This window comes from Platalea leucorodia (assembly GCF_965183815.1).
Source record: "Platalea leucorodia genome assembly, chromosome: 3".
In the NCBI taxonomy this organism is placed as follows: Eukaryota; Metazoa; Chordata; class Aves; order Pelecaniformes; family Threskiornithidae; genus Platalea; species Platalea leucorodia.
Genome location: NC_138825.1, coordinates 106,079,174 through 106,223,352, shown reverse-complemented (window position 1 = coordinate 106,223,352; position 144,179 = coordinate 106,079,174). Strand labels below are relative to the sequence as shown.

Sequence of the window (144,179 nt, the reverse complement as noted above, 5' to 3'; positions counted from 1 at the left end):
TTAAAAGAAAAGGCGGGAGACAGAACCAGGGTAAATCTAAAGTGGAAAAGACTTTTCCTGCTAGGAAGCAAGCAAGGAAGGAGTCAGCTGAGTAGAATGATCCTACATCAATCTAGCATGAGCTGCTTGAGATATCAAGTGTACCAAAGTCTAATGAGCACTTAAAATTCTGGCTTATTCAGCCATGAACAAGAATTGCTTTTCTTCTACAAGAAACTTGAGAGAGAACATCATCACTTTAATATACCAGAGTAGGAAGTGTGACAATTATAACCCCCAGAGACGTTTGAAAGAATACTAAAGATATAGTTTTCTTTTGGATTCCTAACTCTTGTCATTGGTGATAAATCTTTGATCATCAGCAAGTGCCACAGAGAAAAAGCAATGTCTGCTATCAGGATCAGCAATGGCTCTGTTGGATACTTTTCCTCTTTCTGTCATCACGTAATTTCTGGCTGTAGAAAGTCCAAGATTGAGAAGGCCACTGTGATTCTCTGCTTTGATCTTTTGCATATCAGTGGCCACCAGGTTTTCCTGAATTTTCATGTTTTCTTTATCTAAAGTTTTTCTAGTACCTAATTCACTCATGCCTTAAAATCATAATCCAAATTTTACTTACCTCAGGTTCTAATCTTTAGATTTTGTTATAACCTTGCCTGATAGATTTGGAGAGCTTTCTGTTATCAGATTTCTGTTCCTTATGTAGGTACTTATACATGAAAGTCAAGTCTCTCTTTTGCCTTTTCTTTGGGTAAGTCATTGCAGCATAGATCAGAAACAGCTGAGCAGGCTTTACATTCATTAGTTTGAGCTCATTCTTCCACACTCTGCTGTGGAATCATGACCTGATTTTCCTGTACACACTTCTGTTGCTAGAGTGTAGACACGCAATGTTCGTGATTTTTTTCAGAATCTCTTGTTGAGAGCACAATATCAAACATGGAGGCACTGTAAGATTTTAAAAGAAACAAACATTTTACATTATGAAATTTAGGACTGCAAAACCAAACAATTTCTATGCAAACTGATTTTACTTTCAGTGTTTCCTTTTTCCTTTTTCCATTTACAAAATCTTTTTCTTTTCTCAGAATTTTATTCTTTTTTCCCAGAATTTTCAGCTTAGTATTGATTCAATGGTTATTAAAATCAGTTGAAAAATTAAGCTCATCTTTAGTGGGTTTTAGACCAAAACCAAAAGCCAGCATATATTTACATTATGATGCTAAGTTATAGTGTTAGTTGTGAGTACAGAAAAGATTTATTTCACCTAATAACCATGTCCAAAAATTTAGACGTCTAAGTCTAACTCAGTGACTCCCTTTATATGCAATGGAGTATAAGAGGCATCTTCACCAAATGATTCACAGCATCATAAAATAGGTGTCCAATATGAGTTAGTTACCTGAGTCACAACACTCTGTAAGTATATTTTTCTCTCCACTCACTATAAAAAGGACAATTATCCTAGATTCAGAAGGACAGCTTTTAGATATTTCAGGAATGATTCAGGTGCCTATACAGAGATGCTGAAGATTATCTGAGATATCCTCATGGAGCCAACAGAGATGACACAGAAGTTAAAAGAGACCCACATCCGTCTACAGCAGCAGCTGGAAACCAAAGAGAATACTCCAAATATTTGGAGCATGTCCAAAGAAGGGCAACGAAGTTGGTGAAGGGTCTGGAGCACAAGTCTTATGAGGACCGGCTGAGGGAGCTGGGGTTGCTTAGTCTGGAGAAGAGGAGGCTGAGGGGAGACCTTATTGCCCTCTACAACTACCTGAAAGGAGGTTGTAGCGAGGTGGGGGTCAGTCTCTTCTCCCAAGTAACAAGGGATAGGACAAGAGGAAACGGCCTCAAGCTGCACGAGGGGCGGTTTAGGTTAGACATTAGGAAAAACTTCTTCACCGAAAGGGTGGTCAAGCATTGGAACAGGCTGCCCAGGGAAGTGGTTGAGTCCCCATCCCTGGAGGTATTTAAAGAACGGATAGATACGGCGCTCGAGGACATGGTTTAGTGGTGGACTTGGCAGTGTTAGGTTAACGGTTGGACTCGATGATCTTAAGGGTCTTTTCCAACCTTGACGATTCTATGATTCTATGAAATATCTAATATAGTAGCAAATGCTTAGGCAACTGAATTTCAGCCCTACATTCAGGTGAGGTAAAATTTCCAGGATTACATGATTAGGTACTGTAGTCAGCATGGGCTTTTACCCAGTTATTTTAAATATTTCACAAACCAAAATTCTGAATGATGCATCAACATATTTGCTACTGTGCATTGAAACACCACAACTGTCAAAGATTTTGCTTCTGTCACCAAATGCAGAGTTACATGAATGAACACATAGCTGAATAAATGGTTTACTCATACTTTTTCTCTCTAATGATGAAGGTCTTCATAAAAAATAACTTATCTGTATAATCTCACTAAAGTTGCAGCATATGAATAAAACTTTTACATGCCTGTTAGAGGGTCAAAGAAGTTTTCTGCACAAAGGAACTGAATTTTGAAAACTGTTCATTGGTGAAAATTCAAATTGTCTTATTTGATGGTGTAGGTTTTTTTCAATATGCACTATGTTCTGCCCAGGTTCCTGAGCAACCATAAAGATCTCCATGAATGGGATACAGATACTGAAAGAGAGATGATCCAGCTGAAGAGCAGGGCTTATATGGTGGTTTTGCATAACTCAGAACTGCAGCTCCCAAGAGGCATCATAGAAGTTATTCATTCTTTCAGACTCAGTCCTCTCAATGAGTTAAATAAACATTGAACTGATGTGCTGTCTTAGTTTTCCTAGAAAGTATTTGGGCATTTAGACATCCCACTTATGCAGCCCTTGGAAGAAGACAGGTGCCCAGGTTTCCGGACAACCCAAAAGGTGGAATCCTGGGATGGTGACAATAGCAGAACTTGAGATATCTAAGCCAATAAATTGTAAAAGTTTAGGACCTAACAGGTCCTTAACTGTGTAAGCACTAAGTGTGAGCTTTATTACTTTACAAATCACTTCGCTAGATTTTGATGTCTATGTTCCCTTTGGGAATGACTTTCACCCAAATTCACAACCTCACTGCCCTCCCCATCAATTTTTCAACTTGGTTTCTCTCATGTAAACAGTAAGACATGCATCCAAAAATGACCATAAAAGAAATACTGAAGCAACAACATAATCTGAAAAATGCCCCCTAAAAGAAGAATTTATGATTATGAAAAATTACACTTCATACAAACTTTTCCCCTGAGCTGATAATGAGAAAACTATGCAAAACTACATGAAACAGATGTGGCCATTGAACCCAACGTGGCACTGCAGGGAGCCCAGAGGTGGTACTGGGGACAGTTTAGGTATCTATAGCAGAATAAGAGATGCTTTCTGGTCAGGATAAAATTAATTTCTCATCTTACTGATACAATAGATTAGTACCTAGTAATTGTTCCCATGCTTTTTTTTTTTTTGATACTCATGTATTTATAGTACCTCTGCTTTGAAACAGCATGTTACATCTGAGCCTACCAATCGTTTCTTTTTTTATAACTAAAAGTTTTACATTAAAAAAAGTTTGAGTTGAGACCTAGAAAGGAGATACAGTTCTCCATTTTCATATATGAATAAGACTTAAGATTGCTGAATCTAATTCTTCTTTAAAGCATGTGGAGTCTTTGCATCTTTTTAACATGCATACAGAGACTCGCAAATTCAAAGTTTCTGTGAGTGCAAGTGATTTTTCCAGATAAACATAAGAAATATTTGTCTCATATAATTAGTCTGAAATTACATTACCTTTTTTTTTTTAAAAAAAAGCAGGGTACAGTACATATTTGCAGTTAAAAAAAATCTCTAGCAACGCATGCACAAAGTATATGAATTGCTCTCAGATTATTGATTCTTACACATTCAAACTCTCTCTTTGCTAACTTGGGAAAATGAATTTTCTGAAAACAGAACAGAGGCAGATCGTGCAGTGCAAGCACCATTCCCATATATCTGATATTATAAATCCAGTCTACAGAGTTATAACTTGATTCTTAATTAAAAACAACCAGTATGCCCAAGTTCTTCTCTGCAGGGCTGCCCTCAATCCCTTCATCCTCCAGTCTGTATTGATATTGGAGATTACCGCAATCCGAGTGCAGTCGATCTGCTGGAGGGTAGGAAGGCCCTACAGAGGGACCTGGACAGGCTGGATCGTTGGGCCAGGGCCAACTGCATGAGATTCAACAAGGCTAAGTGCTGGGTCCTGCACCTCTGTCACAACAACCCCATGCAATGCTGCAGGCTTGGGGAGGAGTGGCTGGAGAGCTGCCTGGCTGAAAAGGACCTGGGGGTGTTGGTTGACAGCCGCCTGAACATGAGCCAGCAGTGTGCTCAGGTGGCCAAGAGGGCCAATGGCATCGGGGCTTGTATCAGGAATAGTGTGGCCAGCAGGACCAGGGAGGTGATAGTGCCCCTGTACTCGGCACTGGTGAGGCCGCACCTCGAGTGCTGTGTTCAGTTTTGGGCCCCTCACTCCAAGAAGGACATTGAGGTGCTGGAGTGTGTCCAAAGAAGGGCAACGAAGTTGGTGAAGGGTCTAGAGCACAAGTCTTCTGAGGAGCGGCTGAGGGAGCTGGGGTTGTTTAGTTTGGAGAAGAGGAGGCTGAGGGGAGACCTTATTGCCCTCTACAACTACCTGAAAGGAGGTTGTAGCGAGGTGGGGGTTGGTCTCTTCTCCCTAGTAACAAGCAATAGAACGAGAGGAAACGGCCTCAAGCTGCGCCAGGGAAAGTTTAGGCTGGATATTAGAAAAAACTTCTTCACCGAGAGGGTAGTCAGGCATTGGAACAGGCTGCCCAGGGAAGTGGTTGAGTCCCCATCCCTGGAGGTATTTAAAAGACGTGTAGATGTGGTGCTTGAGGACATGGTTTAGTGGTGGACTTGGCAGCGCTAGGTTAACGGTTGGACTCAATGATCTTAAGGGTTTTTTCCAACCTTAACAATTCTATGATTCTATCATTCTATGACCTTGCCCTTGGCCTTGTTGAACTTCATGAGGTCAACATGGGCCCAGTTCTCAAGGCTGTCAAGGTCCCTCTGGATGACATAATGTTAGTAATGTTAGTATTAAATGTAATACTTATCTGCAATATCTAGAATTGCACTTCATTTTCTATTTTGTGCATTTATATAATCTAATGTAATCATTTATATAATTAGAAATGTAATTTATATGCATATATATATATAAAATATATATAATGTATTCAAAAATTGTAGTTTCGATATGTGTAGGATACATTTCAAGATGACCATTCTGATGCTTCTGGAGCAAAGTATTAGGTTATTTTCCTCCATGCTGAATTTTGAAATTTCAGCCTTTTCTTAAAACTTATTTTCCAGTGAGCTTGATATGCTGTCCTCTCCTGCTTTCATATTCAAAGCCTATCAAAATAAACAAAAAACCCCTATTCAATAGGGTCTGTGTTACTGATGTATTTTTAAAAGGCCAAGGTTAGAAAGAGAATGCTAGCTTGCCTACAGATGGATCCTCCAAATCACCTTCTAGATAAATGAAATTATCTTCTGAATCTCCATAGACTTTATTGATAATGGGCATTATAGTATTAAAGTTAAGGGGAACTATGTCTTGAAAGTTAGCTCTTGTGAATACCTGGTTTTGGAAATATATTATTGTTCTTTGATCATGCTACCATTTCTTTTGTTACTTTGTGCACTTTCTTTTTCTGCTGTGTTTCTTCTTTGCCCCTAGTGAAAGATAGATTTCATAAAATAATTACCTTTCAGCTTGGTTTTCTGTTAAAGTTTAGGCCCTTTCAAGGCCTGAAATGTATAAATCCGCAAAGTTTATCACATTCCTACCGTATCAGAACAACAGCTTAGCCTAGAAATGTTGAGCCTGATGATGGAATGATTCTTTCCATCACTACTGAGATAGTAGTAAAATAGAAAAAAAATTTTGTCAAAAGTAAACAAGCACAACCCAAATTTAATGCAGCTATAATGAATCACCTAATAAAGCATTCAATCACAGTGGCATTCATATACTTCCTAAATCAAACATCTGCTTGAGGTTTTAATCTTTTATGTCATCACACTGTTATCACCCAAGAATTATTTTACTTTCTATGGCTTTACCTTAAATAAAAAAAATGGGATATCTCAAAGGTGCTCAGGGAAGCATGACTCCTGAGTTTTTGGGAAAGTAATTTGACCAGACCCATGAAAGCCATGAGCATGCAGGCTGGTATGCCAAACCAGCCATTGAGCTTGGAAGTGCAAAGGAGTGTAAATTAAAGCGGCTTTATTAAGTGGCTAAGAGTGAGGGCATGTTTCCTCAAGCTTAGTGCTACACAAACACAGTTGTCCTTTATCTGAGCAGTGACACTCCACTATGCTGCGCTCTGCAGATTTATCAGTCTCTAAGACTCTGCACTACCTATTAGTTCAACTTTAGGCACATATATTCAAACATCAGAACCTCAAAAGATCTGCCTTATCTAGCTGATTAAACTCTTGAGGCACCTACATTTCTTTTAATCAACCTTTCTTGGATTAAATCTCCAGAACAGTGAAGCAAGGACTAAAATAAATTCTCTCATAGTTCAGATAAATCGTCTAATCACTGGGATAATGAATCAGTTTTTCCTTTTCCTCCTTCCTTTCTGCTCAATAAATAGTAACTATATAATGCAAAGTAGAAGAACTTTGCATTTCCTCCTGGCAACAAGGAGAATGAGCTTAAATGGACACGATTCTGTCTCTTCCCACTCAGGGAGGACCTGTTCTGGTTTAGGCACTTAAATCAGGGGACTGATGAATAAAAACCAGCACTAACTCAACATTATTGCTCAAAGTTAGATTGAGTTTACATGGCTTGATGGATCAGAGTAAATCTATCGTGCTGAGGTACCCAACCCTGTGTGTATTACTCACCTGTCTCAAATGTGTTTAAAGTGTATTAGATTAAACTTCTTTCAGTGAAACTTAAGATAATACATTTGTCTCGCATTTATGATGAATTAAGAGCACGTAGATGGCAGCGCACAACAGATCAGTTGACAATGAAGGTCTCTGCAGTGATTCTCTCTACCTGCTACCCAACCTTGAAGGAAATCAATTCAGAATTAAGACACCCAAATGCAGGTGTTTACACCTAGATGTCTGCAGGTATGCTGTTTCTTAAGCTTTCATTATCACCAATGGACTATTATTCAACGGAATTGATAGAAATAAAAGAGTGATTCAAGTCACCATAAAATAGATATCTGGAGGTGTAATCTGGAGCTGAATTGTTGAACACTATCACTAATTGTCAACAGTTGAACAACCCCCATGAGGTGATTATTTGTCCCTTCTGACTACAGAAAGAGCCTAGACAAAGAGATTAGCTCAGAAGCCTAATTCTTGCATGGCTGAAATTAGGTGAGATCAATCTCACTGGTTTTATTGCAAGCTTTTATCTCTGTCTCCCTCTCATAGTCATCATTTGGCCATTATTTTTGCAAATTTCTCTGCTGTATTGTGAATTCTCTGCTAACATTGTTAGCAGTAGTTGAAAAAAAGAATAAATGGGGACGTATCCTGGTTGCCTTAATTTTTTCTAAAGTGTCTGCAGACCATTTTCAAAAAGAAATAGGTAAACAGGTCTTGGTTTATCTATGAAGAAATAATTTGATAAAGTGCTGTTCTCCTAAAGCATGTATTTTTGGTTGCTCAGGACAGTCAGACTATGGGAAAAAAAATCTTTGAAAGCAAAATGACTTGTAATGATGAATAACAGCTGAGAAAGGGGATATACCAAATCATCCTCTTGGCTGTATTGATTACAGTGTACAGACAGCTCAGTCTCCAATGTAATGGGAAGCACTGTCCATGGCACTTCCCCAAGGACTAAGAGGCTTTATGTTATTACATGACTGTCTCCTCAATGAGGATGAGGATTAATTTTCAGAACTCTGAAACAAAAAATAAAAATAAGTTTTGCTCTCTCACACTCGGTTGGATTTATTACATAGTAACTCCCACAACTTTATTCTCCAAATTGCAGCAAATTGGCCCTGACTCTTTTGAGAGTTGGCCTTATGTCATGCAACCCCCAGATAAGCTCCTATGTTATTTTGTACTGGTTTTCTAAATTAAAATAGCAAATTATACAAATTAAAGTCCCTCCAAAGTGTTCTGTTGAAATATGCACCTAGACATGCTGAGTTGGGAAAAATATGAACTCTTGATCCTTTTCTGAAAATCTGACATAGAGACCTGAAGTCAACAAATTTTGTTTTCATGTGATATAGGGTTGTGTCTCTATGGCTGGAAAGTGATTGATTAAATTAAATACAGTGTAACTTGAGGTCTAGCCAAATACGAACAAGCGCAAATCTTTTCCACAAAGAAATTCTGAGAATCCACAATAGCCTTAACAAGGTTAGTGTTCGAATATATACATACCATGTATAGCACCTTCATGCTGATATTCATAATATCCATTTCCTGATTTTGTCTTTCTTTTACATTCGTGTAGAGTTCAGGGCGTGCCATATAATATGATCTATTGAGAGCACTGATTCTTCTGGCAAAATGCTTCAAGCAATATCATTTTTAATTGGCTTAGCACAACTAAAATCTAACTTAGATACCCATACAAATGTAGGCTGTTAAATTGTAGGTTCATATTAAACATTGTTAATGGAACTATATTTTTATGCGTGCACACATACAGACCAATGGAACCCAAAAAAACCCAAAAGCCATATGCAAAGGAGAGGGCTACTTAGATTAAGTATTTATGTGAGTTAAAATCATTGTGTTATCCTGAAACTTCATCATGCTTCTTTTGACTGAAACATGGAGTTTTGCTCCTTGTTGAATGCTTTTGGTAGGTGCCTTGTTAAAGAGACTGACACAGCAGCCTCACACACAGTAAATTAAAACCACAGAGTAGCTGCCACTTTAATAGACACAGATATTGTTACAATAAGATACCAACAGAGCTATGTTACTCTGTCTTTCATGAATAGCGTGTGAGAGTTGTCTTTCGGTATTACAGTAAATACAGCTCAAATTCATTCAACAAGCAGCAAGAGTCTGATGTTTCTATCACCCCACAGGAATCATGGTGAAGTTTCAGAATTGTATACAGCTTTATATATTTATCTTTGTCCTGGTTTCAGCTGGGATAGAGTTAATTTTCTTTCTAGTAGCTGGTATAAGGCTATGTTTTGGATTTAGGATGAGAATAATGTTGATAACACACTGATGTTTTAGTTGTTGCTAAGCAGTCAAGGACTTTTCAGCTTCTTGTACTGGCCTGCCAATGAGAAGGCTGGAAGTGCACAAGAAGCTGGGAGGGGGCACAGCCAGGACAGCTGACTCAAACTGGCCAAAGGGCTATTCCATACCATATGATGTCATGCTCAGCATATAAACTGGGGAGAGCTGGCCGGGGAGCGGCTGCTGCTCAGGGACAGGCTGAGCATCAGTCAGCGGGTGGTGAGCAATTGTTTTTCATTTGCATCACTTGTCTTTCTTGGGTTTTATTTCTCTCTCTTTTTTGTTATTTTCCTTTTCATTACATCATTATTATTAATAATAATAATAATAATCATCATCATCATCATCATCATCTTCTTCTTTTTCTTCTTCTTCTTCTATTTCAATTATTACACTGTTCTTTTCTCAGCCCTCCATTTTTTTTACTTTTACTCTTCTGATTCTCTCCCCCATCCTACCGGGTCAGGGGCGGGATGAGTGAGCAGCTGTGTGGTGCTTAGTTGCTGGCTGGGGCTAAACCACAACAATCTTATTGCATCATTCCTTTAAGACAGAAGTTTAATCTTCATAGACATCTTCCTGTTTAAGCAGGATGGCAAACTAAAATGAATGCTCTTTGGAGAACAGATCAAGAATACACTAGGAAATCACAGGTGAACTTCTGATCATGCCTGAGATACTGCATGACTGACAGGCTTGTTCTTGCTTCATGTGTGATGCATATAAAAGATCATGTTGGGTGACTTCAAACAGTAGATAAAATTCATTCAGATATTAGGAGATACATATTTGTATGACTTTCCCTATTTATGGCACTGTACTGAGACCAGGCTTAGCTGTGCTTGCTGTGGGCATGGAACTTATATTTTCATTAAAAATCTATCATATTAAAAATGTACAACTAGGAAAATATATCATGTTAAAGTTATGGACTGGCCAACATCTGACAGTTACCATTTAAACCTTAAAATAGTGCCTGCACTGCCACTTTGCATTCATATCATACAGGATGGAGAGAAAGCGACATTCCTGTCTGACTAGTGTTTAAAAATCTTCTAACACAATCCATCTTGAAATCTAGCATGGAAAACCACACATATTTACAGGAGCATGAAACCTTTTCTCCCCACATTCATTGTGCTGCGCACTTGCACCCTAAGACAGTCAAAAGTGCTTGCAAGGAAGCTGCCCCCTACATAAATTTTCTTAAAGATAGCTACAGAAAAAGATGGGATTCTACAGTGATCAGTTTGTATTAATTTCACCTTCATTTGAATGCCACAGGAATCCAATATTGCTACTTAGATTGATTAGTCTCTCAGGAACTTTGTCTTCTGTAACATCATAAAGACTCAGACTGAATAAGGGAACTTTGGGAGAAAAGACTCAAAGCATCTTTATCCTGCTACAAATAATCACACTACAACAATATTTTGGCCTTGCCTATACACTTACTTAGGTTCTTCAATATTTTAACAATGATCTTCTTTCCCACTCGGATCCCTAAAACCTTTATTTCCAGTCCTTGGTGTAGAAAGCAGGAAATAATTGTAATAGTTTCTCTAAACTTCTGTTAAATATTCAGGCTTTGCCTCTCAGAAAACCCCCAAATCAGAAAGAAAGAAACCAGTGCTTTAAATTTTCCAAGAAATAACTTCTGCATGGGCTGTGTTGAACTTTTGCCTGCCATTTATTTCAGCTACCCCACAATATTAATGATGAAATTGAAATATTTAGGACTTGTGAGGGATAAACTAAGACTGTGGGAGAGCAAGGGGGAAAGAACAAGCACTCCGGTCATGAGTGGTGTTCCCCAGGGCTCAGTGTTGGGGCCAGTCCTGTTCAATATCTTTATCAATGATCTGGATGAGGGGATTGAGCGCACCCTCAGTAAGTTTGCAGATGACACCAAGTTGGGTGGAAGTGTCGATCCGCTGGAGAGCAGGAAGGCCCTGCAAAGGGACCTGGACAGGCTGGATCGTTGGGCTGGGGCCAACTGTATGAGGTGCAACAAGGCTAAGTGCCGGGGCCTGCACTTGGGTCACAACAATCCCAGGCAACACTACAGGCTTGGGGAGGAGTGGCTGGAGAGCTGCCTGGCTGAAAAGGACCTGGGGGTGTTGGTTGACAGCCGCCTGAACATGAGCCAGCAGTGTGCTCAGGTGGCCAAGAGGGCCAATGACATCCTGGCTTGTATCAGGAATAGTGTGGCCAGCAGGACCAGGGAGGTGATAGTGCCCCTGTACTCGGCACTGGTGAGGCCGCACCTCGAGTGCTGTGTTCAGTTTTGGGCCCCTCACTCCAAGAAGGACATTGAGGTGCTGGAGAGTGTCCAAAGAAGGGCAACGAAGCTGGTGAAGGGTCTAGAGCACAAGTCTTCTGAGGAGCGGCTGAGGGAGCTGGGGTTGTTTAGTTTGGAGAAGAGGAGGCTGAGGGGAGACCTTATCACTCTCTACAACTGCCTGAAAGGAGGTTGTAGTGAGGTGGGGGTCGGTCTCTTCTCCCTAGTAACAAGCGATAGAACGAGAGGAAACGGCCTCAAGCTGCGCCAGGGGAGGTTTAGGTTGGATATTAGGAAAAAACTTCTTCACGGAAAGGGTAGTCAGGCATTGGAACAGGCTGCCCAGGGAAGTGGTTAAGTCCCCATCCCTGGAGGTATTTAAAAGATGGGTAGACGTGGTGCTTGAGGACGTGGTTTAGTGGTGGACTTGGCAGTGATAGGTTAACGGTTGGACTCAATGATCTTAAGGGTCTTTTCCAACCTTGACGATTCTATGATTCTGTGATCAGGGCTTTTTTGGGAACTCCAGATTCTGATATCATGCTATTGGACAGGTAGAAGCTCAAGGAACTCATGAGATATGGCAGTAGTACACAGAATATGAGACAGAGGTGAGAACACGGCAATAACAGTATGGGTGGTCAAGGGAGTGGCACAGACACGGAAAGAGAGCAGGGACTGGGTGGGTGAGGCCAAGGCAGGCAGGTCCAGGTCAGGAGGGGCTGGAGAAAAGTAGCTAAAATGTGCTGTTATGTTTTTGTCAGTACACAGTCTTTGCACACAGATTTGAGAGTTGACTGAACAGGATGAGGTGTGACTATCCCAACACCAAATCCCAGAACTGTTCCAGATGTCTCTGACTCACCAAAAAGGCTCATATTCCCAGCTTGTCCCATACATCTTTCAAAATGTATCTGAGCACCACTGTGAATATCCTACTTGGTTCCTATTAGTGCAGTCCCAGACTGCCTATTGGCGTAACAGCTACAAAGACCAACTCTACATATGGGTCAATATTTCTAGGTCCAGACATCCTGACATTATGGATTCTGAGTCCAACCTTAGCTACCATCTCATTGCTGATAATGAGCTGCCTTATCAGGGAGCACACCTAACAGTCTGTCCCCCAGGCTATGTATCTCTTTCCTTTATATGGACATCAAGACTGCCTTTCATTCTCAAAAGAAATATTATCCTTTAATAAGGAGTCAACAAAGGTCTTGCTGCTGATATATCTTGCTGTCAGAATATTGGTACCATGCATCAGAAACATTCTCTGTGCCAAATTAGAGAAGCAGGGACAGATCTGTCCAAAATTATAACACTGCACTCCTCTAGACTGTGCGAAAATGCCCAGAACATAGCCAGAATGTGTGACTGCCTATCTAGGGAGATGTTCATTTGCTATTAATGAAAAAGATTTCAAAAGACCATGAAATAAGCATCTAAGTATCGTAATTTAGGGGTTGCCTACTTACAAACAGAACTAAGAAATAGTAAGAAATGGTTTTATTATAAAAGTTCTGCTTGAAAGAGATACGTTCAAAGTTTTGCACACAAGTCATCTGAGATAAATGAATGAAATGATAGCTCTTGTTTAATCAAACTAAACATCCCCAATAAAACCAGGTGCACTGTCAAAAGAGACTTGTATACACCTACAGCACATCTGCACCAGTTCCTCCATATGAAAATAGAAGCATGTGGGCAGCATTACATAATTAATTCTGCAGTTTCTTCTCAAATTTTGGTAGTAATCTACAAAGATCTATGAACAGTAGCTGACCTTCTAATGTATTAACATGTAGAATAACATTCTGCATTTTATATAACTTTTTCTTCAAGCCTCATAAACCTATAAAATCCTTATGCATATCATCAGCTTGATAGACTGAGGAGGGGATAGAGAATCATTGTTTCCAAAGAATCATCGCCTCAAGAATAATGATGTTCTATCAATCAGCAGGGCATGCCATTTACTTTTAACACTGTAATTTTGTTTTTTAATCATGTGCCGAAGAGGATAAAAATACTCAGGGTAGAATTAGAATCACTGAGTTACAGAATGGATGACATCAGAAGGGACCTGTGGAGACTGTCTAGTCCAACACTCAGCTCAAAGTAGGATCAACTAGTGCAGGTAACTCAGGGCTATGTCCAGTTTGGCTTTGAATATCTCCAAGGATGAAGCCTCCATCACCTCTCTGGGCAACCTGTTCCAGTGTTTAACCACTCTCACTATAAAAAGTTTTTTTCTTATGTTTAAATGGCTTTTTCTGTGTTTCAATTTGTGCCCATTGCCTGTTGTCCTGTCAGCGGGCACCAATGAGAACAGTCTACTGCCCTCTTCTTCATACCCTCCCAGGTATTTATACACATTGATAAGATCCCCCTGAGCCTTCTTTTCTCCAAGCTGAGGAGTCCCAGCTCTCTCACACTCTCCTCTACATCTGACAGATGCTCCAAGCCCTTAATCACCTTTGTGGCCCTTCACTGGACTTGCTCCAGTAAGTCCATGTCTCTTGTACTAGGGAACCCAGAACTGGACACAGTACTCCAGGTGTGTCCTCACCAGTACTGAGTAGAGGGGAACGATTGCCACTCTCAACCTGCCAGCAGTGCTCTTCTCAATGCAGCCCTGGACGCTGTTGGCCTTTGCCACAAATGTTCATTACTGGTTCATGATCACCTTCTTGTCCATCAGGACCCCCAGTCATGACATTCCTATAGGCCCATTTCTCCAGCCTGCTGAGGTCTGTCGGAAGGGCAGCACAGCCACCTGGTGAACCAACCACTCTTCTCAGTTTTGTATTCTCTGCAAACTTGCAGAGGGTGCAGTCTGCTACATCATTTACATCATTAATGAAGATGTTAAACAGTAGTGGCCCCAATATCAACCCATGGGGTACGCCACTAGTGACTTGCCTCCAACTAGGCTTTGTACTTCTCATCACAAGCCCTTGAGCCCAGCAGTTCAGCCAATTTTCAGTCCACCTCACTGTCCATTTATCTAGCCCATGTCTCCTCACTTTGTCTATGAGGATGTGATGGAGACTGCCAATAGCCTCACTAAAGTCAAGACAAGCAACAGTCCTCTTCCCTACTGAGCCAGTCGTCTCATTGTGGAAGGTTATGAGGGTGGTTATGCCTGATTTCCCTTTGCAAATCCATGCCGACTACTCCCAATCACCTTTCTGTCCTGCATATGTTTCAAAATGGTTTCCAGGAGAGTTTTCTGCATCACCTTCTGAGGTACTGAAATGAGGCTGACTGTTCTGTAATTCTGTAGATCCCCCTCTCTTGCCCTTCTTGAAGAAAGGAGTGACATTTGCTTTCCTTCAGTCCTCAGGAACCTACCTGAATCACCATGGCCTTTTTAAAGATAATTGAATGGCCCTTTTAAGGACAATTGAAAGTCCCCTACAAGGGCATCAGCCAACTCACTTGGCACTTGTAGGCACAGGCCATCAGATCCTGTGGACTTGTGCATGTCCAGTTTTTTAAATATCCCCTAACCTGATCTTTCTGTATCAGAGGTGAGTTTTCCTTCCTCCAGTTTCTCCTGTGTCTCAGGGGCCTGGAATTGCTGAAGTCCAGTCTTACCATTGAAAAACAAAGAAACAAATAATTTTGTGTTCAGTTTTGGGCTCCTCACTACAAGAAGGACATCGAGGTGCTGGAGCGTGTCCAAAGAAGGGCAACAAAGTTGGTGAAGGGTCTAGAGCACAAGTCTCATGAGGAGCAGCTGAGGGAACTGGGGTTGTTTAGCCTGGAGAAAAGGAGGCTGAGGGGAGACCTTATCACTCTTTACAAGTACCTGAAAGGAGGTTGTAGTGAAGTGGGGGTCAGTCTCTTCTGCCAAGTAGCAAGTGATAGGACAAGAGGAAATTGCCTCAAGTTGCACCAGGGCAGATTTAGGTTGGATATTAGGAAAAACTTCTTCACTGAAAGAGTAGTCAGGCATTGGAACAGGCTGCCGAGGGAAGTGGTTGAGTCTCCATCCCTGGAGGTATTTAAAAGACGTGTAGGTGTTGTGCATAGGGACATACTTTAGTGGTGGACTTGGCAGTGATAGGTTAACAGTTGGACTTGATGATCTTAAGGGTCTTTTCCAACCTTAACAATTCTATGATTCTATAAGAAAGTCATTGTGTACCTTGGCTCATTGTCCTCAAACTTGTTTGTCATCAGGGCCCCTGTCCCATTCAGCAGTGGCCCCACATTTTCCTTAGTCTTCCTTTTGCTGCTGATACATCTGTAGAAGTCTTTCTTGTTGTCCTTCACATCCCCTACCAGATTCAGATGGGCTTCAGCCTTCCTACCCTTGTATACTCCTGTATTCAGAGAGATCTGTCCCTGCTTCCACCTCCTGTATGCCTCCTTTTTATGCTGGAGTTTAATGAGGAGCTCCTTGTGCATCCATGCAGGCTTCCTCTCACCTTTGCTTCTTTACTGACCTAAACTTTTCGTTTTCAGAATCTTGTTGTGTGAAAAGTTCCTCTCTTTGTTCTGTTGTACTTTGTAAGTATATGCACCATTGGCTAGCTACCCTCTACAACATTACAGATTCATCGAAAATAGGCTTGGTAAGGGCCAAAAGAACTAACACTTCTAATAGCTGACTGTTTAATCTCCTTCTTTAAAGACTCTAGCTTCATCATCGTCATCACTGTAATAATGATTGTTAGCAATGTAGAAATATTACTTCTATGCATACAAAATTGTGCTGTAGTATGGTTGCAAAAGAAATCATGACACTAACCTGTGTGACCACAAAAATGGAGGATGAAATAATTCAGCTCCCTAAGGTTAATGTAACGATATGAAGAAAAAAACTGCCTCGTCTTCTGGCATGTGAGAATACTACTTATCTACAACATATCTTCTGAATAGGCTGAAGAAAAGGAATTGTGCATGTTCAACTGTATATTACAAATTGGTGTTCATGGATTAGTCTTCAGACATATTCTTTTAGGAATAGTCCCTAAAAAAGTTCCTTTGTATATTTTCCACATTAGATATTTATTCAGATACACATTTATTAAGGACAGTTAAATTAACCACATAATAATTTTAAATAACATCTGTGAAAAATATGTGACATACCACCAAAATGATCCATTGAGAAATATAATTTTACTTAAAAAGTTCAAATATATTTTGAACAAAAGCCACCATTCAAATACTGTTTCATGTAATTAAATATCTCCTCAATGGTATCCATACGACCCCTTTAGCAGCTAGCATCCTGGAAGAGCTGCTATGGCCAGGCTTCCTATCAGGACTTTATAACTCCTGTGAATGGATCAGCACTTCAGAGATAAAAGGGATATTTTTTAATATGTATTAGTAGGTATTACTACGTTCCAGAAAACTACAGAACGGTAACATAATGGTTGACTGTGTATTATTTGTTTAACGTCTCCTTTTCTAGAGAGAAACCTTGGAATGCTTAGTTCAGATTTTGTCATTTTCTGCATCATACACAGTTTTTCAATTTAATCATAATTGTTAATGTTTGTCATAACAGGAAAATTCCACTTGGGCAATTAATGGGCATTTTAATTTCATCACACTGAAAAACATAAATTAATGCCTAATTTTTGCAAAGAATGAAGGGCGAGATTTTGATAAGTAACTAGGGTTGAGTTTTTTCTAAGTATATTAGGTGCTTATTTTCACTGAATCTGTTGTCTGAAGAGCTTTTATCATCTGGTCTTTGTGGCACCATTTTTAATTGTTTAATTTTTTACATCATAAAGGGATCCAGCAATCAGATGCAAAATGCTCTGTAGTTTTTAAAAAAAAAAGTTTTTGAAACTGAATATTGAAACTGAAACTGGTACAAACAAGATATTTAATTACTTAAGAAAATCTCTTCCAAAAAGAAGTTCAAGAAATACATTTTACCTTGCAAAATGTTGTTGATGGAATTGGATTGAAGTATTATTGGTTAAAATAGTCTTGTTCAGTATTTCCACGTTACAAATTGAGATCCACAGGCTTTGCTTCCCATCAGGTATTCTTTTACTGTGTCATTTTGATCCCTAGGCTATCATTGTCTGGCCACACAAGGCTTCTGCTACTCACATTTTCATATATAGTAGCACAGATGAAATATCTCTCTGAATGTCATAACCCATCAAAAAGTGCCATAGATTTCAAATTCCAAATACCTCCACAATTGCAACTGATAATGGTTGTTGCACTGTTATGAGACCAGAAATGCTTACAGAAAGAGCTAATTTTCCACTTAATGCTTTAGTGAAAAGAATTATTTCAGTTTTCCAATGCTGAAGTATTTTTGAATGCTTTTCAGACTTTTTTTCATACTCAGGTTATAGGAATAAAACTTGCCATCACTCCTTCACCTTGAAGTTTCATACTAAGGTTTTAAAAATTACAAATAGCATCATAAAATAAACAAAAAAACCCAACATTTCACCATTGCAACTTTATTAGTTAGTTCTATAGTGAATTAGTTGTTTATGAGCAGCATGATTTCAAAACCGAAAGGCAGACATGCAGGAAAACTCACTGTATAACCAAAATTCCCTTCTCTCAGTGCTCATTTCTCATTTTCCCCCTAATACTACCTGCTAAGTAGATAAAAATCACTCTGGATCAAGCACAAATCACATTCTTGCTATTAAAGAGAGCGAAATTAATAACATCTTTTCTTCTTCCTGAAATTGGCTTTACCTTTCATTCTCTCAAGCCAAGCTGGTTTCCCCTTTCTCCTAGAACTGTTCAAATAATTTTTCCCAGTTTTATTCCCTGCCCTTTATGTATTGCTTAGCACACTGTTATCAGCAATAGATTTCAATATCCACATAGTAGATGCCACCTGCCACTGAAACCCCAGACATCTGTCCTTTGTGTTATTGCAATTATGCATATTGTCCTTTGGCTATTGGGGGGTAGAATTTCTAGAGATTTCTTCCCCCAAAAGATCTGAGTAATATGTCTCAAGCACCCTGAAGAAACTCAAGAAAGTAAACAACACTGTCTGGTTACGCAATAATTAACAATATTTCCCCACTTAACAATATTTCCACCAAAAAAAGAAAGGGAAAAAATTAAAAAAAAGACTTTCTTGTGTTTGAATGGGCAAAATAACTAATTACTATGTATCTCTGTTAGACTGTTCCCCACTTCTATTTTGTAGTCTATGATAAAGGAGTCCATCTGTTGGAAAAAGTTGATCTCTTGCCCCAGTCATGATGTTACCATCATCACCACTTGTCTTTACTGCTGCACTTATCACGCTTCTCCTCTGCCCACCTTTTCCAGCAAACCCAGCAGGGTTTCATCTCTTGCAAGAGGAACCTGGGGGCACTGACTAAATTCTTAACAGGACAGGGAAAAGAAACTGGTATCTCCTTCCCATTTTCTTAATGTTACTCTTTTTAAACTTGATCCTGTCATAGGCTGCAGCATGGTTAAGCGTTCACCCAGGTACACTGAACTGAGATCTCTCGCCACAGGTTCTCAGTTCTAAATAAAAACGCTAGTATCAAAACATATTGGAATGTTAACAATGCCTCAAATCCTTACATAACTGATTGCAAATGAGGATTAGCCTGCCCTGGTAGCTACATTTACTTGCCAGCAGATGCTGGCAGAACACTTTTTCCCTGGGGAGGTTTCTCTCCATCTGCAGTTTTAAATAGCTTTGGATTCCTCTTTTGATCCATTTATCAACAAAGGTCAAAAGCAAATTTTTTGTTTAAGGTTTCAAGCAGTGTCCTACTAGGCAAAAGAGGAAGTTATCAAGACTCCCTCCTCCAAGCAGAGGGACCTTATCACTGGGCAGTAGAAATGTGCTCACATATCCTTACTGTCTCTCACACTATAGGTTCTTGCTTTTTTTGTCCAACCAGTGGCACAACTCCTTCAGGAAGAATGGCTGCGGTTCTATTCTCGCATATTCTCGGTCTTACTTTTGCCCTGGCAATGAGGATATTCCACTAGGAAATTGAAGTAGGATGTTCAAAATGCTGGGAAGGACAAAGAATCAGTTATTCTAAAGGTGTGCACATACCTCTAAACCTAGTTGTACCCCTTAGCCTGGGCACTCTCGTGCCAGGCTCCTATGTTACACATGGATGGATCTTTTCCCCTCCTCAACTAACATCTTCCTGAAGGACAAACACTAGCACTGTGAGTTCTGTGTTGGGCTCTGGGCTGGGGTTACATGCTAAATGTGGACTTTTCCTATGGTGGAGCTAAAGACAGCCAACCCTGAACATCAGCCATCTGCTGATGGTTCAGTTGAGTCAAGATAAGACAAGTAAGAAAATTACTGTGAAACTGTTCTTCCTCATACCTTTTACCTCCTTAGTACTTCCTCATTTAGAGATGTTATGAATTTCAGGGTGAGCTGTTTCTTCTCCTTCCAGATAAACGTCAAGGTAAATTTACAGCTCTGGCATCAGCTATATCATTTACATGTATATACTGCAATATCAGCTGTGTTGTGACTGTGATCACTGGTTCTGTGTTTATAACATTCTATCTGACAGATAATACAATTGAACAGATTGGAAAAAATATTGTGCCCTTAGTCTGGCTTCTGCAATAAAATGATACACTAGATAAGTGACACATTATGTTTTGCACTGATGTCTCAGCACAGTTTTATATTTTCAGTCTTATTGTTAGCTAAGCAGTCTTTACAGTATGCCATTATTTACGTTCATGAAATATCTTCAAGGGTAGCATCCAAGAGCAGATGTCAGACATTCTAGCCTTGTAACAAAAGCCTCAAGCCTATGATAAACATATAAAAAGGAATGTTCTTAAGAAGGCTCTCAGGTCTTTGCCCTTCTGGAGTCTGAGAGCCACATGCGACCCAGTGGAGACAATGGAAATCTTTTCATTAACTTCAGCGAGCTTTGGATTAGTACTTCAAGTTGCTGTAGTAGTCCTGATCAGCCACTGTACAAATGTTAAAGAGATGAGCTGAACAATGCCCTTAGAAGCTAGAAAGACAGAAGATATTTTTTCATCCATCCATTTATGACAAGGGTGAAGGGCCACGATGGAGGAATGTAAAGAGATACCACACAGTGTCTCAAGATGGGAAATGAAAATGCTCATTATACTCTTTAAAAATCCAGAGGGATTTAGATGGGTGAGTTTCTATTGGCTCCCTAATAATTCCTCTTAAGGATAAATCCATAAGAGGAATTAGAAGGGAGATAATGACTGAGGTTGATATACATTTGCTGAAACTTCTTTCCTGTCTGTCAGGACCATACCTATAGGCTTTTAAGCATTTCAGTGACATTCCTTAAGTGGAAAACCACCAATGAATACTTAAAAGTAGCTAAAGTGATTACAGCTGATCACTTTAAAGTCTAAAAAATACCTATTTTCTCAAAATGCTAACTCATTGCCACAGCAAATTCTGGGTAATAAAGACATAAAAACAGGTTCAAAAGTAATGAGGCATATTTTTGGAAGAAATGTTCATCTACAAGTATTAAAAATAATGGTGTGGATACAACTGAGCCTTGTGAAGTTTCTATGAAAAACATTCGTGGGAGAATATACTTAGGAATTCTATTTCCTAAGCACCCACTCTTGGCCTCTATCATAGATATTAGCTTAGATAAGCTAGATGTCTTGGTTTTCAGTGTGAACCCAAAACTGTCTGCTACTAGGCCAAACAGCGCATTTTAAATGTTGTGATTGTCAGGTCGGGAGACAGAAACTAAGGAAGATAGAATGAAGACATATAAAGACATAAACAGATCAGCTGTGCATTAGATGGAGGTGTCTCACAGACATACGCAGTTCATGTTACTCATTTGAAAAAGGACAAAATACTCTGAAAAGATAGCAAAAAACAGCCTACTGAAAGCAATAAAACTTAACTGGAATTAACATTAGATTTAAGGTAAATAGTCCCATATGTCTAGATTTGTTAAGGTTTTGTCCATTATGTTGTCATTTGCCAAGGTCATATGTCTTGGAATATACATGTTGTTTATATCTTGGAAAAATTACAAATTGCCATGTCCCTCCTCCCAGCAGGAAAGCCTGGATGGAAGAAGTTTCTCACTGTTCTCATGTTAAAACTTTCTGTGTAAAAATAGAAAAATGTCATGACACCCATTAACTTTGTGAACCCTCAAATCATCTCCTAACATAAAAAGAAAGGACACTTGAGAAAATACAAAAACCTTTACACTATTGCAACATGAAGTATTGTTGATACCGAAATCTTTCATGTTTGTTTGTCTGTACACGTTCAAACAGATTTTTTTCCAATACATTGTATATTTTACAGTATATTATACAAATAATAAGCAATTGGAACAATCTCTGTCAAAATTTTGAGAAAGTGAAATTATATATTGCATTTTTGAGCAAGATATGATCAAGAAATCTTAATTTAACACAAGAATAACTGGATGATATTCTGATATTATTACACTTAATACCAGATTGGATTAATTCTATCATTCTTTTTTGATATAAAATTGATTAACTGATTAAATTTCATACTTCAGGTTTAGTTGGATTATGATAGATTTCACACATGAAAATGAATTTGGAAATTTAAACATATGGAGTCTGACATACTCTATTGAAAATCGGTGAAGGTACATAAGGAATTTAAGAGCACTGTTTTAATTCCAACTAGTCCCATGATTCCTTGACAACTATCAAGAAATGAAATTCCTACTAAAGGCAAAACTGTTGCTTACTTCAATGCAGCCAGAATCACGCTGTATCTGCTGCATTTGGTTGTGCAATTGTATATGTATTTCCTTGTTTATAAAATAGTCATATTTCTACCTTTTTCCCCCTGTGCCTTCTACTATTTTGCATAACAAAATCAGTTACATCTTTTAGGCCACTTCTCACATTGCAAGCTCATAAGTAAAATATTTTCACAAGGCCCTGGTTAGTATCAGCACTGAAATACCCATTTTTCAAAGACATTTAATTAAGAAACATAAAATATTTTTCCCCAGAATAATTTATTGCCCACCTTAACATACTTATGACCATAATGACAAACATAAGAGCTTGATAACAATCTCAGGCATTTCATTCAATCTTTTATCTCTTTGTGTATTAATATGTCCTCAATTTGTGACTTATCACCAGTTTTTGCCATCATTCCAAATGAAATCTGTTTTAAAGCCATATAATTTGCTCTTGCTTTTCTAGTGACCTTGAAAATTTCCCCATAAGTCTCAAAATAAGTTGTGCTTTACATTATTGATACCCAGTCAAACATCTGTTTTGAATGCTCTCTTTACACACCTAATCAGAGCTGCCGGTGGTCATTTGTTTATGTATTCCATTCAAAACAGCAAGAGCAAAATGATATACTGGACATGAAATCTATTTTAACACCCAGATGCTGCAACCTGTTGGTCATCTGTCCATGGATGATAGCTAAGTTAGTACATACTTTCTTTAGCAATGAATTTGGAAGATGAGTAACCAAAGCTCTACTTTCAGCAATGAGTCACATCATGGGACTGTCTCTTCTCTATGCCACAAACTTTCTATTCATCTACCTATGACAGAAAGCAAAACCTGACATGAAACCCTGTCATAATTCAAGACAGGAATTCTTCCTTAGGAAGGACCTCTCTCTTAAAAAATGGATATAGCAGCAACACATGTCCAATCAATGCAACTGTAACTTAAATATGCTGTTCTGCTCTTGTTGCACATATAGTTGTTTGGGAATTTTATAGGAAGTCAAGTACAAGGAATAAGTAATTTGGCCTATAAGTTCCTCCCTGCTGTGACTGCTATGTGGGTAACTTTGTTTCCATCTGCATCTTGCAGGAAGACAAAGGACTGTGATGGGTTTGACTTTGGCCGGCAGACAGACCCCCACCCAGCTGCTCTCTCACTCCCTCTCCTCAACAGGATGGGGGGAGAAAATAAGATGGAAAGCTTGTGGGTCAAAATAAAGACAGGGAGATCACTTATTTGTTACCATCATGGGCAAAACAGACTCAGCTTGGGAAAAATTAATCTAATTAATTGCCAATTAAAAATATAATAGGATGGTGAGAAACAAAGACAAAAACTAAAGCACCTTCCCCCCACCATTCCCCTTTTCCCAGGCTCAATTTCACTCCTTCATTTCTGACTCCTCTATGTCCTTCCCCCAGCCCCAAGTGGCGCACGCTCGTGAATCACACTAATGAATGGGGGTTGTGGTCAGTCCATAACAGCTCCTCTCTGTTGCTCCTTCCCTCTCACACTTTTCCCCTGTCCCAGTCTTTCAGGGTAAACCTGCTCCAGCATGGGTCCTCCACAGGCTGCAGTCCCTGCCAGGAACCTGCTCCAGCATGGTTTCTCCATGGATTGCAGCTTCCTTCAGGGTACATCCATCTGCTCTGGTGTGGTGTTCCCCACAGGCAGTGTGGTCCTCTCCATGGGCTGCAGGGGAACGACCTGCATCACCATGGTCTCCTCCAGGTGCTGCAGGGGAATCTCAGCTCTGGTGCCTGGAGCACCTCCTGCCCCTCCTTCTGCTCTGACTTTGATGTCTGCCGGACTGTTTCTCACTCTCCTTTTTTCCCTCCTTCTCTGCCTGTGCAGTGGTTTGCTCTTTCATAAACATGTCACCCCCGAGGTGCCCCCACCGTGGCTGCGGGGCTCAGCCGTGCCCTGCCGTGGGGCGGTCGGAGCCGGCTGGAACCGGCTGTGTCCGGCACGGGGCAGCCCTGGCCTCTCCTCACAGAGGCTGCCCTGCGGCCCCTGCTGCCAGCGCCTGGGCATAGACACCCCGCACAATATCTCTGGACAACTCTGTCTACAACCAGCAGCTGGTAACACAGACATCCTCTTCAGATTGGCAAAAGCCACTTCCTTGGCTAGTAGAGCTTCTTTTGAGTACACCTTTGAGGGTTGCGTTTCTTTTAGACATCTTAACAATTTTCTGTTACTATGGATATGGTGTGCCTACAACTCACTGGTGCCGAGAGAAGTGGGGGTCTGCAATAAAAACTAGGATTTTTTTTTTTAACTGTACTGCTTGCTGTTTGATGGGGCCTATGGTCCAGGATGTTGTCAAGAGACTTTCATGGCTTGTCCAGCCCTCAGACTATTACCCCTGCTTGCTCCAATGATATGGCCATGGTGGTCAGTAATGACATTGCCAGGGAAGACCTGGAGTGTATCAAGCATGACTACATGGCTTTTGGGGCAATGATGAAGGCCATGGTGGCCCAGGGTTCTTTCTCTGTAATCCTGCTGGTGATAGAGAAAAGCTCAAGGAAGAGTGGATGGATCCTGTAGGTAAACAACTGGTTGCACAGCTGGTATCGACAACAGGGATTAAGCTTTTACAAATATTTTTGAGGATTTGAGGACTGCTAGGAAGATAAAGATACAGGACCACCTGAGCAAGTGGGGCAAAATCATCTTTGCCAACTGGCTGGCCAACTTGCTGAGGAGAGCTTTCAACTAGGAAAGATGGAGGAGGGAGATGATGATCAACCATCAGATGTGGAAGAGATAGACTGGGGGGCAAGCAAAGGATGCAGGGTGATGTGGACAGGAGAGATGTGGTAATCATCAAAACAGGGCTGAAGAGGGACTGAAGTATATGATATAAATAAGGGAGTGATGAGAGGGCAGCACTATGGGAGAAGCTCTCACACTTCTGGGAAATCAGCACAACTACAGGCTGTACACTAATGCATGTAGCATGGGGAACAAACAGGAGGAATTAGAGGTCTGTGTGCAGTCTCATTGGGATCAAGGAGACGTGGTGGAATAGCTCATGTCGCCATGGATGGATACAAATGCTTTAGGAAGGATAGGCCAAGAAGGCAGGAAGTGGAGAGTTGCCCTTTTTGTTAGAGAGCAGCAGGAATGCATGGAGCTCTGCATGGGAACAGCTGATAACCCAGCCAAGACCTAACTGATTGGGATTAAGAGGACAGACCACTCTGGGCAACATTGTGGTGGGTGTCTGCTACAGATCACTTTAACAGGAAGAAGTATATGCGTTCTTCTTCAGACAACTGGAAGAAGTTTCACTTTCACAGGCCCCGGTCCTCCTGGTGGACTTCAATCACCCCAACGTCTGCAGGAATGGCAACACAGCAGGGCAGAAGCAACCCAGGAGATTTCTGGAGTGCATTGATAACAACTTCCTACAAGAGGTGATTGAGGAGTCCGTGAGGAGAGGTGGTCTGTTGGACCTGATTCATACAAACAAAGAAGAATTAGTGAGGGGTGTGAAGGCCGGGCAGCCTCGGTGGCAATGACCATGAGATGGTGGATATTAGGATCCTGAGGTGAAAGAACAAGGCAAAAATTCAGCTTGGTGACCTTTCTGAGGCTTCTCTAGTCCTTTTCTTTCTTATACCTACTAACAAATTTTACCATTAAATTTACAGCTCTTGTGCTTTTCCATTAGCAAATGCCTTCTAATTTTAACTGCATCATAAGTCCTTTGTATATTAGATGCCCTGACTGTTGGCGCATTTATCTGAGCACTGAAAATTCCCAAAACTGAATTACAGTCTTCCACAAATCATGCATCATAAGAAAGCTTCAGGTTTCATAAATTTTATCAGTCCTATAACCCTAGCATGTTCCTAACTTATGATAGAAGCTATACATGAGAGCTTTCAACACATTATTAGCAAAGGACACATGCAGAACAAGGTACTTTCCTCTGATTTGCTGCAAGGATTTATGCTTCTACCTCCAGTTGTTACAAGGTTTTCTGTATCACACTAATGAAAAATAAAGACTGGTATGATTCAAATTTGCTATGGGCAAATCATGTCAATTAAGGCTTGATGAATCTTGCCTAGGATATCAAGGAAACTGTAACAAATTTATAAATGGTAAATGTATGTGATCTTAACAAAGTGTTAACCCAGAGAAAGTATTGAAATCTTTTACTCAGAAGACAGCATTCAATCAGCAGTCTTGAGAAAGGCAAACTAATGAACCTTAATTCTGATTAAATCTCATTATTTGCCTCTACTTACAAAAGTTCAGCATGTCTTCTTTTCAAGATCATTATATCTTGGCCTCTACACCACCCATTAAAAGAAAACACTCATTCTGATGATTCAGATGTACTTTATAACTTTGTCTCATCCATGATGCTGTCACTTTGAAGATACATCGATGATGAAGAGGTGCTAAACTGAACAGTTGCAACTTCTTACACTGTGATCTAGCTTCTTTTATTCTCCGATTTTCTGAATTACTTCTCTGTGGCTACTGCTAAGGATGAGCTGTATTGAGTATTGTTAAGTCGGGTAGAAAAAAGAGATAGTGGAAAAGAACAGATGTCCTTAGAGACAGCATGCTTTCAAAATTAAGAGGACTATAACTGATATAATTGAAAAAAGTTTAAGTCACAAGAACCTTTCTTCAGATTTAAACTAGAATCCTTAAGCAAAACAACCTCATCCCATTTACACAGTCAAATATGTCTAAAGATACACAAAGTTCAGTTTTAAAGACAGAGATCACATCTATAAAACCTCAGGATTTTCACAGATTAGATTTAGTTTTTGAGGCAGCACTTTTGTAATGAGGTTCATTCTTTATCGGTATATTGGGTCTGGCTGAGATGGAGTTAACTTTCCCCATAGTAGCCCTGATAGTGTTGTGCTTTGTATTGGTAGCTAGAAAGGTGTTGGTAACACACCAGTGTTTTGGCTACTGCTGAGCAGTGCTTGCACAGCATCAAGGCTGTCTCTCCAACATTCCCCCCTCACCAGTAGACTGAGGGTGGGCAACATCCTGGGAGGGGACACAGCCAGGACAGCTGACCCAAACTGACTAAAGGGATATCCCATACCATATGATGTCTGCTCAGCAATAAAAGCTAAGAGAAAGGAGAAGGAGGAGGATGGGGCATTCATAATTACGACGTTTGTCTTCCAGAGCAACAGCTATGTGTACTGAAGCCCTACTTCCCAGGAAGTGGCTGGACATCGCCTGCTGATGGGAAGTAGAGAATAAATCTTTTGTTTTCCTTTGCTTCTGCGCGCAGCCTTTGCTTTTGCTTTTATTAAACTCCCTTTATCTTGACCCACAAGTTTTTTCAATCTTACTTTCTCCCCCCTGCCCCATCCTGCTGAGAAGGGGAGTGATAGAGTGGCTTGGTGGGCACCTGGCATCCAGCCAGGGTCAACCCACCACAATCAGATAGCTCCTAGACTTCCATTCTATGTTTTTGCACACTTACAGCCTTGGCTTCCTCACTTTAATCCAACGTTGCACACACAGGTATGAATCCCAGTACCTCATTCTTGCATTCAGTGTCCAAAACATAGCCTGAAGGAAAACTCTGGAAAGTTAAAACAAGGCAGAAATTTTAAGAGCTGTCCTTTGCCTTTTTAAATGCTGCCTTTCTAAATGCTGCCTTTCAAGTTCTCTATAAATACCTCTATGTATTTCATAACCAAAGTTATTGTTACCTTTGACAACGGAGGTTTTTCATTGATTACTCTGAATATCTCATTTAACAATAAAAAACAATCAAAAGTTTGAGCAAATACTAGTATATCCTAGAAGGAGATATGGCAATAATAGTCACATATCTTCATGTGCCATATAAAATAAGCTAAAATTAACTTAATATTCAATAAAGGCTCAAAGAATTATATAAAGATGTGAAATTGTGAAAACAAATTCAAGTATTTTTATGAGTAGGCAGTTTCAAATGAGTACAGTGAAGCCTCTTCCAACAAGGTAAGAGGTCAAACATTGTTTTCATCTATACTTGCAGCTTGCCATATTCCAAAGGAGAGTAGGTCTACCTAGTCACCACATAGTTTAAACCAGCCACTTTCCATTAATTGCAAGACAGTGACATTAATTGTAACAGTCCTAATGAAACGACATCAAATCCTCCCTGTATATGGCTGTAATACAGCTCTCTCTCTTCTCCACCCATGCTGAATTTTCTGAAAGCAGTAATGTCTCTAAACCTGATGTCAAAATCCCTTTTTATGAGAGAGTGACTCGAGTCTGAGTACTTCAAAACATGTTTAAGTTGCCTTGTTAAACAGCAGGTAAGTACATATTATTAGTAAAGTAATTTGAGAAACTTCTTGCACAAGGGGTAAGCTTGGTCAAATTAGTTCTCATTACATATAACAGAATAGGTTATTTACAAAAGTCAGTATAGTTTAGCTATATCTCTGAGCCCTTAATAACAGACTGATGACCTTTTTATGATGAAAATTGCTTTCAAAAGAGTGATTTTCCAGAACTTTGTAGCTTCACCAGCTCACAAAGAATGCAGTAGACACCCATCCCCTGTGGTGTGCAACTAGAGTGCGACAGACAGAGAAACGAAAGCGGTATTGTAGAGTTCTCATCACTTCCCCTTGGTCCCTGAGTTATGAGTTGCAGTACAGGATTTCACTGTTACCTTCTTTGATGGCTCTGGTTTAATGAATCCCTGTTTCATTCTGAATGTAGTTAAATAAAACTGCAGAGATGATTTTTCACCCTACATGACCCCAAATAAAGCCAATTATGTGAGAGGGGGAGAAGAAAAGAGTTTTGCAAGAGACTAGTCATCTGGCAATACAGGGTTACCCTACTATTTCTGCCATGGAACCCAGAATAGTAGAGGTGATTGGAATATTTTGGGAGCATAGATAACCAAATTGCAGAGAGAGAAATCTTGAGGTGTTAAAGTATGTTTCTCACATCTGCATTTTGTTTCTTTTCCCCCATTAAAAAGTGTAAAGCCAAATAAAACAATTTATTTAAATAAAAGGCAGCTAAACCCCATTACTTCCCGAAGAAAATTAGATCACATACTGTGAGGGATTTGGAGAAAACAGTCCAAATATATTCTTGCATTTTGAATTGCCAAGGGGCTTCTGCCATTCTTTTTCATACTAAATAACGAAAAGCTCCTGTTAGCCTTACCAAGTTCTGCTCCCGTAGCACATTCAACAGATGTGTTCTATTAGGAAGAGAATGCCTGTAGGGTATAAGTCCTGTGTAGTCAGACTTCTTTAAACATGGACATATAAGGGATGCAGATACTTTGCCAGGATTATCTCTCTCTTTCTTTATGATTGAACTTCAGTGAGAATTTACACAGGAATGAGGGAAAAAAACCTGAAAAAAAAAATTCTTTCAAAAGACATAAAATATTGAGGGAACTAAATATATCCATTAGTAAGGTTCCCTTTGTGATATTGACAAAGTAACTTGAAAAAACACATTAACCTGAAAACATAACTTTTGGTTGATTGTTTACATTTAGATAAACAGAAGCACTTTTTTACAGTCAAGCTCGGGTTAGGTCCAATAAAGTTACATGTTGCAGCTAACTTTTAGACCCTTGAAACTTAAACTCAGATCTAGTCACTCAATAGTATTTGTGGATGCTGGGCACCCTAGAATAGGTCCCAAAACAAATAACACAGAAGAAGCCAGCTCAAAGCAGCTATTAGAAACACTATGAGGAGGAAAATGTGTCTTTGAACATCTCTATTGCCTAAATTGTCCTTGGCATGCTTATTTCTGTGCCGTCAAAGAGCTAAGAGGGATTTCACGTCTTATTCCAGAGAAATACTAAGAATGCGATCCTTCTGTCTTTTCCTGATTCGTGCACACATGTGTGTGCACACTCAAACACCCCTTGTGAAGTGTGGGAAGACTTCGCTTTGTTCTTCAGTCTGAAGGGGCCTCACATGCACGCACAGACGCACACACCTTAGAGTGACTCAGACAGTTCTCTAAGAGTTGTCGCTTTGCAAGAAAGGACACTATTCATGTCTTCTGCAGATTTTTTCTACATTGAAGGATTGAAGAATCACCCATGATTTCAACTTCATGAAAAATAAAGATTTCGTCAAAGAAGTAAAGACATAACGTTGTTATCAGGTGGCTAGGACAATCTTCTGGAAAAGAGGAGGGTTGTTTATCAAACTAGTAACTGTTCAGTATAAAATGTAGAAAGTGAACAAGGAGCAGGATTAAAATGGAGCTGCCTTCTCAGCAGAGATGCCTGGTCACTAAGCTATGATGTCAGAGTCCATCCTCTGGGCTCTCTCTCTTTCTGTCTCTCTCGTACTTTCTTAATCTTAAACTCTTTCTAGAATGGCAACACAACTTCTGAAGGGATGTAAAATGCCTGGTCAACACCACACAAAGCAGCCTTAAGATAATATTCTCATGGAGATGTATTCTCCTGGAGTGCATATGGCATACAATTCAGGTTTTCTGCTTTCTTCATGGAGGCTGTAACTATGTGCTACTATACAGAGGGGAAGAAGGATTGAACTGAGCTTGGTTGAACTTGGCACGATATTGTGCTCGCATTTGCAAAGGCTTCTGTTTATACAGGGCACCTTGTGCCAGCTCAGCACCAACCCCGGCCATATAGTGGAACAGAAGTAAAAGATTTGTGCTCAGAGTCCTCTACGCTTCATCTAAATGCTTTAAGCATGTACAAAATGGGCAAAGTGTAGGAAAAGGGAGACTGCATGTTAATTTAGCATTTAGGCCGTTAAATTCTGTCTTTCCTCAATGAAGAAATACAATAACGTGGAAAAAGCTTGTACGAAAAAGCAGTTTTGGCACCACGCTACTGACTGAAAAACTGGGGGCAACTGTGAATTAAACCACAAAACAGTTGATAGGGTCAATGTGGGTGGCAAAGTTGGCTATACAGAGGTAGGGCAGTTGGTAGAGCTAATACAGTTATTGTACGAGTGAGGATAACTATGACAGCTGTTACTGTTCTTAGTAGAGGGCTTTGCACACTTAGACTGTAGTAGAGTTAATAACTTCATCTCATTTGAATACAACTGAAAAAGCACAAGTATTTATTGAAATAAGTGTGGGGTAAATATTAAAAAGATGCATTTCTATGCTTTTATTTTTAAAGAACTCTCAAGTCTAAGGACTTTTTGAAGGTTGGAAGAAATTTTTTAATGGGCTTTGATAGGAAAAGGGTATTTTTATTAGGCTTAAGAGGGCTATATGTTTTATTAAATGTTCTCAAGACAAGAGACTGTTCGTAGGTAAGTGACAGTTAAAGACACCCCAACTATAATTTATCACGCTCAGAGGCAAAAAGACATAAAGAAGCACCCAATCTGTGTTAGGGGGTCTAAGGTAAACGTAAAAACTGCCCTCATCTCCCCGAGATGAATCCTCCTGTTGTATAAAAACCTGGTTCTACTTAAAGATTCAGGGAGATCTAATATAAATGGTTTACTTTCTGGTACCTAAAAAGAACTACAGAAAAATAACTTTATTTTGGTTTCAAAGTCATATAATAAAAAATTTGGAAATATCTACATTAAGGTTTCCTGTGTTATCTCAGTTTAAATTCTTTTTTGTTTATTAAATTATCATTTGTGCTTTTCCTAAATTTATTCAGTTGTGAGCAAAGCATGCAATGATATACCCAATTATTATTAAGTACAGAGTCAATGGATATCTGTAGTAACTTTGTTTTACTTGTTTATTGACACTGAAATTGTGGGTAGAACACCAGTCTTGGGATGACTTTCTTTTCAGCACCTGTTAGTATGCCTCATTCATTTTTAGGACTGAGTTTATACATTAAATACATAATTCTTACAGCTATATTCTGTTGTTTAGGATTATTTTTAGGGAAGGGAGGTAGAGAAACACTATAACTGAAGTAACCGTAAACCAAAAAAGGAGGAAAAAAATAAATGCTAATAAAGTATTGTAATTTTTCATAAGGTCTACAAGTAACCTTGTAGTTAGTTCAACCCACCAGTAAGTCATAATTTTAAATATAACATATATTGGTAACATAAATTAACATCTCAGAATCTAAAGTCCTAGCTCTCAATTATTCAAAAATCAATGGCTTTTTTTGAACAGTTAGATAATAAATCCCAAATTGGTTTAATTACACAATGTAGGAAAATGAAGGAAGTATTTTAAAACTTGGTGTTTTATCATAGCACATAATATACATTTGTATATACTTTACCACAGTGAAGTGAAAGGTAGCACTTCATGTTGACATTTTATCCAGTAACAATTTTGATGGAGTTCCTATAGGAAAAAAACAAAACAAAACCAAACCACACCTTGATTTTGTCCATGAATGCTGAGATTTGTTTAATTTTTTTTTTTATGAGGAAGCAAAAGAATGTAAGTATTTTTAGTAAGCATAAGTTCTGGATTACAAAGCCTCCTGGGCATGTTATGTCATTTAAGAATTCACTCATGAATAGAAAACACAAGGAAGCATCTGTGAAAAGATAAAAACTTAACTCTGATACAGAAAACATAACACGATTTTAATTAAGTTTGCAACTAAGTACAGAATTTTTATTCTGAAGGTGGGCAGCAGCCTTGTTTATACGGTGAATTGGGCATGCGAAGTCTATTGTTTAATGCATGTGAGAAGTTTTGACAAAGTTTCTTTCAGACCATGGAATATTTCAAAACTTAATCATATCATTAGGAAAAAGAGGTTCATGTATTTTACAATGAAGATATACATACTTATATAATAAAGATGTATATCTAAGATAACCCCTGCTTCATACAGCTTTTTCTTAAATAGACACCAAATAGGAGGGAACCTTATGTTGCACTTCAGAAGTAAACGTACCGCAGGTCACATATCAAGCAAGTCCTGTGCCTGAGAGCAGAAATGAGGCTTAGCCCGGTGCCGCACTCCCTGTAGTAGTACTGGCAAATTCGTGACACTGCTGCCAGGTTTGGCACAGCAGAGATGTGCGCTAGCACCAATAATGATAACCTAAAGCACGTTTAAAACAAATTTCTCATTAGACATGAAAAAGCTTTACTACCACACATTCTGAAGTCCTAGAGAGAAGAATCTGAAAAGTTAATTTATTTGCATTTGCAAGGCCTGTAGAGTTGGTACAACCGTGGAAGTCAACAATAATTCTAGCTAGTTCCTTATTGTTTTCAGATATTTGCCTAAATTTACGGTTGCAATTACAGTTGAACTGAAGATCTACTTTTGGTTTTGGATTCTGAACATGCTTAGGTACATGAGAACGTGAGAAAATGGCATTAAATGAGTTAGGGAAGGGAATTCAGCCTATTGGTAAGGCTAAGGCTGCATCAGAAATAGATTTAGTGTCTGAGACAAGAAGGCTGAAGATCTAGGTTAATTTCTGGATCTTTCAGTGCCTGGAGAGCTAATACAGGGGCATATAAGTGACAGGGACAATAGCTTCTTCTTAGTTTGAAGGTAGATGTGAACTGCTCGTTTAAGAAAAGGTGTAAGATAGGACCTGGAGGGATGAAGGAGCATAGTGTTATTGATAGCACTTGTAAAGCACAAAGGGCTGTGAAATACCTGGCACTGGAATAGCAAATTGTTTCTCATTAGTTTTCTAGATGTTACGGGGTTCTGGGTACAGTTATCAATAGGGATGAAGTTTGAGCCTGAGAATATAAACAGAATTCTCCAGCATCTGAAGGGTTTACGAGCAATGCTACCTACAACAAGTATGGATTAGAGTATACCTGAAGAAAGCTTTCATTTAACCCTAAGAATATGAAGAAGTGATGAACAAGATTTCTTTTCAGGTTCCTGTAGCCCTGCACTCCAGAATGCACAGTACCAGAGGCTTGAAGTGGGTCACATACACAGCACGGTATGTCCATATATACAGTCCACAACTGTATATATGGTATGTCCACATACAGTCCACAATCGTGGAGTACAAATAAAATTTCTATTTTGGGTGGCAGTTTAACTTTGCAAATCAGGAACCAATTTTTTCAGTTCATTATGTGTGATTTGCAGGCCTAAGATGGTGTGATTAGCAGGGTCAAATAGGTCAGAATGAGATGGACGTAGCCAGCAAGTCTATTGTTAAAGTTTGGTTTATATTTCATTACAGTTTGAAGATTAAGAAGTACTGAAGATGTGGGCTACATGTAACCCATAAGACTCACAGAGTCAGGGACAGAAAGTGTTAAATGGCTAAGACTATTTTCAGAAGCTGCAAAAAAGGCAGAAAACAAGATCTGGAAATTGCAGAAACAAACCTCTTATAGCTGATGTCCTGTCTTTAAAAAATACTAAATGTAATAAATAACCTCCTTTTACCAACAATCGATGCCCACATCAATACTAGACATTAGGCTTTCCACGACCATCCCTCATCTTGGCTCAGAAGATCCTGAACTACATTGTAACTAGTTTAGCTCTAGAGGCCTTGCTTTATAGCACCTAATCTTTAAAACAAGCATAGATATAGCTTTAAATAAGATATACAACCTAAATCTGCCTCAAATCTATGAAAAACCCACTTGCCTCTATTACTAAACTCTTATCCCAGCTCTGTGAGACTTGTAGTTCCAACTCCAGCATAAACATTGATTTTGGGTATCTTCTGTACCAGTCCCTAACCAAGGCATCAACTTTTACTCTAGTCTTAACCACAGTTTTCCTTTAAACACCAGTCTATGTTTTAGTCTACACAGGCTGCAACAATTAACTTTTTTCAGTCGCTGACGAACTGTTATACTCCCTTACGGTCATTACAGTACCTGTCCTAGATTTATGTGAACCATATTCAAACCAGAAATAAAACCATTGACCCAGGCCGGCTGTGGGATCATCCTACTTCTGCAGGCATTAGAAAACACAAAATTCTCGTAACTTTTCAGCACCTCTTGTACAGAACCCACATTTAACCCTTCCCTAGCCTCAATTCTAGGCTTTCCTTCAGCTATGGTTTAAGGTCTTACAAACTCCTTAACAGAACTTTTTGGCCCTGTATGCTCTGCTGAGTCTAGCAATAAACTCAATTTCTCTCACCTTACACTTATTTCTATTCCTAAACCTCATTAAAACAGTAAATCCTCCAACGCAACCATCATACCCAAAGACTCAAAAGAAGTAATTTTTTCCAACAAAATTCATCCTCGTTCTGCCTCCACAAAATACATCTTAAAAGACTTGAGTCCCTGCTCTTCTTAATACTACTCCATACCATAAAATTAGCCCCAGACTTTGCCTTTTCCATAGAACTATGATCCCTTCCTTTGCAGAACTAGCCTTAACTTCTCATACAGAGGAAAATCAGCTATAATTCTGGTCCTACAGACTTTATAGGAAAGATAAAGCCATTATCCCAACTCTGTAGTCCCTGTTATCATAATCTTGCTTCTTATTTTTAAACTTGTTAACAGTAGTCTGATCCGTATGAAGGAGTGTCTAATGAGTATCATCTAGGAGATAGCTCTGTGGCTATTCCAGCCTGCCAGTGTGCAGTTAAGACAAAGGAAAAGGTTGGGGTTACAGGAAAATTAAAAGCTTACTGCATTATACTGTCAAGGCATGCTACTTGGCAAACTGGGACTTGGACTGGACCTGGCAAAGTCTAGTATCTTACAGTTAATTCCTAGGTTATTGTAGGCTGATAATAAGCCTGAAAATAAGATTTGAGTTTGTTGTTGGTAGTACTATTGGGGAGAGCAGATTATAGAAATTTGGGAATAGCCATATTATGCATGGTGCTTTTACCTCCCCTCCTGACACCCCTCATGCACCCCCCCCATCCAATTTTGAAATTAAGTTTAAGAACAGTAGTGACTGATTTCTTAAGGTTACTGCTGGATCTTGCTAAACATGCAGAAATTGGATGAAGGCTGGGTCTTGAATGTCTGTCTCCTTTTCCTCCTTAATCTGAACTTGATATCAAAGCATACACCTACCTTTAGCCAGAAACAAAAATGAAGTGTTTGCCCTGATGGTTTCAACACTCATCTTAGTTCTGCATGGCTTCCGAGATGCCTGCAAGATCAACTTCTTCAGTGTCTATTCTGCCAGCATTAACTGCATCACTGTTCCTAATCTTTGCTCTCAATTTGCATCTATTAATCATAACTGCCATAGAATGAACCATAACTCCCCCGCTCCTGTTGGCACCAGCTTTTATTCCAATACCATGAGCCTTTATTCCAATACTGTATTATCAGCTATTTGGTCTCACTTTATAATGTTATGAAACTGGTGGGCACTAATATCTTACCCAGGGATTTAGGGAGGGATGAAATCTCCTGGCCACAATGAAGTGTCTAGGCTTTTGAAAAAGGTGTGAGGTTCTTATATAAGACACAGTAAAAACTTTTCCTGAGTTCTCAAAGGCCAGCAACAGCAAAACTTTAACTGACAGAGGTGGATGGGTTCAATGTAGTTATTTCCAGTCTATAATTCCCATCTATTGAATTCTCAGGATCATTGATTTATTGAAAATTCTAAGTTTACAGTTTTAGTAAAGGTTCCACTTAGGAGCATAACAGACATAAATTCAAAATGAGACGGGTGCTGGATGTGATACGGGTAAATGTTTTACAGCTGTTTCTCTAGCTACTACAGGTACCCTTTGGTATGGTAAAGACAGGTTTGGGGTGAATGTAAGGGTTCGATAAGGACCAGGGACAAGGGCCTGAACTGAAATTCAGCTCCTGAGCCACCGAGGCCTCCAACACAGCTTCTCATAGCTCTTTCACAACTCCTTTCACGGCCGTCTGATCCCAGGTTACATGGCTGCATTGTATCAGAGCTGGCCTTGACCACAGGTGGTCAAACACCTCAGAGAGGGGAAAAGCCCGCAGGGGCTGTTGGTACACTCGGGGCCCTGACAGCAGTGGTGGGTGGGGAACACCTATCCAGCATTTTAGTAATAAGCTCCTACCATGAGAGCTGAACGAATGTATGCTAACAGGGAAGAGGCACCTAAGAAAGCAGATCAACCTCTCAGCTTATTTCTCAGTTACGCTTGCAGTATTATTCCCTGTTAACATTGTGGCAGCCCATGCAAGAGATGAACCCTAGCTTAGCCCGCTGATACGTCAGTTGAGATAAAGACATCAAAATATTCCAACATCCACAAAAGATAATTGTGGCATCAGATGTATCACAGTCAACACAGAGTCAGATCTCTGTCACACTTTGTAACTAATATGGTTGAGCTATCCTACTCACTATCCAACTCCTCAGTGTTGTTAACACCCATCCTCTGCTATTCTTTTACTGTATGCTGTGGGCTTTCTATATTCAGAAGTTGTGCAACCACTTGTATAGAAGTGTCCAAATAAATGCATATCCTTAATATCAAAACTAACATCTCTGAAAACTTTCCAGGCAGCTGCTTATCTTCCCCTATTATCCTGAGGACAGAATCTCCACGTCTGTTACTGTGCCTCAGTCCTGAAAATCAGGAGCCAGTTGAAAGCATCGAGGACTTGCTAAGCATAATAGATCCAGGCCCTGTGAATTATAGTCATCCTTTGCAACATGCCACAGAATCCCATGAAGATCAACAACTTGCTGTCTTTTAATGAAATAAAATACGGTATCGGTTCATGGATACTCTAATAGCTCCTGAGAATGCTTTTCATATCATGTTCATATCAAGTAACTAGTAAGATCTAGCCTTCTGTTTTAGTGAATGCTAGACCATATTTTGACATGTGATCTTCCATCCCTGTAAGAATTCCTGCAGCAGGTCTGAGATTTCCTAAGCTGCCTTCCACAAATTGGATGGTTTGACAACCCAAGGGTGTCTGGATCTCAGTAAGCTACCTGAAAGCTCTAGCAACACTTCTAGGTTACCCTCAGGATGATTACATTGGGAGTCAATCATTCCCTGTGAGTTTCAACATCATTGTACTTCCCTACATGTTGGTTTTCTTTTTCTCATGGTCTACTGATCACAGCAACGGCTTTTAATCCTTTTCCTTAGTTCTGGAGCCTCTTGTTTTCAATGTTGCTCCTGGAGCTCCAGCTCTTATTGTGCCATAAGTTCTTGCAATTGCTCACAGGTTCTTCTTGAAACTTCTGTTGGGACTGCCGCTGCTGCCTTTGTAGCTGTGGCTATAGGTACGTTTGCTGCAACTGGTGCTGGTGGCGTGCTGCTAACTCCTTGTTTCTTTCTAAGGAATCTGTGTTTCCTACGGGCAACAGCCTTGCTGCGCACATTCTCCCTCTCAGGCGGATCGTCTTTGACTATGGTCATCGCAGGAGGTCTGCTGGTATCACTCCACTGGACAACTCTTGATCACTGGTTCAACACAAAGCAAATGTAGCAATTCTACCCAGGGAACAACAACAACAAAACCCCTCTTCCCTGAGTAAACAAGAAGTTTTTAAAGTTATTATAGAAGAATCAGGACACACGCAATGCCAGCCCCACTCTCCTGAAATCCACAAATACTTGAAAAATTGGTATGCAAGCTCTCGTACTCCTTGTAGCCTGGACCTTAATTCACTGAGGAAGGAATTAACCTCCTGGGCTTATTGCAAGCATGTGTGTATTGCTTTATTATGGAACACAAATAGTCGATTTGCTAAATTCAGAAAAAGACACATGAACTCTATTTGAAGGAGCTAACAAAATTAGTTCTTGTGAGTCATCACTGCATTGCTGGTAAAGTGAAAGTATTCAGAACAGGAAGAATAGATTAATTAGCTTTAAACTTGAATCCTGCAAAGCTCGCACGGCTAGGATAAAACCAGGAACCAGCAGGTATATAATGGTTTTTATTTTATTTTCTAGCAAGTATTGATAGGTGGTTTATAAGGGTAACAGAGCTGAAGAGCAAAGCATAGTCATCTACAGGAGTGTAATGAGGGTCAGAGATCATAACTGTCATGGGTCTTTGGCCTCCAGTAGAGTTAATTCTGCTTCCAACTCAGGTCTCTCAACAGAAACTGCTGAAAATCTTTTTTCTTCTTTTAATATAGATTTTACAAGATCTTCAGGAATAGCTGGAGGTCTGAGCCATCAAACTGATGTTTATTTCTGAAGTATGATCATCATATCAAAATAGGTTATAGTGAATGCGACGGGATCCTGGGCGAGTATTAAGCAAATAGTTTGGTCTGGAGATGGGCTAGGGTTCAGGACTGTGAAGAACTGGGACAAGTGCTGTATAAATCAAATCTTTGGTTGAGTAGGGTGAAGGCTGGAGTTAACAAGCATGGCTTATGGTTAACATTTTTAAATATAAAGTAACTTGTTGCTGTCATGAACAACAGTTAGCATAAAAAACCTGTGACTGTACTTCTCCCCCTTCCCCCGTAAATGAGTAGAGTAGCTGCCATTATGTAGTTTAATACTCCTGACGCACAACAACAACAGAATAAGATAAGGAAAGTCTGAGGAAGTGTCCTAGGAAAGATAAATGAAAGAATATTACAGTCAGTGCAGAAACAGCAGCCACTGCAAGTGGAGACAGTACCAGCCTCAGTCAAAGAAATGGAAAAATTTTGAAAAAGGTGACAAGAACAAAAAATGTGTGAATGCTTTGAACTGGTGAACACGTCAAACTTAACGGAACTGAATATGCACAGACCTCTGAAGTATCTCTTCTTCAGGTACCAGAGGGTTTCCCAAAACATCTGTCCCATAGATCAAGAACAGATCTTGTTAATGGAGGCTACGTAGACTTTTGCAGCAAATACGTAGACTTTTGCAGCAAATATATCCATTAAGACTCATGTGTTGGAAGACAAACTACCTAACTTCCATTGCTGACTGCTCAGCGGTCCTCTGTTCAGGTCTATCACTTTGGCAGATCTATCGCTTTGTAGGCTCGTAACTAAGCTTTAGGTAAGAGGTGGGATTAGGACGACAGGTTAGGGAAGCACGAGTGAGAAGCTAAAGCCCAAGAGCCAGGAAGCAGGCTGGTGCTGGTAGGACCAAAGCGTTTATGACTGCAGGTTCCCATGCTGTTGTGTTATGGCTCGGTTGCACAGGGATTTCAGGTTATGTCAGGACCTCTCAAAACCTGCAGGGTTAAAATGAGGACTGCATCCAACATGGGCAACCACTTTATCAAAAACTATAAGGAAAAGCTGGTTCACTGACTTTTATTAAATCTAATGCTGGGCATGATATTATGATTGTCATCTTATAAATGATGACAGAAAACAGATTTATTATTAGATTCCATAAGATTTGCAGAGCAAGGATGTTGGACACCAGCGAGGGTGACTTGACTAAATTCTGCAGTTGATATAAAACAAACTGGTTAAAAACTATGGTTAGGTTTGAAATACGATTACAGTTACAAAAACAGGGACTGAAGATGCTAATTAATTGCTATGTTTTATGGTGTCCTCAGAGCTAGGAGAAAAGTTAGAGCCAGTGACACAATTTGTAGTTGATTTTGAGGTAATTGAAGGCAAACAGGCTCTGGACAGGCTTAAAATGTAGCACCAAACTACTGCCACAACTGATAATTTTGATTCTGAGAAGTCTGGACTGCAATGTGTTTTAAATTTCTTAATGCCCTACGCTGAATTATTTGCTCTCACCCATAACATTCCTTAAGAGTGGCTGTACCTGTTGAAACCAAGATTCCACCTAGACCAGCATCCAGACTCTGACAAGAGGATGCATAGGAAATAGCATAGAAGTGCATGCATTTAATGATACATTTATCAGAAAAGATTACTCTTGGAATCCCCAGGAGTTCATTCACAAACTTCAGAGGACAGAGGTGTCAGGGTTTTTTTTAAATTTAGTAGCCTTTTATTTAGTTTTTTCTTCCATAAAGTTTTCCAGTCACCTCAGACATTTAAACTCTCACCATTTGGAGCATCCTGTGTCAGGGTGTTTTGCAGATAAATGACACGTCGTGTTAAGAACCACTTCCTATCATCTGTTTTGAATCTAAGGCCCCCAAACCTTGTATTGGAAGGCACAATCATTCCCTATTTACTACTGTACCCACGGCTCTCTTGATTTCATAGACCTCTACCACGTACCCCTTCACTCACATAATTTCATAGAATCATAGAATCATTAAGGTTGGAAAAGACCCTTAAGATCATCAAGTCCAACTGTTAACCTAGCACTGCCAAGTCCACCACTAAACCATGTCCTCAAGCACCACATCTACCCGTCTTTTAAAAACCTCCAGGGATGGAGACTCAACCACTTCCCTCGGCAGCCTGTTCCAGTGCCTGACTACCCTCTTGGTGAAGAAGTTTTTCCTAATATCCAATCTAAATTTCCCCTGGCGCAGCTTGAGGCCGTTTCCTCTTGTCCTATCACTTGTTACTTGGGAGAAGAGACCAACCCCCACCTCACTACAACCTCCTTTCAGGTAGTTGTAGAGAGCCATAAGGTCTCCCCTCAGCCTCTTCTTCTCCAGACTAAACAACCCCAGCTCCCTCAGCTGCTCCTCATAAGACTTGTGCTCTAGACCCTTCACCAGCTTCGTTGCCCTTCTTTGGACACACTCCAGCACCTCGATGTCCTTCTTGGAGTGAGGGGCCCAACACTGAACACAGGACTCGAGGTGCGGCCTCACCAGTGCCAAGTACAGGGGCACTATCACCTCCCTGGTCCTGCTGGCCACACTATTCCTGATACAAGCCAGGATGTCATTGGCCCTCTTGGCCACCTGAGCACACTGCTGGCTCACGTTCAGGCGGCTGTCAGCCAACACCCCCAGGTCCTTTTCTGCCAGGCAGCTCTCCAGCCACTCCTCCCCAAGCCTGTAGCGTTGCCTGGGGTTGTTGTGACCCAAGTGCAGGCCCCGGCACTGAGCCTGGTTGAATCTCATGCAGTTGGTCCCGGCCCAACGATCCAGCCTGTCCAGGTGCCTCTGTAGGGCCTTCCTACCCTCCAGCAGATCGACACTTCCACCCAACTTGGTGTCATCTGCAAACTTACTGAGGGTGCACTCAATCCCCTCATCCAGATCATTGATAAAGATATTGAACAGGACTGGCCCCAACACTGAGCCCTGGGGAACACCACTCGTGACCGGCCCCCAGCTGGATTTGACTCCATTCACCACCACTCTCTGGGCTCGGCCGTCCAGCAGAAAGTCCCAATCCACTTAGCTGTTCCCTGTATAGAAGCTATTTCACATACCTGATCACCTTTGTTAAGCCTTTCAGAACCTCCTCCAGTACTGGTATATATTTCTGCAGTGGGGAGGGAGGAGGGAACACAGCTGCAGACAGATCACCCCACTCTGTGGAGAGGGAAGGAGTGGTTTCCACTGTGTTCTCTGTTCTTTTTTAAATCGTTCTTAATATTGACTTGATTTTGAGCACCAGGATGACATTTTTAACATAACTATCTATTTTAATTCCAAGACATCACTCCAGAAGAGTAGTAATCAGCTCAGAGATCAATCTACTTTCTGTGCACAATTTAGATTATTTTCCCCATATATTTTGCTTAACATTGGATGTATCTATACTGAGTTTCATCTGCCATTACAGTGACCATTCAGTCTTATAATGCTCTTTTCTGATTTCTCATGGTCAGGCTTTCATTAATAACTTAATACCAGTAAAGACTATCACATTTTCCAAGGAATGTCTCATTTATGAATATGCTGGAAATTATCACTCTTATCACAGATCCCTGAAGGGCTCTACTGATAACCTTCTTGCACTGTGAAAATTTACTCCAACCTCCATTTTCTCTATTCTAGGCAATTATTTACCTATGTAAGGACTTTGGTTCTTATTCAGTGGATGCTTTATTTATGTAGGAGCCTTTTGAGAGAGTTTGTTGACAGTACCAGCCAGATTTCCCTAATGCATGCTGATTCCTCCAAAAAAGCACAGGAGATTTGTAAGGAATGACTTTCCTTTACAAAACTCATGTTAATAACACTGAAACACAATGATAGGTAGCTAAAACCACCTGAACTATAGGAAAGCTAACAACAATGGAAAAAAAATCCATTTGCTAAGAGTGAGGAATTCTAATGCACTGAAAAAGAAATGAATCATAGCAATGAAACGGGCCTTTTAACAAGACATGAATTGTTAAATTATTAATAGTGCAGAAAAGGAACATTTATTCAATTAATACTCCTGTTCTGTCTTTAGAAGGAAGCCAGATAAGATACATGGATCACATAGGAATAAAGGAAAGATTCTTAATTCACTAGTAACTCAGAAAGATATTAGACAACATCAAAAACAGATAAGCATCTTACAGGCGCATAAGATGTTTCCAGTAATACTTAATTGTTTGCTGACGAAATATCTGCCCTCCTGATTTTTATTTATTTATTACAGTGACAATGAAACTGTAGAAGACTGAAAACACTGATTTTTTTTTTTTTCACCATTCAGGATGAGGAAATGGAGTGATATGGATGATAATTGATTAGTCTGATTCCAGTCAGAGATAAATTAATAGACAATAATTTAAAAATCAATAAATAAAGAATTAAAATATGAGATTCTAGTTTTTCTCAGTCAACATAGATTTTAGAAAAAAATAGGTTTTGTCAAACAAGATGGGATGGATTTTTATTTTTAGACAATAGATTTTTGTTGACAACAGTAACTGCACAGATATCATATTGTTAAGGAGTTAGATATGTGCTACCCAATGCCATCCTGTAGCAACATGACAAAATGAACTGGCACTTGAGTTTTCTAACAAGAGATATACAACTGTAAATCCAGATACAGCAGTGGTGAGAGTTACTGGCATGCTATGAACTCTTTTGATGTTTCCTTTTACAAAAAAGATGTAGGGGAAAAAAGTGGAAGGACCACAAAAAAATAACATAAAAATAATTTAAGGGCTCTAGAAAGTGTCAAAAGAAACATTCCATCATAAACTGGAACAAGAGTCAGTTGTTCTTGCCTTGCATAACATGAAAATCTCCTAAAATGGGCAAGTAAACACAATAACTTACCTCTGTTATCTTCCATTAACCTATGATTAATCCACTGACGCTGGAATAGTTAGTTGGGGCTGGCTTCATTAAGACCTTTTCTAGAGCCATAAAGTATGGGTATTTCAGCAACTGAGAGAACTAGGACCTAGGTTAATGGGGTTCTACTGAGTTAAATATCACCTGAGTTTGATCTTCTGTATGTATTCCTTTGGGTAAGTTAAGAAAGAACCATGCAATTTCTCTTTCATGGCAACAAAAATGTACCTGTTTTCCACATTATCTGGAGCAACTAATCAGAGCATCCATTTACCCTGGACACATATATGATCAATATTGGAATAACGTTTCTTTTCCAAAGTATGCTACAGAAAACTGCCAGATCCATTTGCCATACTCCTGGGACACACTGCTGACAGATAACTGCTCTGCTGTCAGGGCCATCTCACCTTGAATATAGATTAAGATGAGTAAGATGAAAACATTTATTTTTGCCATGAACATAAACCCCAGAACTTTTTCTGATGTTTCTTCGTACCTCACTGTTCGGTAGGTAAACTGCTTGCCTACACAAGTACTTGCTTGTTGAACACAGCGAGTTTTACCTTATCTGTAGAAAAAAACAAAACAAAACAAAACAAACAAAAAACCCCCCCAGCAATATTTAGTGTTTTGCTACTAAGAAATACCCTAAATCAATCATGCTCCTTTAATTTCTATTCCTTCACCCAATTTTTCAGACTGAGAACTTCCTACTACATGAAGAGAGCTAGTAAGATGTTTTCAAACATGGTAATATTTCATTAGAGGAGCACTCCTTTGTTAAAAACAAAGTTCTGTGGAAATATTTTACTTTCTATCAACCTCTGACAAATCACAAACGCAGCTCCATAGTAGGTTGCACCAAACAAATTGCTTCAGAGTCAGACAACTGGGGACTTAACAGACTGAACAGCCAATCTCAAGATGAAGTTTCTTGGCACAGCCAGGACTTGCAGGACATCATGGAGCCAAGAACATAGCAGCCTTAGGAAATCTAGTTAGATACAAGCTTTAAAGACCCTGGAAGGCCCTTCAAGACTTGATTTGTTAGACATCCTGTTCCACATGTTCCCTGTGCTACTCTTAATTCTGGGGAACTCCCAAGAGTGCTCCCACTTCTGAATTAGTTGGGTGCACGATTTGATTTTGGAAAAATCACGGGACGTTCTCATTTCCTGAAATTATTTTATTTTCCACTGTCAATATTTTTGAAGGTTTTTTATTTGTTTGTGAGATTGTCTCAAACCAAAAGAAAGATGCTTTGAAATGTTGGACTTCTGCAGAGAATGGAAGTTCCAGATTTCATCTAGCTCCTAATCACTATTACTTTGAGTATCATTATTTACTATTACTTTTCCTTTGAGTATTGTCCTCTTGCTCCTCTAACAAGAGAGGAATGGAGAAAGAAAAGGAGACAAATAGCTCCATCTGAAACAAGGTTTCTTTACTCTGAATCCTGTGTTTTCAAATAGAATAATTGCAGAGATCACAGCTGCATTGGGCAACACTGACCAGGGAACATTCTCACTCTATGACAGCCTCTAACAGAAACTTCCGACTGCAATTTTTTACTTAACTGAAACTACCAAAGTGGTATTTCCACTAAACTAGCACTGCAAAATAAGTAAGAATATGGGTGTAAATAGCCATATCTGTGTGCAGTACCTGATGGCAGTGATAGAAGTTCATCTGCATTCCTTCAATTACAGAGACAATTTCTTTGGTATATCAGAACAACATTTTACAAAATTTGCATACAAGAGAAATAACCTCTCAGTTGAATATTTTAATTGGAAATTAACATTTTAAGACAGAAACCTTTCCCTTGTGGTAGTTGTCACTAAATCATTACAAAAATGCATGAAGAGCTCCCCAGATGACTATGCCAACTGGAAAAGGCAAAAACAATTGCACTGCTTCTGTTATCCAGGTGGAGTTCAATGTAAAATCTAAATGAATAACATAAATAGTGAATCATCAATTAGATTTTTATCTTTATGATAACAAATAGGTACTAATTCAGCAACATAAGGTCTTCTCATAACTATACCTGTCGGGTTTTTTTTGTTTAGCTGTGTTTCCTAAATAGAAACAAGTTAGATAGATTGAAAATTGTAGGAAAGACTTTTACAATGTGATTTTTTAATATGACACTTCAACACCAACAATAAAGCAAGTCAAATCCAAGTCACTTTTCAGTTTCAGAACCATTTGGCATTAATGTTATGTGAGACAAACTTGGACAAACCTGACATTTTAGCTTAGAATAGGAAAAAAAAGTGGAAAAAATAAATAATAAACCCCTCAAATGAGTAGAACGTTTCCACCTGTCTCAAAATGGTATTATTCTGTTATGTGTGAAAATTTCTCCATTAAAAAATAGACTAGTAATTTTTTGGGGAAAATCAGGTCAGGAAAGAGGCTGAAGAGAGCAATCGCAGTAGCAAAATATTCAATAAGTATGTTATAGCTTGTTAAAAATAAGGTCATGTGAGGCAAAGTTATTTTTTGTCTTAGGAGAAAGACCAGCTTGTAAAGGTCACATAAAATTATTTTTTAACCTTTTCTTTTCCTTTTGGCTAAAACTAAAGATATTGACAATTTTGGTCCATTGCCATACAAGACCTAAAAGATCTTGCATTTATACAGACAATGCACATGAGGAGAAAAAAGAAAATCTTTTTATTCTGTTCTGTAACTATGTTGATTTCACCATGATTCTTCCCAATTTACATTGATTCTTTGCTGCCTCCAGTGGAAGCTGTGTACAGCTGCCTGACCATAAAGACATGGAACTATTTTTTTAAGCTGATTTCAAGTTTTGAAGCTGCTTTTTGAAGCTGATGCAGTTCCCAGATTCCAGTGTTTATTTTATTCCAATTTAGGCCATGATGCAAAAAAGCTCCCGTCAGTTCTACCAACTGGTAAGAGACCCCAAAGGGGCGGCCAGTTTGCAGCTGCCTCTACCTCTTGCAACATGGTGGGACCCACAGGTTGTGCCTATACCAGAAGACAAAACTGAACGCTGCCAGGGGGGATTCCTGGCACGGGAACCCAACCATCAATACTGTTAAATTGTTAGAGCAGCCCCTGGCACATGGTTAGTCTGTGGCAACTCTCCTCATCGATTCCTGGGTACTGTTGGGAAGCCAGGCAGCCCAGGAAGTGTTCCTAATGAGTAGTTTGCGTGAGGCTGTCCTCTCACAGGCAGTAAGAAGGATGGACGGAATGGATGTGCCCTACCCTGTGCCAGCTGGCTTAAGTGCCACAGACTTTATCAATGGTCTTGAGCACTCCTGCAGATGCAGCCTGTGTATGCCAGGTCCTGGACTTCCCGTAGTTTGGCTGACTCTGGATGTTTTCTCTCCTCTAAAGGACAGCAGGCTTCCATACAAGAAGAGACAACATTCACAACCCTGGGCTAGTGGATGATTTCTTTATATTACCTCAAGTGCAGAATCAAGAAAGGCTAGGAGTTGAAATCCTAAATCTCTAGACTGCTCTCTATAGTCTTCTGCTGCTGTTGAATAAACTTTCTGCCTTTACCCTGGAAGGCAGCTTATTTCATTATGAAGTTGGTCATGAAGAGGCTGCCTGGGTACAGTTGGGGCTGCAGCGCTGGTTTCTGGAAGGAAAGAACCACCGGTCAACAGCAAACACACATACTGCATGGCAGGTATAGAACTGCTTACAGCCTGAAAGGTAGTTTCTTAGAATGGGATTAACCCCACCCACCTTCCCTTAACTGCTTAAAAGTTAGGGGTCTGGTCTGTATTAGTGTCCTCCTGTAGGCAGTACTCTACAGTCAAGAGAGGTTTGACGTGCTTCTCTGGGGCATGTATCTTTACTGTGTAAAATAAAGTATCTCTGAAAACCTAAATATGGAATAATTCAGAGGAGTGGTCTCTGGAGATTTCAGGGGATACATTGAAGACCATGAAAGGCAACTAAAAAAAGTGAGATGATTCTCGTAAGACTTAAATTTCCTCCTGCTGGTTCAGTAGGATTTCCACAGTAGCTTGCATTGGTGCAGCACTGTTGCATTGGTGCAGCACTGCAAAGCTGATGGAAGATAATTTTGAAACTCAATAACTGATGCATTGGCAAACTCAGAGCTGTCTTTAGCCTTGAATTTACATGCAGAGAAAAGTTCTAGCCAGAAATCTGGTTTGGTTTTTTTGGTGTGTTTTTTTTTTTTTTTTAAACTTCCTACCAAACATCAAGCTGGCCCTGGCTGTAATACTGATAAAACATTTGGGAACTCTATCAAAGTTCTTCAGTTTTGGTTGCAGCGATGATTGATGGGATTTTAATCCTGTTGGCATTTGCATCAGGTAGGAAGTGGGGAAGTCCTTAAAATGCTCAATTGGCTTTAATACCCCTAACATCTGTTGAAGTTTTTGTTCTAGTTATATATGTTCTCTGGCTGATTTCAGTGCTACAGGAATTCTGAATGCCTCATCTTTACTCTCCCCAGCAGCTGTCGTTGGGCATTGCCTCTGAGAGTTGGAGGCTCAGAGAGATGACTGAGCCAGGTGCATAAATATTATTTTATACTTATGTACAATACATTATATTGAAAACATATTCTGCATTTTCATAACTTGGAGCTGAGATTTTGGAAAGTATCATCTGTTGGATGCAATGTATGTATTTTTCTATATAGATTTAAAAAGTAATTATCACACATGTAGACTCCATGTGTGTGGCCAATATTTTGGAAGTCCAGTTGCTATGTCAACCAACTGATACCCACTCAATTAACCCAACAGAATTACCAGCCCCATCTCATTCCATCATATTTATCTCTAGCGGGATTGACGTGTAACCTGAAGATTAAATACCGTTTTTCTTTTGTGAGGAGTGAAAAGTCTGTTTTGTAAACCAACAGCGCAACTAGGCTTTTTAAGATTTTTTTAAGTTGATGTGATGTTTAAGGAAAAAACATATTTCAAGATATTGTTTTGAGGTTCTGGGGTCAATAAAGAGCAACGCAAGGAGCATTTTTATAGTCCAGTCATATGAGTGTCCATTGGAATTTTCTCCTAAGCGTACACTCAGTTCATGTATTGGTTATGAGCCCGATTTAGACAATCAGCTCTGCTTTGCAATCACTTCAGAAAATGTTGCACTTGCTTTTATTAAATATAGATAGGAACCCTTATGTCTGTTATAATCAGCTGAAACAAGTGCATGCTTGAAACTGTAGGGCTCTTAGCATGAAAATTTCACCAGTCTTAGAAGACCGAACCGAAGAGAACACATTTTCTTGTTTTCACATACACCATGTAAGTAAAAGAAGTCAAGATACCTTTCCTTTACTGTCTTAGCACGGCATAATAGAATGGAATTGGTGAAAACAGTGACTAATGTGTGTTATTTAACAAAGCTAGAAATTCTGCCTGGCATTTGTTCTGAATCCCAAATGTAGTGCCTCTGTTTCATAACCGCCAAGGGAACACGGAACAGTACACCAGTCAAAACTATCCAACAAATACTGCATTTGATCTTCTCATTCGTGTATGCTTACTTCACAAGGTCCTTATTCTGAGGATCACGATGTTTACTTTAAAGACAGGGCATTTTTAATAACATTGTAGATTGATCTGTTCATAGGTTTTGATCGCAGAAGAGCTCGCTAACTTGACATCCTGTAAAAAGAAGACAAAAAATCGCACCAGGTGTTCTTAAATGAAATCTACCCCTCCGGGACAAGCCAGCACACTCATTGTATAGCACCACCTCTAATGATCTGCTCTCCCAGGTTCATGTTGCTTTTTGAGACTGGATTTCATATCTCCCTCTCCTCCTTCTTTCAAGGAAAGCAAGCAGGTTTTTGTCCTGGCTGGGAAGGTGTGTTCATCTTTCATCTCTGCCTGAAGGGATTAAAACTTACATCTTGTAAATCCTGGAAGAATGTTTTATTTGCCATCCTGGCTGCCTAGTGTTGACAGGCGCTTCGCGGTATCCAGGGAAGAAGTCCAAGAACCTGTGACCCGTCACGGCAAACAGTGCACCTACTCACTTTAGAAGCCTCAGGAGTCAGACTGGGCGTGGGTGGAAGTCTCGGGGATTGCAGTTTTGGCAGTATCTATGCAGGGTAGGAGCTTGGTAGCTTCTAGGTCGTTAGCATCTAGATGGTTAGCTTAGATGGAGCCCTAAGAAAATGTACTTAAGAAAATGTAACCTGTTGGAACATTAAATCCTGATCCTAGATCTATCAGTGTGAATTTCAGTTAACTCCATTGAAGTCATGGGAGCTATACATATTTTCGTATAATTCAGTGTAAACAAATCAGAATAGACCCTTGCCTCAGTTTCTGCATGCATAAAAAGGCAACAGACTGTTAATTTATCTACCTCATAGCTCCATTAATATCTCCATTGTACTCTGAGTCTATGTCTACATTAATAAATTTAAAAGGAATATTCCTGAGCATTGGAACAAAATTGTCTATGCTGTTAATTTGTCCTTGGTGTGTCTTTGGCCCGTGCCAGCCATCCCGTTCCCAGACTCATGGCGGAGCTACCTCACAAGAGGGATTAGCGCGGTTTCTGATAATGCCCACTCTCTCTTCAAAAGGAAGCAAGCTACATAAACCATATTATTCAACAATTCGCAGGTCATTCCATGCCAGCTGGTCTCTGTGCCAGACATGCCAGACATGCCTGGGTACATCTAACTTACTAGGAAAGACGCAGCCTGACATTCCTGAGTTGAACTGGTGTGTACTCGAAGCACAGGCTGCTCCTTCCTTGCGGGATGGTGACCAAAAATGACACGGAAATTGCAGTTGTAAGCTAGGGGAGAATCCACCCAGGTGTTTAGCTGACTTCCCGAACACCTCTTTCAGTTCTGCGGCTGTATCTACCTTTTTCCAAAGAGAAAGAGATTACTTTGGGTGAAGGACTACTTGAAATGTAATCGCAGAAACAGAACACCAGGCTGTATGCTACCTGGCTCGTTTTTCCATCTTCCCTGTCTCCATCAAGTGACCCTAATGTGTCAAGATTTGGTACGACTAACTTGTAAATATAGCCATACCAAGTTATGTCATGCAAAGGGCTGTTCTTTCTCACCTTTGAACTGCTCATTCAATTTATTTTTTTGCCTGAGTCTTAAGGTGACTGGAAACAAGCCATGAAGCCAAAGAGGAGGTAGGATTCTGGACTCCTGACAAAGGGTTCTTGCTCAGTCTTGCCTCTGGGTGTCTTTCTTCATAATTTCCCCCCTTTTCTTAGTAACCTCATTGCGACAGCGTGGGCTAAGATTTTTGTAGCAATGGACATGCATGCCATTTATATGTTGTTTTTAAAGGAAAGATAAATAATAGGTATAGGGGAATACAATCGCGTAAAATAAGAGACGTGCAGGGAGCGTCGCGGAAGGGAAATCACCGTTTTCCCCGTAGTCTGCCCGAGAGCTCGCAGAAGCCTGCCCCTGCGGCCCCGCTGCCCGCTCTCGGCCCGGCGGGAAGCGGCGCATCCTGCCAGGGCAGCGGGGACGACCGTTAACGGCCGCCCGCCGGCCCCTCGCGCGCGGGCAGCGGGCCCCGCGCGGCGGCCGCGCCCCTCAGCGCCGCCTGGCGGCGGCCGGCGGGGCCGGGCCGGGGCTCGGCGGCGGCCGCCGGGGGCCGCTGTTGCCGCCGCCTGAGGCGCGGCCGGCGGCGCGCGCTACCTGCCGGCCGTGGGCAGGGGTGGGGGCAGCGCGGGGCGGGCGGCCCTGCCCGCCGCTCCCGGCCGCGCCCCGCGCGCCTGCCGCTCCCAGCCCGCGGCCTGCGGGGGCTCGGGCGGCAGGGCCGCCAGGCGAGGCGGCGCCGCCTTCCCCCGTTTCGGCTGCCAAGGGAGAGGTTCGTCCACGCAGTCAAAGTACGCGGGAAAGTTCGGCCGGGTCGCGTTTCACCCCGCCGCGCCGCACGACCCGAGGGGCTCCGCGGGGAGAGGCGCGGAGGAGCCGGGCTGCGGCCGCTCGCTGCGGGAGGCGGCGCTCGCAGGAGGGGTCTGGCTTTCACAGGGAGGCGCAAGGCTCTGCGGGGGGCTGTCGCCCCCGTCGCCGGCTGCCCCGGGCCACCGCCTGCCCGTGGCTCGGGCTGTCACCCTGTTCTGAGGGAGCCGGCGGCTGCGGGAGCCGGCGGGGCTCTGCTGCCGGTGGCACTGCCTTCGCCCCCCTCCTCCTCCTCCTCCTCGCCCCACCCGGCCCCGCTGGGAGCGCTTCCAGGCAGCGCCGCGCCGAGAGCCCAGGAAGCCGCCTCGCCACCCGGGACTGCCCTTGCCCAGAATCGGCGAGAAAGGCGACACGCCCGCCGCTTCCACCCAGACCCCGCTCCAGCCACCGCTGCGCGGGCTTCCCGGCCGGCGGGAGCAGAAAATAGCCTTCCCCTTCCCCGGCGGCTCGCCCCCGCCCCAACACCTCCCCTTCCCCGCCGCAGCCAGGCCCGGAGTTCCCGGTAAACAGGCGGCTTCCCCGCCCGCCCCCGCCACCCGGCCCCCCGCGGGGGGCGGCGGGGAGCGCGGCGGCTGCGGCCGCGGGGCCGGGACCCGCCTGACGGGGAGCCGCGCCAAGGCCATGAATATTTCAGAGGCTCCTCGGCGCGTTTCTAATTAAAGGCTCGGGCGAGGCGCGTCCCCTCCCCATACACCGGTCCCCCCCGTCCCCATCTTCCCGCCGCCGCCCCCTCCCGCGCCGCACGCACACACACACACACACGCTTGGGACCGTCTCCTTACGTCGGCGAGAGGCGAAGGAGTGACTGAGCCCTGCCCGGGAGAGCCGAGCGAGGGGGAGGGACGGGGGGGACCGGGGCGGGAGGGAAGGGAGGGCGGGAAGGGGGGGCTTGTGCAAGCAGCGACGCTCCCGAGGTTGCCAAGTGGACTTTTATTGTTTTCCACCCACTTCCAAGTCGATACTATCTGCCGTCTCATGTCCATCCTATAGCCTATATAAGCGGCTGCGCTGGGGCTGGCGGCGATGGAGTAGTTCGCGGCTACGGCGGGAGCGCAGGGACGGGAGGGGGGCGGGCGGGCCAGCCGCGGAAAAACTTGGACTCCCCGCCGCTCGCGGGCTGCCGCCGTCCGGGGAGAGCCGGGGAGCGGCTGCCGGGGGAAGACACCTCGGCGTCTGGGACGCAGAGACAGGTAAAGCGGCCGGGCAGGGCCCGCCGCCCTCCTTCCTCCCCACGCCCCCACCCCTCCCGCCCCGCCGGGCCGGAGCGCTGCGTGCGGCGGGGCCGCGCCGGTGACAGCCCGCGGGCGGGCGCCGCCGGACGCCCGCCGAAGTTGGCCGGGGAGAGCGGCGGCGGGGAGCGCGGGGCAGCCGCCCCCCGCGCAGGGGGCAGGTTGCCGTCCGAAGGCGAGCGCCTGCGGCGACGAGGCAGCGTCCCCCGCCGCCGCTCCCTGCTACTCCCCGTGGCGGTGGCCGTGGCCGCGGCCGCCCGCGCCCCTTCCCCGAGCTGGGAGGGAGAAAGGGCAGCGAAGGGGAAGGCTGGCGTGGCCGCTCCCTGCCCCCGGACGGCTGCCCCCGAGCCGCGCACCGCCCGTCCCGCCGCTCCCGCCCGCAGCCCCGGCGCGGAGCCCCGCAGCGAGGCGGGCGGGCTCGCTGGGGGCGCACCCGCCGCGGCTCCCCGGCAGAAAAAAAACTTCGGGGAAAGTTGGCGCCCCTCGCCCGCGCTCCTCCGCACCGCACCGCTCCGCGGCCGCGGGCCCGCGGCGACGGGCCACCCGCCGGGGCGCAGGGCGGGGGGGTCCCGCCGCGGCTCCGCTCGCCTCGCCCCGCTCCGCGGCTGCGCAGCCCGCCCTCCCGCGGGGCCCCGGGCGCAGGCTGCCGGGCGGGCGCTGCCCGGGGCGCTGGGGCGGCGAGGCGGGGCGGGCGCTGGGGCCGAGCGGGGCGCTGGCAGCCGCGGGGAGCGGCGGGGCTCCCCCGGGGGTGCGGCGGGGCTCCCCCGGGGGCCCAGCCCCGCGCTGCCGGGGCGGGCTGCCCCCCCCGCGTCCTGTAACCTGCCGAGCCTGTCTCCGCGCTTTCCCCCTGCGATGCTTCCCATTTCACCCCCGTGAGTCTCCCCACCTCCCACCCACCCCCGTTTTCCTCTTCCAGTGAAACAGGAGGCCTCCCACGGCGGCGGACCCTTCCTTTTCATCTGCTGGTGCACCCTTCAGGTCAGACTGCGATGAGTGGACTGAGGTCTCCTGGGCTGCTGGGGCTGGTGCTCTTAATGCTCTCAGCAGGAAACTGCAAAGAGAAAACTGACGCCGCAGATTTGAAGGACAGGCAAAGTCTCTTAAATCTGATCATGGAGATCATTCAGGAACTGAAAAGGTACCACCTGGAGAAGGACAGTGGGGTGCAGTACTTCTCCAAGCACGACTATAACTTAGATCGAAGGGAAGTGGCTGACTATGGAGGATACCAGGACGAGCAGAGAGTGGGTAAGTCACAGCCCATGACTTGGGGATCTTTTTTTTTCTATAGAGTGCCTTGGTGAATCAGACATCACATCAGGTTACTAATTTTATATCAAGAATTCACCACTCAAAATACCTGCAGATTCCCTTTGGTATCAGAAACTGACACAGGCGGCAAATTTGGAATAGAAAACCTCCATTCACATCTCAGAGTCTCTTACTCTCTGGATAATGTTCTCGACTGAAAGTCCGACTTCTGTGTGTTGGCTTTGAACAAAACCTATTAATAAAAGACTGAAATGGGCTGAGATCAGAGAGATAAGGGATGAAAATGCTCTTTTTCCTGGAAGTTTACCACTTTCTGAAATGTGCTTGGTTTATGTGTTTCTTGGAAATGACCCTAGCAAGAGTTCCCCTGCAGGACTATAGTATGTCCTTACAGATCTTGCATCTAGAAGTCTTTCCTGCAGCTCAGCTTCATTAAACTTTTCGCCCTGCTTGTTAGTCTCTTTTGTACTCCGGAGGTAGCAGCTTTGAAATACTAGGGAACTGAAACAGAGTACTTCTCTGTCGCTGTACAAGCTATGACTACTTTGGGACACCCCTGCAAATCATCCTTCTACTCATTTGAATGGCTCTTCTCTAACCTCCAGTGAAAGCCCAGGTTTGTCTGTAAGGCATTCAGGGTTGTGTAGAGCAGTCCGGCAGCAGCCATACCGAGCCCCGTAGCGATGGATAGTTACCGCTCAGTCTCGTGATGTACTTCTGTGCATCCAGATGAAGGTTGATTTGGCTTCTCCTGCTGCCATCTCTAATTCACTGTTCCCTGTCACTCCCAAACCCCTACGGCATTACTGCTGCTCATCTTACCCCTCCTCCTGAAAGCGACTTTCTGAATATTTTCCAGCAGATGTCTACTCAACCTTTTTCCAAACTGGCTTTCATTTTGCTAGTATGCTATTTATTTTGCTTTTATTCGTCGCATAAAGCTTCATTGTACCTTTTCTTCATTCTCATTCATATTCATATTCAAATATCCTCGTGATTTGCGTTTGTTGGTGGTTGTCATGAAAATGTTACTTCTCCATCTGGATGATTAATGAATATACAAAGGAAGACAATTTTGTTCCACTTAAGATCAGCGTAGTGAGAACATTTTGTTTTATAAATCTTGAAAAGTTACAGAGGCCAGGCTAAGCAGGGAACCCTGATCTGCACAACTCTGAATCTCAGTGTGGAACACGGGCATAGTTTTTGGGCACCCTATGTCAGCATATTGGTGCTAAACGTCTGGGTTGTGCTGAACAGTTATCTATGTAAATAATAAACCTGCTGCGGAGCAGATGAGTTGGTAGTGGTGTCATTGACTCCTGAGCAGGATTTTTCATTCTGTTATTATAATGGAGTTATTCCCAGCAACTCTAAAAAGGAACTACTGCTTAGAGTCTTTCATTTCAGTTTTGGCATCACTTTCCCAGTGAGCCTGTCCCACGGGAAATTTCTGAGTGAAGCATGTGTGTTTTTAATGCTCTTCATGACATAATTAGGTCAAATATGATAAGGTCAATTTTACTTACACTGACTAAAGTTAGAAGTAAATGAAGAATGACTTTCGAGAAGTGTCTAACCTCACAAGTGAATCAGATCTGGATGGAAATGCTCTCTGCTTTATATCTGATAAGAGGTGCCAGGGGAATGAAAAAGGCTGCTCAGGCATTTATGGTCAAATAAATAAAGCACCATGTAGTGTATCATACACAATCAGCACTAAGAGTTCATAACGGAAAGCAATCAAAGATAGCTGTAAATCAGGAAGACACAAGCAAGGGTTAGGGCTAAAATGAATTTCAGTAAACCAGTTTCATTTTGCCATCTGCTGAACACAAAACGCAAGGCGGTAAACCACAAACGTAGGGAGCCAGAAGAGAGCAATTTGCTTGGGATCATTTCCTGTGAATTTTATTTACTGCTAGAGGGGGGAAAAAAAGGATTCCTGTAAGTAGATCAGTCCAGTTTTCATGATGACATCAGGACAGTGCTTGTACAAACATACCTGTGACAAGAGAGTGGATACATTTGCATAAGAGAATTAGAAGACGCTAAACCAAACTTGAATATATCTTTGGGTCTTGACCTCTAGCGGAATGTGCCATTTCTGAGCAACCATGAACTAAAATTTCTGGAAGAATTTAAATCTAGGTAAACTTTATAATGTTATTCGTAGAGAACTAAAATCTGACTCTTAGTTAACGGTCATCATCGTTCATGACTGCACACCTAACAGACGTTACTTGTTTCATCATCACAGTGTGTTTCACAGTGCATTTTACACTGGCTTCTTATGTAAAACAAACGCTTCCTCTTTGGCCTACTGTATGCAAAGGGCTTTTGACCTCTGTGCATCTGTCGAGATGTAGTGGTGATGTACGCTGGACAGAGTTTATTCCCTTGCCCCATCCTATGCTTGGCAAGCATAACTCCAGTGCAGCAGAGTGACTATTCTTTTTTCTGTCCAACAGAAATAGTTCCCAGAGATCTGAGGATGAAAGACAAGTTCTTAAAGCATTTAACAGGTATGTTTTAATTTTGGATTGGTATCCATCATTTCACATACATACCATAAGCTGCACTCTTCTTCCTGTGAGCCGTGCTGATTCATAACTTAGTTTTTCTTTATATTTCAGGTCCACTCTACTTTAGTCCAAAATGTAGTAAACACTTTCATCGGCTTTATCACAATACAAGGGACTGCACCATCCCAGCATGTAAGTGCCGAAACCAGAGACTTTGTGGGGGGGCTATTTCCTTTTCGTTGATTATTTATGTAGAACGTATTTTATAGACATTTGCTCTTTTGACTGTTCAGCTACCCATCTACCAGTGATGTTGACAGTGAATCCTTGCAACCCTTCTCTTCAGTGAATTACAAAAGTATAAGTTTTGGCTTAGTTTAAAAAAAAAAAAAGTGCTGATGGTCACAAATAAGCAAATTCAGCTTATGATTTCTCATCAGTGTTGGCAGCACAGAGAATTAAAAAAAAATAAAAATCAAACATTGACATTTATCAGTCAGTAGATGTGACTCCAGATTGATACTGAGGTGGACCTGTTGAGTAAGCAGATGCTATTTTAGTACAGCCTTTTCAGAATGGAAGCACACTTTATTTTACTTGTCTGAGGTCAAGCAGTTGGGTCAGTAGCAGAGCTGGGAATAGAAACAAGAGTTACAGATTCCAAGTTTCACGTATTAATAAATATTTCAGCCTGATATATTTTAAAGGCGTATTTGGTAAGAATTGCAGACTTTTTCCCTATTTGTAAGGCTTCAGATTAGGAGTACCTTGGAAAGATAAGGATTTACAGATAAAGGCTAACCATATCACGTTCCATGTACATGGACAGAGATGGAAGTTGTTCATAACTAGTCTGTTTTGAACAAGCAAATGGTCATATTACCTTTTTCATAAGGACCGTAACACAAACATCATTTGACTCAGCACTAATGAGTACCCCAAGCTGTGAAGCTAAAAACTAGTTGGTCTTAAAGTCTGAATTAGCCTTTTCCTCCTGACGGGTGACATACCCACCAATATAATGCCTGGATAGTTTGTATGAATGGCAATTATAGCATATCTATGCTGTGAGTTAGGAATTGTTAACATTGCATCTCTAGGCAACATTAGATGTAGTTACTCATTAATGAAATAATGCCTAACAAAAATCAACATCAGTCACTGGACTGGACTGACAAGCATCTCCTTAAAGTAACTTTCTTCTAGGAAAATGAGGTAAACAGCCTGCTTTAATTCTTCATGCACAGTATGATGTTACTTTTTGATAATATCCTGATTTCAGGTTAATTCTATGTAAAAATTTATAGGCCAAACAACAAATTAAAAGCATCTATGATGCTGCAACGTGATGGTAGCCAGTACAAAAGCATTTTGTTGGCATACCTTCTAGTACTTTGCACAGCATAGTAGCATTGGCACCTAAAAAGTAATTTACTCTGCTGTCCATCCATAATCAGCTTTCACAAAATTTGCTTTCAGTTTGCCATGTTAAAGAAAAAAAATAAATCTCTTGATTAATTTTTTAGTTTTGCATTGGTTCTCATTATTATGAATGCATCAAAAAGCAGAAGGTACCTAAAATAAGAACTACTAACAATAGGACTGCTGTGGAAAAAACAATTTTACTAGTTTTAAGATGCAACTCGATACAGTTATGAATGAATTTGTATGATGTGGTCACCTACTCAGGCTGGACTTAACATTCCTATGACTAGGAGATGTTATTTGTCTAATTCAACAGTTTTTCCAGGAAGAAAATTTATTGGAAAGTTGCATTACTTAATATTGATAGACTTGCTCACTGAGGGCTGGATTTCAAAGATAGATGAGCACTACTTATTCTCCCTCTAGTATGGAAATACTACAGCCACATGTTTAGATCGCACATTTAAGATGTACAGACACAGATGTATAAATTTTCATACATGCATACACTTGGAGATCCTCCAAGTGCACTCATGCTATTTGTTTATAGGTATGCAGAAGTCAGTTGCATAGTTACATGTCCCGTTAGACATAGCTTTAAGTTACACAATTTTTACACACTCCACTTCTGAGTCTAAGAAGCTGTTTTCTATACTGTTTCAAACGAAGGTGTTCATTGGACTTTCATTACAACAACAATTTGCACACTGTTATCAATTTTGATTTTTAAAGGCAAAATCGTTTACTTTAGTAATCTATTTATGCTCTTTTTTCATGACAGACTATAAAAGATGTGCCAGGCTTCTTACTCGGTTGGCAGTAAGCCCAATGTGCATGGAAGGATAAAGGTAAGCTTTTTCATAGCAGTAATGACATTCTACTGCATAGCAAAGCAGCGGATTTTGTGTTTCATACATAAAAATTCATAGGAGTGTAATAAGAATTGTCCTTTGGCTAAGGTATTCCCCTTCCAGAGTACTTGAAGTAACTGGCTTAATCTGGCAAACACTGGCAATAAATAAAGTGTACCCCCTACCGGAAGTCATTATATAGAAGTCCATGTGCCTCAGCTGTGAATTATTCATAGCAGCATACAGTTAGCAGATAGTGAATTTGTTGTTCTAGAACAAAACACAACAGCTGTAGCTTATTTTTCAAGAGTTGACTCAGTACACAATTGCCTGTATTGGCAGCGGCAGCCCCTTTATGTGTGCAGCTGTGGATCTATGATGTACATTTTAGTATGAGTAACATATACGTATATATACATATAGACACATGAAAGCTTTATAAATGCAGATAGGTTGCAGGTGCTTTTATAGTAATTCAATTAAAATGTATTATTAGTAGCATTGGTAAACTAACTTTAAGCTACTCGGATTTCTTGGGATTTTCACTGTGTTCACCTCTCATGACTATGGGTTTATCCCCTCCCTTTTTGCCTAGATGTACCTCTAATTCCTGCAAATACTTTGGGAATTTCACCATGCACCAAAATAAAAACAAAAACCAATCAAGCAAACAAAAAAGTACTTCCAAATGATCTGTATTTCTAGAAAACTGACACATAAGAATATAAAAGGATTAATTTACATTCTGTCCTCAACCTTTACCTGAGACAAAAATGTGACCTCTGACAAAGGGATAAATAATAACCCGTATGGATTTGTCAGTAACAAATGCTGCCAAACCAAGATATTTTAACTCTGTTACAAAATACACATCTTGTGGAGAGAGTCAGTGAGAAAAAGCAATACCTGTTAAGCATCTTAGTTTATTTTTTTAAAGCATTGACACCGTTTTGCATAGCATTCTCACAAGCAAGCTAGGGAAATGTGATCAAGAGAAATGTAAAAGTGGCTGGAAGAAATATACAAATAAGTTGTTAGTGCTTCACTGTCAAACTGGAAAAATGTATTGAGCAGCGTTACACAGCTTCTTCACGGGTATGATATTGTTCAATATTTTCATTAATCATTTGGGTGATAAAAGACAGTATATGTATGGACGACAGTAGTGTAGGAGAAGCAATCATGATAGAGTACCATCTTGAAATTGAAAATAATCTCGGAAAATTAGCTGAATAGTCTAAAACCAGGATAAAATTTAAAGGCAAGAAAAGAATTATGAAGCCATGCAGGAGTAATCAACTGCAGAAATACATGGCAAGTTGTGAATAGCTAGACAGATAATTCTGTAGAAAACGTAGGGGTTGTAGTGGATCACTAAATAAGCATGTCAACCATGCCACGCTTGAAAAAAGACAAACAACATACTGGAATTTATAAATAGAATCATTGTTTATAAAACACCTGAAATAATCACTGTTGCTGGAATACTGTATTTAATTAAGGGCACCATGAAGACATAGAGGTGCTTCTTGTAAGAGTCCAAAGAAGAGCAACATGGATGACCAAAGACCTAGAAAACTCAGTTTACAAGAACAGCTAAAAGGAATTGGGATTATTTAATCTAAAGAAAAGACGACTGCAGGAAAACATGATGGCGCTATTCAGTTTCATAAAAAGTGGCTACAAGCCATTCACTCTATCCAGTGTGGATAAATAAGACATAATTTGTTCAGCTTTGCAACAAGAGAGGCTAGACATTAGAAAAGACTTTTCTAGTGGCAAGGGCAGAGGTAATACATTAAATCATTAGATGTAATTTAGCATCCTGACTTTACACTAAACTCCTCAACATTTCTTTAAGTATTTTCTGCCACACTTCCTAAAATAAACCTAAAGTAGCCCAGCTTCAACACGGACGTTTCTTATGGCCAATAACGACTACGTTACTTGTCGTCTTAATTTGAAACATGCAGCCATGGAGAGGAATCTCTTATTCATACATTGCGTGTTCAGGAATGGAATCGTGGAAACAATTGCATATAGTATTAGGACAAATGAAAGTTAGCAAATAGGTAAATCCTTTGGTCTAACTAGGAGAAATGCTACGGATTCAGCCTTTCAATTGTAAAATCCAGAAAGCAAGGAACAAATTAGCGATTACATAATGATGTTCACGTGCAAAAAATGGGTAAATAAGGTTATTACCAATACTAATAAGCAGATACATCAGAGTAGGGAATTCTTTTCTTCCTTTCCTTAGAAAGTTTTATCTGTGTCTTTACATCCTATCACGTAAACACAAATTCATTATATGAAGGAACGGTAGGTAACTAAAGTAGTTCACATCTCAAGCGGGGAGTCTGTTTAAAAAAAAGTCCATTTCATTTGGCCAAACAACTCCTTTGCTCAACTAGCAGGCATGTTTCAACAGGAGTCGCAAGCCTCCGCTTGCGTTATTTTCCACACAGACACAAGTCATGAACAGTATCAGCACTCCTAAGCGACCTCTGTTAGTAGAAAGGAAGGCTGTTCTCTACCACATATGCCTCGATCCACAGGTGTCTCCATGAAATTAAGCATCCTTCTCAAAGCTTTTCCACTGCATCAGTTCAATTTGTGTGGGTAAGACATTCCCTCTCACAGAAAAGTATGATGCAGGCTTTATTTGTTTTCATCATTTCATGGACCGAGCTGTAGAAAAATGGGTTATTTTTGTATTTTTCCACATACCAAACCATCTTTTTTCTCCACAAAGTGTAGAATTATCATTAGTCCAAGGTGTTTTCAAGAAGTTGCAAAGTTTTGAACATAGTACCACTCACACATAGCAAGACAAGAATTCAAAGCCATTTCTTACTTAAGATGGCTCTCTAGTATACAAAGAGTTTATTTATAGTCTGGCAATAGGTAAACACTTCTGGTTTCTGCCATAAGACTACTAGTTAGTATCAGTTCTAAAGCTCAGACTAACTCCCGAATATTAGATAACAAAATTTTCTTACGTGATACTACTCCACAAAGGTCTAAATTCACAAGTAGAATTTGACCATTTATATTAATTGTAATGACATATACATTTTTAAAAAATCTTTTTAAACTCTTATGTTATGAACTAGTAAAATGACACATTCTTAATTATCCACACCTACTTTTTTCCCCCAACAAATTAGATTTCCTGTTTTGCTCAGCAGCTGATTTTCATTTCATTGGAGGCTTATGAGTGGGCTGGGCTATAGATGAATTATTGCTTTTTGATACTTTGGAAAACTAGTAGTTTTGGTGCATTTTTCAGATCCACGGACATCTGTCCATGTTTAGAGATCAATGTGGGGGGAAGAATAAGGAGAAAAAAAAGGATAATTTGGTTTTTATTTGTACTTAAAATGCATTTAGGACTATCATAGCTTTAAAGCACACAAGACGTTGAAACTCAGTGCTAAGATCAAACAAGAAAATAAGATCCAGAAACAGGAATTAGGCATGTTACTATCACAGTAGGTTCCCCGGGGTGGGGGGTGGGGTATACAATGTGTCTTATGGAGCCTTCACTTTTTCTCATTTATCCTACAGGTGTAATGGGGCTCCATCTTCTCTTTTTAGAGCCTATGTTCACATTTTGCCTGTCCCACAGATACCAGCAGTGCACGGGCGCAGTAAGAGCCCTTTTACTTGTTAGGATTGCATGAGTGAAGCCAGAGCAGCATATTTGTATTACCACATCACTCAGCAGTCCTTTTTTTGTTTTCCAGTCAGCAACCCAGGCCGTGTTCCTTAGTTGCCAACAGCACCGTCTCCGACTAGTTTTATGCTGTAACACCTCCTCCTTCTCGTGTTCAACACAGCTATGCTAGAGCCCTGTCCTTGATGATAGTCTTTTTTCTTCTGTCCTTCAGCCTCATTTTTCTCCCAGTTTCCTCCTAGTTCCCATACTCCGTGCTTGCTTTGCTCCACCCCATGCAATACATACATCCAACAACCATTACGTTGTCCGTATCTGCATGAGGTAAGAAGTGTCGGGAACGAGATTCCTGAAGTCTTCACCTAAAGCTCCCAGTTCAGGTCTTGTGGATTTCCTGTGGCAGACAGTGATGAATTTGAAAAAGAAAAGCTGGCCTCTTTGACAGCATTTGTCACAATCACTTTGGCTACAGTCATACAGATTTTACTGCTTTTGTTTGAAAACCGCAGGTGCTACTGTTGGTGCCCTCCCTTTTCCATTACCTGTTCTTCAAGTGTTTGCTAAAGACCAACACTGATCTCGTAATCTATGCTTAAAACCTCAGTGTGCCATAAGGTGTAGTTTAAGGACTAAAGACTGCACTACCACCTATGATTACATACTTCCGTTTTGAAGATTTCTTCTAATTACTGTACTGACAAGTATTTATGTATTTTTAACTTTAAGTTTCTACAGTTAAATGAACAAAATAAAACTAGTGACACAAACAATTTTACACTAATAAATACAAGACTAGTGGAAGTAGTAGGAATCTTGGGCTGAGCAGAGAAAACGAGCTTTATATACTATAAAAAGCGTATGAAAAAAATCTACCAGTTGCTTGTTTCCTAGAGAAGCAGATATAATTAATATTTAAAGGAAAGGCAATAGAAACAGTATTTCTTGCTTAAAGTACATGGTAGGGTAAGAATAAATATATATACATACGAAGGTCAAAGATTCTTTATAAAATTCCTAATAAGCTAAAGCACACTGATAACTGAAATTTCCTTTGGAACTCAGAAGAATCTGTGTAAACTCCTCAAGATGTATTGACCGTACTAAAAATATATGTTTAAAAAGCTGAAAATACAAAATAGACTTGGAAACTTTAAATACATAAAGCGAAAACTGAAATACTACAGTAAATATCCCATGCGTGTACACTATATTATATATCCATTTTTTCTAACTATTCTTAAACCAAAACAATATTTGGGCTTTAACTTTTGTTTCAAGTGTTTTCTAACAATGGAAACAACAGCCCTTAATCGCATTCTTTCTCACACAGTTCCTTATTCAGACTAACATCGAGTGCGCTCAAGAAATGTCAGACACTTTCATTTCGTAAAAGTGAAGGTGGAATTAAGATGGGGGTTTTGCATATTATTCAGTGAAGGAAGACCCTTTTTTTTCTAGAAAGTATAGCTTGATCCATCATACATAACTTCCCATGAGATCTTCAATCACCTCTGCTTGGTGACAGGAAATAGTTCCCAAGGTAACGAATTAAAGACTTTTATCAAAACTATTGCTTTGAATTAAACAGCCAGCCAGCGTACACGTTACTAGTGTGGCATAGGCCAACTTTATTGAGGCAATTCTGAGTTTTCCTTACTAGGGGATCTCTGTGGCCAGCACCAGATGTAACATTAAGAGCTTTATTATCTTCAATGCACAGATCTCTGATCTGATGCTCGCATTAGAGCAGGCTTACACCTGGGCGTTCACACTTGGGGAAGGAATTTTTGATGTTATCCCATGGACAACGTTCTGCTACAAAATGCTACTGGCACAGTATTTTATCATTTATATTGATATTTAAACCACTAAATTCTTCTTTTATATAGATCAGCTTTTTCTTACGGAGTTTATCTCTACCATCATGCATAGATAATGACTAGAACCAGATTTGGAAAGCTCTAATATGCCTTTACAATATCTTTCATTTGTGCTTTTAAAAACTGGAACAATTGTATGGTTTGGTTGATTTCAGCTAATATTGCTGGCTGGGTTCGTGTTTTGTTTTCTTTTTTTTTTTTTGCATTAGCAAAGGAAAACTAAGAATTGAATGAAAGAAAAGGGAGTTGTCTGGCCCCCTATGTTCTCAACACAGACTGCAGTCAAATAGTGTGCAGGATCTCCACTAAGAATACGACCTGCCATCCTTCAGCTAAATTCCAGTCTAATTTTCCTAGACTGATGCATATAACATAGACTATGTGAAATAAAAAAAAAAAAAAAAATAGTACAGGAACAGATTGATCAGTGCTAAAAATCTGGGGCCTTTTCAATGGTTTCTGAAAATGCCAGGGATTCAGAAAACTGCAATTTATCTGAGCACTGCGAATCTAAGACCCACAGCTTTTGATCAGATACCCATACAAAGGCAGGTATAGATGAGATGACAAATGAGCATCCTATCCACTTCCATGGATGGAAAAAGCATGTTAATTTGTTTTTAAACATCGCTTTTAAACATTGCAGCTTAAATAGGGTACAGAAGGGGCATACGTACAGAAAATAAGCAAGAAAAATGCAAGAAAAGGAAAATTTACATCAGTTTCCCCTCTAAGAAAGGACATCTTTAAAAAAAAAAAAATAGTAGTATTTGTCCTATCTGCAAATCCAGAAAAAAACCCTAAATTACATTAAGCTTTTCTATAACATTTCCTAATAGCTTAAAAAAATTGCAAAACTAAATATGTTTAAATACTACTAACAAGTATTTCTGTATACACCAATAGCTTGATTTCCAATGGATTATGTCGTCTGATTGACGTTGCATTCAAATGATTCTATTACAAATTATACTTAAGCAGTAGAAAATGTAGAGAAACTCAAAACATCAGAGAATTCACTCTGATCATGGGAAAGACAGATACATATGTTCAGGCAGACAATATGAAAGGTTTAACTGTGAAAAATGACATCAGCAGAACTCTAGTTTCAGAGAACCCACTGGTTTTTATCTCCCACGTGGACTTTTGGTGTCCATGAGACACACAAGCTTCAGCTGCATCTGTTGGTATGTAAGAGCAGTCTTTCACACATGCAGTTCCTGTTGACTAATAAGACATAGTGCATTTTTTACTTCAAAATAAGGGCATTAACAGGTTGTCTTTGAAACACGTGAAGCTAGGTACACAGACTTGCAGCATTCAATGGTTACCTGTCTAGAAAATCTGGTTGCAGAAAACAAACTCAGAAGTTACTGGAGAGCGGGGCCCCTCACTCCAAGAAGGACATTGAGGTGCTGGAGCGTGTCCAGAGAAGGGCAGCGAAGCTGGTGAAGGGTCTGGAGCACAAGTCTTATGAGGAGCGGCTGAGGGAGCTGGGGTTGTTTAGCCTGGAGGAGGCTGAGGGGAGACTTTATCGCTCTCTACAACTGCCTGAAAGGAGGTTGTAGTGAGGTGGGGGTCGGTCTCTTCTCCCAAGTAACAGGTGATAGGACAAGAGGAAATGGCCTCAAGCTGCACCAGGGGAGGTTTAGGTTGGATATTAGGAAAAACTTCTTCACCGAGAGGGTAGTCAGGCACTGGAACAGGCTGCCCAGGGAAGTGGTTGAGTCTCCATCCCTGGAGGTATTTAAAAGAGGGGTAGATGTGGTGCTTGAGGACATGGTTTAGTGGTGGACTTGGCAGTGCTAGGTTAAGGGTTGGACTCGATGATCTTAAGGGTCTTTTCCAACCTTAATGATTCTATGATTCTATAAGCAATGTGGAAACCTGTAATTTCGTATCAGTGATTTTGATACCAGTGTCACAGAAATGGGTTTGGTTTCATTCCAAGCAGCTATTCTGGGAAGAGTTAATAGAACGGGCAGCAAACTGAACCACTGCAGCTCCTACTCAGTTTGTGTTGCCTCTGTTTGCAGGTCCCAGGGGCCGTATGTGTATGACCAAATATCAGAAAGTTACTTCTACTTGTTTCTTGTTTGTATGAGTCCAAGTTTCTTCACTAATGGGCCCAATGAAACATAAAATCCTTCCTAGATTCTTCAAACCTTACCTTGACAGATTTATAGTACTGGACAGCATATCAACAGCTTCCTGACACCAAGCCATTAAGACAGAGATTTGCAAGCTGTTAATAGTATCCTTGAGGTTTATGCACTTGACTTCACAGCTGCACTCATAGGAACAGGCTAAACATAGCTATGAGCACATTTTGAATAGGTAGAACTGTATTTTCCAAATCTGTCTACCTAAAATGAACCACCACAAACAGGGACAATGTCTAAAATTTCAGCCTTGATTAACAAACAAAACAGTAATTTAGCAGTCAGGCTGATACAAACTAAACTGAGCTAAATCAGAAATGCACTACTGGATTTTTCCAAAGTTATTACTGAATTCTCCAGTTTTATTTACCATTTTCAATATGATAAATACATTCTTAAACACATGTATGCGAATATAAAAATGATGAAACGCAATTTTCTTCTTTCTTTTAATCCACCAGATGTTATTACCATGAAAAGAAACACCAAGAACCAAGAGAAGTGCCTTGGAAACCAACAGGGAAATAGAACTTATTACCTTTATAACATATTCCATTGTGAACAAGAGATTTATTTTTGCAGATTGACAGACTACTTCCCATAATTCTTTTAACATGCATTTTGTATGTTGTCAACAGTTTGCAGATTGACATTCTTTACAGTAGCATAACTGCCAGTAGTACTTGATGCTCCATACTTAAAAACACTTTACAAATGATGTGTAATGCTGCCAAAAATTATGTAAACACAAATATTTCACCAAGAAAATTGATGTTCTGTTGCTTAATTCTACAATTTTAAGGAATGTTTGTTTGTATATCTAGAACTACTAAAGATCTGCTCCACAGTAGTTGTGGTCACTTGATATCCTTCATGCTTATGCAATTTTTTAAAAGTTTGGTTAAAACAGACTTGCATTGGGGTCACATTGTACCCTAGGAGTACAAATTGCATGACAAACAGGAACGTAATTCCAAGTAGACATATTTTTCGGGACAGTGGAGCATGGATTTTGTACACAAACACAAGCTGCCATTAATTTACTTTCTATAATAAATGTATAAAACATTCCAGCGAACGTGCAATATGTAAATACTGTAAATAACAAGCGTAAGTAATAAAGTGTTTGGTATTAAGTTGTCCTCGGTTTGCTTTCTGTTCACTGAATCCAGGATTTGATAAACAAGCTATATTCCGGTAGCTACTACCATTTATCTGCACTTAAACCTCTTTCCAGTAAGAGTCTGGTAGAGCAAGAAAGGAAGGTGCCCCCGCCTCAGAGAAGTCCAGTGATCTGGACACTCTCTATGGATTTGTGAGGACGGACAGATCTGTGTATTCCTGTCCTGCAAAATGCCCAGACCACAAGGTTGCTCCAAGTCACTACAGCATTATAAATTTGAATCTTTTTTTTATGACAAATGGTTGTTTGTTTGTTTTTTCAAAAAAAATCTGCAGTCTATTCATGATACTGCAAGGCAATATAATCAGTAAATATCCAATAAATCGTTTTAGTATCATAAAAATTTTGAGTCAGTGAACGCTTACTCAAAAAGCCTTGATACACATTTCCCTTTCTTCCTTAAATCGGATATTAAATCCAGTTGTCATAATAAAATGGCTCAAACAAGAAGAAAATTTTTGTGTGTGATCTGTAAATGAACCTCAGGTATTTTTATCTTAATACTGGCATTTAGCTTCCATTTTATCCTCAATTCAAACCACAAAATGTAAAAACAAAACAAAACATACCCCTCCCCACCCTGAGAAATAGCTAGGAGCTGGGATTCTTGAAATTCACACTTAAGAGCCTTCAGCATCTAGCTCTTTAGAAGAAAAAAGAAAAAACCAGCAGAAGTACAAAATCCCAGCCTAGAACATGGCTGTATTTAGTAAGGGAGAAGTACATATTTTGCATTTGCTTTCAGTGATCACTAAATGCTAAAGTTTCATTTTTCAGTGGAAGTAACACATGTACACCAAAAAACTGGTAGTTAAAGGAACCTACTGCTACAGGATTCATTTCACTGCTCATCTGTAGTAAACATGTGGGTGGAACTCTGTGCTTCTCTGTGGTTCCACTGACTGAAATCAGATCACAGTGTACTACTTAACATGGGGTTTAAATTAGTATAAATCTTTCTTTTCGTAGTAGGACACCTGAAATCTGGTTAAATAAAAACTTTCTAGAAAATTTCCTTATAAAAGGAAAATAGTAATGTAATGACTTAATAAATGAATGTAAGTAAATTAATCCCATGGAAGATTTCACTAGATTTAGCATAAGTCAACACGCTTTGACAGAAGATACAACTATACTATAACAGATTTTTCTTATTTAGTCTTAGGTATAAGCTTACTACCTGAACTAAAACAAGCCGTGGTGGGGGAGAGGGGGAAGGAGGAGTAGGTGCTGTATTTTTTCATTCAACGTTACGTTTTTCATGAGTGGTATTTTAAACCAGTAAGAGCTTAGTCATCTGCATGATATACACGATTTGCATATTAATCTTATGTTCCCTGTTTGTCTTGGAACCCCAATAATGGTACTGCGAAACTGTCCTCCCTGAAGGCAATTCCTGTTCTGTGTTCTTGTATTCTACAGAGTCTTTTAAAATACCACGGTGCTCTCCCTTCCCCTCCTCACAAAGAAACCCACTAAGGATAAAATCAAGCAAGCAATCAGCTTTTTCCTCCTAGTAGAGCTGGTGAATTATTTAGCCAATAGATTACTTGCTGAAAATATACCTCAAGGCTGAGACTTTTAAAATCTGAACTGAATTTAACACAAATCGTTTTGACTTAGTATCACGTTACAGGAAGATTCCTAAGCCTAGTGAAGGTAAACAACCATACCCTTTTATCTCCTTTCTGTTACCCCAGCAACTCAAAGATAAAGATTTAAGACTTTTAAATCTTAACTTTAATATGTAGGAAACTACAGGTTCAATTCCTACTCAGATCTTCTGAGTTATTTTACTTTCACTGGAATATTTTAAATGCTTATTCTGGCAGAGAATAACATTGGATTACGCCTCAATACTTCTACTTCCAAGGTTAGTGCATAAAACCACATTTAAGATGGTCTGTCCCTAACTGCCCATCATTTTTCCCTCATTCATTTTGACAAAAGTATTCATGAAAGAAATGGAAAATCATTTTTTTCCAGAGTCAGTGCTTGATCTGACTTGAAATATTATATATATTACTCTTTGTCCCTGAAGTGAAACAGCTATTAACCTGCAAATTCCTAGCTTGTTCTTTAAAAGTCAAAACTACTGGTAATACAATAATGCACAAAGACCCCGATTTCTGTATTTAAGTGTTCCATCTACCACTTGCCTTTTTGTAAGCAGGTTCTTAAGTTTAATGTCTGAAATCTTAGCACGAAACAGAAACCTCATTAACACAAGCACAGCTGTCCTACAGCAAGAGTCCCAGGAAACTTAATCCCCACTGTGCAGGCTGCAGCACACGCAGAGTGACACCAGGATTCCTCCCTCCGCAGGGGTAACAGGGTCCTCTATCAAAACGCATCCCTCTTCCAGAAGGGAGAGTGGGTGACAAATACAGACGCTACTCTACTAGTTTGGAAGGCAAACAGAGACAAAAACAAGGCTAAATAAGAAAGTTTTACAGATCCAGTTTTACAGATAATGTGGTAATGCTAGTTCACACCAATGTTGGTATTATTCAAAATAGGAAAATTATCATGGTATCAGTTACATTACTGATCTCAGTACATTTACATTTCTAAGGCAGAAATGAAAGGTGATGTTCAAACAGGCATGGATTTTTACAAAGCATTCAATTTTTGCCCAAGAGCAGAACTTTCTACTTACTGGCCTTCTGTTAACTTTGTATTATATTGCAGACGGCCTGTTTTCAGGTTGAACTATACTCTCAGAGAACACTTTTGACAGGCCATCCATTCTCCTGAGTAAATCTGAAAATATTGTCCGACATCCACATAGGAACTGGGATTACAGTAATTTTCTCATTGATTATATTGCATGGATTTGAGTGTTTTACTACTATGAGAAGTAAATGCTATGTTACATGTACATGTACTTATATCAGCGTGCTAGGAATTGGCCAAAAGACCAAAGAAAGACTAGCCAGAGAAGTCCTGTTAACATCAATCACTGTTTCTGAACTGAGTTCATCTTAGTTAGCATAAAGATCTATTAGAACAAAAATTATTTCTTCTTTGAATAACCGAGCATTTAAACTGATATAAAACCCCATTTTCACAGGATCCTGATGACACACACAGAAGTTTTCCTTGCTTAAGCTCTGCAATAGTGCTAAGAGCAGTGTCTGTCTGGGGGCAGGCAGTTCTTTTAGTCCAGCAGGCTCAATACGAAACAGCGTCAGTCCAAGGGCTGTCTAATGATCCTAGGATGACAGGCCTAAGTTACCATACATGAACTATTATCTCGCAGACTCCCATTGAAAGCTGATTTAAATTATCTCACTAAGGGCACAATGAGAAGACCTCAGCTTAGTTAGTACAGCACATAAACAAGCCAGACGTTACTTTGGCAGTGCTTGTGAGAAAGCACTGGAAGAGTTTACAGATAAATTTATTCTGAACAATATACTTTATTATTACATTGACGTGTGACAAAATGGTTGATCATCTAATCCAATTAAAACTTTCCTATATTTTTTAATTAGATGACAGAAAAGCTAAAATATAAAATTAAACTCAAAGTTTTGAACCTACTGAGGCATAATTTTACAATTTAAATACATCAATCAAGTAAACCATACATATTTCAGAAGCTAATTATTTTCTTTTAAAAACAAAATGATGAAGCATTAATGAGACTTCTCCAAAAATGCTTTACAGCATCTAACACACTGCTCGTAAACAGTTTCAAAGTCCTTTTCATTCCCCTAGAAAAGAACAGAGGAAAAAGAACATAAGAATAGCAATACTGGCTCAAACAAAAATTTTTTTCAAACTAGTTTCCTGCTGTCAGTAATAGCAAATAACTGACATTAGGGAAGAGTAAGATCAGTACAAATACTTGGTGATAGTTTTTTGCGTATTTCTCCCTAGTTTGAACTACCTGCAGCTCAGAAATTTCCACAGACAAACACTGTGACTTTGTACTCAACAATCCTGGATGATCTTTCCTTCACATATTTCTTCCATTCACTTTCTGAGCCTTTATAAGCCTTTTCTTTTTTTCTTTACATTCACAGTAACCTGTCATGTCAAGTTTCACAGTTTAATGAAGCACTGTATTGGAAAAAAAAAAAAACAACCCAAAACAAAATCCACCTCTTTTTGTTTTGAACTCGCTTCCCACTAAAGCCATTTGATACTCTCTACTTCTTGGGTAATGAATAGCAATTCCTTATTCACCTTCCCATGAGATCAAGATTTTACATAACTGTACTGCATCTTCATCCACTTCTCTCTCCTAAACTGAAGAATTTTCATCTAACTGGTTGCTCTTGGCTGATACTATTCAACTTCTTTGACCATCTCTGTCCATGTCTTTGTCTCTATCTTTCCTGATTACATCCTCTTTGCAAGGAGGCTGACCAACCAGGGCTTCACCCAATATTGAAAATACAGGTGCACTGCATTATTTAAATTTAAATAATTGTTATAAGCATAAAGACATGTTGTCCTTTCCTATCCCACTAATTTATATTATTTTGTTAAGTTATTTTAAAATAATATGTTTACACTTGGCTTTATATAACATCAAATTATGTGTCACACGTCAACTGTGGGATCTGGAAAGATTATATACTACACATACACAACTTTTAATCAAGCCACCCAAAGAATTTCTTACACATACATAGTACGGATCTTCAATAATAAGCTGTTTTTGTGGATCATAACTTCCAAGTAGTTCAATTTTGGCCTTGCAGTCTTTAACTTGGTTGCTTTTCCTTTTCAGATCTCTGTAAAAGAGAAAATAAAATCTTCCCATGAATTTTTCTTCAGAACTTTTTTGGCATCAGCATGAGATGCTCATGACCGTTTCTAGAAAACACAAGAAAACAATATGCGTCTGGGCTCAGTCAATTCTGTGGACTCTCTATGCTGCTGCTTCTTTTTGTTTGTTTCTTGTTGTGTGGGTTTTGTTGTTTGTTTGTTTGTTTTTTTAATTGACTATGGAGGACATATACATAAACTTAATTCAGAACATAAACAAGCAGTCAGGCGCTCGACCTAAGGCTTAACAGAACTTTGTAACAGTAAGTTCATCAACTTCTTCCTCAATCAATCATTAGTGCTTTCAATGTCCACCTTTAGCTTGTATTGAACAAAAATAATTACAATTATCTAGATATTTTTCCAGAAGTATGAGTAAGCTTCTCCCATCTGTTCAAAACCAGTGTTTTAAATTGGTGTCCTGCAAGTTCTCTCAATACTGCCTCTAACTCATGTGAAGTCCTACTACAATCAGTTAACAGAAAATGGTAAATCGGTGAGAAAGACCTGTCTTCCCTTTGACATACTGTAACATTTCATCAGTTGTCACATCCTCTTTCTTCTACATTGCCTCCCATTGATAAAACATACTGGTTTTGAGATGGTATTTTCCCCATCTACTTACAAATGGCCGTCCATTATCCCAAACGCAGTTAAAACATACCTCTCATCACCTTCAGATTAAAAGCAGCTCAGTATTTTCATGATTTTCACAATGTTGAACAGCCAGAACATATTAAATTATTTTAATATTACACATCTCCATACCAAATCATTTTACTTACCCAGCATTAATAAAAAGCAAAAAAACCCTATACTTAGTCATAAGCATAATCAGTTTTAAGAAATTAATTTCTAATTATTAATTAATTCTGATTAAGAAATTAATTTCAAATAGTTTAGAACGACAAAATAGCAGTGAGACCACAATACTGTTTTTCCTTGAAGAAAAATCAGGACTTCTCTATCAACTAAGAAGTTATTGCTTGAATTTACAGATTTTCAATAAATTCTCTAGCCTTTTATTATTAAAAAAAGGTCTAACCATTTCCTTCACGGCTTTTGGCGTACCACTTAATGAACAGGAGAGGGCCAGGTGGCTCTGGTACTAAGGAAAAGGGAAGTCCCAAATCTTCCTTGTCTGATACGACAGGCACTCCATCAACACCTGGCATCAGCCTGCCCTCCTAGTGCTATGGATAGGCATTCCCAGGGAAAATGGCTGAAAAGGGTGCAAGTTTAAGGTGAAACTTAAGTGTAGCAGTAGCAATATCCCTATTACAGTTGTGATGTTTCTTCTGTTCTATAGCTCATATCATATAAATTGTTAATACAGAAGTTAAGTTTTCATTTAAGAATTTAAGTGAAAGTAGAAGTAAGCCTAGTCACGTCTTTGCCTGACATGCTGCAATCAAGCCAAATGTTATATACCCTTCATTGATGCAGGCTTTGTAGGAGAGGTCATTCAAAACATTCTAGAAAATTGAACAAAGTGATACTTCTTTCAGTTAAGTGGTGCTGCTTCTAAAAGTCTTTATGTGCTACTAATAGGGTTTTATTTGGTTTTTGCTTTGTTGTTGGTTGTGGTGTTTTGGGTTTTTTTGTTTTTTTTTTTTTTTTTTTAAACTAACTTTACAAGTAATAGTTCTTACAAGCACTTTGACACTTGTAGTTTATTAAAGCTCAGCCCCTTAACCCCAATCGTCAGTATGTATTAATTAAGCAGAAATTTTGCTAACGATATCCAAATTTTCACACTAGACAGCTACTTCACCAAATCTTTCTTAAGCATAAATCGTGTCAAAGACACACTTAATTAGAACATGGCTAACAGTAACAAACAAGATTTCCCCCAGCTAACAACCCTACTTATTTCAGAGCTCATTCTATTTCTATTAAAAAAGAAAAAAGAAAAGAACACACCATATTTAACCCCTTCCAAGCTTCCACAGTGTCTTTGAGATCCCATACAATTAGAAAAACAGATCACTTTGATCAAAAGACAGTATGTCCTCATTCTTAACTATACAGGCATCAGCTGCACATCTATAGCACAAAGTATGCTAAATTTCCATGTCCTTAATCCTTGAGTGGCATGTATCACACAAATAAACCATTGAATTCTAGCTCATTAGACATATTAGAAGTAAAGAATCCCTCTATTAGGATATAATTCACACACACATACAAAAAAAAACCCAAAACGAAACAAAAAAAAAAAACCAACAAGACAAGCTAAGCAGTAAAACATGACATCTGTCTTCAAAATGACTTATGAGATACCACTACAAGCAATCCATATGAATTTGTTCCGTTTCTTCATACATTACCTTAGATTGCTCTCATCCATACATAGTATATAATCAAAGGTCTGGAAATCATCTTTAGTAACCTAGAATTAAAAATATGTGCTTTAGCCTACAAACTGTGTTTAATTTATAAAAAGGGGAGAAAAGTATTTTCAAATTCTGTAGTTCTGATTTATTAAAAGAGACACAGGTAGAAAAAATAAAACTGCGTACCTTCATCAGCTTTTACAATAATTTAAGGCATTTTAAATATACTCTGCCATGATAATTTATCCATTTCCGCAAGTTTTCCCACAAAAAAAACCAAGTTAGCTATTTAACCAATCCTTTTTTTGTTCCAATTTTCCAACTGGAAATTTTCCAATTGGAATTTCCAATTCCAATTTTTACCAATACTTTTTTTTTGTTACCAATACTTCTTTTTCTCATGCATCCACTTAGAAACATCATTACAAGTGACATTTCTAATGCTTTCCAATTACTAAAACTAAAGCAGGTTTCCAGTTGTAGAAACCATGCAATAGAAATGTAGACAAATTACTTTCCCAATAGGAAAACAAATATGTAGGTAACCAGGAATCACTTGCAATACTTCCAATCTACAAATTTGTCACTACACAGAAAAAGATACCAAGTGAAATTCAAAGCTCAAGTATGATGTTATGAGTTACAATCTCTTAAAAACAAATGCATTCACAGTAATTTAGGCCACATAAATTCAAAAACTTTATGATATGATGTGAAAAAATCTGGGATCTATTGTACATCTTCCTACCATCATACCATCTGTTCTTTTTCTTTCCTGTCACTTACTGACTCCTAAACAAGAATACTAACTAAATTCAGAGATCCAAGTTCAGAGTCGGGTAGGCAAGCATTGCAGATAAACCACTAACTTAAGTATTAATGTTATCTGTATTGGAATAAGGATGGCTGTAGATTTTTACCAGTATAATTGTATGTTAGTTTACATTTAAGCCTTAGCTTAGGGTAAAATCTTCCCAGACCCCACAATGCACAGTATGCTAGTATAAGATATCTGAACTAAGTGTCCATGATGAGGATGAATAAATGGAATAAAATCTCTAGTGAGTTCACACTAAGACTGCATTTCATGCATAGTCCTATGTGTAGTATCATAACCAAGAAACCTGGAAAGTATGTTCAGTTCAGGTTTTTCTGGCAGGCATCTCTGGGAAGGATGGGCTAGAGAAGTGAGTAAGCAAGTTAAACAGACAAAAAGGCAAAACACATTATCCTAGAAGTCAGAGTTTTCACTTGTAAAAATTATTTACATATTCAAAAAAGTTTTAGATGGAAAAAAACAACCTTTTTGTGTGTAAACAGCAAATAGATACTGATTAAGCTCTCATAACAGGCAGTAAGAAAAGACCTATAGAAATTATCACCAGACTAAAGCCATAAATGAAACACTCCACACAAGGAGAACTGGAGGGGTGAGGTTGGAGGCAGGGGGAGCATTCGAAAAGAAAGGGTTAACGGTGAAAACTAATGCAGACTTGTTTATTTTCACTGTAAAAATATTTGCTGTATTCATGCAGTGCCTTTGACCTATGAAAATATTTTTGCAGTGGAAATAGTTCTGTTTTCCTGGCAACTCTAAGCAGTACCTCTACAAGCTGCTTCTGGTTGCTCTGCACAGCTAAACACTGGCCCCCTGTGAAAATACGTGGGCATAGATTTCTTTGTAGTACAGACATATGCAAGAAGAAAATAAAAAACAGTGAAAAGGAAAAACACACATGCCACACTTCCTACACTCTTGGTATACTTGACAACTTGACAATTATCCTATGAACCAGCACTAACACAGACGCAAATGCAGACCTAAAAACAAGATTACTGGTTGGCTTGTGCTCTTAAGCCCTACAGTAATATCAGATACAAAAACCTTAATTGAGCAAACTCCAGTGAACTGAAGATACTCGTCAAAACTATGAAAAACAGTATTTTGGAGGAAGAAATTGAGGACAAAAATTTATGTATATTTTGAGAAGAGTAGTGGAGAGCTCAAATAGTCAACGTTGGATGGAACTACAGAGACAACAAAAACTTTACATTAAAAAAATGCATATAACTATTATTAAAGACCATCAGTGAAGAAACACATCATCATTCCAATTTGCTAAACATTTCCCTTTGTTTACAGAAGGGAAATCTTCTTTTCTCTGTCTAAAAACCAAAGAGATGCAGTAGTCCTCAAATTTATCCAGTTGTGAAACAGTGTCTAATACAACCTTCCTCTAATCTCAATTTCATATTTAAGGCAAATGCACGGTATGAGTCATACAGAAATCAATTTTGGCCTCAGCATGAATAAAAGTGAAATTGATTAATACCTATCTGTTTTATGCATGAAGACTAAGAGCTTAGAGAATTTCAATGGGTGCATAAACATACAGCAACCTACCATCAACTAAAACGTTAACAAAGTTTATTTTACATATAAATACATACATTTATTTTTATACTTCATTTTTCACTTAAAATTCACTTAATCACTGTATACGATGGTAGGATGTAACCAATTTAACATTCTCTCTTACATAAATCATTCTTGTAGCATTTATGTCAGTTTTGAATAAAAAAAGATACAATCCCAGATTATCATAATTATGCACAAAATTACATGAAAGAAAGTGCCTTTCACTGGGTGGGTAACAGTTTTCCACAGGAGTGAAGAGGATAATTGCATGAGGTAGTCATCTTATGACAGTATTTCGAAGGCAACAGGAGACAAATCCCTCCTGTTTCTGCAGCTTCTGTATTAAATCTTTCTTAATCTGTTCTGAAACAAGTCATACACAAAATTCGTTCCTTGAGTTTGTCTCTAACAGTGAAACAAATACACTTCCACTTCTACTAACCTGACCATTCTGAAAAGTCCTATTCTACAATGTTGAGTCCCTCTCTTTCCAGATGTACTACGAGATCATATCAGGTCCACACAGTTTAGAGAAACAGCAGAGGCCATTTGACAGAAGTTTGGAAAAAAAAGATATTGGAGTTATATAGTTCACATCAGTGCAAAATGAACAGTTCAGGGATCTGAAAATTTTCTTTATAAAAGAAACTGCTTGTACTGGGATGTTTTAGACAAATTTTCATCCTGTTAGTCTTCCATTTTATTGTCTCATTCTTGCTAATTTCGTCTCCCTGTATATGTAACATTTTAGGCTCTTCTGCTTTAAAAATCTCTTCATTTGCCAGAAAGTATAAGCAAATGTCCTCATTTAAGTGTTTTCATTCCCTCTCTGCCAAAGGAGGATATATAGGTTTGTTTCAAGGCAGAGGATCAACTGGTTTTGGACGCTTTGCTTTAGTTTAACTGCTCATAAACCACTCTAGTAATACCCAAGAGCAGTTCTCGAGTTTCCAAGGCTTATCTTTGAAGAATACAAACATGTTACACTCCTGTGACTGAAACACTGACTGGTTAGTTTGAATACCGTTTAGCTTGTATAATGATAAATAATGCTGTTTGTAAGCACTGGTAAATAGTAAATCCAGAACATGTAACAGGAAAAGATCACAACGTATTTTTTCTAGCAATTATTCTAATAGTAAAATATTGAAAATCTGAAATGATGTTGTGCTCAATCCTGTTTGTCTTATTATATGAGATTAGCATCAGGAAAGGTCAGCAGAGGGCAACTGACTAATTGAGGAAATTTATTTTAAAAAGTTAAAAAACTAAACATGCAGCCTTTGAAAGTGAAGAAAGTAAGTATGACCTCAGTAAGGTCTAGTAAAATTCTAAAGGGAACAGAAACGGAAGATAATAACAAGACTACTTGATCTTTTTGTCAGTACAAGAACTAGTGGCATAAACTCAAGCTAAGTAAAGGTCGAGCCCTAAAGGAATATCTTATATCCAGAGAATAGTTAACTGAAGTAAGTTATGTGCATTTATTTGAGTGTCTGAATGATTTAAACAGATGCGGACACAATTTCCAATCTCTCTGGAACGCAGCATAGAAATACACATTCTTTTGTTAATGAAAACTGAGATGAGTTTTGGTAAAACTTAGAGGATTTCACTACATGACAAACCTGTCTTTGACTTAAGAATGCTTCAAGAGTACGTTTTCCTCTGAAGTTACCCCCAACTGTGCTACTAATCTTGGGGTTTAGCATTCTAAATTTTCTTAAAAGATCTTCATGCAAGAGCAGAAGCTTTTTGTGATGGGTGAACAGGTATTCTACTTCTTTTTGGAGCTGCTAAATAAAAATACAATTCCTTGCTGAAAGAAGCATTACAGATTACTAGAGTAAGTGCATTTTTTTAAAGTATTAAAAAAAAGTTTCAGAAAAATGCCCGAAATACTAAACATTTGAAGGCAGGATTTTTCTGTAATGCAGAAACTGCTCCAATGCTTCCTAATTATACTTCCAATGAAGCTTAATAACAAGAAACTCACTAACCTCAACTAGAAGAGTTAGGCCACTTTGGAGTCCTTTGAAAAACTGCACATAGTATTTATTACTTGATGCTTATCCATGCATTGGTCAAATGACTTCTGTGATTGTAATGGTTACGGCTAAACAAAGCATGGGTATGAAGAAGAACGAAAATATACTCTTTTCTACCTGCCGTGCTTTATGTGCTGTCTCAATGCCATGATTTCTTAGACAGCTTAAAGCCCTTGCATCTGGGGAGCGCCCCACGTTCCAGTCTGAAACAGCAGCACTGTCTGTCATCCACTGTAACAACAAAACAAATACATACACATATTTAAAGAAAACTAAAGTACAGTACCTGCCTGGCAATATGATTCATGGTAATGCCATGCTTCTTCATGCAATTCTGTCCTCGATAGTCAGGAGGGCTTCCTATTTCATAGGTAGATGTCGCTGCACTGTCTATCCTCCACTACAGAAAAACAAATTTATATTTTTATGTTTGCTTTCTCACTGCTTGTACTTCTACTAACTGGCTACAAGACAGTTATTTCTTAGACAGGAACAGAAATAAACAGCTTACCTTATTTTCAACTTTTTCTTCAGTTACAAGTTTTCTAAAAACTGCTTCAGCTATTGGAGAGCGACAAATGTTTCCTATAGAAACAGGAGATTGAAGTGAAATTTCAGATGATTAAAGCCAAAAAATTAATAACTGTGTGGATTTGTCAGCACAGATCAGATTAAAGATTTTTATTTACTTAGGTAGAATGTGGTTTGCTTATGTTATTATAACCCAAGAGATTCTGCAAGGGTAGAAACACAGAGTCCTGCATCTGGGTCGGGGCAATCCCTGGTATCAATACAGGCTGGGGAATGAAGGGATTGAGAGCAGCCCTGAAGAGAAGGGCTTGGGAATACCGGTGGGTGAAAAATTGGATGTGAGCCAGAAATATGCTCTTGCAGCCCAGAAAACCAACCGTATCCTGGGCTGCATCAAAAGAAGTGTGGCCAGCAGGTCGAGGGAGGTAATTTTGCCCCTCTACTCTGGTGAGACCCCACCTGCAGTACTGCGTCCAGCTCTGGAGCCCGCAGCACATGAAAGACATGAAGCTGTTCGAGCGGGTCTGCAGGAGGGCCACAAAAATGGTCAGAGGGCTGGAACGCCTGAGCGAGAACTGGGGTTGTGCAGCCTGGAAAAGAGAAAGACTGGGGAGACCTTATTGCGGCCTTTCAATATATAAAGGGGGCTGTAGTGACGGGACAAGGGGCAATGGGTTTAAACTGAAAGAGGGTAGATTTAGATTGCACATAATGAAGATTTTTTTTTTTTTTTTTTTTTTTTTTTTTTTTTACGATGAGGGTGTTGAGACACTGGAACAGGTTGCCCAGAGAAGTTAGGGATGCCCTATCATTGGAAGTGTTCAAGGTCAGGCTGGATGGGGCTTTGAGCAACCTGATCCAGTGAAAGATGTCTCTGCCCATGGCATGGGGGTTTGACTAGATGATCTTTGAGGGTCCCTTCCCACCCAAACCATTCTATGATTCTATACTATCCATCAGTCTTTGAAATACATATTATATGACAATATGTAACTTATTAAAATAAACAGGAGGAGTATCATGTAAGCACATTGCTCTTTTCTCCTCCTCCACAAAGAATCCGTAATCACAGAAGACCAGCCAAAATTACAGAATTTAAATGGCAGCAAATCATCTTTATCTTCAAATCTTCCTACACACAGGCAAATTTCAACTAATTCTTTACTGGAGAATCATGAATGCTTGCCTGAAGTATTTACATTACTACCTACCTGTTAACAAAAACTTTTGGACAATTCCAAAACACAGCCACCACCACTGTGGAAGCAACGCAGTGAAATGGCTGAACAACCTGTAGCAGAAATGTTCCTGACCACTGAAGTGAAGTCACTGCAGGTTAAACGGACCCCTTGTCAAGAGCAGCTTCCAGACACCAATTGCAAAACCCCCCAAAAGAAATCAATTACACAAGCTCTAAAAAACACCTCAGGAAAAGAAATTTTCCAAATGTCTTTTCATCCAAAATATGGAGGATTAGGAAGAAAACATAACTGGTGGCAAAGCTGAAGTGCTGTCAATCAGTCAACAAACAGTTAAAGTACTTAATATATAAATACGTTATCAGTTTTCCCTTCCAGTGGCCTCCAATTGCACTAGCCACTCGATCTGACCTTATTTGGATTAAGAACCTATTTCAACAATGAAATAGCGCCCTGTTAAAAATGAGAAATAATAGATCTACAGCATTTTTGCTCCACTGCTGAAGCTGTAATTAACCATCTAAAGTAGACTTCTCAAAGATGCATGCAAAAATACATATTCTTTGAAAAAAAGAACTGTCTCAACAACAAAAAGTCCATTCAACTGTTACTTTCTCTCTTTGTACCTTTTCATCCTTCAGAAATTCTCAGTAACTAGATCAATATTCATAATATTTGATATGTCACCCAGATGCACAATAAGTCATTCAAACAATTCTTCACTTTCCATCAAAGAGAATGTATGACTTTGCTCATCTCTGACTTTTGAGCAGATAAGTACAAAATATCACAAATGGCAACACTCATTTCTATACCTTTAAATAAATCACTCTTCTATTACTGGTTAAATTCTTTCCAAATCTCAGACAGTAAAAAAATGAAACGCTCATGAACAAAGCTGAACTGCCGGCAGCAAAAAGAGATTTTCAGATCAGGCACTTAGCCTCATTTTCATGCCTATATTTCCAAGCAAAATATCAAGGTAGATACTTCACTGCTAAAGAGAAAGAAACTGCTATGATCTGGGCATTTAATAACTTGCTGTCAATCATGTCAACTATAAAAAAAAAAAAGTGGGAAGTGAACCACTAAAGTAATACAAATTTGTTGTCAAAGATTTAGAGTACATCAAATCACTAAAGGGGCAAAAGGAACTGGCTAACCATTCAGAAACTGATCTTGCTGAAACATTAAGTGAATTTTGATGGCAGTAGATCTTCTTCCAGGAGAAAGCATAGTACTTCCTTTGTTTGAACTAGTTTACTCCAAGCAGAGAAACTACATGGGTCTTGGAAGAAAAATAAACTAGGAAAAAGTTGGTTTTATTTATAAAGTAAGTGAGAAAACAGGTTAGTACTTATTAATTATAAAATTGTTAAAGAATATGGTAATAAATTAAAAAATAAATCTCACGTCTTTAATTGAGTAAGCGAGTTAAGCATTAAACAATATCATTTTAATAGGAAACAGAGGGAACATGGTAACATACAATATAAGACAGAAAAGAAGCTTCATAATCAATAAGCCAACTCCTTTGATACTGCAGGCATATACAGCAACATTTCTCTTACAAACACATAAAGCTCTCTTTTAAGAAGCATCACCTATCTTAAAAGAATATTCCAGATACTCATTTCCTGTGGTAGCCAGAAACCTTCCAATTCCTACTTAATATTTATTCTTGGAAGTCTACACTCATCTTACCTTGGTTAACATCACTACCTTAAAAACCTTTCCTTCCTTCAACAGATACAGGACCCTTGTCAAGCATAGCTGTGCTAAACTAAACAAACCAAGCTCTCCGTCTCCTCATGAAAATAACTGACCCTTATTTAATCACTCCAGTTAAGCCTACTCTGCACTTGTTCTAATTTGAATTTATTTTTCTTGAATACTGACAACTAAAACCACAGACTACACTGCAGGAGAAGTTTTTAGCTATTTGTTTTATAAAAGAAAAAAAAAAGTCTGAAATATTTACTTAGCGCTTTTGAAAATAACCTACAATCACATTTGACTCCTTCACGAGTATCGAATTTGCGATCATAATCCCCTACTTCTAATTTGTTCATTCCCTCTCCTTCTCTGTTGTTTCAAACAGGTGACCTTTAAGTCTTCTTTCTAAACTATTAAATTGTTTTCATTACACCAGCTGTTGAGGCCATCCACTTTTTCTTGTACAGTATTTTTCCTCTGTATGAATGATCCCATGCAACTGTGCATGAACAATAAGTTCCATTGCTACACTCCAAATTTCAGTAATAAGCAATGATTAATATTATTGGTCCTACTAATTCATTAACTAGCTGCCAGAATTTCAAAATGGTACTTTTGAAATAAATCCTTCATGGCTTTTTCTATTTGTTCAGCCTTCTGCTTTACCTGGATTGAATGACTTGCTCCAAATTTTCACTCTTCTATAACCTGCTCACTACTTAAAATAAATGCCATAAATATCATCTTTAATGATATCATATCAAATATCATTAAGAATGGCACCCTGATCACTGACTGATGAATCTATTAACTACCACTTCTAGCACTAACTAAAAACTGCAGTTCTATTCTTTTTCAAACAAACATGTAACCTAGTTTGTGACTTAAAAATTAATGTCTTCCGTGATGACACATTCCAGATATTACCGGAGGTATTAACACTATTACAGAACTGCAATCACCATTCAAATCTATTCTTGGGGACTATGGACAGAATCCTAGAACTGACTTAATAGAAGCTCTTTCCTCCGCATACTCAACAATATTATTTTCATCCTAACCAACTGTGTTTACCCATGCTACTCCTTGTGACTGTTATCGTTCATCTCGTCATTAATGTAAAGCCCTGTCTTATCTCACTGACATATGCAAACTTCAATCCTTGTTTTCCAGTCATCATCCCTTTCCCACTATAATTTCCATCGATTTCACATCCAGTTTTACATCCCCCATCTCTCTTTCCAGGCTTTGTTGAGGTTCCTCACAGATGCACAGTATTTCCTAAGTTATGGACTGACAGCCATAATTGGGGAATGAAGGAGGAATTCTCACAAAAAGATTCATAGAGAGATTACCTTCCTCCTTGGACTTCAACCATATTTTCCTTAAATGTTATCTACACCTTATCTTTGCTACCTGTCCTCCTCTGGTGTTCCTTTCTCCTTTGCTGTATTTCTGACTGATCTGATCATGCTCTTTTTATGTAGACGGTAACAGTATTAAAGTTCTCTGAATCGCCATCTTCTCCCTTCATTTTTTAAATTTCAAGCTTTTTAAGTTGTAGTGACATTTTCAGTCATAGAAACCCAAGGTACCCAGACAGAGTCTGCCCATTGAAATAAATCCTACAAACATCTCCAAATATGATGATTCAAGGACAAGGGACTTAAATTTCAATCACAGAATGAGCACTGAAACCATGTGTTGATCACTTTACAGAGTCATGCTTTCTCACTCATCTTCTAGGGACAAGGACTCCACTGACAGTTCTTCAAGCCAATGCTTAATTTTTTTTGAGTTCTTACTCCAATCTGCATTAATCTTTGACCTATTTCCACACAGAAATGGAAGCATTGCTTCTAGTGACAGGAGAGACAACTTGAGTCCATTTCATGCTCAGGTCCATAGCTCATCTCTAGGTACTGCTGACCTAATCATCTATTCTCTCAATCGTTTTTGTATCTTCATTGCTCCTTATTCAGCTCTCTAACTCTTTGAGACCTTCCCCAAATATAAACAGATGCTTTTCTCTTCTTCCTTTGTTTTTCTGTCTGTTTTTTGTAACAGAAGTTTTCTTAGCTTTCATCCTCTCACATTTAAAAACGTGCTTTTAACTCTACTTATCCTTCCATGCATGGTCAGTTCATCTGAGTGACTGTAATACTGCTTCCCAGTATCATCTGCATTGTCCATCAGGTCCCCTTCATAAGAAAGCATTTAAAACTTACTACTCTGTTCCATTCTGTACTCAAATTCCAGTCTGAACTTCACCATGGCTCCTAGTTCTTTCCAGTTAAGTCTATCTTGTCACACTTAGAATGCAATTAGCTTTGTGAGGAACCATTCAAGGCTCCGATTTCAGTCCAGATTGACTGTGAATGGAAAGGCCAGGGAACTTCATTCAATACTTACACTCTTCATCTGAAACACCTAAGTATATAGCTACCTAAATAACATCACCTAACTTCCATACATCCCCCCACTACCAATACACAGTGGGATTTCCTTCAGACATTGAGTATTAGCGTGTTTGTGTATATATATCTAAGCAGAACTCAATTTTGGCTCAAGATATCTAAATGGGCATGTTTACAGGAGCACTAGGTTTCAAAGTCCCTAGCCAGTCAAGGTGTAGTGGATGTAATCAATGTCAATAGCAATGACTTGCCAGGATTCATGGTAGTCAAACCACCGGCTAATTAGCTAAATGTTCGCATTTTAAAAATCTTTCCCTGCAGCAAGATTAATTATACTGAGTTATCGGCACTGGAACATTATGCTTTTCTCACCAACCTAAAGGTTCCTCAGTAAAAATAAAAGTTTTCAACACATAAGCACCTACTCACAACAATCAGACTCCTAACATTTTTTAAGCATACACCTTAATCTTATTTTCCAATTCCAAGATCACTTTTAGAACCATGCTTTCAACTCTCTAGTACTTCTGCATCATTCTGAAACAGATTAAATAAGGCATTGTATTCTTGCAGCTATCGTACCAACGCTGCACAGAAAAGTATTTTCCTTGCAATTATCTAACATCTTCTTCTTTATCCAAAAAAAGGCATTATTTCTTTTTGTCAGCTTGCTAAGAACCCTCATTACAGCAGCTGTTTTCCATGACTTCTTGCATGTCTTATCCAACCTATTGCTTTCCCATTCTGCAGCTACAAATGGCATTTTCTCCCACAAAACCTTGTATTGGGCTATATGTAAACGCGTATCATGGATTGTGACAACTGAATTAGGAAACTCAAATCTCTCTGTAACTGTAACCTAATTTCCTCATGCCCAATAAATTTATTGTCATTTTAGAAATTATTTTATGCAGTCTAGATCTCTGATGGCAATACTCATACTCAGTGGTTCACAACAAGCATCAATTTTCTGAGAACTCAGCCAAAACCACTTTGTTCACTGTTCACCTGACTTACAACAATTCCTCCACGGGTGGAGGAGATCAGTAAGCCAGTGCCTGGTCTAGGATGCCCATGCAGCTTGTTATGTTATAGTGGGCAAGTCATCAGAGAGAAAGAGGTTGACTTACGTAACACAGCATCATATTAAGCTTATTTCTGGAGCTCAACCATTAATTAGATGAGCTACGTAAGTGTAAAAAGAGCAAACTGCATTATGGTTCACCTCCAGTTTTAATTATTTCTTTGCCTTAAATGAAAAAAAAAAATTTCTTTCCCGGTGCCTTTTTGTATACTCTAATTACATGTGTTGCTGGGTGCTTCGTTTATTTCTCAGTGATGAGCAACCCTTATCAACACAGTTACGTACATTAACTAGATTGTATTTTGTTGTGTAGTGAATATCTGCTTATCTCTTACAAACAAAACACACAGTCAATACAAATTTCAGTAACAAGTTTCTTTCAAAATAATGTAAAAATAAAATGTAATTTTTTGTGAAGGCTTGTGCTTTCAGGGATCAGCTCTCGCTGAACATGGCAAACTTCAGAATTAATGTGCTCAACCAGCACAAAATACTACAGATAAATGCAGGTCTTGAAATATGTTTAGTAATTTTTTCAGCAATAACCATAGATATTATTTCTAACAAAATTTAGGAGGAAAAAAATCTATTAAGGCACCAGTATCACTCTTCAAGACTAACAAAAAAATTAAACAAACTTAAAGCAGGAAGAAGAAACAAGTTGCCTTCAAAACTTAACTGAAAAGAGTATATATTTGACTGGAAAAAGGAAGTGCTTGTCATATCAATTAGATTTTATGTCACACACCACATACTGTTATGGTTATTTTTTTATAACCCAGTAACACAGAAGAGGAAATATAAAAGGTATTTACAACATTTGTTTAAAAAAATCCATCCCATTAACATCGGTCCTGACTTGTTCACTCTTTCCTCAAGCTTAATATTAATAATTTTGCTCCATACCTAATTATTATATTATCTTCCACTAATAACAGTTCCTCAGAGACTCAACTGGCTTAGGAACTTGTTACAGTGCAAATCACCATCGTGGGCTTACAGACCCATAGATACGTATGAATTGTTCCATGAAGATTACTACTGCCTTTAGAACATCATGTTTGGAAAAAAGGATGCATATTAATTAGACGTTTTTATATAAAAATGTTTGTCTAGGCAACTGGCTCCCAAATATACAGCAACCGATAATACCTTATTAAAGAATATTTTCCCTAAATTGTTATTATTAGGGGCTGGTTTTTACTCTAAGGTAAATATCAGAACAAATTTCACAAAACTAAACACTTGTTTTGCTATTCAATTAATCCGCATTTCTCTTATTACAACAGAAAAGCAGACAAAAAAATTAACCAATGGTTTTGTAACAACACTGGCAATATGCCAGGGATTCACAGGGATCAACTCTCAGTGCATAGGTGAGATTGTAAGGGCTAGGAAGCAGATAACGTTAAAAGCCCTCCTAGATCAGAGCAAAGAGCCATCTAGCTTGTTATCTTCAAAAGGGAGCAGAAGCAGATGTTTAGAGAAAATGGGGCATGGCTCTGTAATCCATATTACAGGTTAGCATATCATAATCAGGTTAGCAATTTGTTAGTTCTGAAGACGCAGAAGACCATCTTGCTTATCAGTAACCAATTGTCTTAAGCTTCAGGAAAGCATCCAAACCCTTTCTGATCCCATTTACACTTCTGTTTTCCATGCCTTCTCATGACATGAGATTCACAACTTAAACGCATACAGTATCTTTTTTTTAAAAAAAAAAAAAAGTGTTTCCTAGTTCTTCATTTAGGTAGCCCTACAAAAAAGTCTTATGTTTCTCCCTCCTTTTCATGATGGCCATCATTTCATAGCCCAAAATCGTCTCCACCCTCCACCAAGTTCTTTTTCTCACTTGAAGGCCTAACATATTTTCCCTCTCCTTACAGAGGCCGTTCCGTTAACCTCAGCCGTCGCTGTCCCCGCGTTCTCTCCCCTCCTCCCGCCAGGCGCCCCGCGCGGCCCGGCGGGCCCGGGGGGGGCCGCTGCAGACGCGCCCGTCAGGACACCCGTGGTGGGCGCTCCGCTCCCTCCTGCCTCTTCCGGGAGCTCAGCACCGAGCAGCCCGTTTCAGGGAGCTGTTCGCAACCACCGCTCAGGGCTGCTCTTGAGCAGCAGCAGTTAACTCGGAGCTCACGTTGGTTTATCCGTACTTCGGAGCCGCTCTTCCCCACACATAACCTCGGCGTTTACCAACACCGGATTCCACGCGATGTTTCCTACTGACTACTCCGACCTACCACAAAGGCAAACGGGAAGGAGACGGGGTACCGCTTTCGGCCTCCCTTCTCAGCTACGACTCCGGCCCCCCCAGAGAAGGCAGACATCCACAGAGCCGCCCTCGGGCGGGACGCCCGCGGCTGCCGGGGCAGGCCTACCCGCAACCCCGCCGGCCGGCACCGCTCCCCCGCCTCACCGCGCTCCCTGCACCCCCGCCCGCAGAGCGGCGGGAGGAGGGCGGGAGAAGACCCGCCTCTCCCTTCGCCCCGCTCACCCAGGCAGACGAACAGCACCGACTTCGCCTCTCCCGCCGCCATCTTCGCTTGGGGCCAGCCAGCCACCCGGGGAGGGGACCTTCGCGGCTGTCGCGCTGCCTGCGTCTCGCTTTACGGCACCGGCCGTTACAGCCGGCTACATTTTTTGCCTGATTTGAGAAACATGGCAAAGCGTGAAATTCTGCTAAGCACAAGCGTATGCACGGGGGGGTGGGATGGGACGGCACACGGGACGGGACGGGGCCGCACGCGCGCGCGGGGGCGGCACGCAGGCGGTTGGCGGCCGCCTCGGCCCCGCCCGCCTCACCTGCGGCAGGTGCGCGGCTCGGCGGGGCCGCCCCGGCGCGGCTCAGTGCGGCGGCGAGGAGAAGCGAGGCGAAGCGAAGCGGGGGTGTCCCGGCCCGGGCAGGAGTGAGTATCCCCGCGGGGGGCAGGCGGGCGCCTCAGAGGGGGAACCGCGGCGGGGGGCTCCCGCCCTCCTCGGCCGTCGCCGGGGCTTCCCTCGCTGAGGCGGCGGCCCGCTCCCTCCTACCTGCCGCCTCCTCCTCCTCCTCGCGGGCGGCCGCGCTGGCGGCCGTCTGTCCGCCGAGCCGCCGGGGAGGGCGTGGAGGGGGGGAGGGAGCCGCCCGCCTCCCCTGTCCTGCAGAAGCCCCCCAGACGGGCCGCTGGGCCGGCCGCCCCCGCGGGTCAGGCCCTGGCCGCACGCTGAGCAAACGCGCTCTTGCACCGCCAGCAACGCTTCGTTTTTCCATTAATTTCTCTGCTCGCCCAACGTTGCGGCATGCGGTGCATCCTCCAAGTAGAAATTTAAGAAGCGTGGAACACGGCGTTGGCCTCAGCAGGCTGCTAGTGAAGTTGAGCACACATGGTCTTCGTTTTCCAGAAGAGTTTGAGTTTGGTTTTTGTTTTTTTTTTTGTATCTGGTTTCATCTGCTGGAATACCCCCTGTACCTGGCCGGGTTTTGTAACGCTGGCCGCAGGCCCGCGATGGCAGGGTGTGGCCGGGACTGGATTCCTCTGCTGCTTTTAAGACTTGTTTGTCTTGTTTTTCAGTCAAAATGCAGCACTCTGGAGGTTAAGTAAAAATGCCAGATTCTAAATTTTGTGCCAAATCTGGGACTTTCAAATGAAAGTGATGACTAATTAACCGTTATAACCTGAAAAGCTTATATATAGCATATTTTCTGTGGAATGGAGCAAATAGCACATTTCCTTTTATGCAAGTGCATATGTTGGCCTGCATATGTAACTTTTTTCATAAATGCAGTGGTACAGCTGCATTTTTAAATATTTATTTATTTTACTTTCCAGTGGAAATGATTGTCATCAGAAACATTCATTTTCTGTCCAGCATTCCCCTCCCTGTGCCCTGCCGCACTCTGCTGTCGCACAGGTCCGCTTGCAGGTGTCAGGAGCATGAGGTGGTGGAGCCAGAAAGGGGCTATGGCACTGCTCGGTTACCAGATGCAGCCTCAGCAAAGGAGAGAAGGGCCAGATGAGTCTGTTGTGTAATTCTCGCACGTAACTCTGCCATGTTGTATAACCTGAGCAGTGTAGAGTGCCTTTATTCCTCCTTTCTATCAAGTGGAGTGCCTTGAGGTGTCAGCATAGGAAATAGATTCCTTACCACCACCACCCTTCTATGCATTTGTGGGTCGGGGGAAATGAGACTATATATAGAAATGACTGCTATGAAATACCATTCTGGAGTTCATGTAAAGCCCAGTATTTGTATGTGTGTGTTACATGTAGGCACATGCCTCGCTCTAACTTTGAGACGAAGTATTTCATGTTTCCATGCCTTTGGGAGGGGAGTGAGGAGGATAGCTAAATCTTAAGCATTCTGCATTCTCAGCCCTCAGTATGGGAAGAGAGTCAGGGTCTGCACCTTCTTCAGTTAATGTCAACTTCATACCTTTGAAATGAACTGTAACTGAATTCACTGTTGTTTTTTGTCTTGTATCATGGTTTCTCACCACTAAGAATTACTATTGCTTATGTGATAAGCTCTCTATATTTTGGGTTTTTTTAAACATCCATTACATTATTGTAAAAGAGCCTGTAATGCAAGGCTGCTATGAAGAATAGGCTGCATGACTTAGTAGGAGAGAAACACTATTGTGAACAAGAGAAGCTAAGAGCATAGGTAGAACTCTTCAAACTCTTGATTAATAAATATCAAGCACTTACACTTCTTGGGGGTGTTTTGGGTTGGTTTTTTTTTTTTAAATGTTCTTTATTCCTTTCAGTTTGAGGAAATGTTTCTTGTGTGATTAATTGTAGAAATTATTCATCATGGGAATTAGTAACTTAGATTTGACCGATGCACATAGGGAATTGAGACATGTATGAAATGGGGAAATGAGAGGGACAGAATGATAGCGGCAGTTTTACTGACAGAAGTGTTAAATATTTTCTGTAGGAAATAGCTGGAGTCTGTATTTTGTTAAGGTGACCAAACATTTTTTCATTTAGTTTATTACTGTGGCATATGGGGCTATTGTGTAGTACATGTTGGGGTTGCAGTTTGTCACATTTTTTTGTTCTCGCTGTGCTTCTGTCCCTGCTGAGAAGATAAAAAAGATGTTTTTTAGGATTTTGTTCTTAAAAGCACAGCTTTGTTTTAGTTAAAGCTTTCTTGTGTAAAGATTAATGTACTTGTTTACCTGCTTGGATTGTCTTGAAGCATATTCTTCGTGATTAAAATTAATTTAAAAAGTTAGCAAGATAAAGTTGGGATTCCCTTTGGGATTTTCCCTGTACCCCTATGTCTAAATTTCACATATCATACTAACTCTTGTATTAACATGAGGAGAGACAGGCAGAACTGAATTCCTAGCTCTCACTTAGCTTGGGTCATGCTACTTATCTGGCTCAGTGGGCAGCACCCAACCCCCTTGGTACCAACTATTTACACATCAAACATATTACAATAAGTATATGTGAAAGACTTGCTAAAAGGGTTTCAGGTAGACAGTTTCCCAGGGCTTGGGTGGCAGAATGGATGGGTGTGGTGGCGCGTTTTGAGCAAAAGCCTGTAATTCTTGTAGTACAAACTCTTGGAGGAGTTCACTTGTTAATCTCAAACAATCCCCGTGGTAACTCTGCCTTTGGCTCTTGTTGTAGAGTGTACCACTGTCTCTATATTCTTGAAAATGCTGTTTTCTGACTATCTTTGTACAAACTGAGTAATTTCTTCCTCATGCCCCTTGTATTTATCCTTTCTTCTAGTGCAAAGGCTGCAACTCAGTTCTAGAACTGTGGACTTGGGATTTTAGCATTCTTGTCGTTGCTAGAAGTGACAAGGATTTTTGAAGATGTTTAGCTACAGGTGTTCTACTGCTCTGCCTCCCGTGCAGTTGAACAGATGTCTGATGTGCTTTTTGGAACAAATCCTCTGATTCAGCTGTGCCTCAGGCAGGTCGCAACTGTCTTCACGTGCCACGGTTCCTTGGAAATAAGAAGGAGACCTCACCTAGTTGAAACATCTTGCATGTACAAAGGGAACACATTTTTCTTTCAAGTGCCTTGTTCAGCTGTGTCAGTATCTTTTTACCCTCATATATTCCAACTCTCATCAGAAAGTTCATTTTCTAGGAGATGAGAGGAAATTCAGCATGTCTGTTCAGAATTTCCTCCAAGACAGCTTCAGTACAAAAACTGCTGGGAACCCAACTCATCAAATGCTTTTGATAATGTGCGTTGCTCTGTGTGTTACAGGTTTTTTTCAAATTCCTTGACTTTTCTCAAGGAAATAGTTAATTCAAAGTGGGATTGAGGACTGATATCTCATTAAGTTACCAAGTGATGCACTTTGTGTTTGGATTAGTTAAGTACTTTCCTCTTTGTTGAGAAAAGTACTAAAAAATATGCACAGTGAAACTGTGGGCATGGGTCTTTCTGCATGTTGTGGGTAGTTTTTTTGCATTAACAAAATGGATATTCCATATGAAAAATATTGAGCTCCCATGGTCTAGAAGTACATACATAATTGGTAGCAAAATCTGAAAAAGCAGCTTGTCAACACTAGCAGCTGACCAAAAATCTTGTATGCTTTTGGACACTATACATGACAATATTGACACTGACATAGCTAACAGGCATAAATACTTTTATCACATTTCATACAATTTAATTTATTCAGATAGCCTGTACAGAGGCTAACCTTATTTTTGAATGTGTTATTTTATGTAATTACTGCATTTCAAATAAATTTTGCTTTACTTTCACAAAGGTCATCGGTTAACATCTGAGTTTGTATCTCTGTAAGCTTGAGTTTACAAAATCCCTGTGCTTAGAGGACAACAGCCTAAAAACTTGACCAGGAAGGAGAACTTTTCTCCTTTAAAAAAAGTCATAGCAGAAAGTGCTAAACCAAAGCTAGGTGCTTATAAAGGCTGCAAAGAGCAATTTGCGTTGGAACACAGGCTAATAGTAAAAGCAGTACGTGTGCAGGTTGGGAGTGGGTCAGTTTCCCTCTCCAGGTTCAGAGTTACCACAGTTGCATTCTTCCAATAATACTGGCTTCCTTTGAGTTATCTTCAGAGGTATTTTGATTTCCATAACTTACACTAATATATTAAAAAACAAAAACAAAGCCCCCCCCCCAAAAAAAAACCCCACAGGCTTACAGAGATGAGAACAAAGGAAGAAATACTTCATTTCTATTAATGGAAAGGCTTCTGTATTCAAAGTGGTTCTTTTTTGAATAAAGACTTGTGATTCTGTAGGTTTTGATTTGACTTCATACTGTGTATTTGCATACCAAAATCCAAATGTAGATGACTGGGTTTCTTGTCATTGTTGTCTGACTTCTTAGCTGTCTTGGAATAAGCATACAAGTGCAATGCAAGATTCCATACAGGTTTTCAGAAGTACTAATCTTTAAAATGGCATTTGTCATTTTTTCCCTCCTCAAATTACTGTGATTTAAATATATAAATATATATATATATGTAATTTTGGAAACGTAAGCTTCATAAATTCAAGAATGATTTCTTATTATAGTCCTCTCCCCAATTCAATTAAAAAATCTTTAAAATACCGTAAATATCTTAGGTTTATGTAGTGATAGAAATGTCTGTGAGATTCTTCTCTTCAAGAAATATAATTGTTGGGCTATTTTCCTTTTAGAGAAGGTGCTGTCTTCTATTATGTGACATTCCTTTTTCATATTCGAGTTCTTGAAGGCTGAATTTAGTTGTAACTTTAGTATGCTCATGAGGTTTTTCCTGTGCACAGGCTGTTGTCAACATCTAACTTTAGAAGGTTATTGCAGGTGAAACAAGGAAAAACAGACTTTTTAACATGGTTAAGAGTGGCGTTTTTTATTTTCGGCTTTATTTTTAAGGACCATTTCACTTCCTTCCAATGCAGTGTTTGAGAAGAAAAATCTGATTGTTCTTATATTTTCATCTATCTTAGGTAAACCTTAAAATAAGTTCAACTCCTTGTTTTCTCTATGCTGAAGGCTGCAGGTTCTGCAGACCTTTCTGCTCTCTTCTCCCTCCCCCACCACTGCCAGCACCAGCTTCTTAATGCAGTACCATCCAGTAAACTCCTTGTTATCCAGGGTGGGGAAGGAGGAAAGAGTAGTTATGTTAATTCACGGTACAAAACCCTTCAGGGTTGTGAAGGCACACGTTAGAGTCTTCCAGTGTTAGTGCAGTTCGGCTGCGACTTTGCAAGGCTACGTGGTTCCCGCTGAAGTACTTGTACCCTGCCGCAACCCTTACTGTCTCTGACAGAACTAACTGCTCACGCCAAGCTTGTCAAGGAACAGTACTGCGTGAAAGTTGGTAAATTTTCAGGAATCCAAGTGATGAGGAGCATGGTAGAAATGCATGAGATTAATGTGAAGGCTTCACTGTACAGAGAGACCCTGTTTTCTCCGTTTCAACTTTGCTTTCATTGCTTTACAACGATGTATTTTCTGTTGTCTTCTGTCTCCCTTGCTGTTCTCCAGCTGACTATGGCAGAATTGTACAACATACACAATTGGCATGAACCTCTGTCAATAATTGTTACTTTCTCATTCCCTGCTACTGCTTTCCTAGACTCCTTTTTGCTGTACCATTAGTGCTTTCCAGCAGGATGACCAGAGTGCGTGTTCTGAGGCTCTCCTCTTTTGTGTTCCTTGGAGTCTCAAGGAAAAGTATCTGCTTGCTGGTGTTGGCTCCAAAACCAGGAGTATGGAGCTCAGGCTCTGACAGCAGGAGCCGGCTGGATCTCAACTAAAGGGGGTGGTTACTGCCATTATTTTATTCCATCCTTTTCCTTCAGGTTCCTTTTCAACTTCTACCACTATTTCCTTGGACTCCACAGATCTTTTCTTGACTTTTCATTGACCTGGGCTGCTTTGCTGTCTACCTTTGGCTTCAAGTGTTGGAAGTACTAAATGGAGGGAGACTGATCAAAACATGTTTAACATAGTCTGCTGCTTGTCATCCACTGCTCTAAATCACTTTTTCTTGGGCTAGGTAAAATGCTTACAATGCACGTCTTACACGCTGTTCTGGGAATTCCAAGGACCTGATGAATCCCAGGGCTGGAGCTGGCTACCACAGTACCACAATGTTACATGTTTGTGAAACCAAAATTATATTAATCTCTAATTGTAATGCTGAATTGAAATGTATTGTTTAGGCTCTTCTCCAACACTGCAGTGTCTTGCTTTTCAGGTTTCTCTTTCCCATCAGATGTTCGTCTTTAACCTTTCTTGACTATGCTAGTTCTCATGTTTGCGAATGTTCTTAATTTATAATTTTGAATGTTCTCTCTTCATACTAGCATTGATATTGCTGCTATAACCATGGGTATTTGCAAATCAGCTATGTTTTCATGTATTCTTGTGCTGTTTGTGAACTTCTTAGTGAAGTGAAAGTGAAGACTGAATTACTGTCTGAGGCTCATAGGAGGTATTTGCCATTGCTTTTTCTTCTTTTTGTAACCAAAAAAACCCAAAACCACCTTCCACCAAAATACTTCAAAGCTCACACATACATGGGTAACATATGTGTGAAATCTGCATGTGAAGCTTTGCCTCCACTTTATCTTTGATCTTCTTTGAAACTGTACTTTTCATATTCAGCTTCTCATAATGCCACCATGCTTTATTTCATCTGTTCATATTCAGCAGAATTTTGATTATATCAGAATTAGTTATAGCTTTTAAGTAAAAAGACTTTATTTATTCTTTATTACACCTTGCTCAGATAATTTCACCAAATGTTCAGCCAACACATTATTACTGTTAGTCAGAATGTAAATTAGAAGCTGACGCACTTGCCTCATCAGCTTACAAATTAAGCAGTTAATCAGTTTTGGTGTGATATTCCCCCATGGGGTTTGTGTTGCTGACTCACATATGCTCAATATCTTCTCCTTTCAACAACAAGCAGAAGTGCAAATGAAGCTTGCTCCCAGCTGAGCATTGGCTGGTCACGGTATTCCAAATCCATCAGTCAGTATATCCTCCTGATAGAAATTATTGTCTTATTGCTCCTGGTTACCTCTTTCCTGAGCATTGGTTGAATACAAAACAGACAATTATGTATGCATACTTAAAAGCTCATAGTGAAGACAGTGCTACAGGATTATTCCTTATGTTACTGAAGGGGTAAAATGAACATGGAAATTCTGCTTGTTTCTGAAGATTTAGTACAATTATTTTTATTAAAGAGCAGATATTTCTATAATGTCTGTTCAATGAAGTTTCAGTATTAAATCAGGTTTTAAGAAAATAATTTTACAGTTCAAATCCTAAGGTAAGCTTGAGGGGAAAGAGGACAATTTGGTAGGTGAACAGAAGTTTAAACCATTTTTGATGTCGCAGAAATCCTACTTATGGTTTTGTCTGTTTATACAGTGATTAAAATAAGTAGAAACAATATTTCGTCTTTAACCTTCACTATAATCTTTAGTAATTTTATTTCTATTGTATTTTGGGGCAAACACCACCATTTTATAGTGCAAACCTCCATGTACTTCTTTAAAAAAAACAAGTTTTGAATTGTCTTTGATATATTTGTGCAATTTTCCACTTACTTGTTTTTTTTAAATGAAAAATGCATAATGTCTTTTGCCTTTGGACAAAGTTTTACAAAACTGATTGATTTAAAATTTGATAGTGAGGCCTCACCCACGCTATATAGCTAACCATTAAACTTTGTCTTTTTAATGTTGATTGTTGCCTGTGTCCTTATTTAATCTTGAATTCTGTCAACAAAATCTTGAATGTGGCATAGCCTAAGAGGGAGAGCCAAACCAAACCAGTTCCTCAGTGATAAAAATATTAGATTTCTTTTGCTGTGGCTTTAGCAATCTTAGCAAAATGGGAGTCCAGCCAGGCTTTATCAAGCATCATATTAGCTGTAATGAAGGTCAGGGTGTAGGCTTGTTGTTTGTTGTTGGTTTGGTGGGGTAGGTTTTTTTTGTTTGGTTGGTTGGGTTTTTTTTGTTTTTTTTTTAAATAAATAAAACAAGTCATCAGTTCCTCAAGACCCTTGTAGGCATCCTGCTAGTTCCTTAGTATCTACATAACATTATGGAAATAAATAAAGGAACTCAAAACGAGCCACTATGGAAAGAATCATATGGTAGCAACTTCGAGTACTGTGTTGGTTTTCAGGAATGAAAGCGTTTAATTAGTTGGCTTGTTGAACCTGTCCATTGTTATTAGAATGTTTCTGTGCCATGCTTGCTTGCCAATTAAAGTCACTTTAAATTTTGTACCTGCTGCTGTCTAAATTAAAATCTGGATCGAAGTCATCTTACTTGCAGCCGTTCTCTACAAGGCGTAGCTTTGAGCTCTTCAGTTTACAGTGCATTGAACCTCTTCCTTTTTTCCTTCCCTCTCCCTGCCTCTGTCTCTCTGCTGTGCTTTAGAAATATCATCCATTTCTTAGCCCACTTCTGAAAATGCACAAATCTGGCTCCATGCAAAGTAACTGGCAGAATGTTGTCGTCAAATCCTCCTGCTGTTTCTTAGTCCAGAAAAATAATCCTGCATTGCTTCAGTCTGTGGCAGGAAGGGAAAAAGCAAGGGACAGTGGAAGTGTCAATTCCTGTAGATATCCAGGGGATGCAGAAGCAATATTGATGTAGGCAACAAATAATACAGGGAGAAAGTGAAGTTTCTGCTGTTATTTTGGGAATGGGAAGTTAGGTTATTCTCATGCTTACTGTTGCTCTGTACAGCTAGATGAGGAATCTCTCTTCATCTCCCCTGTTCCCTGGTAGTAAAGGAACCACGCAACACCTGGCACAAAGAATATCCTTTTAGAGGGATTGGAGTGGAAATATATAATTTTCAGTTTGCTCAAGCAATGCTATTTTTCTGTGCAAAGTTTGCATTTGGGAATATAATCTTTAGAATCATAGTGCAGATAAACAGTAACACCAGGATAAAAATAAGCCATGTAGGAAAATCATGGAGTCGGCCTAGGTATCTTGTGAAACTTTCAAAGTAAACACTGAAAAGAGTTACTTTGACATCCTCCCTCCTGCCCCAAGGTGCGACCAAAACCTGATTTTGAAACCAATTATGTATTGAGAGTTGAAGAGACAGTGAGGTAGTAACAGTATTACTTTTGCTGGCTCATGAAGTTCAGCTTTGAATTGTCTGCAATTAAATAGTAACTCCTGTGTGCATATAAGCATGCACACACTATTTTCTGGTAACCATCAAATCTTTCTGAAGCAATTCTGAATCTGAAAATGCATATGAAAACTATAAATTGATTTATTTTTTTTTTTAAACTCTTCTTGTTTGCAGACTTTTAGATTTCAAAGTATCTCATGTTTTCTCAGTGGACGTAGCTAAGGGATTTCTCTCATAATCTGTTTGTGATAAGAATTTTTTTTTTTTTTCCTTTTTAGTAGTAAGAAGAAATAAATTGGAGATGTTCCTCAAAATCTGAGGTTGGCCAAAGAGAAGCAAAGGGGAGGATGGAATGCATGCAAAGATAAGGAAGAAGACAATGAGAGGAGCATAGAAGTGCATTTTATTTCTCTGTAATCTAGAAGCTGGATAAAGCTTACTTTTGCTCCATAGTGTTTTTTATCTCTGTAGTGTTTTTTTATCTCCAGCGTGCACACATCTTATTTTCATTGTCTTGATCACTTTGCTAGGAGTCCTGCATGGTCAGGCATGTAACTGTCCATTTTACCACAGTTAAAATGAAGCATATCTTCCACTTTAGTCTTATTGAACAGTAAGAAGAATTAAGTACCATGAAACGTGTATCTTGAGAAGACTGGGTAAGTTACCCTCCCCAAAACTGAGACCTCTAGACTTACAAAACATGTTAGGTGAAAACCTACACAGAAGAGTGTTCACCTGATTATGCAAATGGACATGCACTGTGTGTCACAATATTAATTGTGAATTGTAAGTTATAATATGCTAAAAGTGTAGTATTCATGCCTTCTTGAGAAGAATGGTGTTGCAATATGCTTTTTGTGACTGCCTCAATGTACTTCCATAGAAAAGCAAAAATCTTCCTATTTTTCTCTTACAACATGCTGGCAGTGTTTCCCCTCTGACCTTGAAAATGCAATGTCAAGTACAAACAACAGAAGTAATGGAGACATTTGCGCCAGCCCAGTTTGTTAATCTGCCAAAAGCAATTGCCCGTTCATGTTTTGTTTGGGCTATGCTGGCCTCTCTTCTTGCTGTGTCTGTGTAGCCAGGCTGGAGCCTGGTGAACCAAGGAAGAAATGCAAGTTCAAAACTCTAGCAAGCTAGCTCACAATTTTAGTGCTATAACAGTCAGAGAAAATTGCACATGCCAATAGCTTTTTATGCGAGTCCTGAGCTCTTAGAGTTTAAAGCTTCACCTTCCCCTATCCCTTCACACATGGGGACTTGCCCATCATCTTAACTTTCTGGAAACAGAAGGGATGATTAGGAGACAGAATTTGTATGTCTTCTCTCTGTTACCACAACGCAGTTGAGTCGGTTGCGTTCTATGCATCCATTTCCTTCTGTTCCCAGAGGCTGATATTTCTGCACAACCTCGTGATGCCTGCTGTCACTTCAAACTCTCCAATGTTACACATGCTGCATTTTCACCAAAGCCAAGTGTTGCTACAAGCTTTCACTGGGGGAGCTAGTTCAAAGTCTCAGCTGTCAAAACCTCTCTTCTCCTGGGAGTCTTCCTTCGTGCTTGGAGAACATACTAGAGGAATACACTTCACTTTGAAAAATATTGACTATTCTAGTCAACGGAGCCTGGACAGAAACTTGGCTGGCTTGCTGCTAGGTGTTTCACGTAGTCTGAGCTGAATTGCTCTCCAAGCTTCACTGACTTAATCTCAAAATGTATTTAGCCCTCACCTGCGTTTGGGTGGGAATGTTGCTTGGAGTGAAGAACTGAATGAATGTTCACGGATCACCAGTTAAAAATCTAGGCCACTTTTGACTGAAAGTTTTTTCTCTATGCACAGTCTTTTCTATGCTTTTGTGAATTTAAGAACAGTGGAAGTTTATGCAAATACTGTTGCTAGTTCTTTTCAGAGTCAAAATGTGAGGCTAGATGCATCTTTAGTCTGACAACATATTCATGTATTACTGGGACAATTTGTTGCTGATAAATGTGGAAATGGTGGATGTTGATATGTTCAGACAGGAAAACAAGAATAATTAAAGTGATAGCTTTGAGGGGTTTTAGTAGATGTAAGAATCAAGTCTAGCTCATATCTTTTTATCTGCCCTAAGGCCTCTTTTTTGCAAATCTACAGGAAAAATTATACTATTCATACATAAAATGGTATTTATACTGTTGCAGAATATTAATATTTTATAATACTTGATTCTGTTCAGTAGTTGATTAATGACAGTAGATCTGGTAGATCTAAACGGAATCAACAATCTTCTGCAGAATTTATGATCTCATGGATTTGGGGAGTAAATTTCAAGATTTTTTGTGTTTGCTACTGTAGTCTATGGCTTTTTAAAGCAAACATAATCTATCCCTAATCCCTACTTTTTCCACTGTTGAAATCTACAGAGGTGCTTATGTTGGATCACATTGGAGAGAAAATACTGATAAGCACTTCAACAGGAAGTAGGTTTCTAAAGGGAAGTTCTTGGTCTGAAGCAGGATTTTGTTTACTTTCAGAAAATGCTGCAAGTTTAGTTCTCTAAGAACTCAGTTTAGTTTCTCTAAGGAAATACCATTCATTAATGTACAGAGAAAGCAGAGATGTTGCGCTTTTAGTGCTGTACGTTCATTCGTCAACAGTTGTGGGTTTGAAGGACAGCAGAGTTGGTGGTGGTACAGAGAAGAGCAATTAGAGTGATCAGAGCGATGGAGCAACTACCTTGAGGAGAGACTAAGAAGCTTGAGACTCCTGAAGAAGTGGAGAAGGCTGGGGGGCTGTGGCCATTTATAAAAGCATGAAGGTAGTAGATAAGTTGGATGAAGTAGTTGTTCACCAGAATTCATGAGACTTGAACTAGCAGGCATTCACTGTAACTAGTAGATTAATTTAAAATAGATCGAGTATTTCTTTAAGTAGCAGGTGGTGAGCTGCTGCTGCTTTAGAGAATCAGCAGGTCTGAAAAGGTATTGGACAAATTCATATGGAACAAGCCCATGAATAAATAGTGACAGGAACAACTAAGGATGTATCTCCAACATCCTTGCCCTTATCAGTGTGGATTCTGGGGAATTACAAGGGGAACAGATTGCAGAAAAGAACCGGGCTTGTGTGCTCTTCCTAAGTGGCATTGTCTGTTACTACCATCAGAGACAAAATGTGGGTCTGATGCAGAAGATCATTTCTTATATTTGCTATTTCTTGGTTTGTTTGTTTTACTCTTCATTTGTAAAGAATCACTTTTCCCATACAAATTACATTTGTTTATTTCTATATGAGCTATCCTGAACTGACCATAGACATAATTTCTTATTTCTTTCATGTTTTACAGTGAATAACCCTATACCTTCCAACTTGAAGTCAGAAGCTAAAAAGGCAGCTAAAATATTACGAGAATTCACAGAAATAACTTCCAGAAATGGACCCGATAAAATCATACCTCGTGAGTAAAGAAAATATTTTGATTCAGCTAAAAACACCAGTGCTCCACTGGTTTGAAATCCTGCTCTTTTTTCCAGTTCTCTCTGTTTTCACTGACCATAACTTAGGGAGGAATGAAGATCTAGGGTACCGTAACTTCTGTGAAAATATTTTGGAAGTAAAGGGGTTCGGTTTGCTGTATTCTAGGCAGACATTACTTACTGGGAGAGATCTTTTGCGTGTTTACAACCACAGGCTATCTGCACAGGAAGGCTTTTCTCTGGGATGGATGGACTTTCTCATGCTCACCCTGTGAATGTCTGTTCTTAAGGGAGAACTTGGAATTGGAATAGTAGCTCTAGTTCTTGAATATCTGTGTTTATCAGAATTAGCTAAGTGAAAATAAGTTGAAGGAAAGAGATCAGGGTACATGTCTCCCTTGATACTGTTTAAGCACTCTTATTTGCTGCTGTCCTCTTTATTTTTGCAGTTGTTATTCTGTGTTTCTCTTAGTGTCTTCCTTCATATGGTGTTGCTGGTTGTGGCTTTGAATTTATAACTAGTGTGTTCCAGAAGGCCTGTAATAAGACTTGCAGGATGATGACATTTTATTTGCCACAAACACTGTCTAATGATATAAGCTGATTGCACTGCTGTGTGTTGCTGTGATTTAAATTCAGACTCCTCCAAAAATCTGTAGAGACATGGATGTCAACTATTTACTGCCTCTTTATCTTGCGAAGAGTACTCACACACAATGTTCGTGGCAATAAGCAAACTAATTCTGTATGAGCTAACCAGGGTAGGTGAAGCAGTTGTGGCAGTGTAGAGATCAGAGCAGGCTAATGTAACCTGTGACTAGCTTTGTGGTTGACTATGCAGTGGAGGTATCATTATCAGTTCAGCTTTATCGCAGTTCTCTTTAAGCTTTTGCTTCAATTATTTGACTGTTAGGTGTTCAAAATTGTTACATGTAGAGTTTTATTTTCCCCTTCTCTTTAAATGACTCTTACAAGATCTTGCATAAATCATTTTGCTGTTTCAGCCCATGTAATAGCTAAAGCCAAAGGCCTTGCAGTTTTGTCTGTTATCAAAGCTGGATTTTTGGTGACTGCTCGAGGTGGAAGTGGAATTGTATTAGCTCGTCTTCCTAATGGAAGTAAGTGGATATTTTCCTTTTGTGCTTCATGGGAGAATTAAAAAGAAAAAAAAAATTTTTCTTCATTATTTCTTTTCGTAGCATAAAACACGAGATGTGTGAGGAGTCAAGCCAGCAGGTGACAATGTTTGGTTTGAAAGCTGTCTTTAAATTTTTGTGCCAATATTGGACCAGATTTAAATAATGCTTTCAGTATCTTTGTAGAAAAGTCTGAAATATAAAAGCCTATAGTTTCACATTAATTAGAATAATGAATTATGTCCAGTCATGGACAACTGTATGGTAAATAATTTGTAAAAAAGACTTGTTTAAATGAAGGTTTGTATTTCTTACATTCCTACCAGTGGGATAAACCATATAGTTATGTGATTTCATTCTAGTGGTTGTGAACATAGTTTTAAATAGAGAACTTGTTAGCGTTTTTGAACACTAATAATAAAATCAGTATTTCTTGTAACGTGTTAAAACTTCTGTAAATTTGTCTTGTTTTGCATGACAGCCTGGTCTGCTCCTTCTGCAATAGGAATTGCTGGCCTTGGTGGTGGATTTGAAATTGGAATTGAGGTATAATTTCACATTTGAAATAACTTGTTGGTAACTTTTTTTGCAAGAAATTAAAAGTTATTGACAAAGATCTAAATGTTGGTGAGATAGCAGGATCTATTTTTCTCTGTAAAAAAGCTATTATAAATGAATTTATACAAGACAAACAAAATATGGGGTTTTGATCAGTCTAATTGCTTGGAGAGACTTAAAGGAAAAGAAGTGGCATAACATCTGTTTCCTCAATTTCTCACTTCTAGGAGACTGAATTTTTTCCTTACGGAAAACTTCCAGTCACTGTTCACATATAAGCCAATTGGAGTTAATTAAAACTATCTTATACTTAATACTGTATTAAATGCTTTGTTAAGGAGCACAAGGACTCTCAGCTGGCATGAAAGGAATTGAAGGTGGAGTAAAATGGAGCCTAGCTAATGCTACTGTACTTCACACGTTCCCCACTCAAACTTGTAATTACTGACTTCAGCCTTCAGTTTGGGAGCACCAAAACTGACAGTGCCTCCTCTGAAGGAGTGCTACAGAAAATGAGCCGGTTTCCAGCCAGCAGAAATGGTTGAGTAAGGGACTCTCAATATGTTCAGAGAAATCCTGTTGATCTGAGCCCTGACAGCTCTCTGCTTCTGCTTCTCATCTCTTCTTCCTCACAGCTCCTTCACCCTTGTTTGTTTACATCTTTCCTCCCCTTTCCCACCCTAGCCTCCAGTCTTGTCCTTCTCTTTTCTTTCTGTTTAGCTTCTGTTCTACCAATTCCCAAAGAAAATCAAAGTAACAGTATGCTGCCAACAAGATCTCTTGCTATGGGCATTCTGCTCTTCAGACGAATACATGCATAGCTGATCTGGGTGGTACGCGGCAACCTCCAATGTGTCTCCTACAACTAGCCAGTTATCCCTGCCCTGACAGCCAGTCAGCTGGCACTCACGTAATGAGCAACGGATCAATATTTTATTGTATCTTCATTGTTCACTGTGTGATCTCAGGCATTATTACTGTGCACTTTTTAAAGGATGGTGTGAATACAAAATTATTAATTTTTGTAAAGGTTTTTCTTTGGTTTTCATGGCTACAGGATCTGAACGCATTACAAAACATTGAGTTTGAGCCCCGGGGTTTGGGTTTTGGGGAATTTCTTTGCTTTTATGACAATGAAACAGACTCTTCAGATGCTTTGATTAATCTATGAAACTTCTCCTTTAATCATCTCCATCTGATATTTTAGATAATGGAACTGTTTACTATTGATACTTAAATAATTTCAATACAGAAGCTATTTCCGAGAGGGTGTTTTTTCTGAGCAATATCGTGCCCTTCATTTGAAATTTAATCAGCTTATAAAATACTGTTTCCTTACTGGCATTATTGTAACACAATCTTATTTACTTCTTCTAGAGAAGAGATGCTATTTGGAAATACCTAAGTGGCTTAGGAGCCCAGAGTCCAATTTCAGCCTTCTTTTAGTCATATATAAACTTAAACCTTGTAGAAATTTGTTGAATTTTATTCCTGTAGGAGAGGTTATAGTTGACATAGTTGTAGTGGTACTTATGGGTGGTTTTAAACAACAAGAAGGAAATCACAGACTTCAGAAGTCAGTATTTGCATGTTTTTCCAAGTGAAACAACTTGGTACCTCAAATTAAAGACCAATTTTTAAATTCATCTAAATGCTTTCCTTGAAGGTTTTCTCACTGTGGATTCATTTAGTTTTAGCTGTGGATTCATCCTCTTAATGGGTAAGAGGAGGTAGCAGCATCCTGAATGACATTCTCTCTCCATCCCTGGATGATTCAGAAACTGAACTCATGTCAGCCATCTTTTGTTTGGAACGGGGTGGAGGTTACCAGGGGGCTAATAATAAAGGCCTCTCTTATGCTGTGTGTAATGCTGCTGGGCCAGCCTTGTTTTGCAAATAATCAGGTATTTCCTTTTGTATTCCCTGCTGTCACTGTTTGGAATTTGGGGTAAGTTGAAAGTTTTTTCTGAACCCAGCTTTCAGTCAAATCCATCCGATGAAAGATCAGGCACTGTAGTCCTTGGGCACATCTGTTTAAAAAATAATCCATCACAGTAAGCTACATAATTGTAATCTACTCTGTTGAACAGGCTGGTACTGCTGCAGTATTTTTTTGTTTTAATACATGTAGTGTGTTTACTGGGCTTTCAAGTAAGATAGAGTGATCTTTATAGGATCATACTTGTGTTTGAAAGACTTTTTCCTTCTTTAAAATGCTTCATACTTTGGGAAAAGAGTTGTAGGAGACTTCTATTGAAATTTGTTAAATTGAAAAGAGTTATAGTTTTACAGTACTGATGGTAATAGGCATCAGCTTAAATAGTAGTAGTTCTTTGATACGTGCATGTTGTTTCACTATCCAGGCAAATAAAGTCTTCTTAAAAATTTTTTTTTTTTTTTTTTTTTCATTTTGCATTTGAATCTTTCAAAAATACTTTGTCAGCTCTCCAGTTATTTGGATTAATAGTTTCTTGAAAAATTGGCTACATCTCATATATTCAAGTCTTAAAAAAATAAATATTAATTCATATATATACATACACACTTAGATATATATTAACCCCCTGATATCCGATGAAGAAAATGAAGTTTTGTCAATAATGGGAAAACCTGTATTCTTTCTGTTGTTTATTCTTTGGACAGACAAATAAGTAATTTTTGTTTACTAAGTTCTGTCTTACTGTTATTAATTCAATTATGGAAGGATCAAAATGATTTTCTTAATCTGATCTCTCTTCACATCTGAAAATGCTTTCATAATTGTTTGCAAAAGCCGGAGAAAATAAGAATTTGTTAATTAGGAAATTTTGAATTAAAATGGCATTTCTGTTACAGCTGTTGTCTATCACATACTGACCATATCCGCACTTGGAAAAAATCAGTCAAATTTGTTTAAAAATGTAAGTGAAAGGACTTTTAGTTTCCAAATATCTTGCAGAAAAAGTGTCAACTTTCTTTTGAAACAGTTTTCGTAACAATCCTTTGCAAGAAAGGAAGTAATTCTCTGAGAGAATGAGAGATTCTTGCTTGAATTAAAACCTTGATAAATCTGGAGCTAGTTTTCATTTGGGGAAGGGAGCATTTTCGATGCTCCCACCTGTTTTCCTGCAAAATGTAAGATTCTTCTCCAATGCCATTCTAACTTTCTTCTTAAAAAGTGTAGTGCTTTTATTTGATATTATATAGGTTTCAGACTTAGTGATAATATTGAATCACGAAAGAGCAGTAGAAGCTTTTGCCAAAGGAGGGAATCTTACACTTGGAGGAAATCTTACTGTGGCAATTGGACCTCTGGGGAGGTGAGTAAAATACTTTCCTAATATGGGGTAGGTTTAAATATGAGGTAGAATTAAATATGGAAGACAGCTTTTAAAGCTATATATAAACATTCACATGACTTTTTTTGATACATTACAAAACAACCTGTGCAACCTATATATTGACTGGACCATATTGTTCTTGTATTGTTATACCTTTTCAGTCACTTGTTGCTTTTTTTTTTTCTTTTTTTTCTTTCCTGATAAAGGCATTTATCAGTAGAAGGAAAGTGTTCTGAGGCTTATTCTCTTTTTGTAGGAGACTGCTTGGCTAGGCTCAATAAAGAGCACAGGTGCTACTGTTCCTGACTAAACTATTATTTTCATTGATCTATGGGCCTGTGCTTTCTGTCACTACAGATCTACCTGACAATAAATAAAAACCATACCAAATAATTACTTTTAAATCCTAAGTGGTTAAGTCAGCTTGCTTTTAAGGATGAGCCAATATAATCACAGATAAACTTAATTTGGAAGGGACCTTAGGAGATCTGTAGTCCAATCTCCTGCTCAAAGCATGACTTCAGATCAGGTTGCTCAGGCGTTTATTCCAGTTGGGTCTTGAAAACCTCCAAAGAATGGAGACAGCTCAGGCTCTCTGGGCAATCTGCTCTATTGCTCACCTGTCCTGATTGTGAAAAGTTTTGCCTTACATCCAATCAAAACATTCTTGTTTCAACTTATGTTCATAGCTTCTTGTCCTTCCACCATGCACTGCTATAAAGAGCCTGGCTTCATGTTCTTGATTGCCTCTTCATAGATATTTGAAGGCTGCTGTTAGGTCCCCCACTAAGCCTTCTCTTCTCCAGGCTAACCAAGCCCAGTTGCCTCAGATCCCTCTTGTCAGACATATGCCTCCTTATGCCTTTGTTTTTATGATGTTTTTACTCATGTTTTGTCACCTTTTATGAAAAAACAAAAGGTTAAGATGATACCTGTTCCACAGATGAGATAGATCTGTGGATCAGGGGAGGGCAGTGGATGTAATCTGCCTTGCAACACATTCAGTATGCTGTCCTGCAACATCCCTGTGTCCAAGCTGGGACATCGTGGCGTCAGTGTCAGAGTGGGGCAGTCTAGCAAACAGGTGAAAAAACAGATTATCAGGCTTGAAGAATAGTGCTAAATGATTCATGTTGTACTCAGAGGCCGGGTTCCTGTGGAATTTCTCAGAAGACTCTTCCAGGACCTCTCCTGCTTGATGTTTTTATCAGGGATCTGGAGGAGCAGATGTAAAATACGCTTTTCAAATTTGTGGATGACACCAAATCAGGGAGTACAGCCAATACACTTCAGAGTAGGGCTGCCATTCAGAGTGATGGACCTAGAGAGTGTAGAGGAAAGATCCAACAGGAAACCTTGTGAAATTAAACAAGGACAAATGCTACATCCTGCACGCTTGGTTGGATGAACCCTCTGCAGGTGTGTAGGCAGGGCCAGCCAGGCTGGACAGCTGCCCTATTGAGAACGTGCCAGGATCCTGCTAGACAGTAGGCTGAGTCAGCAGTGCCTCCTGACAGCAAAGGCAACGAACAGTATAGGGGGCTGCATCAACAGAGCTGTAACCAGTAGATAAGAGAAGTGATTGTTCCCCTTTACCTGGCACTTCATAGACTGTGCCTAGAATTATGTGTCCAGTTTTGGCCCTGCGGTACAAGAAAGATGTTTATGAACTTAAATGCATCCGGCAAAGGGCTGCCAAGGTGGCCAGGGACATGGAGCACATGAACTATGAGGCTGAGGGAGCTCAGCATATTTAACTGGGAAGGGAGAAGACCTTGAGGTCTTCTAAAAGGATGCATTCCCAACAGGGGATTACCAAGACGACAGACCCCCAACTCTTTACTGAGGTGCATGGCAAGACAGTGGGAGATGGTAGTAGTAAATTGAAACAAGGAAGATTCTGACTGGATATGAGAAAAAAATGTTCAATATTAGTATAATTGAGCATTGACACAGGTTGCTCAGACTATGTGTGGAATCTGTCTCCTTGGAAGTGTTCAAAAACTGGCTAGACAAAGCCCAGAGCAACCTGATCTCAATTTTGTGTTGTCCTCACTTCGAGCAGGAGGTTGGACTGGCTGACTACCTCAGGTATCTTCAAACCTAAAATATTCTGTGATCCTGTGTAGGACAAACATTGTAATCTTCCAGTTCTATTGAGGTCTGATAAGTCCTTACTTGAAATATTTTGTGCTGTTTTGGGCCCCATAAAATCAAGGAAGATTTGGATAGAGTTCCAAGTCACCACAAACATAATCAGATTGCTTTAAAACATGATCAAAACATGGGTTAATCATTTTCGGACTGCTGAATGCAAGACAAGATCTAACATGGAGCATTCAGATAAGGGAACATTGTTCTGTGCTTCAGAGGAAACCTCATTAAACAAATTAATTACTTTGTATTGGGTCCTGTCTGAAATAAGAACTGAAAATGGATTTCAGGTCTGACACAGCTCATATTCAACAGAGTTTGTATGAACAGAGAGAAGTGAAACTCTTGCTGGGTTTTGGTAGGATTAAAATAAAAAGACAATTGCTGTTCACATTGCAAAGCCGTATTGAAGAATATCAACCAAAACTTTTTTCCTTCTAGAAATTTAGAAGGGGATGTTGCCCTGAGAAGCTCTGCTGCTGTCTATACGTACTGCAAATCTCGAGGACTGTTTGCAGGTGTATCTCTGGAAGGAACCTGTTTAATTGAAAGGAAAGAAACAAATCGCAAGTAAGTTCTCTTCAAATCTAGATGATTCAGTGAAGGCATAGTGGCAAAATGAACTAGGACACATTCAATTTGGAAAAAGTTTGTTGCAAGAACATACTGTGCTGAGTTTAGAGTTTCTTGAGGGGCAAGGGTGTCTTCAATTTAGACATCATGCAGTGGGTATTGAGAAGATGCTGAATGTTTAGAGTTTATATATCTGTGGTGAGTTGACCTTGGCTAGCTGCCAGATGCTCACCAAGACACTCTATCACTCCGCCTCCTCAACAGGATGGGGGGAGAAAAAATACGAAAAGCTCATGGGTCAAGATAAGGGCAGGGAGATCGCTTACCAGTTACTGTCAGGGGCAAAACAGACTCGACTTGGGGAAATTAATTTAATTTATTGCCAGTTAATAAGAGAGTAGGATAATGAGAAATAAGAACAAATCTAGAAAACACCTTTCCCCCACCCTTCCCATCTTTCCACGCTCAACTTCACTCCCACCTTCTCTGCCTCCTCCACCTGAGTGGCACAGGGGGATGGGCAATGGGGACTGTGGTCAGTTCATAAAACTTTGTCTCTGCCACTCCTTCCTCCTCATGCTGTTCCCTTGCTTCAGTGTGGGGTCCTTCCCATGGGAGACAGTCCTCCATGAACTTCTCCAACATGAGTCCTTCCCACGGGCTGCAGTTCTTCACAAACTGCTCCAGCGTGGGTCCTTTCCACGGGGTGCAGTCCTTCAGGAACAGACTGCTCCAGCCTGGGTCCCCCACGGGGTCACAAGTCCTGCCAGAAAACCTGCTCCAGCATGGGCACCTCTCTCCATGGGCCCACAGGTCCTGCCAGGAGCCTGTTTGAGCATGGGCTTCCCATGGGGTCACAGCCTCCTTTGGGCGCATCTACCTGCTCTAGCATGGGGTCCTCCACAGGCTGCAGGTGGATATCTGCTCCACCGTTAACCTCCCTGGGCTGCAGGGGGACAGCCTGCCTCACCATGGTCTTCACCCACGGGCTGCAGGGAAATCTCTGCTCCAGCACCTGGAGCACCACGTCCTCCTCCTTCTTCACTCTTTGGTGAGACTTTGGTGTCTGCAAAGTTGTTTCACGTATTCTCACTCCTCTCTCCCTGTTGCTGTTGCGTAGCTTTTTTTTACCCTTTCTTAAATACGGGCTCAGCTTTGGCCAGCAGCGAGTCCGTCTTGGAGCCGGCTCAAACTGGTTCTGTCCATCATGGGACAGCTTCTGGCATCTTCTCACAGAAGCCACCCCTGCAGTGCCACCCCCTACCAAAACCTTGCCATGTAAACCCCATATAATATTGTAGAAGATAGTGAGATATTTACTGCATAATGAGAAATATTCTTTTAGGCCCCTTGAAACCAAAAAAATCTGGTTTAGAGCATCACTGAATTTGGAAAAATACCCAGCTTATGAAATGCTGCATTCTTTGTGCAGCCTATTAAGCTTAAAATCCAAGGAACCTCTGAGTGTCTTGCACTTGTGTGTTCTCTGTTTATGAAAACTTTGATTCTGCTAATATCAGCAACGACTAATACTTCTTTTAATGACAGCATGTTGGTAACTTTCAGCTATCTCCGTTCATAAAATTAAGGTTCCAGTGCTTCCACTAAGGAATTTTACTACATCATTAAGGAATCTATTACAATGTTTCGCAAAACTGGTGTGTGTTTCTTCAGTTTGCTGTGTGATTGGCTTTCAGATGGTCTAGCTGATGCATTCTGCATGACCAGGAACAAAATATTACTGGTTAAGAACATTTTCAAGTAAGGTGATAGGAAGGCATTCAAGTTTGCTGGAATTACTTATCATTCAAAATTTACAGCATTGAACTAGTTCTGTCATTTCTCAATAGATGAGCAGTAAGAGAAATGCGGGGCTGGGGAGAGGGGAGGAACAGTTGCACAAGATGGATTAATCTAGACATTGAAACGTAATGGTGATCAAATACCTGGCATCTTTTCTTTTGTATCAGGTTTTATGGGCAGGATATTCGGGCTAGTGCCATCTTGCTTGGTGATGTGCCTTTTCCTGCTCAAGCAGAAGATCTTTATGAAATTCTAGCATCCTTCACTGAAGTATATGAAAATGAAGAGCAAAAAAATAACCCAGGAAAATCTGTAAGGGAACAAATAAGGGTTTGTGCACCTCTTTTTCACGTAGGCTTTTTCTGTTCCTGAACTGTTTCTAGTCAGTTATAATGTTGATGTTCATGTGGCATTCTTAAGTTCTCTATTGGATGATTAAAGGCATAACACGTTGCAGATACTGCATGTGAGTCACACATTTGTTCAGGTATTGCCCTGGTAGGCTCTTCTGGACAAGAATGTTGCTGGTTTTGCTTTGCGTCCTCTGGAATAACAAAATATATCGTTGTTCTTATAATAGTGCATAATCAAATCGGAGGTGATGATTAGAAAAGTTTGTGCAACTATTCCTAATCAAGTTAATCTGTAAATAATGAGCATACCAGGTTTGATGTGGATACTCTTCATTTTTCTACTTTTTCTGTCTTCCATTCAAACAATCACATTTACAATAAAATACCATACTGAGAACTGTAGAAGATGTTTTCTTGTTGATGTTACTGATAGACAATCATTTACTTTCATCTTTGTTAAATCCATGTTGAATTACTTTACAGTCATGTGTATGTCACTAGTTCTTTACTGTGCTTCTTGAGTTCATACAATTTCAGTGGAGAGTGTATTTTTTTCAGTCTTGACAGACTTGACAGACCTCTAGGCTCTGAAGTTACAATCCACTTCCAGGTGTCATGCAATTTTTTCTTTTTAAATGTGTGCATTTTAGGTAAATGACCCACCTGCTAGACCATCATTGAGACCAGAGCCACCTAAACCTGCTGTTAGGCCAACACCACCAGGTTAGAAAACACTTTAGTAATGGTTAATTTATTCTCTATGTAAAATTAGAGCATTAAAGCTAATGAATGTTATGCAATTATTATAGTAGTAGCTGTCTCTGTAAAAATATTTTGTACTAACTCTTCCTTGGGCAAACACTGAAAGCATGTTGGGATAGTGCCATGAGTAATAAAGTATACAGGTTTTGTTTGTTTGTTTTATATTAACAAATCTTTTCTCTGACAGATTTGCTGTAGAATTAGTGTTTGTATAGTTACAGAAGCATGTGGTAGTTCAAAGGAAGCATTCATGTTTATTGGCCCATGGTACAATGAAACTTCTAGTAAAAAGAGCAGTCCTACTAGAAACTGCAAGTCCTACTTCTAGAAACTTCTGGTTTCTAGAAAACTAAAATTTCTGGTTTAGGTTGTCATTATCTTTTAATAGGTAGAGGTCTTACAGTAGAGCAGAGGAGGCAGTTTTGGCTCCATAGCAGTTTGTCTGCCAAAGTGCTCTCATTGAAAGTGAGGCTTTGCTGTGCAGCTCCTGTTGTTAACTTGGTTTATTTCTCTGGACAAAGATATAAGGCAGAGTCCTTATTTCTTTCTTCTGTGCTGCTCCTTGGATAACTGCAATCATTTTATAACTACTGAACATGTATAGAAAAGCAGTATATGAAATATAACTATATGTTAGTATATCATATAACTTGTTACTTAATTTTCTCTTTCAGCTAAAAAGAATACAAACAAACTTTATCCTGAACTTCCAAATGATTATGCCTCTGTGGGTAAGTACTAAGCTTACACATATTTTATTAAGGCAGTGTGGACTCCTAGAAGTCCTAAAAGTACAACGTATGGCCATACGTATTTTTTTTTTTATTGTCCATGTGTTAAAATGAGATTCAGGTCTTGTATGCTCTCCTGAAAATATTTCATAAATGTGAATCTTATTCCCTGGCTTTACATTTCAACAACAATGTTCTTTTTCTGAACAGCAAAAGTTCTTTTGCTTTATTCAGTGAGCTTGAAAAATGCACTGAAAGTAGTAAAACTGTTTTATATTACCACCTAATTGAAGTGAAAAAGAAAGCTGATATAACAAGCTTGTGTCCAAGTCCTTATGCAAGGTACTATAACTCCTGTTTTAATTAAAAAGCGCTTCCACAGGTCATATCTGATTATGCTACCATAAACACGTATTTCCATTGCAATTATACTCCTTGAGGTTTTTGTATTGAGTTGAGATAATTCTGCATTATACTAAAAAGATACTACTTGTTCGTTGTTCTGTTCTCATTCTCTTAAGCTTAAAGCAGTTTCAGCTCTAACAGGAGAATCTTACTCTGTAGTATTTGCAATGTAACTCTTGAACTGTGGGGCCCATCATCTGGAAACTTGCAATCTGTTAGGAAAAATTTTATTATCAAAGCGGTTATGTTCATTTGGCTGCTGTAGTGTGCTCTCCCACCAGGAGTCTCATCTTTCACAGATGAAAGACTGTTAGCTGTTTCAAAGTTAGTGATATAAATTATTTCTCCCATGAAATATATTGTCCATTTGATAAATGTTTTAGTGGTCTCTGCTAGGATCAAAAGCAAGACCAAGACATTCTATACTACATATATATATATCTTCTCTCCATACATGCTGTTGGCGGGTGTGTGTGTTGAGGGCACCAACACAGGAGGATCTTAAGCGGAGCTGTTCATGTGACTTCTGCAGATCAGAGACTTCCTGAGAATCAAAATTTGCTATTGTGCTGTAGGACTTGTACCAGGAAAAGAATGATGGCTCTAGTGATCTGTACTCAGCAGCTGTCATCCAAAAAGAAAGAAAAATTGGTCTTCTGGCCATTAAAACTAAACTTTCCCAGTCTTAAAAAAAAAAAACCTGACCAACTGAGAAGAGGTTTTTAAAGCAGTAGGAAAAACTTGGGCACATTTGCTATATTAAAGGAAGTGTTCTTCCACTCAGGTGCAAGTGACAAGGTAGAAATCTTCCAGGGCCATCTGTTGATGGTTTTCAAGATTCTTTGAAATCAAAATGTAGACTCAGTCTACTATGGAGGATTCCTAACGATTTCTAGAAATACACAATCTTATCTTTGAAGAGTGCAAGAGGCAGTAGGATCTTCTGTAAATGACACTTCCTGCAAGAAACATGGTCTCATGGTCAACTTTTGTTTACATTACAAGCTTGGCATGGTATATTTTGCCTTCTATTGCAGGTTTTATTTCCATAGGTAACAGTTCAAATGCTCTCTGAATCCACAGAAGTACTATGTATTTCTAAAGGCTAAAGAATTGTTTTTATCACAGGGAAAAATCAAACTTGAAGTCAGTTCCCTTAAGTGTCTTCAATACCGTAGCATACATGCATGTTGATGGGAGGCTGCAAGAGTTGCAGCCCCTTTCACATCAGTTACAAAGGGCGTATTAATGCTGGGTGATGGAATAGAAGGAGCCTTAAGGCCAGGCCTCCTGCCAGTAATATCTTCCTGCCTGTTTATAGTCCGGATGATTTCAACAGAGCTGCCTAGCAGCTATAGCTCGTACTAGCTAATCTTTATTGCAGGATTAGTTGCTGCAACGGATATTCTACGGTGATCTGAAAAAAAAACGTACAACATTTTTTGCATCTTTCTAGTTTTTTAAAAAAAGTTGTTAGATAACTAATAGAAGAGTTCATGACACTAATCTTTAGAAAGCTACCTTAGGTATAATGGCTGGTGCAGGTGTAAGTTTCGATATTGAGCAACAAGCTTGTCTGGGTTGCCAGTAGTAAGGACTTGCTTTTGGGCGGGGAGGGAGGAGGTTGGCATTGTGTTATGACGTTTTGGTTTTGCAACAGTTAAAAAAGTAGTAGAAAGGTTGAAACATTAATTCTTCTCATGAGATGGAAGAAGAGCTGGACTTGTGGATGAAACCTTTTTATTTTATGTGGACCTGAATTATCTAGATAGGCAATGTAATATAACCTGTTTCAAATGCAAGAAAAATGTTAAATGAAAAACGTTTTTCTAAACTGATAATGTGATTCTTGAACTCAGATGCATGTAGATAGATTTCATGTAACTGAATGATACTTAAGGTAATACATTTAGTTGTAAAATGAGGTTCAGTAATTCTTTAAAATGTTTCCAGAAACTTGGAAATACCACAAATGCTATTTTAAAAAAATAATAATTTGCAGACACCTTTTACAATTCTGGAAGAAAAACCCAAACTCATAGATGATATAGTTATTGTGATTCAGTGAAGTACGATAGTACAATAGTAGAGATTTTTCTGGAGACTGTTCAGATAAAGAAATTAGATTTGCTTATGAGTATGAAAGTTCATGCCTTACTAGAATTAGAGATTTGCAGCTTTATTTTTCTACTTGTCCCTTCTATGTCGTACAATCTAATAAAAGGGCAAACTGGCCCTTCCAAGCTTTATTGCCATGATTTAGCTTTACTTTATCTGGATAGAAGGTTTCTGCAGAGTTGTGTACAACATCTGTAATATAAGTGACCTGTGGTTCTTTAGTGTACTCCTTGGGCATTGTAGGCTCAGGAGAAGTTTATTTTATTAGGACAGTTTTTTTAGATACATTAGGTTGACAGTTTGTCACACTAGAATATCTAATCTTAGATACTGGTTTTTCATTGGTGTTATGTTTTCTAGTTATTTCTACTTGGGGTTCTGCCATGGAGCAGCAAGTAACCAAAACTATAGATAAATGGTTACTTGACTTACCTGTCTATCCTTCTAACAGATTGCTGAATACTATACAATTCTGAAAACGTTGCAGTGATGTGGTTTCCCAGCTGAACTGGTAGCAGCAGGAGTAGCTATCTGCTAGTAAAAGCAGGAGCTGGGATAAAGTGAATGTTGGCGAGAAGTGAATCATTAACAGGCAATTAGTTCAGAATCAGAAGTCAGATTTTTTTTTTTTTTTTTTTTTTTTTTTCATTTCAGCTCAGCTAATCAGAAAAGGGCTGGTTCACATATTTAGAGAAGAATCACTTAAAATTGCCAAGATGCTGGAACAATCAGGAAACAGACTTAAGGCAGGAATGGGAAGGAAAATGCAAAAAAACTGTTTCCTTCCAAACTGTTCTTTCACTGTGCATTCACAGTTATCAAAAGTCGGGGCTTGAGTTCTCTGTTCTTGAAAACATATACTTGCTTAGTGTTTCATTCTGCCTCTGCTCAGTAATATGTTCACTTTTAGGAATGTTCATGAACAAGAGGGTGGGTCTATGGCTACAATACTGTAAGACAAAATGCTCATCGTAAACACAAAAGCACTTCTCTTTATAATAGTGTATTTTGTCCTAATTAGGAGAAAGCAATGATGCTCTTTGCATCTTTTAAGCAGCCATATGATTTGCTTAGGAAACTCATAAGAACTTGTGCCTGTAAAGCCTGTGTTCAATGTTTTTTTTATATTTCTCTTAGAAACACTGGCTTTCTTACCTTCCACTTCTAAATTTAATTTTATCTTGGGGAAAATGTATGCCCTCTTCTTTTAGTTTTTGAACTGAATAAATTATCTATCTGCAGACATTGAACCCTTAAGACTATTGTGCATAAAATCATCACACCCAAACTTGATTACAGTAGAACTTTGAAAAAATCAAAATACGAATTGTAACTAGTTTTTTCAGGAGAAACTTTTCACTTATTTTAAAATAATATGAAAATATTAACAGATTGTTACTTCCCCATTAGGCATATATTTGTATTCTTACATACTGAAAGAAGTGCTATATCAAGCTTACTGATGAAGACATAGAGGCAGATGAGAAATTTATGACCATTTTTGAGAAGCTAAAAAAAACCCTCCTTCCTTCAATGATGGTTTGAGTGATTTATCAACCTCATTATTAAAAATTTATGCCTTCCCATAGAAATTCGTCTGTAGCTTTTAGACAATGATGTTTGTTGTGGCTTTCTTCAGTGTATTAAAGAGCCCTTTCCTACGCAGAGGGTTTTTTTTTTTTTGTTCCCCTCTTGTTCCCTTTGCGACACTTGTGCTGCAATCAAATCACCTTTTGATCTTCCTTGATCTTTCTTTTGATTGCTAAACAGATTGATGAGCTGTGTCATAAGTAATTTTCTTTTTCCTCTCAGATTTTAAATAGTGCTACAAATAGCAAATTCTAAAATGCAAGCTCACTGAGATCAATAAGATTTGGGCTCCTAAAAGCCATAATGAATTTGGACTAAACTCCAGTCCTTATCTTTTTTATTATTTATTTATTCATTTATTTATTTTAAGCTTCTTACATATTGCTACTCTATGTGTTAAAACAGTTTCAGCAATATCAACCCTTTCTGATCAGATGGTACCGTGAGGTGTGGTAAGCTCAGTTTGTGTTAACTGAATCCCTCTCAGAAATGCTGCTTTTCATGGTAACAGTTCTCCAGGAATTGAGTCTGGCCCAATTCTCTATAATTTCAGAGATGATCTCAATGTTGCTTTCAGTAATCTATAAATGCCAGATGGTTCAGTAGATCTATGAAAATCTGTTTGCTGTGAGAATTCCAAGACAGATTTTCATGCCTCCTGGAGTGTATTTTGTCAAGGAAACTTGAGGGTCTGTATGTGAATTTGTTAGTACATTATGGGGTTTTTTGTGGCCAGTTAAAAACGTGTTAACTAACCAACACAATTATATGGACTAAGAATTAATAGACTGCTTCTGAGGTAAAAAGCTTTAAAAAAAAAAAAAAATCTGTTTTGCAGCTCTCTGAGGGCAATAGCATAATTTTTACTTGTGACTTCACCTCCTGTTTCACTTATTTTACTTGCATGCCTGTTCTGCAGTTCAGTTTCCATCTGAAACGTATGATCTTGTTATTTTTAGAGCTACTACCCTGTAGGATAATATTGATCAAATTCAGAGAAAAGACAAAATATAGCCTGGAATGTGGACACCATTCTAGCACTCTCTGCATTAATTAGTACCTCTAATTACATGTACTGCTGAGCTTGTTTAAACACGGTGTAGAGAAACAATAGAATTTTTAGTTAGAGCTGTTGAAAGAGAGCATCACCCTATGTGCTTGTAAGGTTAAAATAGGCTTGTTTGCTAAATATCTATTGAAGCAATCGATTTATTTTTCTGATATGTTTCTCTTAATTTAGTTTTAACAAAACTAGTGATGTTTTGGAACAGCTCAAATTTAACTGGAAATCTAACATACGCCTATTCATATCAGCTACGCAGTTCCACATTTAGAAATACCCACTGACAAAAAAATTCTGACAGCTATGCTATAAGAGAAATGTAAGTGTGCCCAAATCTCCTCTTGATGAGCAACTTTTGACTTGGGCATTTTTATTGTAATTAAGACTAAACACCACAATAGTAAAGTAAAAGTATTTCATCATTTCTGGAGCCAATAAAATTCAGGTATCTCTGTGGTTTCAGGCTAATTTTTTCCCAGTGTAATATCTGAATTTTTGCTTTTCCTGTGTTGTCAGAAAGTATATGCTTAAAGTCTGTCTTTCTAGAATATTGTCAATATTGCAATTTGTGCTTCTCTCTGTCTGTTCTGGATCAAGATGATTTAAAATGCTGTCATCATTCTGCAGATTCATTTGCCAATTTGAATTGTAGTAAAAATGAATCAAAAGCTTTTAACCTTTAGTTAAGTAAGATTATAAAATCGTTTTTGTACCATACTATCTGCATAGACCTGGAACGGAGAAGGAATCCAAAACCTGTTGTTTTTAAGAATGGAGGAAGACTCCATAGTTCACAATGAGGGGAAAAATGCATTTTGCTTTTGAACTTAAAATTAAATCATCCATGGAAACATGATTTATTTCTGTCACTGATACTGGCTGATATTTCAGAAATGTTGGCTCCGAGTCATTTTCGTAAGCATTAGACTGGACACTTTTAAAAGTCTATTCATTAATTGGGGGTATGAGAACTCGGAGATAAATAGAATAATCTGCTCCACCTGATGGAGTGCGGATAAAGGAAGCTGTTCTTTCAACTGAATTTCCCATATTTCTGTACTGTTACTCACTCCTGTAGGTAAGGAAGTTAACTGGTTAATGAAATTGTTCTCCCATTGTGTGTCTTCATGGGGAAGTGGATTAGACATTTCTTTATTGTGAATAAAAGATATGGATTTCAATAATTAACTGAAAACTGGATAAAAAAATAACAAACTCGGGTAAAATCAGATGTGTGCATATTCCTTTAGGTGCTGTGGATGTGTGCTGTGTGTTTGGAACTGAAAAAAAGCCACTTTTCATTCTTCAGTTCATGAATTACTCGTTTTCCAAGAAAGGCAGAGATTTGCTGTAGAATCAAATAGAACTCTTTCACATTGTAAGCAAGAACCCTCATCAAGCTGCGCAGTAATCTGTTCCCTCTATGCTATAATTTGAGGAGGAACTCTAGCAGATTATAAACTGTAAAATCAATAAGACAACTCAGTGTGACTAATAGATATTTGCTTTAGAAAATTTTTACAAAGTGAGGTACATGATGTATCTGTCATAATCCTTCATGACATTGTCTACTAATTTAGTAAACATGAAGTTAACCCCCTGGAAAGTAACTAAAGTATCTTTTTTTTTGTTTGTTTTTAAGAGTTTTAGCTAAGCTTGGTCTGTTTTTATGGTTTTCATGGCAAAGCTTGTGACATGTTTATATTTAGTTACCGGAAAAATAAAACATCCATCTGGTGATCCCCCACAGCATTAATTTTCTTGCTATTATGAGCTCTTTCTTAATACTAACCAAACCCAGGAAATCCCAGGAAATTATTTTTGAGACTATTTTTATCCCTGATTCACTTTTACTAGGATCGTACTATTACTATCATGAATATAAGAAGTCAGATAATCAAGCTGCTTACAGCTTATGTTGTGGCAAGCTGAGAGGAAAATATGTAGCATGCAGGACTTCCCTGGTCACCCTGAAACAAATAACTTCCTGTGTATAATCAGCTAACTCAAAATACAACAAGGCACAGAGAGAGATTGAGGTCAGATGTGCTAGGATGAATTTGGGGTCTTTCTGATGTGTGCAGGCATTGGCAGAATGTGAACCAGATATACCGGCATGGGGAACAAGATTTTTTTCTTGGCATTTTTTAATGGCTTGGAATAACAATTAGGAAATTAGAGCTAAATCATATGAAAATCTCAGTGCAATCTATGCTTTTTTTTTTTTAGTGTAAAGCACCATTATGGTGATAATCCTGATTCACAGCAGTTAAAATGTGAAATTGTTCATGTGAAGATACAAATGTTAAATGGTATAGGTTAAAGTCTTTTATCTGAGGCCCCTGTAAAGCATGCAGCTTAATGTTTTAGCATATTTATGAAATAAATGCTTAAAAACTTGTTTCAAAGCTGTGTACTGCATTAGATAGTATTTTCTTTCTGCATTGTTCAAGTAGTAGGACAAAGGCAAGTTTAAATTGCTTTCCTATCTATTTATCTAGAAAAACCTTTGGGAGTATGGGAACTTCTGCTTCATTAGTGCTAACAGAAGCCAAACTTAAGTACCTCAAGGAAGTGATAGATATACAGGATTTCTGTCCAGACTGTGGCAAAATGCCCTGTGCTTGATTGACTTGAGAAGAAAGCTGAAACACTGATCTAAGAAATGGAGATCATTTTGCAGTAACGGTAGGGTGAAGCTTTACAGACCCATCTTGATAGCAGGGACGAGAAACTTCACCACATCTGAAAACTGCATGTTTGAGAACATCCTGTCTTCCACACAGTCCCCACCACTCCTCTTCTCTCTAGTGAGAGGCGGGAAGGAGATGGGAGGAAATGCCTCATATCGGTTTCTGGAAGGATACTGAACATCTACTTTATACTAAGTGCTAAGGGAAGACTCTTATAATACTTTCCTTTCTTTGGGAATTAATTAGTTTTTACCCTGATGGAACAACTTTAAATACATTTTTCCATGAGCAGTAAAATTAAGTGCCATGGCTCCCCAAAAAGTGATGTGTTCTCTGTCATGGAGGGACCTGGGGTCCTGCGTCTGCCGTGGCTGTCCTAGTTCACCGTTACATCATGCAGATCAGCCAGCTGGAGATTGCTGATTGAACCAAGAAGGTCATTCACGTTTTGTGGAAAAACTCAGTTCCTGAGTAAGAAATAGGAGGCCTTGCAAAAATAAATCAATAAGGCAAACACTAATATAAACTAAATTAGTATGACAAATAAGTGCTCTAGAAATGGTATAATAACGCTTCTCACTTTTACAAAAAGATACGCTCTATAATAATGCTTCTCACTTTTACAAAAAAATATACTTTCCAGAAACTTCTCACATATTCAAGGGGAGGTCTGGCAAGGATTTCATTGAGGCTTCTCTGGTTATATTCCGTGGGGTTTATCTTTCTCATTAACAATTTTATTGACATATTAGGTAACCTTCGCATACTCTTTTTCCAATTGTTTGTTTCTTTAAGAAGCTCAACTGGAAACAACCCCTACGCTTGTGGAAAAGAAGTGAGGTATTATTAATTTGTTCATACACTGTGAGACTTACCCCTCTTCCCCCTTTCCTCTCAGTGGTGCATGTTTGTGTTCTTAGCAGATCCTTTGCTATTTAGCACAGAAGGAATCAAAAGAAGATAAAAAATAAGAAAAGAGAAAACTCCTCTGTAAGGAAAAATAGAAAGGAAAAACTTGCTCTGGTACACAGTTCCATGTATTTGTCCCTGCTGTAAGGTTCAGACTGTCTCTTCCTTACTCCTTCCGCCGGTTCTGCCATTTGTCAACTACTACAGAAGGATGAGGAAGAATTTGAGATTAGTGGTACAGCTGGGTATAGGGCAGCAGAGAAAGTTTAGAGGTACTGTTGGGGGGAAAAACCTGCTTCCCTGTTTGTTGCACATTGCACAAATTGGAGTTAGTGACTGAATCCCATCTGCAAGCCAGAATTTCCTCATACTTGAACTAAGGGATGTTTTTTTCACAAATGTAGTTATGTAAGCTTTTTCTTTTGAAAGAGCCTCTACACATCCAATATTCCACTTGACCTAAAAGCATATGTAGCATTGCATCATGTTCATAAAAGTATGAAGAATATTGTCAATACCATTCTTAAATTTTAACTGAAATTTGCAGAACTGCTTGCTGTTTCATTTCATGGATTTTATCATACCTGTGTGCTTTTTGGCCAGGCTGATGTAATGAGTATTCAGCGAAGGCTGCTGTGCTAGCCTGGGAAGCGTGATGTGAACACAGGTTGCGTGATGATGGCAGTTCAAGATGCCTCACCCTCATGAGGGTGGATGTTGCAACTAAAGTTGTGGTGGATTGACCCTGCCTGGATGCCAGGTGCTCACTTCTATCACTCCCCCACCTCAGCTGGACAGGGGAGAGGAAAATATAACAAAAGGCTTGTGGGTCGAGATAAGGGCAGGGAGAGATCACTCACCAATTACCGTCATGGGCAAAACAGACTCAACTGGGGGAAATTAGTTTAATTTATTACCAATCAAATCAGAGTAAGGTAATGACAAAATAAAAACTAAATCTTAAAACACCTTCCTCCCACCCCTCCCTTCTTCCTGGGCTCAACTTCACTCCCAATTTCTCTACCTCTCTCCCCCCCCAGCGGCACGGGGGACAGGGAATGGGGGTTGCGGTCAGTTCATCACACGTCTCTGCCAGTCCTTACTCCTCAGGGGGAGGACTCCTCACACTCTTCCCCTGCTCCAATGTGGGGTCCCTCCCACAGAGACAGTCCTCCATGAACTTCTCCAACGTGAGTCCTCCCCACAGGCTGCAGTTCACAAACTGCTCCAGCGTGGGTCCCTTCCACGGGGTGCAGTCCTTCAGGAACAGACTGCTCCAGCGTGGGTCCCCCCAGGGGGTCACAAGTCCTGCCAGCAAACCTGCTCCAGTGTGGTGTCCTCTCTCCACGGGTCCACAGGTCCTGCCAGGAGCCTGCTCCAGCACGGGCTTCCCATGGGGTGACAGCCTCCTCCAGGCATCCACCTGCTCTGGCGTGGGGTCCTCCACAGGCTGCAGGTGGATCTCTGCTCCACCGTTAACCTCCATGGGCTGCAGGGGGACAGCCTGCCTCACCATGGTCTTCCCCAGGGGCTGCAGGGGAATCTCTGCTCCAGCACCTGGAGCACCTCCTCCCCCTCCTTCACTGACCTTGGTGTCTGCAGCGTTGTTCCTCTCACATATTCTCACTCCTCTCTCCGGCTGCAGTTGCGCAGGTTGGATTTTTTTTCTCCCTTCTTAAATACGTTATCCCAGAGGTGCTACCACCATCACTGATGGGCTCGGCCTTGGCCAGCGGCAGGTCCGTCTTGGTGCCAGCTGGCATTGGCTCTATTGGACATAGGGGAAGCTTCTATCAGCTTCTCACAGAAGCCAGCCCTGTAGCCCCCCTGCTACCAAAACCTTGCCACGCAAACCCAATAGAAAAGTTAACAAGAGTTTTCTATATATTGCAGGTGTTCACATAATATAAATATGTTATCATGAAAGTGGTAGACTTAGTATTAAAATAGTTAGGAGTTACCAGCTTTTTTAACAGAAAGCAGTTTCTGAATCTTTCTGTTTTAATGACTTGAAACTTCTTTCTGCTTTTCATTATTATTATTTTTTATTAAATTTATTCTTAGCAAGATTAAATCAGTTTTGTCTTATGCTTTTCTGTTCTTTAGCTGAAATACTTTTCTGTTCTTTAGCTGAAATACTTTTCTGTTTTATTCCTTTGTCCGGTAGTAGTAACCTGTTTGATCTGAGTTTTATACTGTGAAGCTCATTTTTGTTTCCCCTTGAAAACAGGCTTTCTGTTCCTGGTCATCCTATTCCTCGTCCAGTTTTAAACATTGGTGATAAGAATTGTCAACAGCACTTCAAATGAGGCCTTGTACAATAATATAATTTTGTATTGTTTCCATATGATTCTCATATAATTTTATTATTTTTAACCATTTTTTCTAACCAGTGCAGAGAAGTTTTTCTTCATGCAAGGCTGAAAAAAATTTTCAATCATTATTTCACAAAACCTTACCCTAGAAGCTGGCAGAAGCTGTATAGAATTAAGTTGGGTTTACTAGTTTGGTTTGTGGTGGGTTTTGTTTGTTTGCGGTTTTTTGGGGGGTTTTGGATTTTTTTTTTTTTTTTTTTGAGGCTGTAGGTTGTTTCCCAGACTGGAGTAAAAGCTAAGACTTATATCAAGAGAACTTGTTCATGTGCCATTAACACATTAGGAGAACTTTTGAATCTGACAGTACAGAGATTTGAGAAGCAAAATGCAGAGACAGTGTATTCTGGTTGAGATGTTAACTCAGTATGTGTAGAGGAAACATGGAGAAGCTTGTCAACATAGTAAAAGATCTGCAAATCATTCTTAAATCGTCAGTTTGACCTGAATAAAACAGTGCTCAGTTCTCGTTACTGTACTGTACTTTTCAGAACATGAAGGTTATGCTTAGCATTGCATCTCAGCTTTTGCAGTATGATTTCAGCACAGGCATTATTTGCATTAATGTAGTCTTGAACATAACAAAGCCCTTGACATTGATATAGTTTATTTGACCATTTCAGTTTGAATGAAAATTTAAATGGTTTTTGAAAAGGCAGAAAAATCAAAAAAGTAATCAGGAAAAGTACTGTTACGGAATTGAGTCTTGCAAGCAGGAGGTGGGTTTTTTATATCCTAAATATCAAATACATCCACAGATGCTTGACAAAAAAGGCACTTTAATGCAAAAGCTGACTGTGCTGAAACAAAGATAGAAAGCATTCCATCAGCAGATGAAGATGATGAGCCAGCATGTTCCCTAGTAGGCCAGAAACTCAAAAACAGTGAAATATGTTTCATACTGAATGAGCTTAATTTGCACATTAACTTAAACTTTAAATATAATCAGGTCTGTTTCAACCAGCAATGAAACCACCAGTTTTGTTTGCTAGATGTGACATTGTTCAGTAGTGACACAAGTTGGTGACATGGAAGCTGCTTTGAAATGGTCCATTTCCAGGTTATGTGGAAGAGGTCAAAAATATTTGAGCCTTTTTCTGGGTTTTGTGAGGCTGCTGTAAAAGTGTGTATAATACCTCCTTTCCATGCATACAGATTTGAAGCTGATCATTAATTTCTCATCTGTTGAGGCTCCGGAGCAAAATTGAGGGTAGCATACCTTGTACGGAACGTCTGTGGCTAACTTTGCTTTGTGCTGCCTTTAACAACAAGTGTTAAACATGGAATAGCTTTTTCCAGCCACCATTTCTTTATTAATGGAGAAGATAGTTATTCAGCGATTCCAGAAATCAACTGGAGGGCTTTGTAACACTGGAAACCTGGACACAGTTCCTACTTGAAGTAATAGATAATGTCTAGCTCTGCAACTAATTCAGAAAATAGAGTTGGTTGAGACAGTTCTCATGGAAGTGGAAGAGGGCTTAACATTTGGTTTTGCACTCCTTTCCAGGACTGGTATGTGCATTTAGTACCAAGAGGTATTAAAGAGTGTAGTTCCTGGAATGGTACAGGCCTTCCTTGATATCATCCAAGGGACTCTAATGTTTTGAAATTGCCTTAAATCTACAGCTGCTGTAACAAAATAGACATCAGGTCTTCTGGATATAGGACATTTCTTTGCCTGTAAGTGATTGTAGAATAGAGTGAAGCAACTGGTGCCTGCCCTCCCTCTTCAGAGCAGGTTTTTGTAACCGATAGCACAAATAGGCATTTGTGTGGGCATTTAAAGGGTTCTGCTTAAACTGCAGTGTCAGTGAGGCTTAGTTACCCCAGAAAGTCCATCCTTGTTTTCTTAGTTATGAAGAAGGAATTGTTTTCAGATTTCAATGTTGAATTTAAATACTTTGAGAATCTTAAGAAGCTTTTTTTCAGAAAGGAAAGACAAGTTGTGTTGTTCACTTACCCAAAACAAGCCATGATTAGTGGCAAAACAACAGCTAAGGCAAGGGATTATTTGTTCTAAGCATGATTTGATGAATATCATGTCTCCTGACCTTTGATCAGATGAGCATTATTGGACATTAATTGGATCAATAGTGGCATATGACATACTTCAGGTATCTGTACAGAAAGATTTATGCTTATATGTGATTATAGCAGATTAGTACCTGTAGATATAAAATGTCAAATCTACTGTGCATATTAAGGACTTCCCAAACATCTCTTCAGTGAAATACGAGTTTGTTGTTTTGTGTATGGTGAGGGGTTTTTTGAGGTGAGTCTATAGTTAAAATAAAAAAGGCCATTAAGGAAATTAGTAGCTTAACGTGGATAGGACATTTGAGATTTCACTTGTAAGACTGAACAAACACTTGGTTTGTGATTTGTCCAGAAACAACTAAAATGAAATTTTTAAGTAGGTATATGTCTGTTCTGCTCTAGAAGCTGAGATGAAACCCTTTCTTCTTAGGTTAAAGGCTGAGCAGCGTAAACAAAGAATATGGAAAATGAAGCACATTAGGTTGAAAAAAGAACTGATGTGTATACTGCTGTGATTCAAGAACTGAAATTATTTTCATAACTTCTAGTATTTAGGATGCAGTTGGGCTACTATTCTTCTTTCTGAATGAGAGTTGCATGGAGACTTTTTTCTAAGTAGGCATTAGCACATGTAATATTTTGTTGCCATACAGGACCTGAAAAGTTAATTTCTTGCGAGTCCCAGTGTGTAACATACTACAATATGCTTCTGCTTTACTGCCTTTTCCCCACCCCCCACTGGCTGATGTTTCGTCTTGACTTGAGAGAAGAAATCCATGACATCTTGCAGTTTACTGCCCTCTTTTTCTCTATGCAATAACTCATGGTACTTCCTTTCATCCCTTCTCTGACTTTCCTTACTTCACTTCCATCTTAAGTCTTTAAACACAGACCAGTTGTCACTTTCCAAAGATGCTGCTGTTTTAGGCCTGTCACCAGACATAGTGAATGATGAAGCCTGAGAACAGACATTGTCTAATAAGTGCCCAGTAAACCTTAACATTATAAAGTATTTTGTTTCTGCTTATCCTGACATTGTAACTTAGGTAATTCAGTAATCTGACTTAACTTTTGTGCGGCCTAGCTGTGAACATGAATGCAACATCACCTTTGTGGGTCTGAGCCCCAACTTTGAGCCAGAGTTGACATTACCTAAACAATATTTGTTAGAAACTACTTATGAATAGTAAAGCCTCGGAATTCAATTATCATCAAAGCATGGGCTATTAATTGTATTAAACTTCTACATCCATGAAACATTACGAAGTATAAGTATCCACTGAACTATACCTAATGAGGTCTTAATCTCCAAGATGCCAGTTTTCAAAAGTCACATGGTATAAGATACTGTATCTGTCATGTTTTTATTATTGCATGTGGTCATAAAGTCGATATTTTGAGGCAATGTTGTTTCAATATTTTATAACATCACTGTGGAAATATTTTTTTTTCTTTGTTTACATTCTAGCAAGTAAATGAGCCGAGCCTTTTTAATAAAGGAATTCATAATATATGCAAGAGGTTTTTAAATTTGAGGAAATATTCAAACTGGTAGTCCCATCAGTTGCAAGCCATATATTTTCTATTTCAATAACAGAATACTGTTTTCTGTTGCAGTTTTCATCATTTTGATTGCTTTCTAAACTCTGAGTGGAAAAATCAGTTGTAACAAAGGATTTTTTTTTTTGTATGTGCATGTAATTAGTAATAAACATACAATTATGTACTTTTATAGCTTTATTTCCTTACATCCTAGAGTATCTTTTCCTGTGTTTTCAGAAGTATTCTGTGCATTTTTGACTGTTATCATAACATAAATGAAATAGTTTCCATTGTTTTGTTTCTAAGGAGACAAGTTTAGAGGCATACATGCATGCTTTCAAACAACTGCACTATTTCTAAGATTGTCTTTTAGAATATCATCAAAGTGTGTCTTCAATTGTTTCTTTTTTCTAACTCAGTAGAGTGTGACTCATCAGAATTATGATCAAAACCACTGTTAATTCACATATCTTGAATTTAAAACTGGTATTCATTGTTTTAAAACTCTTATTTAAAAGCAATTACAAAATGTAGTAGTGACGTTAAGACGTGAGATACTTAAAATCAGAGGACTGAACAGCTTGCAGGAAATTGGCATGTAGCAATAATTAGTGGTTTCCTCAAAAATCCAGCACTAAGCCTTACATCTTTCTTCCACACACTCCCTCTTGGTTCCCTTCCAATGCTGCTTTGACTATCCCTGACAAAATTCACCTAAGAAATCGAATCTCTATAGGGCATAACTTTATTGATAAGTGCATAAATTATTTTCATAGCTTCTGTTTAGCATAATAGCTCAGAAATAGACATAAAATATAATGGAAACCAAGAAGGTAAGTTACAGATGTAGTAAAACGTAGATACTCCCCAGTATGACTGATCATATATAACCAAGACGTCACATTTGCCTCATGTTCTTGAAAAAGGTGCTGTATCACTAAGACTATTATTACTTTCAGCTTCATAATTCTTTGGAGAAAAGAGAGCTGAAGAATTAGCATTATCTCAGACAACACACTGTCCAATTTTTCTCTCCATATTGCTGGTCCAGCACACAATTAGTGCTTTCACTTCAACCTGATTAATGCTGACCTTAACTGTTTTCTAAATTAATATGAACAGGTCAGTATTAGGCCCATTTCCTTAGTCTCTTTGAAACAGCTGCACCATTTAATACATGTGCTGGTATTTCTTCTTATGGTCAGGGAACAGATAAAGGCACTAATCACAAAGACATCTTTCTTTTCCCTCCTAACTTTGCATCCCTCTAGTCTTCCGTTTGCTAGCTTCCTTTTTTGTCTTCGTTGGAACCTCTTCTTTCAAAACCTACTAATATTAAAACACTTTATAGAACTGATGACTTTTCATTGGATTAATGATCATCAAACTAATGAGTAACATCTGTGTTCAATATTGTATTATGTTGAATTTCTAATATGGCTCTGGGTTTAGGGTTCTGGGATTTGAAATATGTCCATTCATATTCAAAATCTATAGCTCTATATTGAAGTTTCTTTAAATTATGTACACATCCCCTTTATTTTGATTTCACTCAATCTTTTCCTTGTGTACCTCAGCTTGCTGTGGCTTCCAGTTCCTCCAGTGTTCTCTACTCTTCTTCCCCTTCTATTTTTCCTTTGCTGATTTCTTCATTCATTACTTTATCTCCTCATCAGTAGGTCTGTTCTGACAGTCTCATGTGCTGATTCATCCCAAATATTTTTTATTTTCACATTCAGAAATAAATGTGTGATCTCCACAAAATGAGTTCTCTGTTCCTTCAGTTCTGTCACCCTTCTATTTAAACAGCTCTGCTCTTAACGGTAGAGTGTGAGAAGTCAGTTACCTACAGGTCTCGTACCTTATGGTAATATTCTCTTTAATCATTTTCAAGAAAAATTAGGTAAAATTGAATAGATGTGGAGAAGAATAAGTGCAGTGAGTGGAGCAAGGAGTCACTGATATGGAGTAGCTAAGTTATTTTTAGTGTAACAGTCTGAAGATTTAAAAAAATATTTTTTTACTATAAAAGCCTAAGGAAGATAAAAGCCAAGAAAGAAGGGTTTCAGCCAAAGGCCAATGTCAGCAAACAAAAAAATAGATGTAAACTGGTAGTGAATTACTTGAAGCTGGACATTAAGAAAGCTTTCTTACCAACTGGGGGAGTAGGGCTTTGAAATAGCCCCCCCAGATGACTAATGGGGGCAAAAAGAGGAGTGGCCAAAAAGGTGGTTTAATGTCTGGCAACACACCAGACTCCAACCTAAGTCTCAGAGAGCGTGCTTTATTTAGTGACGTGCTCCCAGTCTCATCTGTGTGGAAGTCTTGCATTACTAGATCATTCTTCAGGTCCTAGTCAGTGTCTGTCCCCTGTTACCAGTCCACACTGAGTATCTTTCAGACATGATGGTTCTACTTGTCCTCAGCTAATATCTTCTCTAAACTTTATGGCTTTCACCAGATGCAGAAGATTCTCATTGTTTTGTCCCCTCTGTCTCCATTTGCCCCAGGTATCCATCCTATCTTGTTGCTTCCTTTTGACTGTTAAACTCAGTCTTATCCAGCAATATCTCTTCCCAGTGTCAGCATCTCATCCTCTTTCATCTTATAAAGCCCATAGTTGATCGTATTGGTGTTACCTAATCTTGTTTTATCTTGTTGTTTGTAGTTCTTCAGTACTATGCTGGACGGTCTTTAAAGCAGTTTCTCTTGCACTCAGTTCAAGCCATTGGCTCTATCTATGCTAATAAATTAAACATTGCAAGGGAATGTGCTTGGGCACTGAAACTTTATCATTTATTCCTTTAATTGTTAGCAGGTTCCTGGTATGATTTTGATCTGGGAAAAGTAGTGGGCTGTCAAATGATTCCATAGTAGTTTGTAAGTTAGCATGTGCCAGAGGCTGTCGCCAATAGTCAATATGAATGAAGCTACTCTGATTTGGAGACGTGGAGTTTAATAGCATGGACAGGGCCAGACTGGCAGTTGGCCTTGGTACTGCTCCAGTCACTGGAGTAAACGTAACTGGTACTTCCAAATCTCTGGTGACTTCTTCATAACCTCGTATTAGAAAGTACATCCCATCTTCCCTTAACCTGATAGATTAATTGCTATGTCCTGTTTTCTTTGATAATATTTGTGCTCTCTGAATTCTGTTGCTGGGCTATGTCTGTAATTGCCTTTACATCTATATTTCCAGTGTGTCACTGAGAAGGCGTCTTTACCAGCCCTCCATTCTTCTGTTAAGATTTTCCAGCTAGCTATCCTTTGTCCCTTTTCATTTACTAGATAACACTTTCTACAGACACCTCATAATTACCTTTGTTCCAGATCTATATCTTCCTGCCTTGCTCTGGTACTCCCTTGTTAATGAATTATGAATTCAAGCTAAAAATGATCAAATAGAATTTGAAACTGCCTGTTGCTGACCACTGCAGAGCACGTGTGATCTTCAAGTTGAATTTCTTTAGTTCTCACTTTCTGAGCAATACGAGTCCTATAGATTTTTCTATGAATACCATTTCAAAGATGCAGCCTTTTCTTTCCATCTCCATGTTTGTCCAGGCTTTTGTCCTGCTATGATTCAATTGTTACAACATCCTTCTCTCTGACCTTTGCAAATTCAATATTCCTTTACTCTCCTCTTGATTCAGTTCTTGCTGCAAAGTTAATTTCCTGCCCTATCACTTTGCCCATATCATTCTCCTTTACATTCCTCCACTGATTCTCAGGTTAAGTATCTTTGAGCTCAAACAGAACCAAAAGCACTCCCTGCCAGATCCAGCTTTCATCCCATTCTTGTGAGTATTACAGATTGAATTTAGCGGTTCACCTACTACTTCAAAGTTAAAATTATGCCATTTCTCTGCCTGCCTCTAGGCATCATCGTATTGTCACAGGGAAAGACTGCTCAGTTCATATAGCTTAAACCAAAATAATGATCAAAGTGCTTTATTAATTCATTAATGACAGATAATTAGCTGGTAATCTGTGAAGTATACATTCAGGATCAATATCAGAATTACAGCAAATAAACTGTAATATTAGACAACTACAAAATATTAATAATCACCTGAAGTTTCTAAACGCAACCTCCGAAGTTTCAATTGCACTTACAGGCATGCATGCATATCAAGTGTTACATGTACAAAGCTTTACATTCATGCACATCCCCTCTCACAGGTAATATGGGTTATGAGCACACACAATCTAGTCTGGCAGGGCAGGTTCTCCTACATGCACAAACCTCTTGTTGGCGATGTGGGTACTCCAGCTCTACGTGTGCTCGTGCAGCTCCTTACAACCCACTGATCCATATGTTGCCAAGAAAGCCCCACCACAAGGTCACACATGCACAAAGAGGTGTGAGTCCCTACTGGGTGCACTGCCTGCTGTCACTCCCCTGGCTGCGCGCAGGCTAGTCACGCTGTCTGACAGGGAGGCTGCTCTGTCTGCCTTAGACAGAGGTGATGCTGGCAAGGTGACTTCTATTTGTGTCAGCTTGGGTTTTGATTACTGCTGTTTCCCATCCAGCCTCTCTCCCCAGCCCCCATTACAAGTTTTCATGCTGCTTTCATGCTTAAAGGTAATTTCGTTTCGAAAGTCTCTGAAGTTTTTCACCGAATCACAGAATGGTTGAGGTTGGAAAGGACCTCTAGAGGTCATCTGCTCCAAGCCCCTTGCTCAGGCAGGGCCACTGAGAGCCAGTTGCCCAGGTCTGTGTCCAGATAGCTTTTGAATACCTCTAAGGATGGAAACTCTGCCGCCTCTCTGGGCAACGTGTTCCAGTCACCCTCACAGTAACAAAGTGTTTCCTGATGTTCAGAGGGAACCTCCTGTGTTTCAGTTTGTCCCCATTGCCTCTGGTCCTGTCATTGGGCACCACTGAAAAGAGCCTAGGGCCAACCTCTTTGCACCCTCCCTTCAGATATTTATAGACATGGATGAGATCTCCCCTGATCCTTCTCTTCCCTAGGCTGAACAGCACCAGCTCTCTCAGCCTATCCTCATAGGAGAGATGCTCCAGTCCCTTCCTCATCTTTATGGCCCTTTGCTGGACTCTCTTCAGCATGTCCATGTCTCTCTTGTACTGAGAAGCTCAGAACTGGACCCAGCACTGCAGGTGTGGCCTCACCAGTGCTGAGTGGAGGGGAAGGATCACCTCCCTTGACGTTCTGGCAATACGGTGCCTAATGCAGCCCAAGATACCATTTGCCGCCTTTGCTGCAACGGCATGTTGCTGGCTCATATAAAGCTCTTGAATCAACCTAAAGGTTGTTTTCCTCTTTAACATGTCTAGTTGGGGCCTGATAATGGTGTTCCTTTTTAATAAGAGAATTTGGAGCAAGCGTCCTTCAGACTATCAATATATGTATACACACACACTATTCACACTCACAGTCGTACCTTAGTAGGTCATGTTGTCCAGGCCATTTGCTAAGGGTGGCCATTAAAATCTTCTATAAACTCTTCATTGTTGCTGGCACCAGCTATCATTTTTTACTCAGTGATTTGCAAGACCCAGCAATTAACCTAGTTCTTCAGCCTACTTTGATTCTTTTGTGAAATCTAATTATAAACTCAATACTAATCCTCTCCAAATAAAAGCCTGGTGTCCCATAACAGGTAAAGAACGGATTTCTGTCTGTTCACTGTTAGCTACAGCTCTCATCCTAAAACTACAAGTAATAACCAAGGCTTTCAATGCCTCTGAACATTGTACTAGTGATGATAAACCTTGTTGATACTTGATATATTTGTTTTTAAAAGTATAGGTGTTTGCATCTGCCTAGATCCATTAGTTGTTTTCCATCATTTGGCCTGTTTGTTAGTTTTCTTTTATTTCTGCTGCACAAACAGGGTTCATGTGGTTGCTTAGTTTTCTGGGTCTCTATTTAACCAACGAGAATTCTATTGCAGCCTTTCTGTAAGCTGACACTTTTTGGTGGAGCTTTTATGCCAGCACTGTGCAACTTCAGTCATCTCTGATGCCGGAGACTCATCTGACTTTAACACTTTGCATGGCAGTTCCAGTCACTTCTCTCTACTTCTTCTCTACTTCTTCTCTTCTACAAAAACCAGAGAAAGTAGAAGTCAGTATGTTGGAAGTTAGTTAACGGTTGGACTTGATGGTCTTAATGGTCTTTTCCAACCTAAACGATTCTATGATTCTACGTTGAATGTGTTGCTCGTTCACATTGATTTTTAAATAACGAAAACATTAGCCATGCATTCTAAAGGTTGCACAAAATATTTGAGTAAGGTAGAGAGACTGTTCAGGTTCAAGGAAAAATGTATCTACCTAGACAATTACATTTTCATATGGTATGTTGCATCCCAATGGAAGCAATATTACAACCTTTCAACTTCAAAAGAAACCAGATCCACAGCCCATTTACCAAGTAGAGATTTAGCAGAAAGTGTATAATACATGGGCAATCAACAATAGGATTACCCTGTCAGTCATCAGTACCCTCGATCAGATAGCTCATTCGCAGTAACAATTGAGCCACAGAGCTCCTTTTTTGCAAGCTGCTTAACACGGTTTGGATGAACGCCAAACCAGCAGTAACAGTTTGTGTTAGTTCACTTACAGTTTCTATCATCTAGGTGCACACATGACCCACAAGGATCCTGCTAGCTCTCTAATTGCTGACAATTAGTGAATTTTGCAAAGTGGGTGTTTAGCAATCTCACCACTAACCTCAAGCACATAAAACTTATTTCAGTTTTATTGCTGTGTCAATGGCCAAAAGCTGCACTTTACAGTTTGTATATAATTCTTCTGCAAGTTCTTCAGCATCAGACATTCAGTGGCTATGGCATATACATCTATACCAGTAAAATTAAATTTGGGACCCACAGCTGGACTGTACTATTCTGTCTTCCAACTTGGATTTAGTTTTTGAAAGCTGAATAAACTGAACCCAAAATGATGTAAAATGCCTGTTCTTCTCTAAAAACCAGTCTTAGAATCAGGCTATGCATTTACAAATATTTTATAGGTTTGCATTAGAATGTGAAACTAGCGGCTACACCTACTAGTCAGTTAAATAGTGTGAAAGCATTGGCACAAGCACTATAACTCAGTTACCTATGTGGTTGTGTTGTTAGAAAGTTGTTGGCGTTATTCTCACGTAGCACGTTCCCAGATAATTCATAGATGTGCTTTAGGAGTTACTCCAATATAGAAAACAGTAGGTAGTTTGGATGTGGCTCTCCTCCCTGGATGGTGAGCATTTACTAGAATGTATGTGACCAGTCTATGCCAGTTGGCCTCAAAGTCAAAGGCAGGCTCTGGCACCCTTCAACTGATTAATATAGATGTAGCCAGTGTATCTGTTCTATAGCAATTTTCTAGAGCATGCTTTCATTCTGTGGTAAATGTGCTGTAATTAAAGATAGTTTTATCGCTCTTTCATTCACTCTGGGTCTGGTACTGCAGCATGCCCAAGAGGCCGTAAATTCACTCTAGTTTATACCTCATCAAGTCCGTAATCCATAGCAGTACTCCTTAGCAAAAAGTTCAGATCATTGTGGTATGTAAAGATGAATAAAAATGAAAGAATATTGTGGTCAGAGCAGTTTGTTATCCAGCATACGCCATACCCATGTACGCTAGAGCATTGAATATGTATGCTGGCTGCTGCACTAATTGATCTTCAGCCAAAATTTCTATATTTCTGTTTTGACCACTGTGTTTGTAGAAGTGTGCTGTGTGTATTCAGATACCATTAATTAAGGATTTTCCACAATGTAATTTGTTTTTATTCCAGTGTGCATACTCATAAATCTCAATGATTTCAGTATCATATGCTGTATGTAGCACTGTAGCACCATCTTGTGTGAGCTGCAAATGTGGTTTCAATATTGTCCTGGTTTCAGCTGGGATAGCGTTGATTTTTCTTCCTAGTAGCTGGTATAGTGCTGTGTTTTCGATTTAGGATGAGAATAATGTTGATAACACGCTGATGTTTTAGTTGTTGCCAAGTAATGCTTACACTAGTCAAGGACTTTTCAGCTTCCCATGCTCTGCCCGGTGCACAAGAAGCTGGGAGGGGGCACAGCCAGGACAGCTGACCCAAACTGGCCAAGGGGCTATTCCATACCATATGATGTCATGCTCAGTATATAAACTGGGGGGAGTTGGCCGGGGAGCAGCAATCGCTGCTCAGGGACAGGCTGGGCATTGGTCAGCGGGTGGTGAGCCAATTGTATAGTGTTTCACTTGCTTTGTATATTATTATTATATTATTATATTATTATATTATTATATTATATTATTATTATTACTATTACTACTATTCTGTTTCATTTTACTTCAATTATTAAACTGTTCTTATCTCAACCCACGAGTTTTCTGACCTTCACCCTTCCAATTCTCTCCCCCATCCCACTGGGGTGGGGGAGTGAGCGAGAGGCTGCGTGGTGCTTAGTTGCTGGCTGGGGTTAAACCACGACAAATATATGCATTTAGCGATCTTCATGTTGACTATAACTATTTTATTTAAACCCCTTTTATGTAAAACTGAAATCGTGAAACAAGAACATGAAATCGCTCCCCCTTATAATATATGTGGTGGATTTTGTAACAGTGCATTCATTTAAGATACCTATTTGTTAGGATGATCCATATAAATATGAGGCATGGGATGCTGCAATCTGGAGGCAATAAATATGCATTTTATCTGTTTTACGCTACAAAAATACAGAAGTAAAGCACAGAGATTAGAATCTTTGTGAGAAATAAAATTAAACTATAGTATGGGAAAGAGCCTCTAGGGAAAATTAAGTAGGAATTTTTATGAAATAGCTGGCAGGAATAAAGCTGGAAAATGTTTTTAAATTATAGCAGGTAGCAAATGGGGCAAGGACTCAGAAATCAATGTTCATAATCAGCTGTAGTGCTTTGAGGTTTCTGCATGTTTGGAAAGATGCACAGGGGCAAAAAGTGGGAAGGGAAATGCATAAAGCAATCTTGTTCATATGACAAAGCAAACAATGATTGGAGGCATGATTGTGGTGCATCAAATGCACTCCTACACTTTAATATCTCACATGCGCTTCTTTTGTTCCACCCTTTCATGCTTTAATTTGTGTCTAGTTTCCCTTCATTTTTCTTCCTACTTTTACTGAGCCAATTTCAGTTATACTCAAGAGTTTTTGTAAGAGGGATTGCAGTCTTATTTTTAATGCAAGTTCAGCCATGGAGGAGGTAACTACTACTTGCTGCCATTGCTTCAAGTCCAGCATATTAAAGTGGGGTGACAGTTCTTCTATTGAATGTAATGAAAAGAAGCTCTCACAGTCACTTCTGGCACTTTCAGTCTCTTCTTTTGTGATGCCAATTATCTGATTTTTCCAAGTATGTTAGTTAGGGCAGTTATATAGTAACGCTAATTGTCCTTGAGTGGTTATCCATTTGAACACTTAGGTGATGGAAACACACATGGTTAAGAACTCACAATATAAGAATTTGTAGCCTTCATCGTAACATAAAATGCACTTTTACCCATGCGTGCTGCCGGAATGTGGCACAGGGGTAAAACACACCCCATCTCCTTTTTATATGCAACTGAGTCGTAACTGTTTTCGTGCCTTAGCACCTAAAGAGTCCTGAGCCACAGTATTTTCTTACTGTTCTTCAATTAAAACTAGGAGTAAGAAGTCAAAGTGTCTTTTACTTTTGTGGGTTTTGCTATGATTTCCTCAATCAAAACATCTAGCTTCGAACCACACTTTGCACAGGAACACATCATATTGTCCTGACTACATCAAATGCTTGAATTCTTGGAGGAAGATCATGTAATTGCTGAATACTCAGAGACTGTCAGGGTTTCAAGTGTGGAAGTGAAAAGGTGTATTGCTGCCTTTTTTTTGGTGGGAGTAACTGGTGGAGATAAGGACCTGATAAACATGGGTATTCTCATCTGGTTTTGTTTTCACATCATAATAAATAGTGGTGTGTGACTTTAGATCATGAATATAGATATCGGGAGAGAGAGACTGTGTGATCAAGGAAGACAGCATTTGACTTCTCTGCAACCAACACTCTCCCAGTACATGGCCAAAGAATTTTGTATTAAGTAATTGCTACAAATGTAGATCATGAAGTAAAAGAACTGGCCTATGGAATGAACATATATATTGACAAATGCTGGGAAAAGAATCTATGCTGTTTATGCATACATTTGTAGTCCATGTTTCTTCTCTGTCTGTCCTGTTTTGGCTACAGTTTGTATTTGGGAGGCTTGGGGGCAAAAGGATTTTTCCTCTTTCTTTTGAAGTGATAAAAGCAACTAGAAGAAAAGTTCTGTGGGTATTAGTTGTTGACGACAGACTGCCAAAAGAAAAGTTGTATCGGTGCTTCTCTCACCATCCTTTCTATCTCTGTACTTACAATGTGTAGACTAAGTAAGAAGAGCTTGGCTTTCCCCTTTTGCAACACAGTTCTGGCAGCAAGAGGGTGCAGCTAATTCTAAAAGTGTTTAATCTTGCATGCTTGAGCATTTGTGCAGCCATCATGTCCGTATGAGCAATACATCCTGAAATCTCTCCACTTGACTGTGTAAACGTCTTCGTTATTTCCTCTTAACTAGTCTTCCATTGCACCTTCCATTTTTCACTTTTAGATGTATTCATGCGAGAGATTTAACTGTTTTCTAAACCAACATTAAACAAATGCAACTACTTTGTATAGTTCAGACAGTTAAAGGAATTGAGAGCAAACATAATTATTAGCAAATTGAAGATATTCACTTAGATTGACATTTCAATAGTAATAAACATTGAGATGTGAGCTAAACAGCGACAACAGGAGTGGAGGCTGGGCAATGGTATCCAAGACTTTAGGTGATGGCCCATGACTCATGGCACGATTCCAACCCCAGTTAAGGACTGAAATAGCTATGTAGGAGCATGGTGGAAAGAGAATTAAAGCCATTTGTATATGTGGTCGTTCAATGTGCGAGATACACCAAAATCCTGACGCTGCAAACCCCATGGAAAGAGAAGGGAAGTGCTGTGGTTATTTTGTATTTTACCATCCTATATTCTGAATATTGTTAAAAATCAAAATCCCTGCTTTAAGTTTTGTAATTTCTGTGAAGAAACTGTCAGAGAGAATACATACCAAAACTAAAACCTGAAAGTTGTTCTGTTCAGCAATCTTTCAGGAAGTATTTGCACTTTCTTCAATGCACCGCTTTTGTTCCCACTGTTTCTGACCGTATGAGGCTTATAAAAAAAATTGTTGATCTTTATTTTGTGTAGAGTACTACTTTATTTATTAAGTAGGCTGTGCTGGTAGGCTAGAATCCAAATTTCACTTGCCTAAGAATGTAGTGGAATGAAGGGATTTTTAATGGTTTGTATGCTCAGATAAATTATTTTGGTTACTTTGTCACTGTTTTCTACTGTCATTTAAGAATATTGCATTTAATGACTGACTGTGTGTGCAGTTTAATAATTTCCTTTTTATTTAATTTCTTTCACTTCAGGTAACTCTTGGAGCAATCCAGTAGAAGTGACAGCACTTTATTCGTTTGAAGGACAACAGCCAGGTGACTTGACTTTCAAAGCTGGAGACAAAATCACAGTCACAACCAAAACAGATTCCCAGTTTGATTGGTGGGAAGGAACAACAGGAGGACAAACTGGCATCTTTCCAGCCAATTATGTTGCCATAAGTAACAACTAAATTTGTGTAGAAGAAAATATTGAAGCAGTAATATATTTACACTGAAAAATGTTAACTTTTCAGATTTTATTAAAATGAGATTCTTGATCAAGACTATCCTAACACAAAATTGAAATGCACTAAACGACCTTAACTTTCCCCTAAGCTTATTTAAGCAGGAGGTGATAGTCAATTTATGATGAAGTTTTATTTTTAAGCAAGTTGCCATACAAAACGTACTCCAATTTGTGTCTAGTTTCAGTTCTGTCTTGCTATAAGGATTTATTTTTTACATGAGGGAAAAATTACAAATAATTTAAAACTAGACATGCTGAAAAAATACTGATTTTATTAAATTATAATTTATGGTCTCTTTCTATAATAAATGCTCTCAAATTTGCTTCAAACCATCTCTGAGTTGGAGTTCTTTACTAAACACAGATATTTTTTCGCAGGTATGGCAGAGGAAATTACCTTTATACTTGGTTTTAAAAATCACTTTAGGCATTGCAGTTTTTCTTAGTAACTACTTTAGGTCCGGTCCCCAATGTTTGTCCTTGTTAGGCATACAAAGACCTTTATTTAAACAACTCTGTAACAGTTAAGCAGTTCAGCTTGTCTGATAGCTTGTCTTATACTGGCCTCATCTTTGAAGAATTTAAGCACTTTGGAAAGTTTGTTTAATAAAATACATGAATAGTCCCTCCCAGAAAATATATAGGCTTATGATATCCCTTGATTCCTGTGGGAACTTGTTCCACAGATGGAAAGCAAGACAGAGAAATCTTTGCCTGGTTCACAAGTGAGCTTGCACAACTCTTCCTGCTTCTTCCCATTTAAGACTTGTTTAATGTTTAATCTTTAAGGAAAGAGCAACATAGAGTAAATTACACAGTAAACAGAGTAAATTATTAACAGTAAGACAGGGAAGATATTTCTGCAGCATATGTGTAGTAGTAATGTATAGCACTATCATTCTCAGATTTCAATTTTGAGTATTTTTGTAAATCAACTTCATTTTACAGATGCAGATATTGACTTGAAAGTTGATGTGACAAATCAGAGCAGAGGTCAGAATGAGACTTGGGGTTTTTGAGAACCGGTTTAGTTTCCTTCTTGTTACTGGATATGCTGAATTTGCATCTTGCATGGAGTTAATGCCAAGATGATAATTATGCTTCTTCATTCTCAGGTTTTCCCCACTAGAAAATGTATTAAGTCCTTTTTTCTTCTAGCAGTGCCATGAGAATCAGGTGGAAAATTAGTATGTGTGATCTTTCCAGCAACCAAGTTGCAGCTGGTCTGCTGTTCTGATCTACTAATCTGTTTAGCTTCAAGTTATCCAGTCTGAATGGCAAGGTTAAGCCTAGTATAGAGGAAGACTTATCATCATTAGAAAATCATTCTGCTCCACTCATTGGCAAAAGTTTCTGACTCATCCCAGAAATCCGCTCCACTCACACATTTTTGATAAACAAACTCAAAATGAGACAGAAGAGACTGAAACTATAGTCAGATGTGTTTACTACCTTTCAATGAAAATCCGTCATATTCCTTCCCTCACAGACAAGATTTTTGTGATCTGTCTTCAGACAGATACCACCACCAAACGGATCCATACCGCTTACAGGTATTTTTTTAGAAAGTATTTTCCAGCCAGCTGGAAAGACTTAAATAACCTTACGTAGCTGCAGTGGAGTGTTAATATATGCCTTTAGAAGGACTGTTGTAGCATCTGCCAGTTTGAGGTGAGAAAGCAAATTCTGCATTTGCTTATCTTTCACAGACTGTGTCTATTGCTTATTAAGCAAGGAAACACTGAATCATCTAATATCAAGACTCAGTGAACAGGATTAATAATAATATCCTAGACCCAGAAGCTAGATATGCCACATATTCACAAAGAATTACTCCTGCATTTCTTATACCCTGTTGCTGCACTTTAGTTATGCAGTACAAGCTGAAGCATCCACTAGCAGAATTGTGCTGTAGTAATTCATTAGTCATTTCCAAAATGCTGGCTGCTTTTTCAGCCAGTATACTTGCCTTTGTGTAGAGTTGTTAAAGCTTCTTAACCCATCTCAAGTGTCTGTTTCCATGAAACTGTCAGAATTTATGAACTTGCACAGTAAAATCTTTTTATTGTTTATGTAAATTCAGTTTCTTGGATTGACTTAGCTTAGTTTGGGAAAAATGAGGCTTGTCTAATCTAAGTGTTCATGATAGTCTGTAGACTCTGCAGGATAGTACTGATTAATTACTAAATTCAAGCCACATTTTGAAGGGGAAATATTAAATGGGAAGTGTATCTTATACCTGCAAAATTCCCTTCTTCCTCCAAATATAATACAGGAAAGAGAAGATTCAGTGGATTAGCCTAATTCAAGAAAAGCCCTGGGTTGTCAAACCTTCTTGAAGCTCTGTAGAACTCTGCTGCCTGATTCTGCATGCCTTTGACACAGGCTGGATCAACCCATGTCAGTGGGCTTAGGCTAATTCCAAAAGTGTTTTTAGTTATGGGCTTTACAGTAAAAGGCAGACTGTGCGATTCTGTAAACTAAGAGATCTGTAAGGAACAGGTAGTTATGTAGCAGGTTTTCTGCAGTAGGTCTAGGAATAAAAACCTAGAGATATACAGAGGCACCCAAGAGATGCTTATGTTCTGGTAAGAGAGGTTTTCCGTGAAAGAAGGTCCGTGTGTTCCTTTGCTACAGGATGCCTGACCCAGATCCAGAAGAAAGAGAAGATATGGAAGAAGATGGTGCCTCTAGCACAAAGTATTAAATGTGTTTGTAGACCAGTTATGAGGTGCCTGGCATCTGTTTTTTAGTGGGGGTTGGTAGGATAGATGTTTGTAGGACCAAATCAGTAGGTTTCTGTACTAGAAGAGAAAAAATGAGTTATGGAGCCATGGGGTTCCCTCGAGGGGATACTTAATAAAAGGTACAGAGATTACAGGCAAAGTACTCCTGCTGTGGTGTTGAGCAGGTTCAATTCATCATCTTGCTCATATAAGCAGTTACCTTCAGCATATAAAACAACTATTTTTATTGCTCAAGCGCAGTTAATCAGACAATAGTAATTTCTATCTATATAATACAGGTACCTCCCATATTTATTTTGTGACTATATTTTATATATGGCAGCCCAATTTCCTGTCAGTCTTTGTAGGCTTTATTTTGAGCAAGGTGATTTCCAAAGCGTAATAATTAGGACTGTACGCTCTGTGCTCAACATCGTCAGGTAACTTAATCATAATTGTTTTTAACACTAAATGTTTCGCCATCCTAAATAGTCAAAGTAGGAATCTTTCTTGGAGGAAATCTTATAGATTACCATCTTATAGGCTTCAAATTTTGAATTCCATGGTGTCCAGAAATATTTTTTTCTGTTGCACCTCTAAGCATTTTTCTCTGGATGTGATTACCGATGGGTCACTGGACTGGCAGAGCAGTTTTGCAAGGTGCGCTACAAAGAATCTTCCGTCTGACATGTCTAGCTGGTGTGTTTTCACTAACGTACACATATTGACGGCAGGTTTGCAAGAAAGTTTTTACCCACTCTGGCCTTTTATAAAATATCAAATGATTTGTCTGCTAGGAACATTTGAATGCATCTTCCCTGCTGTCTGTGGCCTAAGGTTTATCCTTTTAGGGACTGAAATGCTTGTGTAAATGTCACAGTTGAAGGACAAGAAGAATGAAAACTTCATTTATTCTCACCCTCAGCATGAGTTTGGGTTTTGCTTGGTTTCCAGTGGACTCCGAGATATTCCTTATAATAGTTGAAAGGACTAAACTTTTTTTTTTGAGGTAAGTCCAAGATGGTTAAAGCCTTACTATCTATATCAATTTGTGATAGCTTTCATTGCTTACAACTGAAGAAGGAGAAAAAG

At 39.5% G+C, this 144,179-nt stretch overlaps 3 protein-coding genes across 4 annotated transcripts; 2 read left to right on the top strand and 1 right to left on the bottom strand.

Moving 5' to 3' along the window:
- Positions 1 to 54,409: 54,409 nt before the first annotated feature.
- Positions 54,410 to 59,488, top strand: ALKAL2 (ALK and LTK ligand 2; the record flags this gene model as incomplete). Its single annotated transcript, XM_082306617.1, has 4 exons — positions 54,410 to 54,668; positions 57,164 to 57,217; positions 57,329 to 57,409; positions 59,424 to 59,488. The coding sequence occupies 4 exons, from the start codon at positions 54,410 to 54,412 to the stop codon at positions 59,486 to 59,488; spliced, it is 459 nt and encodes a 152-aa protein (XP_082162743.1).
- An 8,126-nt stretch (positions 59,489 to 67,614) lies between these two features.
- ACP1 (acid phosphatase 1) lies at positions 67,615 to 89,501 on the bottom strand. Of its 2 annotated transcripts, none has more exons than XM_082307082.1 (6): positions 89,421 to 89,501; positions 80,494 to 80,567; positions 80,269 to 80,382; positions 75,510 to 75,571; positions 73,040 to 73,145; positions 67,615 to 72,116 (listed from the first exon to the last, which is right to left on the bottom strand). In XM_082307082.1, the coding sequence occupies exons 1-6, from the start codon at positions 89,461 to 89,463 to the stop codon at positions 72,039 to 72,041; spliced, it is 477 nt and encodes a 158-aa protein (XP_082163208.1). In that variant the 5' UTR covers positions 89,464 to 89,501; the 3' UTR covers positions 67,615 to 72,038. The 2 variants fall into 2 exon arrangements, with proteins under 2 accessions (XP_082163208.1, XP_082163209.1); XM_082307083.1 differs by lacking the exon at positions 80,269 to 80,382 and adding an exon at positions 80,100 to 80,213.
- Positions 89,502 to 89,774: 273 nt separating this feature from the next.
- SH3YL1 (SH3 and SYLF domain containing 1) lies at positions 89,775 to 140,305 on the top strand (the record flags this gene model as incomplete). The annotated part of the gene is made up of 10 exons (XM_082305905.1): positions 89,775 to 89,832; positions 102,356 to 102,466; positions 103,490 to 103,603; positions 104,103 to 104,167; positions 107,366 to 107,478; positions 110,095 to 110,223; positions 112,197 to 112,359; positions 113,033 to 113,105; positions 113,819 to 113,875; positions 140,106 to 140,305. Coding segments are annotated over exons 1-10 (1,026 nt in total). The 5' UTR covers positions 89,775 to 89,831.
- Between the last annotated feature and the right edge of the window lie 3,874 nt (positions 140,306 to 144,179).

Bases quoted from the DNA above. Each gene is read 5' to 3' on its own strand.
- ACP1 (XM_082307082.1), bottom strand. From the start codon at position 89,463: ATGGCGGCGGGAGAGGCGAAGTCGGTGCTGTTCGTCTGCCTGG. The intron at 80,568-89,420 runs GTGAGCGGGGCG...CTGTTTCTATAG, and splicing joins GGTGCTGTTCGTCTGCCTGG to GAAACATTTGTCGCTCTCCA. The intron at 80,383-80,493 runs GTAAGCTGTTTA...GTTTTTCTGTAG, and splicing joins AAGAAAAAGTTGAAAATAAG to TGGAGGATAGACAGTGCAGC.